We start from the raw sequence: 137,942 nt of genomic DNA on the forward strand, positions 1-137,942 counted from the left end.
CGAAGGTACGTGCTATTCCATTTTTTGGCACTTTTTGGCTAACTTCTACAAGCAAACTTGCAGAGTACCCACTCCGTCAAGAACCATCATAGGTTTTATTTTGTCGGGGGGTATTTACTATGCCATTCTTGGTCATTTTTCGTTGAAGCGTGATAACCGGGACAAACTTGCATGCAATTCTGTGCAATTTTTTTATTCTGTTGCTGACTACTTTGAAGCCTGAATATTTTGTGATGGGCTGCAGGATTAATAGTTTTTTACCTATTTTATTCGTAGGTAACCTTATGGCCTATTGATATATTACCTAGATGTCTGAATAAATATGGTTCTGCATCAAAACTTACAAATTTCTTTTTCCCGTTACAATAACTGCCGGTTTATTAATCCCCCGTGGTGGGTACAAGTTCTAGCATATAAGTACAATCGAGCAAGCAAGCAGTTCGACGACCCACTCGTTATGTGACTCGGATGATGTGATGCCTGGTTCTCCCTTTGATGTTATAAAACACTGTATTACTCATATTGGTGGCATTTTTTCTCAACATGAATCCTGCCTAAGGTTAGTTTGCAACGGGGTATAAACAATGGAGTGGCTCCGTGGTAGACTACTCGACTTGCACGCAGGAGACGTGCATTTGAATCTCAAGGTGTCCTTGGTGTTTTCTATTTAAAAATTGACGTGTTTGAGGACGCCAACGGTGGCAGCGGCTCACAACTACGGCGCCAAAAACACTCGTTGTTGTGATCGAATAAGTGATTTTGTTGTAAAAATGCACTCGAACAGCCGCAGTGCAATGGAGAGCTTTCACGAAGATCATATAAACATAAATAGTTTCCTGGTATTCACATGACTGCTGCCGCACAGTTTCAATAGAAACGATCTCACGCGATGTCATACGGACCCAGTGTTTGCGTAAGCATGAGCTGTTTGCTCATCTGCCGGGCAAAATACTTCTCATTGCTTGGCTGTGTTCTACACTGTTGTCGTTCAAGTTCAGACATAATCGGGACTGTTTTCTTTTGTGTACACTTATCATGATAGTGGTGTGGGGATTTTTATGAACCCCATGTACTGAACCTGTCATGCTTTCTTTGTTTGTGTTGCTACCGACCAGCCAAACCAGCTTTGTGACCGCACGTTCGTGCACACTGTTCTGTTGCTAGCGCTCATATTAGAGGTATCGTCATGTTCCCTTGCCCTAACTACTTCACCCCTGTTCTATATATGCTGCAGTGGTGCTATCAATAAACGTTGTTCCACCACCAGCTAGCGTGTCGTTCATGCTGCGGCTGCCTGTCTCAGTAGGTTACTACCGAGGTTACGAGTGTCATGAATGTCGACCATGTGGTGAAGGTAGCCCAACACAGCGGCGCAACTTGACTACCACTACGGGAAGCACCGAAGAAAAAAAAAGCACAGCCCGTTTTCAGCTACCCCTCTTCGATAATACAAGAGATAAGATGAAACCATACCTTTTAAGGGCAAAAGCATATTTTGAAGCCAATGACACTACCAACTCGAAAAAGCAACATGTGCTTCTGTTCGCTGCTCTCAGCACGTAGACAGTTCAAGTGCTAGCGGGTCGAATTGCGCCGGGAGCCCCCAGTTTGCTCATGTATGCCGAAACAGTTGTAGCCATAAATAGCAACTACAACCCCAAGTGACACAAAACCGCTGAGAGCTACAAGTTTTTGACGCGCTATCATCAGGAAGGGGGGTGGGTTCGAGCGTTCCTCGTCGACATAAAGCGCATAGCGGATAACTGGAATTTTTGTAGTGCACTGGACAGATTGTTAAGGGATCGTACTATTTGCGGCTTATATTAAAACAGACTGCGCAAGCAGCTGCTGACAAAAGAATGATTGATGCTGAAAGAGGCACAAGCTATGGTCATTCCAGCGGAAGCAGCAGAAATCGACGCTAAAGAGAAGAGCGTAGGATCACCGACAGTGCTTAAAGTGCAAGCCCGTCACTGGGTCTTTCACGATAACCACAACAGAAGCGCAGAGCTGATGTGCGGAAGATGCGGAAACACGAGGCATGATGACAACGTCTGCCAGTGGGCTAAAGCACGTTGTTTTCGTTGCGCGCGGCACGGGAACTTGGCTAGGATATGCCATGAGGCGACCAAAGCAGAAAGGCAGAGCGTAAAACGGGCTCAAAGTGTAAAAGCTTTGACAGCCATGCAAACCACATCTGGCCATGACGAGAGTGACGAAGCCAGTGCAGCACACGTTCGGACTATCATCATCATCATCATTATCATCATCATCATCAGCCTCAGCACGTTCACTGCAGGACAAAGGCCTCTCCCATGTTCCGCCAGTCAACTTGGTCCTGTGCTTGCTGCTGCCAATACATACCCGCAAACTTCTTAATCTAATCTGCCCACCTAACCTTCTGTCTCCCCCTAACCTTCTTGCTTTCTCTAAGAATCCAGCTAGTTACCCTTAATGACCAGTGGCTATCCTGTCTACGTGCTACATGCCCGGCCCATGTCCATTTCCTCTTCTTGATTTCAACTATTCCTTAACCCCGGTTAGTTCCCTAATTCACTCTGGTCTCTTCTTGCCTCTTATGGTTACACCTACAATTTTCCTTTCCATTGCTCGCTGCGTCTTCCTCAATTTAAGCTGTACCCAAGGAGGGAGTCTAAGCTGTACCCTTTTTGGGAGTCTCCAGGTTTCTGTTCCGTAGCTAAGTACCGGCAAGATGCAGCTGTTATATACCTTTCTCCTGAGGAATAGTGACAATCTACCTGTCATTACATGAGAGTGCTTGCCAAATATGCTTCACCCCATTCTTATTCTTCTATTTACTTCAGTCTCGGGGTTTGGCTCAACGGTTATTACGTGTCCTAAGTAAACATAGTCTTCTACAACTTCAAGTGCCCTATTGCCTATCTCGAACGCTGTTCTCTTCCGAGGTTGTTGAACATTATTTTCGTTTTCTGCAGATTAATGTGCAGACCATTATCTCGCAAAAGAAAAACAAATTGAAACCACCGATATGGCGTAAGTTTTGTTGGGGAGACGTTGAACTACCAGTGGAAATCGACACAGGGTCACCAGTGTGCGTCATATCGTGCCAAATCTACGAGTGACACGGCGCGCAGTGGCCACGCCTAAAGGATTCTCAAATGAAGTTATCGTGGTACACGGGAAAACTACCCGTGCTGGGAAAGCTGGAATTGTCTGTGCATTACCCAAATGTGTCAGTCATGTGTCCGCTAATAGTGCTTGACTGTGCAAGACCGAGCCTCTGTGGACGTTACCTTATAACAGCGCTCACGAAGAAAGGCGTATCAATCTAACAGCTGATGGTACCAGGTTCGATTGATTGATATGTGGGGTTTAACGTGCCAAAACCACCATATGATTATGAGAGACGCCGTAGTGGAGGGCTCCGAAAATTTTGACCACTTGGGGTTCTTTAACGTGCACCCAAATCTCAGCACACGGGCCTACAACATTTCCGCCTCCATCGGAAATGCAGCCGCCGCAGCCGGGATTCGAACCCGCGACCTGCGGGTCAGCAGCCGAGTACCTTAGATGGCACCAGGTTCACCTGCCAACCTTAGTTCGGCCACATGCAGGGTGAACAGCCACCTTGCTGAGTATAGAGACGTGTTTTCAGCAGACCTGAGGCTCATCAAAGGTCCTCCTGGCAGCCTAAAGCGCAAGCCGGTGGCGACACCAAAGTTCTGTAATGGTAGATTCATTCCTTATGCCCTTTCGGATAAGGTCTCAAATGAGATTGATCGGTTGGTGTCTCTGGGAGCGTTATCGCGGGTGCAGCCTGCGGCCTGGGCTGCGCGTATTGTAATGGTCTTGAAAAAAGACGGTACTGTGCGCATTTGTGGAGGCTGTAGCGTAACCCTCAACCCAGCTTGCGACGTGGAGCATTACCCGCTTTCAGTAGTCGAGGGCATGTTTGCTAACCTAAATGGGGGTGAGCAGTTTAGAACTTTGGACTTGAAGGACGCGTATAATCAAGTGCCGCTGGACAATGAGTTACGCAAGTTGTGTGTCATTAAGACTCATCGTGGCCCTTACTGTTATAACATATTGCCGTTTGGCATAGCTTCATCTCCAGCTATGTTTCAATGGAAGATGGATCTCATACTTAGCGGATTACCTGGCGTTCCTTGACGACGTGCTAGTGGCAGAGTGTACAAGCGATGGCGGAAAGCGGTTCAAGGAAGTGTTGGAACGATTTCAAGACCACGGCATGAGACTTAGTTCCGACAAATGCAAGTTCAGGCAATCTTCACTCATGTACCTTGGGCATCGCATAGATAGAGAAGGATTGCATTCGGTTGAGTACAGGTTAAAGAAAAAGAACCAACATGCGCATCCAAAGACTGCGAGAGAAGACGAGCAAGTTGAGCATGCGAAGGGCAAGATGGCTCATTGTCTGATTTCTCGCGTTAGCACATAGTTTTCTTACATTTTATGGTGCGGAACGTACCCCCTTCTACGCACTACTCAATGAATCTTCTACTCGTCCACGTCGCGTCGTGGGTGGCGAGGATCGACCGACTGACGAGCGCTTCGCTGATCGTTATTGGAAGAGGTGGATGCCTGCCTATTCGCAGCGGAAAAGCTTGCATCATGGAGCGCCTCAAGACCAAGAGGGCAGCTCGATGCGCACAGAATACCAAGCAATTGCGGGAGGCTCGAAAGTTGATCAACGATCCCAATACCGACATCACCATGCTCACAGGTATTCTCGACCACATGAGCGCGAGTAACTTGGAACTATCAAGCATCAATGCCACTCTCGAAGAGCACATTCCTGACGACGAGCTTGAGGCAGAATAAAGCGCTGTGGCGAAGTGCAACGACCAGGTGATAGGCGTGCTTACTGAATTACGCTGTCAGATGGCTGCTTTAGGACGTCTACGAAGCCAGCCGCAAGCAGCAGTATCAGCTCAGACTACCGCTATGGCGGAAGCTAATGATCAGCCAGGGCTTATTCCGCCTTATCATTGCCAAAGCTCAACCTTCCGACTTTTAACGGCGATATTCACAATTGAACAGGATTTTGGGAACAGTTTGAGCAGACGGTTCATCGTAACAAAGCATTGTCTCCGACAACACAGTTTTACTACTTACGTAATTGCCTTGTGGGAAATGCGGAGGCTTCTATCGCGGGGCTACCAACTTCAGAATCATGCTATGCGGATGCCGTCGAAATTCTCAGAGAAAGGTTTGGGGACCAGAAAAAAAAGAACAGTAACGCCTGTCAGCTTTAAGATATCTTCCTCACGTCATATTGGGAAACGTTGTAAGAGGTCTTCAGAAGTTGTACGACGCCGCGCAACTCCACATTCGTTGCCTGAAAGCTTCAAACATACCGACATTCAGATTTTCTGCAATTCTTGTCGATATCCTGCGCAACACCTTACCGGGTGACATTTTCCTAGCGTTCGTTCGCGAAAAACGGAGAAAGACAATAAGAAACACTCCCATTGCAGAACCTGTAGGTAATGTGTCGCAACAGGCACTCGCGATCACGTCTTCAGAAGGCGAGCTGAATGACCTGCTCAGTTCCGCAAGGGTTGAATTAGAAAGCCGAGAGCGGTGTTTACGACGCCAAGAGAGCGAAAAAAATATGTTGAAAAATTTAGAGGCTGCAGTACCCCGTCAGTGTTGCATAACACTACTGGGGCAAAGCGCGGAGAATGGTTCTTTTGCGGACCAGAAAAACATGGCAGCCTTTTTTGTCACCCCGACATTGCTCCCGAGTCGAAGAATCAACAGCTAAGCGAAGACAATCGTTGCTTCAGGTGTACATCCCTAGGTCATCACGTACGGTTCAAGCCATGTGAAGCTCACTTGTTCGCGTTGCCATGGAAGACACGCCTCAAGCATGTGGGACCCAAACTATAGGAGGCAAAAAGGTAAACTAACATATGACAGCACGACAGCATTTGTGTCAGCCAACACTGTACTCTGGCATAATGAGTCATCATGCATTCTAACAATGACAGGCAACGCAGTATACCTTCAGACATTCCGTGGTTAGGCAGGTCACGACGATTACTGTAGATACATGAGCGGTATACTGGACGATGGCAGACAACGGTCATTTAACAAAAAGGATCTCGCCACTAAGCTACGACTCAAGGTTGTTCGGGAGATCAGAATCGCATTCAATGTTTTTGGAAGAACAACTTCCAGAGCTGAAAAGCTGAAGGTTGTGGAAGTGTTTTTTCGTAGCCAGCATAACTCGCAAGTTTGGATTATTCAAGCAGTCACAGTACCGTTTATTTGCCACGATGTTTACAGACCATCCGACGACAACAAATTCATGAGACAACTGCGATTTGAAGGAAAATTTAACACTGACGAACGATGCTTCCTTGAAGCAGATGCAGAACTCGTGCTGTGTTTAGTCATCGGGTCAGATATCGACTGGCGAATTCTCGCGCAGCACAGATATCTATGATTTGGTCGCTATGAATTCACTATTTTCATGGACTTTCCAAGGACCAACCCAGCGAGCGCCATCTACCACAAGCAATGCGAATTTGGTCATCTGTGCACTACACGTGAGTACTCAGTCTGACAAAGAGTGACATCACAGAGATTACAGTCTTCTGGGATACTCGGGGCAAGTGGTATCACGGACCAAATGACTCTGCACAATTTAAGACTCTCCACGCTTTCCGTCAGACAACAGGTGAATCGCATGAGAGGTGTGCAGCTGAGCCACCACGGAATGAAGATAACTATGGAAAACCTCTCACTCGACTACCGAAGCAAGGCGGAAGGCTTTTTCTAAGCGGACAGCTTCAGCGATATGACGTGGCCATAACATAATATCCTTTGCCTGAAGATGTTTCTGAGTGTCGACATGTCTACGGTATACTTCACAGAAAAGCGACACAAGAATCGCTGACTACAAAGCTGAGCGCATTTTACGCATCGTCTCATACACAATCTACACCATCTCTTAATGACTTTCTGAACAAAAAGGACAGGTGCAAGGGTCCTAGATCACTAGATCAGCTAAGTTCGACATGGCCTACTGAACCAGAGTGACATCCTTCTTCCGACAAAAACGTCTCGCCATTTTATGAACCAACGACCCGTTTTCTTCCCACAGCACAACTTACGCCAATATGCCCTGCCCATTTCCTGGTCGAATGTTCATTGATTGCTTCTTCAGGGCCACACAGCTTCGAGTATGGATCTCGATGCGCACAAGCAACAACGAATGACTTTACGAAGAAGTTTAGGTATCGTATGCAACTGCTTGATCACCGCTGGATACGATAGAGAAAGAAGTGACTGCTGCAGCTGCGAGCCCTTCATCGGTATTCATCGCCGATTAGCAAGAACCTAAATGTGCATACAACCTTCTTTTCAAGCAGTCATTTGTTTCAAGGTGCATCTGTCCTCTTGGCCGTGTGGCAAAAGTTGTTCTTGGTCCAGACGGTGTAGTGCGGGCCTGTCGAATTAAGACACAACAAGGCAAGATTGTGCGGCGACCAGCAAAGAAGCTCTATAAGCTAGAGATAGCCTGCAACTTCTTCGGGTGGGAGGATGAAGAAAAAGAATAAACGTGCACAGCCTAGGTCTGCGAGAGAAGAACAGAAAGTTCAGGATGCCAAGGGTAAGTTGGCTCCTTGTCTGATTTCTCACGTTAGCGCATAGTTTTCTTTCAAACGCTATCATGCAAGTGCCATGACCACCTAATGCCAAAAAGTTGCGCACTTTCTTGAGCAGGATCACGTATTATGCAAGAATTTTGCTGAATATGTCCTCACTCATGTCTCCGTTGTATCGGCTAATAGAAAAGAAATCGCGCTGAGAGTAGCTGCCACTGCATCAGGCGGCATTTGAAAGAGCCAAGAAAAGCCTTAATAATGCGCAACTGTTGGTCCATTTTGATCGCAAGAAGGAGCTCAAGCTATAATGTGACGCATCTCCAAATGGTGTGGGAGCAGTTGTGTTTTATTGAGAAGGAAATGAATATAGGCCAAGTAGATTCCGCTCCAGAACGCTAACAGAGGCAAAACTGAATCATTCGCAGCTGGAGCGAGAGGCACTGGCACTTATTTTGGACGTGTCTCGTTTTCAGGATTACCTTTAATGTCACCAGTTTACCCTGATTCCGACCATCAAGCCCTGCTCGGCCTACTGAGGTCCGACTGCCAAACACCAACGATGGCAGCAGCTCGCATTCAACGGTGGGCACTGTTCCTGGGCGGCTACCAGTGCAAGCTACAGCACGTGCCGGGAAAGCAACTGCTGAGAGCAGACGTCCTCAGCAGACTTCCAGCAGAGGCGACAGGGCCAGCGTCAGATGGTGACGCACCCGAGTTCGTCTTGTCGTTGGAGGCCCTGGACGAAGGTATTGTAACCACTCACGAATTACAAGAGCTCACTTCAAAGGATACTGTAAAACTCCGTGTCACGCGCTGTATATTACATGGCTGGCCCGGAACTGCTAACAGAATGAAAAACTCACTGCTGCCGATTTTGCGACCACAAGTTAAAACTGTCATGGGCCCACAAGCAAATACACCAGGAAAGTAGGGTTGTCATACCGTCGGCCGCACGAGAAGGAATGTTACAGCTAATACACGAAACGCACCAGGGTTCCTCATCCACGAAGTCGGTCGCATGGTCATTGTTCTGGTGGCCAGGTCTAGACAGGGACATAGAGGACGTGTCAGCTTAGTTTATAAATTTCGTGCAAAATCTACCCATTTATTGGCAGCCCCGCCAGTAAGTTGGCCCAAGACATCTGAAGGTGGTCCCGTATCCACACTGATTTTGCTGGGCCAATAGCAGGTCAGTTGATACTCATGGTGTTTCACACACTTACCAAGTGGATTGAAGCGGTTCCCACAAAACACGCGAATACAGCTTGTACTGTTGGCTTCTTGCGAAACATGTTTTGCTGCTTCGAAGTACCATACACTATCGTCTCGGATAATGCCAATCAATTCACAAGTCAGGAGTTCGCCACGTTCGTAAGGAGGAATAATATTGTGCACCTGCGGACAGCACCATTTAATCCTTAATCGAATGGAGCAGCCAAAAGAGCCGTTCGAAGTGTCAAGGATGGGTTCCGTAAGGTGACAGAAGGGGCGCTGGAAGATAATCTGTTGCGATTGTAGTTCAATTACAGACGTACTCTCCAAAGGAAGGAAAGTCTCCGTCGGAGCTGCTACTGGGCTACAAGCTACGTTCGCGCCTAGATACGTGTTTGCCGCCCAGACCTGCGTATTCATCAACAGGCACAGGCGAGTGGGCTGTCTCGCCAGGCAGCAGTGTATATGTGCGCAGTTATGGCACCGGACAATAGTGGACACCTCGGCACGTGCAATCAACATCTGGAGCCACGATTGCAAAGGTGGAAACTCAAGCCGAATTTGTGCAACGTCATCTTGACCAAGTATGCCACTGTCATGAAGGCACGCCCAGAAGTACTGCTATTTAAACCTCAACAAGTAAAAAAATGGCCTGAATATGCATGTTACACTGCAATTGTCGTCCAAAGACAATAGTCTTGCGTTTGAAGAGAGTGAACAAAACGTTTATTAGATGTTGTGCGTAAGAAAATTGGTGAATGATATTCTGAAGGTGCTGCGTTACAGTGCCTCGAGCGTGTAGTGGAGGCGAACGAGTGCATCGAGGCACATTAGTAACGAGCGCCATGTGGAAGTTATTTCTGAAAACGAAGGCGCGCGCACGCGTAGAAAGATGCACGCATGTCTCGGAGGTGATAAGTGTAGAACGCAAAGCGACGGGGTGGTGCCACCACTGTGTCGTCGTACCAAAGCGTTGGAATCACTTACCTTTTTGAGCATCGCATTGCACTGTCCGCGCAGCGCGATAAACGATACACTTCTTAGTGTTATTGTGTGTGCCTCTTCTAGTATAAAGGCAGACTACAAAACATCGACTTCTTGTTATGTCGCCTCAGATATGCACAATTATTGCTTTTAATTGACAATCGCACAAATATGAACGCTATACCTTGAGCAATATTGGTGGGTGCTGCGGATGGGGTTTGCCGTTTAGTGCCTTTTGATGTAGCCTTAAGGGCGGACAAACAGACGAATGTACTGACAGACAGATATACCAAAATTTTTCTGTTGAAGGTGCCCAAGAAAGACTATCGTCTTTAAAGTCGGACGGGTGAACCAACACTATAGCACTGCCGCTTCGACTGGCGCGACCAGCGAGGCCCTGCAAGCGCCAGAGAATCATGCAGCAGATGTACAGAGTTCGACTGAACAGCCCCTGACGGACCTGAATAATTACTCAGCTCAACTGTCACAGCATAATCCTGACGTTCACGTAACCACAGAGACAACTGATCTTGCACAACCATCTTAACGAAGATCGAGACGAATTGGGAAACGGATACAGCGGTTCTAAATGAAAAGAAAACGAATGTTATGTTTTCTTTGTGTTCGTTTCTGCCGACCATCCAATCCAGCTGTGCGCGCGCACGTTCATGCACACTCTTCTGTTGCCAACACTCGTAGCAGAGATATCATCATGTTTACTTGCCCTGATCCCGTCACCCCTGCATTATATATACTGCAGTGGTGCTATCAATAAACGGGGTGCCAACACCAGCTAGCGTGTCTTTCATAATACGCCTGCCAGTCGCAGTAGGCTAGTACAGAACCATACCTGTCCTTTGTGCGCATTTTATGAAGTGTAGCTTGCAGTAATATGACAAGTGCATGGCTAACACTCCAATAAATAAAAATTGTGGCTAGCTATATTGAAACTTGGTTTTGCCACAATTTCATACCTGAATAAATTATTGCACAAGCTCATGTGCAATTACTTCTTATCTTTGGGCAAAAAAAAAGCAGCTAGAAGGACTAAGCTGAAATGTATGACCTTGTGATTTCGGGGTTATTTTGGCACGCAGGTTGAACTCCACTATTTATTTCTATTTTAAGTGATAGTGGTACAATGTGGTACAGTGGAGCAGCTCCGTAATATATCATGCAGTCATCCTAAGTTTCACATCACAGACTCAATTTTGTTGTTGGTAAAAGTCTTCACAAGAATTTTCCCTATTCAGCGCATGCCACAATACCGGCGTTGCACAACCGTGTCTCACTTTATTTCTCTATTTCCCATTATAGTGTTTTTCTTCGAAAACCTGGTGATCGCTCAATGACGCAAGCATCTTTCAGAAGGTACAGAAAAACAGCGCGCAAGAATGCTGTCTTGCCAGGAGGCGTAAGACTTGGCCGTGCACCCGGTGGCAGCGTAAGTGCTGCGTGTGGGGAAAATTATTGTTGAAGCAACTCGGCAAACATCTGGTGCTTCGGAAAACTGCAGGAGGGGCAGCTCGAAATCCCCGCAAGATGGTAGCTCCACAAAATATAAACCTCCGACCACGCATGTGCCCGAATATTCCTTCTGAAACACCCGCCTTTATCTGGGTGCATTTTTCTCACGTCAGCTGTTCTTTGCTGCCTCGTTTCGTTGTTAGGCCCCATAATTCGACTAAAGCAAGAAAAGAAAATGATCGTATCTAGTGGCATTCCGATAGGCCAAAATTCAGATGATAACGCAGGGCACGTTCACATGTCTCTTACAGGCAAACTTTTTCGCCTATCCTTGCATCTTCTTTATCTGTTATTTAGAAGTAATTTCGTGTATCGGCGGATATATGCGAGGACACTAAACAAACGTATATGTGCTAAATGGGAATGGCGAATGCGAACATCTGCACAAGGCCACCTGTGAATCGTTTACTGTGGCCGAAATATACATGGTTGTAAGTGCTTCTTGGACACCGTTTAAGCTTTGTTAATCATCTCATCTTTTATTAAAAAGCACATTTTGTTGCACCAACGTGCGCTTGGACACTGTCAGCGTGTTTTAACGCGCTGGTGTTGAAGACCTCGCTTCGACGAGATGCTCGTGTCGGTAGCCGCATCGGTGTCGTCGTAGGTGTTGGAATAGTTGATTGCTAGCTAATAATAAACGTTGCCGTTACCGGAAAATTGAGAGACCTGCAATAATAAATAATAATAAAGTTGGCCAATTGCACGACTTTTGCAAATAGGTGTCATTCGAAGCAGGCAGCGGCGATTTCGAAGCGGTATTTGCTGGCTTTGAGCCAAGCTTTATGAAGTGGTTCGACGTATTTTTGAAAGTGGAGTAGTTCGTTGCTATCGTGGGCTTACCGGACACAACTATGGCGTTTAAAGGTCGACTTATACTTTGACTTAACTTCAGCATTTACAGTAAAGCACAAACGTAAATATTATCAAAGTGAAGAGCATCGATGTGAACATCAAGATCGTATACCATCATCGCGTCGGTGCAACCTGAATTGTGGTTGCAGTGCTGATTGATATGTATGGTTTAAAGTACCAAAACTACCATATGATTATGAGAGACGCCGTAGTGGAGGTTTCCGGGAATTTTCACTGCCTGGGGTTCTTTAACTTGTACCCGATTTTCAGCAAACTGGCCTACAGCATTTTCGCCTCCATCGAAAATGCAGCTGCCGCAGCCGCGAATAGATCCGGCGACCTCCATATCTGCAGCCGAGTACCTTAGCGACTAGACCATCATGGCGGCGCGTGGTTACTATGCTGGCTATTTAATTCTATAACAACATTCTATAACAACAACATATAATTCTATAATAACATTTGTAAACTTATAACCCAGATGTCCCAACTAATTAACGTAAATTTTTTCTGTCTTGACTTTAGTTTTATAATAGTGTAATTAGCATTACAGTTACATGCCAATGAATCAGGAATCTATATTCTAGCGTTGCTTTACTTAGCGGTAATAGACTTATGAAAGTTACGTGTGATCATACTGTAGAGCACTGTTACTTTTGATAATACTGTCATCTGGGCTCTAGCATGACGGCTGATGTCATGTCATACCGTATGTTACGCCAGGAGACACTTGTAGACGCCATTGTAACGGAGACCCTTGGTCAGCCCATAATTTTCACACTACTACGGCATAAATTCACATCATTCATTCTTGTAACTCTTCCCTAAAGCCAAAAAAATAATAAATTCAATATATACTTCTTCATTACACTTGCCGAAGAGCACATAATTAAAAACGAGAAACACCGGTAACACGTAGACAGACTTGGATGGCTGGCTCAGCCTAATTCAAAGCCAGCGCTTCTATACCAGTGCTAGCAAGCTTTTTTGCAGTGTGCTCACCATTATGCCAGGGAATCGGAGCATGTGCCAGTGTTCCTTGTGCGACTTTGTGAAGATAAAAAAGACGCACAGGTATAACGCAGGAGGTACTGGAGGGCGTTTCTTATGGCAATAGTGGGCCTAAGCATCTCGATAAATAGCTTCTTACTGATGGGTGGTCAGTCCAGGAATGCGAGTTCCTAATGTTGCAACTAAACTGTGTTCTTTTGAATATGTATCTCCATTCTAATATGCTGTTTATTACTACCATCATTTAGTAGCCCTTGTATAGTTAACGTAAACAACATATGAATTGTCCGATTCAACCTTACCTACGTACAAGCCTACTTGAAGATGCCCCCTTTCCTGAAACAGCCTCATATGTGAGGCTAGCAGTATCTTCAAGTAAATGAATAAATAAATAACTCAGGTAGGGTGTGGAGCAGACGATTTTGTGCGACGCTGTTCACACTCTGGAAGCCTAGATTCACGAGATGGTCAAGATGCTGCCTCAACAGAGCTGGCCAATCGCATCATGTGTTCTTTGGCTTCGATATGTTTACGCGCATGTGGAGGCTAGTGTAGGTGAAAACAAAATAAATATAAAAATCAACTACCCTTTTGCTACGGGTCCAACCAGTTTTGGTATTTCTGTAATTTACACGTAAAAATAAGAATTGAATTGAATTGAAAAAAAAGGTGAGGGGCTGGGTGGCTGTTTCGGTGGCTTGGGTGTGTTGTCCACGTGACCCGTGCCGCAAGTATTCCATCTTTCGTGCATCAGAGAGGTCAAAGTGGCAATGCTCTATTATACTTAACTTGGCAAAAGCATACTGGTGCAATCTTTTGGATGTGGGCTTGGTTCTATTCATGATTTTTTTTCTTATGCTTTGATGAGGCAGACTTCTGAAGAAAATTGGTCCTTCAGGGTCACACGCCCCTTGGTATAACTGGTTTATTACTTACAGTTTAGCACGGTACATTTCAGCTTGCTAGCGGTGATGAAACGCGTAGTGGCTTCATCCCACGAAGCAAGATGCTGCACTAATAGCTTTTGGCTTATAGCTGTTTTCATGTTCCAAAGGCCTCCGTTAAATCAGTGTTCCCTGGAAAGCATGCTGCACCAGCTCTTATATCTTCATCATTGAAGGCTGCCTTAGAAACACTCTTCTCTTTGCGCTTAGAGGTAGTTGTAGTAGCCAAGCTGTGACATGGTTGGCGGAGTTTGCGCAGAGACGGCGTGATGACCACTCACTATCTCTGCAAGTAAGCCGTCCAAGCCTAGCCCACCAGGCAAAGGATGCTCTTCTTGTTAAAAATCAGCAGTCGTCTGCTTTACGGGGTTATATTTCCTATTATCTGAGGAAGACTTCAACCTGCCATTTAAGCAGTGTAAGCAAGATGTCATATGCAGGATGAAGGGTTTCTTGTCGGTCTTTTGCTGAATGATTTCATCAGCGTTTTTCGCACTACACGATAATACGCCGGCGTCAGTGTGCCCAAGCAGTCTCAAGGCTTTTGGCACATATTCCACATTAGTGATACTAAACTGTGGGGGTCCCGTAGACTTCATTCCAATAACAAGTGGTTTGTCCAAAGCCCCATTTTGTAACTTCACAGAGGCATATGATATCTCGCCGGCTTACGATCGCTGTAGGGACACGATTTCGACTGAAGCATCTTCTGGGTCTTCATTGTGCGTATTCTCACTTCCCTCTGATTCTAATTTCATGATTTGCAAGTCCACATAATTCTCTGTATTCTTACGGTTTATCACTTCGGCTTTCACCACGATGACCTCGTTGCAGTGCATGGCGGTTGCGCAAGAGGTTGCTAGTTAATGTAGCGTCAAGCCTAAGAAAGTCTTCTGTGCTTTTAGTCCATTTTCTAAATCGTCGATGACATTAGTGACAGAAGACCAGTAATAGTCACTGCGGATTCAAACGTCAACAGCGTTTAGGCTCTCAGCTTAGTCTATGTCGGGGTAGTAAAGTCCTTGGTGTGCGAGCTTTTCGACGAAATCTCTTGTTGGTGTGGAATTGATTGGTGGCTGATATTCACCGTGACGGGAGCTTCTACCTGCTGTGTCTTGCAACCACGCACTGAACTCAAGGTGAGTAACACGTGTGAAAAGGGCTTCTCTTCATGTAGTTCTCCTAAATAGCCCACTCAAAGATTTCCATAACCGAGTAATCGACAAGCAACTTTTCAGCCAGTAGCTTCGTCCAAAAACTGCGCTGACTGCCTGCGCCGAATAAAACTTGAACGATCACTGTGCTGTCTTCGTCTGCTGCCCAAACTGCAGCAGTTTGGAGGTACACGCTCGGTTTTGAGTTTTCCGTTTTAAATGTTTTGCATTGTTTCGATTTTGGTAAATTCTGGGTACCGGTAGGTGATTTCTTTATCCGTATCCGCATGGCGCTGTATCCACATGGCGTCGATAGCACTTTGCACATTTGACCTTTCGCCTACATTATTTTGCCATGTGGTTTTTCAAGGTGCAGTGGAAGCCGCCATCGGCAGCTAGTAGGCGCCCTTTTTTTCTTCTGCTGCTCGGTATAATGCGTAGCTGAATCACAGAAAAAGCCGGGGTTCTTTTGAGTAGCTGGTTTTACGGATGAGGTCAAACACTCCGTGCTGGATCGATGTCGTGACGATGACGTCGTGCTAGTGTGAAAATCTTTAGCTAGGTTTTTCGAAGTGTCCTCTCTCACAGAAAGGCGCATGGCTGTTAGCCCTCGAGCTTCGATTTCTGTTTGAACAAAAATCAGTAAAGACTTAATACTCGCCCGTGGTTGGCATTGCATGTCTGTGGGCTCTGTACGCTAACGCGTGATGGTCTTGTTGAAGTTCAGAACGATGTCGTGAGGAAGTGACTTGAGCAGGATGGAGTATAACATTGCAGAGTAACGGTCCTCTGATACCCCGAGAGTCTTGAGGACACACATCTGGGTTCGGACCGCGTCTTAAAGGCATAGAAGTGCTCAAACATCGGTGGAGGACTGCATGGGTTGCATGTCGATGAGTTGCTGCATGTGAGCCTGAATTATGAAGTTGGTCTTAGCGAAGCGTTGGTTTAAAATGTCCAGGGCTTCTGAATAGCACCTTGCCGTTGCTGGAAGTCCGGCGATTCTGCGTCACCGGTCAAAACGGAAGGTAGATAGGTGAGGCGGTCTACGTCGGTGAGCGCACCATTGTTGTGGATCTGTTGACTGAACTGTTCCCAAAAAGGCGTCCACGATGATGGTTGGCAATCGAACTCCTTAAGGTAGATTTTCGGAAGTTGGATGGCGGGCTGGGGCGTGCGTGACACGGGTTAAGTAGGTGCTGCCGGTGGTAGTGCACGGTTCCGGAAATCTTGAAGTTGGCGTAGCCCACACTTCAGCTTAGCTGACTTAGTGCAGCCGTGGCCTCGTGGCAAAGTGTTCGCTTCGGCTGCGGGAGGTCGTGGGCTTAATTCCCGTGGCCTACGGATACCCACAGGTTTCTGCAAAATGGGCGCAAGCACTTCCCCGGCCTGGAACTTCGCTATTCAGTGGTTACCTCGCTTGGGAAAAGAGCCTGCGCCTTGAAAACTCGTCGAAACGCACGTGAGCACAAAACGTGAGACCTGCTCGAGTGGGGAAATCAAGTGGCTTCGAGTCGTATGTCTCTTGGCTTAGTCACAGGTTTCAGCCCCACTTGTAGCAAATCTAGGCCCCTTTTGAGAAGAAAGAAGGGGTTTATTTACAATAAACCGCAGCCCAACTCTGTGGGTTGCCGCTGTAGCGCATGATCCCAAGGCAAGCTTTATTCGTTTTATTCTTCGTCAATCGTTTTCTAAAAAACCTGGCGATACCCGCGTCACTTTGCTGGCCTGCGACGCGTAGAGCCATGAACCGAGAATCTTCGGGAAAAAAGTGCAATATAGAGTTTCTGTAAAGTTATGCGTGGCAAGTTGCTTTCGTTCACAGAACAATCCCATGAAGACAGTAGATGTTCTATTTTCTCGTCACTATCGCACGACTCGCATCTGGAGTTATCCGCCGTTTCTATGGGAAAAGAAAACGCCTGCGTGAAAGCTACTTCTAACGGCAGGTGGCGCAGTAAAGTTGCATCCCGGCAATTGCGGATTGGGCAGTGTGGCTGCAGGGTGAGCGTGCTGCTGAAACAGCACGGCAACACTCTGTAGTGTGACTGGGTCTACTGTCAAAGGCATACCAGTGGTCACGGCGCATGCATTCGTTCCTACAGAAGGAGAGCGGGGTTGCTTTACCATGCTGCTGAATGTCGGCTTGTAGTCACTAAATGAGCTCATCTTTGAAACCTGCAGTGTTCAGCTTCTAGTTATCAAAACACCTCGCGCATGATGGAAATTTCTAGGTGCCACTTTGGCACTGCGTGGAGATGCTCCCACACAGTTCCAGGCATGACGCTCTGGATAGCCAACTGTAGGTTGGCGTTCATGTACGGAACACTGTCTTGTCGAGCAAGTCCACGAGCAAGCACACCCAGTTGCGCACTCACCGGCAATTGACCCACTGGAAACGTTCCCATGAGAACGAAGAGAAAAACGACACACTGAATGCCTAAAGGTGAAGGCTGGCTTGATTACCAAGTCCTGCTAAAACTGCTGAGTCATGACAGTAAACAAAAGAAGAAGAAAATTTATTGAGCCCAGAGGAATAACGAATGGCTCTACGTGCAAAATCACTGCGGAGTGAAGATAACAAAAGATCCTCTTAGCAGAAATCATCGGAATGCAGCCAGAAACTCTCTCTGGTACTTCTTCATGAAGGAAAAAAACAAGGAAAAGGAAAGAGAAGTATAAATAAATGTAAAATTAGAAGGCTACAGAGTCATTGCATTCCTCTTCGATGAAGGGACATGCAAAACAAGTGGCCAGAAAAGGCTTTAAAGAGGTCTTGTAGACAAAGTTTTGTGATATTTTTGTTCCCTTTCACATGTCCTATACAGGCAAAAAGAATGTAGTGATAAAAAGTGGCCCAAGAAAGCTAAAAAAATATTTACGGTGGCATGACGGTGAAGAAATTGTTTCTAAATAAAAAAGAGCGATTTGCGGAATAATTAGCGTGATAGGTACGAATGGTCATTGTGGCTTCGAAGAGAAAGTAAACTAGAGCTTCACTGAGAAATAGGCCGAAGAATCAAGCAGATGTGCTTGCTGTCTTGCTTATGACTGAAGCACAAGACTGATAAGAGGAAAATGACCGGTGAAAGAAGCAAGACTATGATGCAGTATATATTTTTCTGTAGATGGCATAACGTGATTGTGTTGCCATTGTTCACTTTGAGACTATAGCTTTCGGAAGATATCTGATCTCGCATGCAATACTGATATACCTGATGGTGCTAAGTGATGAAGCTTTCGAGCGCAATCCGGTCACACTTTTATAATTTTTCACAGCACACTGCTCACAAGAGTATTTTCTCCGATGGTCGAATGAAAAGCGTGATGATTTTTCTAAAAAGTGTTTATTTTTTTTCATTACTCACGAAAAACGTATTTTATTAAATACGAATAGTTTATTTGGTATATAGTAGCAGATCTCAATTATTAAACTGTCGCTTTATTCATGAAGCGCTGCGCCAATTTCATCCCAGGCTGAAATGTTCAATTTTCTATAATTTTTATGTGCCCTTCTCTTTTATTTCACTGCTTTGTTACAGCACATTCTATTGTTTTTCAGCAGGTGTCTTCAGCTAGTCTTCGCGAACAGCCCACCCTAGGTAGGAGGAAGTTACTTCGCAGGCTGCTCCGAATACCAACTTTCACATAGCGATCATGACAAATCATGACTTGTCACAACTCCAAAGAACGTTGCAGGGATGAACTGAAGCTTCAATCCATGTACCTAGACATTTCATGAACAGGTACTTTTCTCTGTATTTCAATTGCAAGAAAGCAAGTATTCATAGTAAGCATAAGCCGCCGAAAATCGATTATGAGCAATGTGTACGCCCTGCTTAGAGGATTCATAGTATGAATAACAATGACCCGAGTCCCACGCCACTGGCTATTGTTTAGCGACACTATTTTTGGTCTTCATTCATAGCGAGCCTCGGACCCATTGCGACAGTCACGCGAAGTCTCGCTTTATCACACGGACGAAACAGAAAGCCATTACGGCGGGGTGCATTCAGCCGTGAACAGCATCCGCGAGACGACAATATCCATATGCATATGACTGGTTCCCAACTACTCTCCGAGTCGTCAGAGAGTTTCTTTTCTTTTTCTGTTGGTTTGTCCAGCGTGGTGAAGATTTTGGCTTACTATAAATAGAAAAAATCTGGATCAAAACAGTGTAACCTAACCTGCATGTAAGTTACTGGCTGCGTCTCAAACACTGATCTCGTGGTCTGTGGACGTAAAACACCAGATATTAGGTTATTGGCTTCCTTAACCTCATACCTGGGATGTAAATATGAGTAGCATGCATATTGAATTGAATTGAATTGAATTGAATTGGGTTTATTGGCCCCGCCGCGGTGGTCCAGTGGCTAAGGTACTCGGCTGCTGACCCGCAGGTAGCGGGATCAAATCCCGGCTTCGGCGGCTGCATTTTCGATGGAGGCGAAAATGTTGTAGGCCCCTATGCTCAGATTTGGGGGCACTTTAAAGAACCCCAGGTGGTCGAAGTTTCCGGAGCCCTTCACTACGGCGTCTCTAATTATCATATGGTGTTTTTGGAACGTTAAACCCCACATATCATCAATTGGGTTTATTGCGCGACAACGTTGCGAGAAGACTAGGCGGAAAAGCTTGATTGAGCAGCTTACCTAGCCACCTCACACACTGACTTCTTACATTAATTGAAAGCATGTCATATACATAATGCATGAACAAAACAGCAAAAAGTGTAAACAAACATGGTAAAAAGTAATGAACAAGGGTATGGTGTGAACATTTAAAAAAACCAAGAGAAAAAAATGCCCGTAGTGATGAAAAAAGCACAAACAAAAAACAACAAATGAACCTGTTGGCGCAATTCATCACACGAATATGTTAGGTAGGCTTTTCAGCGACGGAGTGGATCATCGAGATCATTTTCTTTATGTAACCGATTTAAAATAGTCGGTAAACAAAACTGTAGCATTTTATTATCGTATATAGTTCTGGTTTTGTTGACAATCCAAGGACAATTCAATTGTAAATACGTAATTTAAAAAATACTTATCTTGCAGTGAGGATGCCATTGGTAATAAATAGTCATCATTCTTAACTTTTCCCAGTCAATACATGCGACAAATTATATGTGTACAAAAATTTAATTTGTATGGTACTATGCTATGTGAACAAAGCAGCAGTATGCCAAAGATATGGCACCCTGGAAATAAGGCGTATGGCTCTTTTTTTTTTGTAGTACCATGAGTCAGCGAATATTTCCCGGTGTAGTGGTCCCCCACTTAAGAATTTACCATCGAACCAGAAAAAGATAAAGATACGTAACATATTCCTAATTGATGTAGGAAGATCAGTGCAATGGCGGCACATATTACCCATAGCTCTGAAAATTTTAAAAGTGATTCACTTAGTTAATTCATGACATAGTTTCAGAATACGCGCCACGTTTTTTGAAAGGCGACAGTATTTGTATTTAATTATTGTTCAATTTATTTGGGTTTAGCTGAAATTGTTTATTGCGCGAACGAAACATTACTGCCTTTGTTTCTCCTACATTAATCCTTAGATTATTAGTAGTCGCCCATATGTGTATGTTTGCAAGCGTCTTATTGGCTCGGTATGACATTTCAGAACCTAAGTCACCGTAAAAAAATATGGCTGTATTGTTTGCAGTAATTACGCATAACTGCAGTAAGCTAAGCATAGAAAGATACCATCGCTTATATTCCTGAAAAAAAGTAAAAATGAAAATATTTCCTACGAGAAACAAAGTATTGTAATCATCAAGACGATAAAATCGTGCAATAATACATAAACATCCACAGTTTTGTAACAAACACGAAATAACTAATGTGGTAGCAAGACACTGGAATGTAATATTAATATGATCTGTGATTCAACGTCCCGACACTACTATATCATTATGAGAAATGCCATAGTGAAGGTCTCCGGAAATTGTGACCACTTGGGGTTCTTCAACGTCCACCTGGATCTAATTCTCAAAGCGTCGAACCTTTTCGCCTCAATCAAAAATGCCGGCGGCAAAGCTGGGATTCGAACTCGTAACCTTCGGGTTAGCAGTCGAGCGCCGTAATCGCTAGACCACCGTGGCGGGGCACACTGGATTGTAATACGATGAGAGACTAGCGGGTCATTTTTTTAGCAAACACGTGAAACACGCGTGCTGCAGCGTAGAACGTGAACTTCCTCTGGTCAATGGTTTCAACGCAAGCATTTTGTTAAAAGAGTTATGCGTCGCAGCCAGCAACCACTTCGTTTGGGGCACGGATTTCAATTCACTTCAGCCAGAGGGCCACACTCACTCAGTCTGTCTGCCGCACGGGGTGTTTTATTGTAGAGCGTAAAAATGGTGTTTAAGGGGAGGGGGGTATGTACAAATTTTGTGTAAACATCTTTTCCGTAGCTCATATACAGATTATATTTGCTGAAAAAAGATTTGTGCCACGATTCTAACAGCATGTCGATTCCTATCTCCAAAACGACTTTCTCGATGCCCCTTCTGAATTGTAGTTTTGGTTTCACGGTTAACTTTCAGCACATAACCATGTGGGTTACATCAAGAAAACAATTCTTCAAACTAACAACGCCTGCAGTAGCTTACTAAAATACTTAAGCTACAGTAGAAAATTAGGGTAACTGGAACATTTTAATCGCAGTCAGTGCACAAAAATGACAAAAACACAAGAAAAAAGAGACACAAGAGACGCAGTACTTGTAACACGCACTTTATTGTGTTTTAGGGACGAAGCTTTCTTGAGGCGTGGGTCGTGCATCACCTGTTTGTAGTAGTCATCTCTAGTTTAAGTCCTTGGAATGTCCGCTGGATGGCGGTATTTGTAATGATGAATATATGATGAAAATATGCCAGATGACGAGAACCTGAAGTGTGCACTGGATGCATGGACGCACGGGTGGAAAGACATACGGACATGCGTATAGACGGATGGACGGACGAATGGACGGGCGGGTGGGCGGGCAGACAGACAGACAGACAGACAGACAGACAAACAGATGGGCAGGCAGGCAGGCCGACAGACGGGCAGGCAGGCGGACAGATGAATGGACGGACGAATGAGCAGACAGATAAACAGACAGACATACATACATACAGACAGACAGATAGACAAACGGACTGACGGACGCAGCGAGCGGATGATATGCCGTGGATATGCTTTGATTTTTTTAATACCATACTATACCGTGATTCAGGTGTACTGATTTTCTAAATGTTCTCGTTTGCAATCTTCACCAGTCTGTTTCTTGAGATCTGTCTAGCTGTTTGTGTGATGGCTTATATTGTTCTCGTTGTTGCTTGTGATGTGCCTAGATTTTCGTGGAACAAGACCAGTCAATTTATGTCACCTGGTATCATATATTCGTCAAAGTCGCCGCCTCCACCATCTCCATCGCCTCTGCCGGAGTTGTCCTCCCGTCCATGGTGGGTGCGAGGTGTCGGGCCGTCGCTGTCTGAGCGGTACTGGGTTAATTACTGTGCCTTTCAGTGGCCCTTTTCGCTGAAGTGGAAGGTACGCTCGTGTCGCGTATGTTGAGTTCATTTATATGCACCATCCTCAACAGATATTTCAGTATGATTTTGCCATTCCGAAAGTTCTCTACTGTGCGGTTCAAGACTTTGCCTGCTTCGGTAAAGACTCATTCCTACGTGAAATTCGTAACAGTCATCTTTGAGCAAGTGATAATTAATCTCAATAAAGCTGCGAACATTGTTGTGGGAGATTTGTTGTTGCTGCCGTTGTTTCCACTCTTGCAGACGTCATACCAAATTCGATGAGGCCATCTGTCAGGACACTCCTATTAAAGGCAGCCATATACGAAGACAGTTTTCGAGCCTTGTCCTCGCACTGGGCTTTCTTACTAGCCAGAGAACGTATGTTGCTGATAACCGTGCCATAAATTTTATTTTTGCTCAGTCGAGCACAAGAATGGTTGCCCTAAATTGTATATGCTGGCAGAGCCTATATCTAGAATGCCACCACCTTCTAATGGTGTGAGCGAAGTTCCGTGCATTTCTTCGCCTTGCATATACAGCTGTACAAATGAAGGTTTGTGCAAACGATGAACACGGTTTATACCTATCATGATTATTAGTGATTTATTCTACCAAGCCATTCCTAAGATAGTCAGTCAAAAATTTTCGGGCTCACTGTTTCAGAGTTGAGTTGAGTTGGATAAACACTATTTGTCCAACGGTTGTTCCTGTGCCCGGGGCTAGGCTGCCAGGGACACATCATTCGAGGAACATCTTGCGAGGTCCTCGGCGATGGCTCTGGCCCACTGGATGGCCCACACCTGGTCTTCGAGCGCCTCGCTGAGAAGAGCGGCTTGTCATCGCTCAGCAAGGTGCCTCATTTTGGAGGGTCCCTCAGTTGACGTCATCCTTTCTCGTGACCCATCTTCATCTCTTGCGCATTGCCAAAGTATATGTGCAATATCGGCCCGTTCGTGCGCGCACCACGGTCAGCCAGGCGACGGTTGCAGTGTGGGCCATAGGCAGTGCAGTTGGTAGGGGTTGGTGAACGTGCCCGCCTGCAGCCTGCGACCTGTGCAGGTGCACGTGGCATTGCGGAAATTTCGCCCGGTCTTTCCTATAATGCTCAAGCACGTCGTGGTACGCAGCAGGAAATTCTTCTGCATAGCAGTCCGTGCACCTCTGCTGCCTTGCCTCTTCTGCACTAACTTCAGTTGCCGCAACAATGGAGGTAGTGGTAGTGGCAATTGCGGCAGTGCCGGTGCCTGTGGCCATCACCGTGCCTCGGTCGATGCTCCTCCCAATCATGGTGGCGGCTGTGCCTTTGTGGCTGCGTCGCGGCCGGTAAGTTGTCTCGGGCCGAGGTGGGCGCGCTCATTTTATGGTTGGGCATGATGCCGGGAAGGCTTAGGCTGTTGTCTTTGCGGCTGCTAGTTTTACGGCTGCTAGTATTGATAGTTGAAATGTCCCCCATGTGTATTCTAGTGTAATGAAGAACCACTGTGAAGAAATACAGTAAAGTTGCAAACCTAGTTATCGCGAACGAAATCAGGCGCGCTGTCACGCGTACGTTTCGGTTGTCACTCGGAGTAGTGGACACTACTGTGGTTGTCACTCGAAGTAGTAGACCGACAAGCCGACGAGCGTAGCTCAGCGAAGAGAAGAGCCAAACTAACGAGGTTCGTGATTCGTTTATCGGATGCGTGTAACATCAATAACGTTCGCTCTAAACTCGCCTACAACTGCAATGCCACAACTTAATACTGACATCTGGGTGCTTCAAGGGCCATTTAATCCTACGTTTGGTTCAATGTCACCGCATAGGCGAGGTTAGACATCTCCGCGGCGGATCACGTGCGGTTAAGTTTTGCCTGCCACACTTGCGTGGCGGCACGTCACACTCCGGCGGCTCAAGGTAATTGAGACGGAATTGGTTACTTTGAGAGGCGTGGAGTAGTATGTCTCACCCTAAAAGCAGTTACCAGAACCATCATACTTAGTGTCCCCATCTTTCTTCCTACACATGCAACAAACTTCGGAACGCCGGATGCAAAGTTCATTTTTTTTCAGTTTTCTGACCTAATCAGCTTCGTTGCTACTTGACATAGCAAATTCAGGAAGTATTTCTGGAAGACCACGTAAACTGAGGCTCGGTATATTCATAGCGTGCACGAAACTAACAATACGTACAAGCCCCGTCCGAATGCGTCTCCGTGGTCAACAGACAGATTCAGCAGTGCATCTGCAGCAGCCGTGCAGACGCAACCTGCCAATGGAAATGGCTAGCAGGCTGCGTCCGTACGGCTGCTGCGTTCACGTGGCTAATGGTGTCATCCATTGGCAGATTCGGAGCACTTCCGGTAATAGTTTATTCTGCTCCATGCAGAGCAAGTCTATTCCATTTGCAGATTGACAGTGCTCCCTGTATGTTCAATTGGCAGACCCGGACGAGCTCCCTCACCACGGTCACTTCTCGGAGCAACTTTTAAATCCGAAGCATTTCTTAGCAAACTTCGTGGAGATTGAGCGTATCTATCTATCTATCTATCTATCTATCTATCTATCTATCTATCTATCTATCTATCTATCTATCTATCTATCTATCTATCTATCTATCTATCTATCTATCTAGCCGCCGACGACATTTAGCTCTCCTGGCCGTTTCGATAATGGTATCGACACCAAACTTGGTATGGCATAACATGACTGCAAGACTTGCATAAATGACTAGTCATAACATGAAAATCGTGCTGTGTATGCCATTATTTTCATAACTTACATTTCATGGTCTTGCTGCTCTTGTGGTGATTTCGTTTACGTGACATGTTGCAAAACTGGTATGGTTGACATGACCAAATGGCGAACACAAAGAACAAACTCAAACATGGAAATCATGACATACGGGTCATGTAACAACCTGACTATATTGTCACGGGGTCGTGACGTGGCCGAAGACAGGAGACTTCTTGTTGGGATTTAACTGTTTATTTGGGCGAACCTGTGCCCGGTAAACAGAAAGTTCAATTACAGCAGCAGTCTCGCACAGATAGCAGTCTCAGACTGATAGCGGCGAACGGAGCGTCGGCCTTCGATCAACAACTGACAAGCGGCGAAGCGCGTCGTAGGTTCCAGAACAATCCGTACCGTTCGCAGAGTGGGCGTGACCTTATCGAATCGATCTACTTCAGTCCGGAACCTTCTCGAAACCTGCAGGCGTGGTTTGCGCCGAGAATCGTGTGGTGTTTCGGAACGATAACAAAAACTTGTGAAATGGAACGTGGCAATATGCTACGCTCATGATGCGCTCGTGGCAATTTCGCAAACTTCATATATGCGAAATTTGGTATTAAGGGACGTGAATAGATGACGAAGGAATGTGACTGGTGCACACATAATAATCATAAGGTGTGTGTCATATGAAAACATGACTACATGCCACACTCAAGGCACGATACGCTTCGACGTGAACCGGTGCATGTGCGCGCCAGCGTTCGTTTTGTCGCGTCACACCGGCGCCTCTATGCCAGGCGCCGATTTTGTGCTGGGTCGCGTTCATGCATGCGCGTTCGAGTGCACTCGGCGTCCCTCCGTCACGAAAAGATGCAGACGCAATGTTGTTTGGGTAACGTTATGTCACACCGGTTGCCGCTGGGCAGCGCCGACGAACGATGGTCGCGCCGGTCACGCCTGGCGTCAGACTATAGAGTGCTCGCGTTTTGCTAGGGTAGCGTCGCTGCGCCCAGCGTGCGCGCACGTCAACGTTACGTCAGAGTATATTGGGCCCTTCACGAGGCCCTCGTGGCCGTTTCGCTAGTTCCAGATAAACCAAATTTGGTGTTACGTGACGTCAATGAATTACGACAGTATATGATTGGTGCAAACCATGATAGTCCTGACATGCGTGTCATGTAAGAACACGACAACATACCATGCACGTGATGTGCTCACGGCCATCTCGCCAACTACACATATACTAAATTTGGTATCACGGGACTGAAAAAACGAAGACGATGAATGTCGAAACATGATAATCAAAATTTCCTTCTCATGGAAAGCATGACTACATGCTACGCTGATAGCGTGCTCACTGTGGCTTTGCTAGCTCAACATACACTAAATTTTACATCACGTGACGTGAATAGATGGGAAAGGTAAACGACACGTTCAAGCGTGATAACCATGGAGTGGAAGGCATGTATGGCACGATTCACTTCCACCTTGTAACGTTGTGCTGATTTCAATGTGTAAATCAACCTTACTGAATCGTGCTTCAACCTTGCTGAATCTGTCTAATGTTGCAACACAGCAATATTTTAAGGTCTGGAGCTGCGCTCATGAGCACTAGATTATTCCTGTAGGAGGCTCATACAGATTGGCTCACTTGCACATACTAATACTACTATGTGGCCTAATCATTGAAATTATACCTCAGCATTGGTTCACACTAACTATTCGAATATTACCTGCATTTACAATTTAGAAAATATTGAGCTTTCTGCTCTTCGGAGTGATCAGGGTGTTCCGAATCTTGATAAAACAGATAACTACCTAATAAAAGATATAGAATTCTAAAAAATGGTATGTTACCAATGCTTTGAGGTTTAAACCTTAAATTGTATGCGATAAATATATGCATAACGAGTTAGTATTTAGTGTTTTTTATTGCATTTTCACTATGTCCTTTCCTTTTTTTATCTAAATACTGACTTCTCTGCAAAATGTAAAACCTCTCACTTTTATTTCAACTTCTAAGCGAATGCACACCTATGAGTGTACGCAATAATGGTTTGTATAGTCACCTCGCAGACATTGCGAGGTTATTAGTGTAAACTCAAACTGTATCGATGGACTCTATCAGTAAAGAACTATGTTTATTCTTTTCCGCACTTTCCTTTAGTGTGTAAACCTTACATGTTTTTAACTGGAATCCTCATTTGAAGATTTTAGGGGCGAAGCTCCTTATAGCGTGGGTCTGTCGTCACCTATATGCATGCCTGTATGTAGAAACCACCTCACAGCATATCCACGGAGTGAATGTTGATGAGTGGGGTGAAGCGTCAGTCAGTCCATCAGTTGCTTTCGTCCGTCCATGCGTTCGTCCGTTCGCGCGCCCATCTGTCCGTCTGTTCATGCGTCCACCTGTCTGTCCACTCATGCCTCCATTCATGCTTCCGTCTGTTCATCCGTCTGCGCGTCCATCTGTACGTCTATCCATGCGTCCATCCATGCGTCTGTTCGTGCTTCCATCCGTTCGTGTGTCGAATGAACGGACGGACGGACGGACGGACAAACAAGCGGGCGGGCGGGCGGGCATACAGACAGACAGACAGTAAGACAGACAGACGGATGATGGATGGACGCGGCCAGAGGAGGACTTACGGTTTGCCGATGAAACCCTCCGAAGCTCCATGTGTATGCTGTGAATTTTCGGTTCATTTTTGGCCTGCATCGGGATGAATTCCTAAGCTTGGCTAGTGATTGTAAAGACGGTGCAAGGGGCCCGCTTAGAGTATCCTGTTCAACTCTTGATCGCGAATTTCAAGAGTCTTTGAAGTTTTTTTGGCGAGAAAGTTGTGTGAGCTTACGCATTTGTTATATGTGATACTGGAAGGGTTCTTCAGTGATATTTCAGAGTGCTGTCTTGATGGCTTTTGTAACCGCGCATTCGCCTTAAAACTAAGCCATTCTCAATGTATTGTTGCGTATTGCAAATGCGTGTAATGATGGAAGTCGTAGAGGCAGAAACTAGCTGTACGTCGCTGTCTACTACTTTCAGCAGATATTGAGATTCTGAGAGCCTCCCAATGCCTCTCAAAGTGTGCGTTAATAGTTTGTGTCGTATGATTGTGCACAGAATGCACAATAAGCGGTATCAAATTCATAATAAGCTTAAATAATCTTACCTACCGGGCCAAGTAAAAGAAGCTTAATAAATATTACAACATCTGAGGTTTCACGTCCTAAATCCACGATAAGATTATCGGAGGCACCGTAGTGGAGGGCTACATAAAGTTTGACCATCTGGTGTTCTTTATCCTGCACTGACACCACGCAGTACACAGGCCTCTGCCATTTCGTCTCCATCAAGATGCGACTGCCATGGCTGGGATCGAAAACGCGACCGACGGGCCAGCAGCCGATTACCATAACCACTGAATCATTACAATGGACAAGCAATGAAATCGATCTTGAACGGTTTTTGTTGTGCCCGCCTATAACTCCGCAATATCTTTCCAAGGAATCGCCGCAACAACCTTCCGCTACAACATTTGGGCAAGGTTGCGCTTTTTTTTCACGTTCTTCGTGCATTTCCAAAATAAATCTTATAGTAGAATCCTTATAAGCGCATATACCTACACACATGCACCATTCGCAACATGCGGCTCAGTCTTAGATTTCAAGCACAGTACACACACAATGTCAAAACTACGACCTCTAGACGGACGAGATAAAAGAGAATGCTTTGAAGTTCGCCGCAGCCACATGCAAACTTCACGAATGGTGAAATGATTGCGGTGGCCAAAAGTTGGTACAGGAAGCATGGCTGGCAGTCACCTCTTTTATATACACCTTTGGGCAACTGTACCAAACGCTAGTGTTAGAGAACGCGGCAAAAAAAAAAATGGCGCAGCGAAAGTGGTTTCTGGGAAAGGAATGCACAAGTTTGCTGCGTGCACTCCTTTGGTAGGCCGACGTGGGGCCCAAAGAATGCGGCAATTTCGTTTCTGCTTGCTTGGCTGCTTTGTCGAGTGACAATTCTGTTCTTCTTTCTTTTTAACACGCACATACGCAACCTCCAGAGATAGTTGTTGCTCGTACGTAGAAATGCCCTGAGATGGTTCTTGATATGAAAACAATAAAATGGAATAAAGTGAGTGGAGCATGGAATCAGAATACCCGGACGACTATTCGTTCGAAGCAGCGGCAACGGTCGATGAGGAAGCGCTGGGCGAGTCACGGCGTCCATTCTTGCCTAGAGATCTAGTAGACACATTATCCAGGATATGCTGCGGGTGCATTAATTACTCTGAGCAGCGCCCGCACGTTCGTCTATTGCCGAGCATTCAATTGAGGTGATGTGATGCGCTGATGCCGGGATTCTGCTTTCTAAAATGTGCAACAGCGAGATGTCAAAGATAGAGGAACAGTACAGCATTTATTTTGGTAGCAAATTAGTTTGTCATTGAACCACTGAATCTCTCAGCACCTGCAGTTTTTTTCGCTTTATCCTGTGCAGGAGGTCCCTCTCTTCTGTGTGCATTTCTCACTGGTGAAGAGGCAGTAACTGCACCAACGGTTTCGACATGGTTCGGACACTATGGACGCGTTGGTTTCGAAAGATGCTAAGTAGAATTTTCACTAAAGGTATGGAATTTGCGGATAACGTAGAAGTGGACGTGCGTGGCAAAATGGCCACTTACCTTCCTCTATAATTGAATGGCCGGTAGTTTTTTTTTTTCAAGACTTCGTCATTTTTATGTATAAGTCCGCATTGTTGTACGTCCGTTTTGCAGCACCATGCTAAAGAAACCGCAGTTCCTAACCATGGCGTGAGTGTTATTCTTAACGTTAAGGGCTTCCCAGAGAGGTAACTTTCGAGGCGCGCCCTACAGACTGAGGACCGGTCTAGAGGTGAAGGATACTCAACATTTGCTCAAGGGCTAAGGCGTAGCTGGCACCTTACTTGTGCACCGATATGTACTTGTATATCATGTCAGTAAAAAGTAATAATACGCGCATTATACAAAAAAATTGGTATTGTAGAAAACTCATTCAAACCGAGACAAAATTGCATGAAAGCATCGCTTTTTTCAATGTGGGACATGACAGCATGAAGTATTTTACGAAATTGTACATCCACGAATAACACTCAAGCGCAAATGCGTGATGTGACAGCTCCAAAAATTGCGCACTAATAGATGGGGTGATGAACAAGCACACATACGGGACAAAGACACGCGAAAGTTTTATCCCAATAGGATATAAAAATAGGTGTACGAAACAGATTCAGTCATTCAACATTAGCAAAAATTATTATTTTTCCGGGTAGTCTCAACCGATACACGAAAACCACTCACAGCACGGTTACATCACTTCTAATCGACGTTATAAACACATCAGTTGGGATGATTGCGCGTCGGCAAGCATTAGTATCCATGAAAGCCGTGAACACACACAAATAACGAGACGATTACACAGTGAGACAACTTCCTACAAAAAAATACTACCCTTGCTAGGCTCTGGTGAAGTAAGGCGATGCAAATACCGACTCCTGCAAGCTCATCCAGCAGTCAGGACTCCACTATGCAGCTAAGTGGAAGGAAGGCAACATAAACATTGTTGACACGATAAACACCTACCATGCGCCATTAACACCACGTTTTTGTTACGGCTACGTAAGGTGCTCGAAAGCCTCTTAAAGTTCTATATTCTCGGGCAGTCTGTGTACTTCCTACAAAGGGCACATACGCAAACTCTTGAGCCAATAAAATACCATGGGCAACAACTAGCACGCAATCGTACAAGGAATGTGATGACACTGCCTCCGGTGGCGACATACAGACATCATGAACTTTATTATAAACCTGAGCACCGACTGACCAATATTTGGTAGATTGACCTCTGGGGGGCTTTTCACTCCAACGTATCACAAGTATAAACTTGAGTAATGGTTTATTTTTTAATGTGGCGAAGCTAATGGTATACGCCTTGTGGCCAAACACACATATCCTTTTGCGATGCTTTGAGCGCCACGACGGTAAAAGAAATTATGGACCATATCTGCAAACTGAAACCTGATGGGATGCGAAGCAGCAGCGGTGCGCACGGCGCTGACCAGGTTGAAACGGGCGTTGACGCGGGCTCTGAAAGAACGGTTTGAAGCGAAACTCGGTGTAGCGTTTACTCGAGTAAACGCTCTTTTGAAACGCAAAGACACGGTAGATGGGTTTGGTATTGTGCAAGTTTCATTGCAGATAAACGAGCCGATAGATTAGACAGACTAACCCCCGCGTTCAGAAACGCTGCTTGACTTCAACTTCACTTGCCACAGACTTCAATGCAGCACGAGCACGTTGCGAACGTGCTGTCCTTAGGCGGTGCCAAGGCAACACAAACGCGCTACATTAGGCGGTTTGAAGTCAACTTCAAGTCGAGGACCTTTTCTGATTGCGGGGGTTAGTCACGTGCCCACAGCACCCATACGGGCGCAGCCTGCTGGCCGTTTACAATGGCCGGCCACGCCCGTACGGTGGCTGCAGACCCGTAACTAAATATGCCTAGAGTTTCAACTCGACGTGCGCTCGAGCATTGCGTGTGGTGGAAAGGGTGAAGTGAGGAGAAGTTTGTTGCAAGCCGGTGGAGGAGCTGAAAGCTACTGCAGGTGAGGAAGAGAGTAACGTCAACGCGCAGCTGCACCTTGACCGATTTGGCACCGCTCCAACACCTCTGGTGAGGGGGTTGTGCAGAAACACGGTCAGCGTTACGCAGGCTAGTCAAGGAGTGGCATCGCATCCAACAGCTATTGTCGCACTCTGCCACCACATGCTGCTGTTTACAAGCACACTTCTGAACTATTATGTGCTACTGTCAGTGCTTCTGATAGCGGCTAGACACCGTGGAGTATTACGAACAGTTTTTAGCGTTTGTGGCACCGCAGTCCTACGGAAAAAACCTAAGAAACTTGGTAAGATTAGGTCTAGCAACTTCTTGGTGTGCTATGCTGCTCCTGTGCCATCCAATTTTCATGGACCTGGAGATGTTAAAAACAACGAAAAAGAGTCAACTGCTAATTCGTAAAAACATCAAAAATGATAAGAAAAATAATGCCAGGAAAACCCGTCACAGGGCAATAGTACAAGGGTAAAAGAAAGAACGCAGACACAAACAGACACAGACAAATAGAAGAAGACAGCAAGAACGCGGCGTTTGTGTTGTCTTGACTCTTCTTTTGCGTGTCTACATGCGTACATTATTTATGACAAATCTGTATTAACTAGTTGAACTTCCTGCCGTTCTAAGCACGATGCTGCCACTCCTCTCGTTCTCCCCCAAGAAACAAATATTCCACTTTACATTCGCAGACATTGAGCAGCTCGAGACAACTGGCTTCAATACGTCCTGTAAATCCGAACATACACAGGTTTTCCAGATACGTTGTAGGTCACGGAAACACGCCCAACGTTACGCGCACTGCGATGCGATGATTACGTCAGACATTTTTCGCGAGATCTCCTTGTATTGTTCCGGTGCTGCATTCCGACTTTACTTGATTCGTAAACATTTATAACACGACGCACACAACGACACAGTAACAGGAACCACATCTGAGCAAATCTGTCACACTTTGAGAGAGTTACATTGTGATAGATAACCCACAAAAAACTCTGACAATCAGAAATCTAGGCACGTTGTTGCATAGACTTATGCCACTACTCGAAGAAGTGGTACTTTTCACTACAGCAAACCGCATAGATACTGACAAAGAGGGTGAAGACAAGTAGGTTGACACACATGCTACATTCAGTAATACATTCATTCAGTGTTGTCGTCTATTTTTTTTTTCATTTCTTCTTAATGGCGTAGAAAGAAAACTACATAAAAAGAGGATCGTAGTAGACATTCACTTTTTGTGTTGATATTAAAACTCCACGTGAACAATCTAAACGTTTTCGTGCATCAGAAATCTGGGCGAAAAATCCAGTGCATTATTATTTTTTTTTCTTGAACCAAAAAACGAAATTCTCTGGAAGTATTTTTGAAGTCATATATGTTAACAGGGGCAAATAGTTAACGTGCGAACATTGAACATTAACAATGTGAGACGAGTTCATAGTGTAGTATCACAATTATTCCATAAAAACTACTGCGCGACATCACGTAGTTTCAACAGGCATATATAGGGCACAGGTTTTCGCCAATTGGAAAAAACAGAGTGTCCCGGTGTCTGAAAAATACCTATTCACAAGATATCAACCTTACTAATTGAAAACTAAAAGTTTCACAATTTCTTTTCGTTATCAGCACTGTGGAATAGGACGGGGTGTTTGAAGCATAAATGACGCAGTACATACACCTATAACACAAACTGCTACTTAGGAGTCAAGATACGATCATTCTGCACTTCGAGCTAATTAAACGGAATGTCTGCCTGCTCACTGGTAAAGTTTAGGGAACACGTGAAGCCACCTGAAAAGGCATAGTGTGAATGTATATATGCCGATAGGTGGCGCGGTAATTGCACTCCGACGAAGCTCCAGCACTAAACGCAGTCGTAGAAGGGCAGTGGCCTAGTGATTCGTCGCCTCAACTTGGCCATGTTGTCTACGATGAGCTTGTTCTTTGGATCCAGAGAGAGGGCCACTTGGTAGTGTCGAAATGCAGCTGGGTAGTCACTCTGGAAAATAACATGTAGCATAAATTTCTGATAGAATAACCTGCACAATGAGCTCTGCATTTATAAGCAGTCACTTAAGCCCAAGTGTGGCAACTAAGTATTACGTGTTTCGGTGAAGGCAATAAATATTAACGCATGATGAAACCAGTTATTGCATTGCGTTGCTATATCTCGCAACAACAAAGCGAACCTCCAAGTGCCTGATCACCGCAAGGTTCAGATGAGCGTGAGCAAGATCAGGATCCAGACGAATGGCAACTTCATAGCTCTGAAACAGAAAACGAAATGGCACATTAAATATTTTATGTATTTTATGCATGTTATTGACATAAAAAGCAGCAGATATTTGGTGTAGTAGAGTAGGCATTTCAAGCAGGGGTTTCTATAAGCATGCCTTATAAGTAGTGACTCAGCCACGGGAAAGACTTTATAAGCAATTTACAATCGTTTGACAAATATTTCTAAATTTCTTTGAAAAATATCCTGAGAAAACTTTTTAATAGCATTTACATGCTTAACCACACAACATAAGTGCGTATAATAAACGGGGAGGGATATTGATTCTGCTGTTAAGGTGCGATACCAATAAATGTCTCCAATTAGGTAAGAAATTTATATTTACAAAAAGTAAGTACATAAATAGTGATATATATATATATATATATATATATATATATATATATATATATATATATATATATATATATATATACATATATATATATATATATTTATATATATATATATATATATATATATTTATATATATATATATTTATATATATATATATATATATAATTACTCTCAAATCGCGTGCTGTATAGAACAGCTATTTTTGTTTTTTACTTTAACTTATTTCGCATCATCATGCCAGAAAATTGATTAGATCCGTGTAAAATTGAGGTAAAGTGTAAAATATCAAATTATTTTAATACATGCTCCTGGGACTATAACGTGCTTTTATATTACTTCAAGTCAAAATGCTACTATCTAGGCACACCTAATCTACGGGAAATTATGTCCAAACAATTGCAATATTATGCGTGTTGGCATAATTTACAGACACAAAGTGAAGAACTAAAACAAAAGAGGGTGTTTATTTAGGCTTTCAGAACATCATTATTCTGCCCAAGCTATGTCATCGAGTTTTGAAAAATGGTTCATTACTCTGATAAAAGCGCGTGCCTTGTACGAACCTGTGCCGATGAGCTGAAGTCATTTAGGTCCTTCAGTATGTCACCGTGGTCGCTGTGTATTTTTGCACATAGGTGGTCGTCAACAGCGCACAACTTTAGAGCCTTTAATACGTATTCCAGTGCCTGAAAGATTAAGAAAGACTCACTAATCTATCGATCATATTTATAGTACAAGAACGCACAGCGGTTCATACAATGTTCAATTGTATTCAGGGCTACTGAGGGAACTCTCAGTGGGGACGCAGCAAGTGCCCCATAATTATGTAAATTCGTAACATCCCCTTGAGAGCTGAGGTAGTATAATGGCATATAAACCTTGTAGTCAGGAATATTAAAAAATGAATCACATTGATTCAAAGCAAAGTTCTGCAAGCTTGCTGTGAACAAGTAGCAGTAATAATTACCAGATGAAGAAAATGCGCAGCATGTTCGCTAATTATAGAAATGAATTTCAGCACCATTCACAGTTAGCCTATTTTGTATGCATTTAAAATATGAACCCAGTTCTTGTAGTGAAACACGGTTAATACAGTAATATTCACAAGTTAAAGTAATTTGTAGTTCAGGCCCTTTATACGGTCTGTTCAACAGTACGGTAGCGGTAGAGCATCCCTACTGATTATATGATGTCATTCAATGTACCCAGTAGCCATCCACCCTTGTGTATTAGGCGGATCTGATAAACAATTATATCTTGATTATAAAGCTGGAAAAAATAAAAATTGGGAACCATTCAGCTTCGCTTTCAACAGTTGAACGCAATAGCGATAATTTTTATTAGTGCGCAATTCAAACCTTTAGTTTTGGAAATCTTTATAAGTTGTGTAGGAATCGAGACCGCCCTCCTACCTGGCGCCTCATTCCCCAGCTGCCGCACGCGCGCCACCAGCGTAGCCCGGGCGCGCATAAGCACCGGCATTCACTAAGATGGCTGCCAGGGCGCCTCTTGGTCTGGGCCAGTCAACCGTCGGCTTCTTCCCGCGCTGGCATGTCCGGGCACGCTACGCGGGCCTACGTCACAACGCAGTGCCATTTCCCATTGGGCGCGCGCGACATCCTCCTCTCCTGCGAGCTGTGTTGCGCCCAACGATTCGCTCGTCGCGGCAGATGCTCTCAGGCCTCCACGAGAGGTTTACGCGCTGCTTAGCAGGCGGCTTCTCGTTCGAGCGTTCGACTTCGGTCCTTGTGCGGGAGTCGTAGCGCCCTAGGCAAACGCACTTGCTCGGACTTGCGGAGTTTGCTATACGGCCTGCAAGCCAGTGAGTGTTGCACTGTGCTGCATCTTGGGTTAATAAACCCGTTGTTGTTGTTATCCTGCCTCGTACGTGGTTTCTGCGCCGTGCCGGAGAAAACGACGAACATCTTCGCACGCAGCGGCAGTAGAGGACGTCGCATCCCTACACGGTTGCGCATAGTAGGTAAGCCTTGTGCAAACCTATCTCCACAGTTGCTATGAACCCACAACATGGCCTTCAGAAAGCAGTAACATGAGTGCTTTTTGCAGTGGGTGACTGACTTCAAGCTATGAAGTCATTACGATAATATCATGTCCTGACGGCCAATGGTGCTTGTACCACGCAATATTCTTGCAACAATTCATGCTCTATTATGAAGCATGTATGTGTGTTTGGTGAAGCGTGAAAGTTACTCTAACTGTATTTCCAAGAGGAGGAAGTTATTTCCACTGTATTCGCAAGCAGAAGCGTGGCTGTGTTTTTTTTTAAAGAAGAAGCGTGGCTGTGTGGTAGAACACCCGCTTGCCACGTAAACAACCCGGGTTCGATCCCCACTCAGACCGAGAATTTTTAGTTATTCATTTCTTTTGCGTCTTTCTCGATTCTTCGGTCACACAAAGATGACGATTTTTCACTCACAACCAACGACACTGACACCAATGCGGACGCCACAATTTCCACGAAATCAGCTCTTTTATCTCGTTGAAACATGGCTGCTCCATACTAAAGGCTACGATTTAGAAGCCCTTATACTCCTTGCTTTCTGAAGCAGATGTGAAATTAAAAACAAATTGTTCTATGTGTGCGCAAAATACTCTTTTCAGACGTCTAAAGTACATTTGTGAACTGTTAAACTCTTGCGAGAAATCAAGTTACTTGAGTCATAAGCTATAAAGGTACGATTTACACAAGGACCGCAAGATTGCCCACACTATTATGTTATGCAATTCGTTAAACAGCTAAGGGGCAGTAATCAATCAGTCAAGCTAAAGGAGAAATAAATAACAGCAATTTTAAGTTGACGCAGGCAGCGAATAGAGCAACCAGCGACTCATTTTCTATGCAGAGTCAAATACATCGTTTGCACACAGAATAAGTGATTGATCGACTTGACGAAATGCAACAAGTACCTCGACTGTTTGGTTGATGTGGTGGTATAACAGGGCAGCCGTGTGCAAGGCACCTCTGTCGGTGCTGTTGTGGTCGATCACGTCGAGCAGAAGGTCCTCAGCAGCTCGAAAACTTCGAAGTTGAATTAGGAGCTGAGCCTGAAAATGGAGTTGAAACGAAACACTGTATGCTGCTTTCTACAATACCTTAAATCCAGAACAGTATTGATTGAATGCTTTCACCTAACAAAGCAGGAATACAACCCCGTTTACTTAGAGAAAAAAAGAAATTTTGCCTCTATAGATTCAGCAGTGCCTACGCAATATACAGCCACGCAACTTCTGCTCACATTTGACGTCTCTCAATATATCTTTAAAAATACGTTAGCGTCAACCCCAACACTCTGGAAATTATGCCTCTTCTTTGACACTCTCTTGACTTTTCTTCTATATTAGAATGAATGTGCGATTCTTTTCTCGTAACATTATTCTTGCGAGTATGTCAGTTGATTGAAAAGCACGCATACCAGTCTTGTACTCTTAGCTGGTAATACGTAAGCAGCTTTCCGAGACGTACTTTTGCATAAATTTTGCGGTAATAACCTAATAATTTTATTTGTATGTGTAATGCCGGAGTCATAAAAATTGAACGTTAAACCACTTCACACGAAAGACATTTATTATTGTAAAATACTGTCCTTGTCTGGTTATATTAGGCTTTATTATACTAATTGCGTTTAGTTTGTCAACGAGGGGCGTACTCACGCTGTGGCACAGCAGGCCCGTGCCCCGTCTCCTACCAAAATTGTTTTTCGCCATGGCACAGAGAGCAAAAATGACCATTTCAAGGATGCGCCCACCCCAAAATCGAAGAAGTGCCCCACCCCCCCTCCGAAAAAAAATTTCTGCCTACGTGCCTGTTTTCAGCAAGTCCTTCATAGCTTCTTTTTAATGAGGGACAACCAAACTACAGTGCATATAAAAACCTCTGCCAAATTTTTTTATATCGTGCATTCTGCCTAATTCTCGGTCGCATAAAATATGGACATAAATAAATGGACATAGCATAAAATATGGACATAGCATAAAATATGGACAAACAATTTTATCGAAGCCAAGAAGTAATAAAAAATATAGCGCGAATTGTCTCTCGTGATTAGTTCGAATTTTCTCTCACGTGAAAAGAAGCAGTCCGCACTGTCCAAGAGTGCCAACAGACCAGCTATTACAAATTATTACTCCCTAACGAACATTTCTGTTCGTCATTTCCTACTCACATAGTGAACCTTGCTGTCACGGTGGTCCGGGAAACACTTATTTATATCCTCGAACAGCTCTCTTGCTTCATCCAGTCGCCCAGCGCTGACGTAGAACACAGCGAGGTTGTCCATCACCAGTGGATCTGGCTCAGCAGCAAGGGCTCTGTCCGTCATAAACCAAACTTCATCATGGACAGTGAATTTGAGAGAAATCAACTAGTATTTCTAATTCACGTGTTGCATAAACGGTGTTAGTTTAACAGCAACGTGTGTTTCTTCAGGCTGCTTCTGATGGATTCAGCTGCTTGTTATTTGTTTTAAGAGCATCAGCCGCAAAATTGTCATGCACAGTCATTCATTACACAGATTACAAACAACGCTAAGAGGGTGTGCCACAAAATGATTTTGTAGGAAGTCTAGGCTAACAAGAAAAGTGTGGTAAAAAGGTTGGAAAATTCACTTTCTGATATCTGAGACGTCATATGATGTAGGATGTCTCTCCGCAAGATCTTATATTCAAATGCACACCTTGAACACACAACGGTGTTACTCCACTAAGTACAACTGAGGCAATCTTTCGAACGATAGCGCCACAGCTCTGCCTCACTAATGCGTCCACTGCTATCTGAAAGGCTTACACGAATTAGGGAGGCTGAAACGAATTTTAGGTTTATGCTCACTTCTTTTAAAGTCCTCCCTATTGTGACTTCTCCTGTCGGATTGAACAGGTGAGAAACTAATTATTTGAGGCATCGTACATGGTCTTGGCGGATTTAGGATTACCTAATGTGGACATGCTGTAAAAGAAAGGGTGGGTAAATAGAATCAAATTGACATATTCTTTCTTTAGGTCGCCTCTTATGTCATCGCGGCGGAGCATTGTCACAACACCACGGAGGTTCGTTGGTTAACTTTGTTCTAAGGAGGATGGTCGGCTGTAGGTATAACCTCGTAGCTAACCTCTTGTAGAGGCTTTCGGCCTGCATGTTTAGATTCATGCTCCGAAGGCTCTTAGCTGCGTTCAGAAGTGCCACGGTGTGGTTTTCTTGAATGTCGAGAGCATGATGATACTGTGCCATGGCCTCTTCAGCGCGGCCTGTAAAGAAAAGAGCACATGCTTACCTGAATAAGATCATTGAAAAGCAGAAAATGCCAACAAGTAATCTAGGTTGAATTAGAGATGAAAAATGATGGAAGAGGGTTGTCATTGGAGTTGAACAACACCCGTTGCCGTACTAGTGACATTCTTAGTTCAACCGTTTCACGCTTCGTCTTCTGCAGAATTTTCGCAGTATTCAAATTTTAAACTACCTGTTTTTTGTGTAGACAATCATGCTAGGCAGCCACACCTGATAACGCTTAATTATTTACCCATCCTTGCAACATATCTTGTTTATATTGTTGATAACTTTAGAAGTCCTGCAAGATAACGATGTAATCTCTTAACATTGTACAGCGAAACATATCCAGTCATTTCATTACGCTCGACATAATGGCTATACTTTGAGACCAGAGGTCGGGAAACTTATAAGTTGCAGTAGCGGTTTTTAGGGCTATAGCTGATTTGAATAACATATAGTTTATTAAACAGGTGACAAGTTACTTAGCTGCCGAAAAGTACATATCTTGTCACTACGTGGCACGACTTGAGCCTAATATAGAGGAGTAGAAGTTACTCTAAAGACGGCCTCACCCTGTGACTGAAGGAATGTGCCGTAGTTATTCCGGGCGTCGGCATTTCTGTCATCGCTCTTTAACGCCATCTCGTGCAGCCTCTCGGCTTCAGCTAGGTCACCTCTGTCAGCCGCGAGGACAGCAAGCGACGAGTAGGCCTCGCAGAAATCGTGGTCAAGCTCCACCGCACGCTCCAGCAGGGCTTTTGCGACATCTTTTTGGCCTTGCTTACTGTACGGGAAAAACAAAGGATATTTCTTTTTGTTATTCATGGGCAAACTGTTTACTGCAGGATAGATTGATTTCTGGCAAACAATGAGCGAAACATTACCCTGGAAGCATGTACAGAAGATGAGAGGTCGAGCATATGCTGAAGTGCGAGGCGTGGTCATGACAAAAGACAAAATAACAAACGATAGGCACAGTTGGGTTGGTAAGGCTTTTATTACGACACTACCAATGCATTACCAATATGCGTTGAAAGAGTCTGTTTTGTTTTTTCTCGGTTTTCTTTCTCGTGATTGTGGTTCACTGCAGCTTGGCTGTGCTAACTGTACTGCTTAACTGCCTCAAAAGTAGGGAAACCCTATGTACCTGTAGATATTGGCCAGGTTGAAATGAGCTCCTGGGTGGTTTGGGTTGACGTGCAAGGCGTATCGAAAGTGATGTTCAGATTCTTCCGCCGATGTCAGCACAGTGCCCAAGTTATTGTGAGCGCTGGCGTGATCTGGCCACAACCTGGGGTGCGAAAAGCAGAAGGAATAAATCAAATATTACCCCGTTTTACTACGCACAATTTTCTGCTGCAATAAACACTTAACGCCATCACCAGCGCAAGCGAAGGCCTCAGCAATCATTATCAGAATAAACCTTTTCTTAATTTCTTTTCACCTCAACCTGCTTACGTAATGCGGTCCTGTCAAAGAATAGTGGCCAGACACCATTTTGTTAAAGGTAAAGTTTAAAAGACAAGGTTTAAGGGCTGTTTGGCCGGCGTATCACCTCAGAAATCCCGCGCTGTACCGTTTGAAAATCTCGATGCCTCGTTTAAGGACTCGAATGGTCTTATTTGAGTGCCCATGTAAGGGTGGTAGCTTTTCGCTGAATGTCACTTTATTCTGCTGACCAGCGGAGCTTCAAAACACTTGTAACTTGAAGAACAAATAAATAATAAACAACGCGTCAAGACAAGAATACCCCTAATTAGGAGCGTCGAATAAATATTGGCCGCGTATCTGCATGTTAATCTGCAAATGTTGTCGAAAGACGAGAGTCTTGCGTCTGGAAAGATTGAACAAAACGTTTATTTGATGTTTTGCGCAAGAAAATTGTAGAATGGTATTCTGGAAGCGCTGCGCCAGAGTGCCTCGAGCGTGCAGCACAGGCGAACGAGCGCACGAAGTCACGTCACACCTGAGACATGAGCGCTATCTGGCAGTTATATTGGAAAACAAAATGCATGGCTCTTAGATGGGTGTGCACGCCCGTCTTAGAGGTGGTAAGGTGTAGAACGCAAGGTGACGGATAGGTGGCACTACCGTGTCGTCTTAGCAAAGCGTTGAAAACACATCCCTTTTCATTCAAGCGTTGCATGGTCAGCGCCGCATGATAAACGCTAGCGCTACAAGTATGAACGGTGAGCCTTGAGCAACATTGATGGGTGCTGTGGATGAGGTGGGGCATTTAGGGTATCCGCTGGTGCCGTGTCTGGTACCGTTAGGAATGGACGAACAGACAAATAGACAGACCAAAATTTTTGCATCGAAGGTCCCCAAGAAAGACTATCGTCTTTAAAACTACAACAACAAAGAACTCACTCGATTGCTAGCCTGTAGTGTTTGATGGCCAAGTCCGAGTTTCCTGTGTCCTTCTGCAAATTAGCGTAATTGTAATGCATCTTTGCGTTTCCCGGAAGGTCTCTTATACCAGATCTGGAATAAACAAAATGTCCTGTTCACATAATTTACATATATTGAACACAAACACAAAAAAGACAGTAAATAGACTCACATTCAGCATATGACTAACAGGGAATGTAGAAGTAACTTGAACTTCACGCGAAAACGGTATGAATTTCACCCACTCAAACAGGGCTTTCCTGGATGTCCAAACGCCGTTCCGGTTCCAGGTGCGTGCCGCAAAGAGCACCACTAGAATGAAGCAGAGGCTCGTGGGGCACCACCGGAGCACTCTAGAGCACCACGTGTGGAGGCGGGACATCCCTTCAGCCACCAGCAGAGTGACGCCTATGCTGCAATAGGAAGAATTCCACTGCAGCAAGGCTTGCAGCATCTTATATATAGTTGGAAGATCAAACAAAAAACCTTGAATTTGCTACAGTGAAGAAATAAAGGCTGAAATTTTTGTCAGTGATGTGCATTTCACAAGATGAGAAACGCGTGTCTCTGAAAGGCTGTTGATTGATTGGCGAGCCAAGTGCAACGTAAAAAGTTAAAGGATACACAGCGTTTCTCGCGAAGAAAGAAGTGTGGTTGAAGCCACGAACTAAAGGAATCACTGCGATGCAAAGCAGTCAGTACAGATGCGCGTACATTACTTAGTTTGTATCTGAGGCAAATGAAGGTTATGATGTCTGAACATTTAGTTCGCTATATGTATCGCGTGCTTGACATACACGGATGTATGTACATTATAGTACATACTATACTCATGAAACTCGCATGGTATATTCAATACATGACCTGTCATTTACGTGCATCATCCACTCCTGTCACGCTGTACCAATATTGGTATATATACAGCAAGTATAAAAGTAGAAAGCTCACCAAAGAAGAGTATTGTATATAATTTCATATATGACGTGCGTTTCATAACCTATATATGTTTGCCCTCGTCATTTATGTTCATCAGCCACGTCTATTGTTATCAATGTTTGTGCATATAAACCTAGTGAACCGGTCGTGAGAGCACCCTGAGCGTGCATTTTAATGATGCCGTACAAGACATGAATATCATTATTTTATTGTGACCACCTGTGAGTTGCGTTCGTTTCAACGTCACGTGTCGCAATACAAGTTTTGGTGTATCTCAGTGTAGCTTTTCGTTTGCCAGATAGTTTGCCACCCAAATCTACGCACACAGCCCCTCTGCACTTTCGCCTCCATCAAAAATGCAGCCGCCACATCCGGAATTACATCCTGCGACCTCATGTAACGGTGCTTAGTGACCTGACTACAATCAGAACATAAAGTAACAGATAGTAGCGTGACATGTCTGTCTGGCATGTTTAGGCATACTTAGTACTACCAGTGAAAATATAGGATCTCTGGCAAAATTTGGCATTACGAGCATAACTTAGCTAGTTCGAAAAGTAGCTCCACTGATAGTTCTAGCCTTTCACCACTAGTTCAACTTTGGAACGTTTTTTTAGAAAGACGTAATTTGCACAGTTCAATTCATACTAAAAAGTTGCTTTTCAGTTATCATATTTGATCAAATCACTCCGTCTTAGGAACACCACTCGATTTCGGCTAACATAGGTACACATGCAATCACTGTAATTTGCACTGTTAATGGCATTACCTAGGAATGTAGAGGACTCTCTCAGCTACAACGAAGCCAACGGTCACGAATAAGTTGGATGCGGGAAGGAATGGCAGCACTGTCAGGAGCAGGGGCACCAGTAGTCTTAATGAATGGCCGCGCAGCCGCTCATTATTGTTGTAGCAACACAGTTGTTCTCTTGATCCACCGGCAGGCTACATGCGTCACATGGAATAACAATCACTTCAAACTCTCCACCTATCTTAGTATACAGCTATCAATAACAATTTCGTGCAGCGCATGTGATTACAGAAAGTTTCTCCCGAAGACACACATGCAAGCACACAAATACACTCATGCGCATGTGCACAAATGTTAAAGGTAATACTTAAAGTGGCTGAAAGTCGAGCTTCTCTGTAAGGACTCATAATGAAGGAGGTAACGCATGCAGAATGGAACGCAACAGAAGGAACCCAGACGGGGTTTGTGTTGTATTCATCCCTTTATTTGTGTTTGTGTTTGCACCCCCTGCCTTCATGATTACTTTCGCCTTTAAACTTTCCTTCTGTCTCAGGTAGTAATTGTGTGGTGCTTGCGTCTATTTGATGATGTGTAAGCACGATATAAGTCTTCAATGATGAAGCTTTATTAGGTCATATCGAGAGTTCGGACTGTCACTACGAGAAAGGCCAATATATAATTTTTTGAACAAACGTATGAAGTTTGGCTAGTTGAATGTTGTTTATGGCAGAACGCATAAAATAGTGGAGAACACAAGGACACGAATTTCGCACCAATATAAATGCGTGTCTATAGTCATTCATGTTTATTAATTTATGTCTGTAAAGACAGAACAGTGAACCGCGTCTGAACGGGCTATTGAGACTACTCGTCCCGTCACAGAGAAACTCGTTCTCCGGTTTTGATAGATAATCCAGCTGATAGACAATATAACTCGCGTCCTTGTGAAAGGACAAGTATCGTATAGCCATCTGCAAATAAATATAGCAATGTCAAGCTTCCTTAGAATGCAACATACGAAAAAAATTGCGCAAGTAGGTTTAGACGTCATCGCCCTCAGATGTGAGGAGAATAAAAATACTGGTCGCCTCGACTTCTTACAAGTTGGCTACAAGACCAAACACAAGTTGACCTCGTGATGCTAATTAATTCTAAATTTCTCAGAAATCGACGCCATATAGTGCTTTCTAGACTCGAAATTTGATCGTCTTCGAAACCAACACAATATTTTTTGTGGCGGAAATATACCATTTTATGTCCATGCATGATCAACACAAACAATTGCATTTTAGTATCTCCCTCCCTCAAAAAATGGCATAAATGAAAAGAAAATAAATGATCGTTGTCCCAGTTTTAGGCAATGTGCGCAGGATGAGAATTACGAAACGTTATGTGAACTCACGCTGCTTTTTATTTTTATTGTCGTCAAAGCCCGCCAGCCGAGAGTCAATAGCGAAGCGAGTAACGCCAGTGTAGCCAGATTCCTGCAGTCACTCGGTGACGTCACCAGAGGTATACTGCCCATCTGCCAATCGTATGACAGGGTGTGTGGACACAGCACTAGCCAGGCGTTGAAGGCACACAGGTAGCTGTAAGTCAGCAGCCTGTCATAAAGGAAAGATAGGAATCAGAATGGGCGACGTACAATGCGCATTTGCAAAGCTTATTTTAAAACCAACGTCGTCGTCCACAATTGTTTACGCAGTGCTGCACACCTGCTCTGTCCTCGTTCTGAAGTGAAGAGAAGTTGTTAGCATGTGCTCAATTTTTTTTTTGTTTATGTGCCAATGATTGGGCAACAATTTGTGATGGAATATTGGTTCCCGCAGTTAGTAGTGACGAAACACTGTAGTATTTTTACAACTCAAAACACTATACACAGACATATACGTTAGATAAATAATAAAAGCTGCAGCATAATTAACATTGTTTTCTGAGGAGTTAGGATTTATTTGGAACTGTGTAGTTATTACATAAACATGCATAAATATTATGTACAGCATTTTCTTCGCGTTTTTCAATGCCTGGTTTCATTTGTTCGCCCTTCTTGAGCAACTTTTTCTCACTGTTTTTTTATTGTGAAACTTCATGTTCGATATAGCGGAACGAACAATGAACCGACAAAACATTATTCAACCTGTGCAGTAATTTAAAAGGCTGATCTTATTCTTATGTTGCTCTTCTCTGTAACTTCGAAATAGCCACTTATACCAAGTAGTTCAACACCTGCATTTCAATATCTCAGCTTTATCTGTGTGACACGCCAGTTGTCAAGGTGTTTTCAGTGTTTGAGATAACTATACGGGACTTCAAAATGAATACGAAGGAAACATCTTAATAATTTATTTTTCAACTATCTACAATAATGTAATCTTGTTCTATTCTAGGTTGTACAAGCAACCGCTTGCCCCTATAAAGACCACCTATCTCAATTATTCTGCTAAGCGAAGGGTCTTCGATACGCTGATTCAATGAACCTTTTTAGGGGCGAAGCTCCTTATAGCGGCAACCGTTCGTCCCCCGTAGTATATAACAAGTATAACATATTGACCTCCAAGGTGGTGCCGGTGAGAGACTTCTTCTGTGCGTTGTTGCTCAATGAAAAATAGTGCTCAATGTACATGTCAATGGCTGCTAATGGGGAATGAGAGACAGGAGCATTCGGCTTTTAGTTAACACGCATGCTGCGATCCCCATTAGCAGCCATTGGCATGTACATTGAGCACTATCTGACAAGAAAGGTTGCTACGTTATACTCGCTGGGTGTGACCTCCTTAGCTTTAGAAAGGTTTAGCGAGCGTTGAGCCACACTGCCATGAATAAAATGGACTTGTATATACCATGAATGAACTCGATGTGGTTAAAAATGGGAAGTAGATACGAAGCGCAAGCCGTAAGAATGTAAAAGCCGAATTCTCCGCCTCTCATTTCCCATTAGCAGCCATTGGCATGTACATTGAGCAATATTTGACTGAAAAAGTTTGCTACGTCATACTCGCTGGGCGTAACCTCCTTGGTTTTCGAAAGGTTTAGCGAGCGTTCGGCCGCAGTGCCATGAATACAGTGAACTAGTATATACCATGACCTCGAAGTGGTTAAAGGTGGGAAGTGGACCCGAAGCGCAAGCCATAAGAAAGTGTGCGTGTACCACCTCTCGTTTAGTCCTTGGAATATCCGCTGGATGGCGGTGCTTCTATATGGGGAATATATGATGAAAAGATGCGAGACGGTGGTACTTGGAGTATTGAATAGATGGACGAACGGACACATAGACAGATGCATGGATGGACGCATGGACGAACGCAGGGACGAACGCATGAACAGACGCACGCACGGACGGGCTGATGGACGCATGGACGGTCACACAGACGGACGCATGGACGGACGGAAGCAAGAACGAATGGACGGACGAATTCTTCGCCCCACTCTCCATCATTCACTCCGTGGATATGCTGCCATTTTTTTTCATAATTGTAAAGCAAGCCTTCCTGCTATGTAGCCAGTTAATGCTGATTAGGCAGTTACTACAAAGAGGTTGTTCGTGCGCAGTTTATTTGCAGTATGACATAAAAAATGTAGGCTCTCCTCCCTTGACATAAACAGGCATAACAGACAAGCCGCAGTGCGTGCAACTAGGAACTTGTCTCGACTTGAAACTTAGCAGGTGCTGCCATTAGTTCAGGGAATGTAAATGCGGAGAAGTGCACTTACTGATTAATAAAGGGGGTATAATAGCTAGAAGCCATTACTGCATTTGCAATTAGCCTAATGATATAGAATAGTGTATAAATACCACTAGTGCTATTTGAAAGATATGGTCACCTGGTTGCACTCGCCGACGAGAAGGACGCAGGGTTGTCCATCTCTGAGAATTCGGGTAAACTTCCTTGCAAAATACATAGCCTGAAGCACAGAAGCAATATCGTCTGTACAGGGAAGCAAAACACAAGATATTAGCCCAATATAAGTTATATTAAAGTTTTTTTACTTTAGTTTCTGCCAGTGATTACATCGAGGACGTCAATAATTTTGCCGTTTCATGCAAGAAAACGATTGCCATCCACCGACTAAACAGTAGCACGAAGCAAAGGATTAAACAGATAGATGCTTCTCACATTGAAAGCTTAGGCAGTTGAAGATTATGGCATTTGAACGATTAATCGGAGGGGCGGCACGTTAGTGAGTTGAACACTATTCGCTCTGAAAACCTGAATTATAGGGCAGAAACTAAAGCTACGTTTATTTTGAGAAGCCTTCATGATTTCTTTTGAAGTACAAAACAACATTCCTTTATTTTGTTTGCTGGCACTTCACTCGTATTTTTGTTGTGACAGCATTGCACTTTACGGCGCAGCACATGTATAGCAATCACTGTGATTGTCATTATTTTTGTCGCTTCGTTTATCTACATCTTTGTCAATTTTTCAGCATTAGCAAATTCTCATTTTTGTTTTTTGGAAACAATGTATTACACCGACATCGACACTGGAGTAAATGCGAAACGATTTCGTTCACACTGTGGCCTTATTAGAACGCGAGAAAGCACAGAAAAATATGGCGAGAGAGGATCGGAGGCGAGACCGTTGCTCCATGCTAGGATTGTGATATCGCCGTGCAATTCTTACACTTTTCCGGAAGTGACTATGCCTCACTCGCACGTACTGGACATACAATAAAGCAAGATACAGAACAAGTATTGTCATTCCATGCCAACTGTCCCCACCAGAGCACTCGATAAAAATTTATTTCTACGAAATAGTTTGACAAAATTACACACATATGGACAATAGTTTCAAAGTAATTTCTCGAGATATTTTGAGAGGCAAAAACTTTTCCCGCCCGTGACCACCCTTTACAATTCACGAAATGATGGAAAACAGGTACGAAAGAAATTCCCGTTATTTGATTGTTTCGCACATTATTTCAATACTTGCTTTTTTACGTTTCTACAGCAACATGCTGGTACTATTAAACAGTTCCTTATCATTGCTTAAAAATTTGCACTCTTCAGAGTGTACCAAAAAATAAGCAAATTGTAGTGTTTCGAGAATTTTGCTGCGAAACACGACCCTTATTAGAATGCGTAAATTACTTTTTTCAGCTCCAGGTAAAATTTATTATATACATATACGTTTGTTTTGTCGGGTTGTGACACGTAGACTCTATAATAAATCTCTAAACTTGGCGAAAACGCCACTTCAGTCTAATTTGTGACGTCTGTAGCACCCTAAGGTGGTAATCGTAGCCATTTTGTTCACAAAAGTATAATCTAAGCCATTTTTATTTAGTGAAAGAAACATTTTTGAAGTTTATTCAACCATCATTACCAGTGAGGTTATATTAAACAGAGGTAAAGATATAAAAATGCGAAGGAACTGCACGTCACTACGCTCCCAATGATGAATTGCGTTACTTACTCCATTAGCACAAAGCACAGGCGGCGGCTGACGACTACGCCATATAAGAATCTGATATTATCTCATGATAGCTGTGAGTCAGTGCATGTTACCAGACTGACGATTCCTACTTTAATCAATATCTGTTGCCAGCAGCCACCCAAACAAGCTGAGAAAAAGCAGCTTAGCATACTCTGTCGCGACATATGGACGCCATGCGGTAGGCGCGAATGCGCAGGACGTCGTCACATCGTGCGCCGTTTGCGGAATACACAGGTGAATTTTGTGTGAACCAGCTTGTGCGATCGTGCGAAGGGGTCGTGAGCGCGGTTATTTACTACGATCATGCCCCTTCGCACGATCTATATGAACGTTGCGACATCTTTTTTTTTTTACGTCAATGGAGTCTCATAGCCACATGCAATAAATGCAACGCGTTTCATTATTTGGAGTGTAGTGACGTAAAATCATTTGCATTGTTATATCTTTACCACAATATGTGGTATACAAAATAGAGTACTAATAAGCTGAACATTAAAGCATGTTTTGCAAGTGCACTACCACTTAATTATGCGGCGAATTCAGTTGGTTTGTATTGCCCCCAAAACAATACAATGAAATAACGCGTATAAACTTCAAAAATGTATTTCTCTACTAATACGAAAAATGACTTCGAATACACTTTTTGTGAACAAAGTTGCTATGATCATCAATCTTATTCATTTTTCACCAGACTTTTTTGTGGAGCACTTAAGAGTACTACAGACGTCTCAACTTAGACCAAACGGGCGTTTTTGCCAAGTTCAAAGTTTTATTTTCGGTGCTATGTGCCACACACTGGCAAAACAAAAATATTTCTACACAGTAAATATTACGCAGAGTTTTATGATAATGATTTATTCTTTCTATTGAAGGTTTTTATTATAGCGAAGTTCTGCGAAAACACAACAATTTGCTTAGTTTTGTGTGCGCTTTGAAGATTTTGAAGCTATGATGAGTAACTGTCTTATGTAATACGAGCACGTTGCTCAAAAAACGCCCAAAAGCAAGTATTGAAATAATGTGCGAAACAGTGAATTTATTGGAATTTTTTTTATTCCTAGTTTTCCGCCATTTCTTGAACTTCAAATGGCGGCCACGGACGCAAAAATGTTTTGACGCTGCAAATACCTTGGAAAAATTTCTTAGGGTTAATGCATATATTTGTGTAATTTTCTCAAACTATTTGACATAAAGTTATTGTTGGTGAGGGCACGGTTGGGATAGTTGGCATGGAATTACCCGATATAAGTAAGCGCGGAGGCGTACTCATTGAGAGAAGCCTGACGTAAACAGTATAAAGACTGTTAAGGTTTGTTCTATCACTCCTGCGCAGCGTGGCAACGCTATTGTTCTGGTCCAAGGCAGACTTATTGGCACCAAACTGCGCTGTTTATCAATCGCCGTTCTTTCCTTTATAAAAGCCTGTAGCCCGCCTACGCGATAAAAAATCCGCACGCACACTGTGACGGGCCCTATTCATTATGTACTTCACCGCTGAGTGGCATTTGTTGAGAAAATAGGCGACCAGTTAAGCGTCGACCTGTGTAGTACAGTGGCAACAGTTTTTCGCTCCTGAAACGAAAGGTACGTGTCGGCCGAAGTGGTCACATTTCAATGCAGGCGAAATGCCAGGTGCCTGTTTAGGTAAGGGTGTGATGTCAGTTCCAAGGAAACGAACACCACATCATCAAAACTTTAAGAGCTCAACGTGTCTCATATTCATGGCGCGGTTCCAGCTCGTAAACGTCCACATACTATACCCTTACTGGGCAGAGAGCTGTGAGAAAGAGAAGTCTAGATGTGCTAGAATAAATTGTCGGTTTTGTCATTATGTATGTGGATGTGGGAAAGTTTACAAGTTCTCAACACGCCGAAAAGATCTCCTGTTAAATACTAACCATAGCCCCAATGGTTGTTTCAAATAATTTTTTACTTTCATAATACCAACATTACCAATGGAATAAGACGTGTAATGTAATAAGTTTCCTGCCTATACAGCACGACACTATCAGTGATTTTAAATGCGAAGCATTTCTTAGTGAACTTCGGCGACTTTCAGCGTACCTATCTATTTATCTATCTATCTATCTATCTATCTATCTATCTATCTATCTATCTATCTATCTATCTATCTATCTATCTATCTATCTATATATCTATCTATCTATCTATCTATCTATCTATCTATCTATCTATCTATCTATCTATCTATCTATCTATCTATCTATCTATCTATCTATCTATCTATCTATCTAACTAACTATCCGCCACGAATTTTGGTTCTCCTGGCTGTTCTGATAATGGTATCGATACCAAACTGGGTATGGCATAACATGGCTGTATGACGAGCATACTTGACTTGTCACAACATGAAAATCATGACATGTACGTCATGAAAATCATGACTTACATTACGTGGTCCTTACTCTTGCAGTGATTTCGTTCCCTTGACTTGTTGCAAAACTGTTATGGCATGACATGTTTGCATGGCAAACACAAGCGACAGACCCTAGCATGAAACTCATGGCATGTGTGTCATGTAACATCATGGCTACGTTCCACACTCACGTTGCGCTCACGGCTAATTCGCTAGCGTCACATATACCAAATTTCGTATTACGGTATGTGCATAAATGACAAATGCATGTGACTGGTGCAAACACGATAAACATGAGATGCGTGTCATGTAACGACATGACTACATAGCATGCTCATGATGCACTCGCGGCCGTTTCGCTAGCTTCACATGTACCAAACTCGGTATTACGCGACGCCAATCGATGACGAAAATATGTGACTGGTGCAAATATGATAACCTTGAGATGCGTGTCATGTGAGAACATTACTACACGTCATGTGAGAACATGACTACGCCACTACATTTTGACGTGACGCCGTGCGCGTGCTCGCCGGCGTTCATTTCGTCGCGTCACGCCAGCGTTGCGACGCCAGGCGCTGGTCCTGCCATACACTAGCAGACGCCGCCGCGCTGCGTTGCTTTGGCGCATGCTCATTTCAGTGCGTCCGGCGTCCCTCTGTCACGGAGAGAGGTAGACGAAGTGCAGTCTAGGTAAGCTTTGGCGCGAAATACAGCATGTCGCATTTCGCACTGGTTGCCGTTGGGCCACGCCGACAGACGCTGGTCACGCCTGTCGCGCCTGGAGTCAGACTATAGACTGCTCGCGTTTTGCTAACGAAGCGTCACTGTGCCCAGCGTGCGCATGCGCGTGCGTCCACGCTACATTGGAGTATAATGGGCCCTTCACGATGCGTTCGTGGCCATTTTGCTAGCTCCACATGTAGCGAATTTGGTTTTACGTGACGTCCACGTATGACGAAAATATACGACTGGTGCAAGCATGATAACCCTGAAACGAGTGTCGTCTAAGAACAAGACAACAAACCACGATTATAGCGTGCTCGCGTCCGTTTCGCTAGCTCCACATACACTAAATTTAGTATCACGTGATGTGAATAGATGACGAAAGTAAACAACACATCGAAACTTAATAATCAAGACACGGAAGTCATGTACGTCATATTTCCCTCCGCTTTTTAACGTTGTGCTGATTTTAAAGTAACATATAACTGTTTTTCATTCGTGCTTCACATATCATCGATTGCAACTGTGCGTGGGATCTGCTAAAATTTTTTCATTTCGAAACAATATGAAAGTTAGATAGGGCCAAATTTCTATAGGACTGAGTTGCCGCCAATAGACGTACCTCTTGGTGAGCTTCCTGTCGATTCAGCAATTGAACTGCACCTAAGTGCTTTCCTGCTTGAAAATTCGGCAAGGCCTTTTAATAAATTACAACCTCGGGGCCCGCAATATGAACTTGTAAAGCAACATTGCCTCTTCATGCTCGTCATCCTTTTTCTCTTCTTCAAATATGCACTGTAGAGTGCGTGGTACAGTGATAGTCATTTGCTTATGACCCATATTACGGCTCCAAGCACACCAGTCCTTGCACGAACTAGACATACGCAGAGGTATACGGGTATATATGCTTCTCTTGCCATATAAACCACAGCACTTCGTTGGATATGTCAGTGGCAAATATACATAAAACATTTCGAGTTTTCAAGTGTAAGAGAAGAAAGCACAATGCGCCTTGAGTAAACACTTCAATTTTTTAGCAAGTTTGAGCATTACTACATGAATACAGATGTCCAGATAACTATGTTTAGAAGTCTTATACAGCGCTCCCTTTAACGCAGGCAAGTGTGAAGCAAGGAATCACTTACCAGTGCCGTGAGCTTCACAAGCTCACAATCCGTGATGCATCGGTGGGCAATGTCTCGTATACAGTACCTGCAGACTGGCCTGAAAGTTAGAGACGCTAACTTTTTCATGTGTTTAAAGCTGTCATTGAAAATTTCGTGCGCAGATCTCTTGCACTTTTTCAAAGACATGCTCAATGACGCTCGTATATTGAAATTGAGCAACAATGTTTGAGATCACAAGATCTACTTTCGAGAGAGAACCATGGCTGGCCTTGAAGTCGAGGGTATGACGGAAGCCCATCCCGTCAGCATGAAACATTAGGCTAATGTTTGTTTGTCAACCAGAAGTACAGACGTAACCCACATGTTGTTGTGGCCCAGTAAAAGGGCTGCAACAACACAAGGGTTAACACTTGCTGCCCGAGGATATGGCTACCACGGCTCGAAAGCGGTGCTAAAAGCCTTTTTTAAACTTTCTGATAAATCAGAATCAAACGGCGCATCTGTCAGGACCAGCAGGGATCGACCTCCTCACCTTGTTCCATCTTGTTCTGACGTTCAGAACGCTGTCTGATGCACTGTTTGATTTAATGCCAAACAGCAAGTTCACTGTGGCATGTCAATGCATTTATATGAAGGTTGATGCTAAACGCTTTTATTCCTAAACATTTGTTTGTTTGTTTTCTCGAAATGTAGAAGCGAGCTCACAAAGCTTTATTGAATGCACGAGTTTGTGAAGTAGCTGTGAACCATGCGTGGTGATTGTCGAGAAGGTTTGGAAACAATAATCAGGCACACATGTTTGTGCGTTCAAAATGTGCAAACAGGTTATCCCCATCTGGTACATCTCCACATGCTGAAAGGACGCAATAAAAGATATTTAAAGGGACCCTGAAACAGTTTTTACAATTTTTCGCAAACAAATTGGGCCGGTACACCAAGTTCCAAGGCTAATTTAGAGATCAATTTCAGCTCTTTGCGTAAACTGTGTAATTTATTGCAGCGCTTTAAAGCTGCGAATCGCTCCAGATCGCTGCGACTCTGCCAAACGGGTTTTCAACCACCCATACACCAAGCGACACGCTCTGCTTCAGTGACGTCATCATTTCCAGCTGGTCTGATTGGCTGTGGAACGTGCAGCACAGACTGCCGGTATCCAATCGGCTGCAGAATTTGCGCGTATGCGGTCTCATGCCACATCATGACGTAGGCGCCGTCAAGGCGGAGCTTAGGCACGAGCGCTCGAAGAAAGAGTTGAGGGCAGTTGAGAGTGAAAGGCGGAGCGGAGGAGGAAGGTACTTTTTCAATACTCGTAGTTCCGTTAATATTGAGTGTTTTTTTTTTTTGAACTCTGGTGCCAATGATGCTTCAGTAGTGGTCTGATAAAAAAAGGAATGTTAAAAAACTGTTTTAGGGGACCCTTTATTTCAAGTGACGGTAAAAAGATATAGAGCTTACCACTTCCGGCACTGAGCTTTATGGCACCGAGTCTCTTGTTCCGCGTGCATAGAATCACACACTAATGTGCACACTCTGAGAGCCATGCACAGCGGCAGTACTGTGATGCCTTGCTCTTTGGAGAGGAGTGCACACACGGAGAGCAGGCCACAAGCTGCGAGCCACTTTGACCTTTCATGACCTCCTTGTACATCTCGAGAACGTTGGCAGCTGTTCCGAGAAAAAAGCGAATTAGAACGCGTATCTCAGGGTTGTCTTAAACTCTGGACTCTCGTACCTGTTGAAAATAAGAACGCGAGTATTTCAGAACGTTCTTTTTTAGAGTACGCAGTCTGCGTGCAAATTGTAACGAGATGCTCATGCGACAACAAAATTACTTTGCTTATGAGATATGCAATCTGTAATTCTCTCGCCATATCCGTACATTTGTGACAAAGCAGGAGCGCACTATTTGTGGAAAGGATGGCTGGGTAAGATGCAGTATCTGTAGCTTGACTGACTCAACATGCCGCACCGAAACGGTTTCAGTAATATAAAACCTGAAGTCACATAGCAAGGTTCATAAAAATAACCGAAAACTAAACCTCTCATATTTACATCAGATTGCAAAACCAACAGAGGCACTATATCCAAAAATAATTGTAAAAGATCACTCGTTTATGTAGTCTGTTTAAATATCTTGGTAAGGTTGGAAGGCAGAATTATGGTAGCTGTATTTACAATTTTTACGTGGCCTGGTAGTGTGCCAGTGAAGAACATTTTGTTGAACTTCTAGAGCCCATTTAGACGTAAGTTCTCTAAACTCAGTAATGATAAATTACGCAATAATAGATGTTTATTTGAAATATGTTGACAGCCAATGTTGAGTGCACTGAGTTACTCCTAATATCACACAGCCTCTAAATCTGCACTAATGTGCCGATCATGCTCATGGCCATCTTTGTTTCATGAGAACCCGAGACCCTTCACATTATTTCTATTTTGGGATATTCTGAGCGCTAACACATTTTCGGTGCAGAAGTATGTAGCGAAAATCTCTTCAGCGGCACAGAAGAGCGCGTTAATACTTATCCTACGCATTCCCGTGTCTTTATCACTACGTCTTCACGAAAAAAAAAGCGAATAACCAACTAACAACGTTCTTGCGAAACACTCATAACTCACAATTGACTGATTGGGCAGTCTTTTCATTCAAAATTGAAAGCACCTCTCCTAAATTAAGGCGGCGATCAGGATCCAATTATTACGCTATGTAAAGTTGCTAACAATCCCCGTGCTTTACCCACCGAACCTTCATATTGGTCATTTGTACTTGACATTAAAGGTCCGTGCTTAAGCGCGAAACTGCAGCGTCCGTTCCTAGAGTCAGGTATGCCTAACAAGACTGCTGAGACAAGGCATGCGTAGGCAGCTTGTATATGAGCGGGGTTGACCTTTTTCGGAAGAAAATTACGTGCGAATCGGCAACACTGCAGCAGGGCAATTGTGCCCCGAACATTCGGCGCACATCTGATGCAATGTCTGGTGAGAAGCACACTGCTATCGAAAACGCATAAATCAGGCAACAGCTGAAGGTGAACATTTCAAAGCGTTTTTACGTAAGACTTAATTGGAGCACTATCAGTATTCTTCTTTTTCGTACTTCTTTGTTGACTGAAAGCAGGAAAGAAACACAAATAAATGCAGTAACGCCAAGAGACTTTATTTGATTATCGCAGTTCATAGTTCATAGTTCTCCAACTAAACGCTATTAAACATACTTACTCTCCAATCTTACTTAGTTCGCAAATACAAGGCCTGTAACCATGGTCATTGCTTCAGGTAAATCACGAGATTGTTTTTGATACAAAGTCACAGCTTAATATTTCTTCTCTTTTATGAGATATAGGTGTTATTCATCTCATTACGCAAGGTAAGAAACTCTGTCGTCAACTTTCCGCCCGGATCTTTGGCATTAGGATCTACATGGTAGAATTAGTAGAATAATATAAAGTATGCAAATAACATACTGTGGAAAAAAGAAAAAATATAGGAAAATATTAAAAAAACGAAATAAGTTAAAGTCTCCCACACGCACATATACGTCCCACGGGGACATTAGTGGCAAACCGCATATCTGCATCTTATCTCACCACGGTGCTCTAGTGGTTTCCAATTCCTGCCATGGCGGTCCATTTTCGATGGTGGTGAAAAACGTTTGATGCGCTGCGCTAAGATATAGGTGGATGTTAGATAACTCCAGGTGTTCGGTAATTCTAGAGCCCTGTACGGCCTTCCTCATATCTTGTAGTAACGTGGTGTACTGGTCGAGTGTGTAAATTCATGGTGACACGTAGCGCGAGGAAAACAAGACGCAGGGAAGAACACACGGCACAGGCGCTGTCTCGCGTGTTTTTCTCTTTATCCTAATTTTCTCGTGCTAAGTCTGGCCATCAGTCCCTCATTATTATATCGTGGTTCTGAAACGTTAGGCTATGATAATTTTTATTATTGCCAAACACTAAAATAGTCAAGCCGCCGCTGACAGTAATCGTGTCTGTGACGTGAGTTTTCAAATGAACCACATTGCGTCTATTTCAACAAAGTTTGGTTCAGTTAGAAAACTTAAGCTTCCTACTCACAATGACACGTGAATTGACGACATTTGGCTGCAATAAAGTACCACGTTCTCATCAGGCGTCTGTGGTACACACATAAAATTGAACCTAGTGGTTGGACAACTTGACCGCGTGCTTTGTTTTCTCGTTATACTGCGAAGGAAGTCTGCTGCACCGCAACGCTATGCTTCAACAAAACTCATCGGGGCAAGTGAAGCGGAATGACTATCAGCCAAAAATTATGTAAAGCAATGAGTATGAAAGCTTGTTCGGCAGGATATGAAAAAAAATTCTTTCGGAATCATACGCGCATCGATGAAGTAGCTGCATCTTTTACAGAAGTAATTGATTGTTTTTTTCCAAAGCGAGAATAGTTTATTCCGAATTTATCCTTATCTTCGTATATTCTAAAAAATGATTCATATGTGTATTTTATGACGTAGCAAGATCAGACAGTGCGACAACTGCGGGGATCCGTAATGCCGAAATATTTATGCTGTTAATCAATCTATGCCACTCCTCGGTCTCTTATTTTTGGGCTTAAAGAATAATACCTTATGTCAGAAAATGTCCCACAATCGCATAGAAAAAAAAACGTTTTATTGAAAGACCGGTTGTCTACATGAAGAAGTTTGTGACGAAAGCTGATTGTAAAATTGACAACACAGAATTTTACTTTTGTCAACTTATTACTAAAAGCCGCACATTAGTCTGTCACTGAGGCACGACCGGAAAGTAAAAGATCGCGCACTTTGCCGGACAAAATATCCCGAAAAATAAATGCGCGGTGATTTTTCTCTATGGCCGAGTAAGTAAATATATCCGTCATCTCTCCTTTCTTCTTAGTACAGCTGCAAGATAGACGCCCGAAAAGTTTGCCAAAGGTAAGTCAACCTTTCGCGGTCAGTAAAAGGGCCTCATACATAGAAATGTCATTTTTATTGCGGCAATACACCCGATAGGTATTTAGCAACTCATGTCTTGCATGAGGCTATTAAAAGGCGATTTGAAAGTGATTTTGAAAATCTATGCCGAGAACTTGGAAGTGAAAGAGTTCAGATTCTTCGCTGGAGCAGAAGAAAGGCTAGAAACTCATATTTAAAAGCACTGTTTGAAGAACTCTGGGGAATCGCATCTCAACTATGTGTTTTAATTATGATAAAGTTACAACACAGCGTTTCATTTATGGCCATTGCAAGGCAAGTCTTTTAAGTGACGACCACGGTTAGAAAATATGTCTCATATCTCTGCAATCGAGAATATAAAGTCGAATAACTGAGACCACAAAACTTCACGATGATTACAAGGTTGATCACAGTATTTCATTCTAAGAAACATTTTCCGAATTACTCTGTTGCGTAATTTAGGAGAAATACGGATGTTCCCCTAGACACAATCAACGAACCTACTTTCAAGATTGACTGTATTTTTTTTCGATTTTTATGTATTTTATTTTGGCTTATGCTAGCTGTACAAGAAGTTTTGAAGTGTTCTGTATCACCTTTGCGTTCAACTGTGGAGATTTTATATATAGATAACGTAATGTGACAATGAAATGAGCACGACTGTTTTAAAGCTTCTGTGTACAAGATTATCAATAGACTTCACAAATCTTACCGCGTGGGAAACTTAAGCGTGCAATCAGTGGAAATGCATTTGGTGCGAAAAATAATTATGTGTAACTAAATAAAATGAATTGTGCCCGAACAAAATCTTAGATATATAAATGGAGCTCTTACTTTCTAAAATCAAACCACTATCGATACCAGAAAAACAGACAGGTTTTGGAGACATCTCTGTGCTTGAGTGCAACACAATAATATCGTGGCATTTTCTGACGTCAGACTAGCAGAGTAATCACGTGCATTAATATTATTCGTGTAAGTGCACGACCAATGAACACTCATACGTATTCTTACCGGTGGTAGCAGAGGAGAGACAGCAAAAAGAAGAGGCAGCACAGCACCTCGGCGCGGCCCACTATACTCGATACCTGCGCCAGGGTGACAGATATGGATAAACAAGCACGTTCTACATAGCACACTACACGACGAAAATAATCATAAAGTGCTCAGTGCGGCATATTGCTGGAACTTATACAATGCAGAAATAGAAAACAAAACAAGGAAAGAAATGAAAAATCGAGGGGCCGCAACAGTCTTAGAAGGTCTTGGCGAAACTGCACTCTTGCTTCTGCTGCACACCACAACGAGACACGTAGAAGATAAGACAAAGAAAAAAAACTTGTCCAGAACACAACACCATTGGTTGAAGTATAGAAATAAGCAGTTGGAGTAATCGATATATAAAACCAATCAGAGCAGGCGTTCTAGTCTTGAGAAACAAAAGAGTACTCACGGCCTCGCTGTGCACTGGATGAGCAGCGAACAGCATCGCGGCCAGGCACGCATGGAGCGCAGCTATTCTCATCACACGGCGTGCGACGACAGCCACCAACACTGAGCATGTGCAGTGCAGGGCGACATTGACCACGTGGTAGCCACGCACCTGCCGCCCATTGACGTAGTAGTTGGCTCTGCGAGAGAATACAAGAAGACGTGCACATGAAGAGTTTCCAACGTAACCCATCACTGTTAAAGTGTATGACCAACCACCTGGCATAGACCAAATAAATCAATGTGATGCTGCAACTGCCTCTGCAATAAGCTCTCTATTCTGTCAAAGCGGAATTGCTGCGTAAAGTCTGATCAAGTGACGAGTGAATATCCTTTAGGTGGTTGTATTGCGTCGATGCGAATGCATGTCGTAGAGAATATAACGCTACTCCCTGAAAAATAACATTAGCTGTTCATTAGTGTTATAAGCGGCACGAGCAGAAAGTGACGCTCTCTTAGCTTTTGTAAGCACTTCCGTCACAATACTCATTTTCGGTTTTCAGAATATTAAAAACAACCCTTTCTCAATATCTAGTATGGAATTACCAGTTCTGGTCAATATTAAAGGTTATTTCGAATACATATATTATCAGACCATAGGTATACTTAAGTTAAAAATGCTTTGAACTTAAGGATAAATCATACTTATAAACTGAAATAATTTTTTGAAAGGCAAGCTGTTTTCTTTAGAGCATTTGCGATCACTGCGGTAGCTGGCGGACAAGGTATTTTAACCAAGCGCTACTTTCTACGTCTTGAAAGAAAGACTTGCAAGAAAGACGAAGGCACCGCCACTGTGGTCTAGTGGCTAAGGTACTCGGCTGCTGACCCGCAGGTCGCGGGATCAAATCCCGGCTGTGGCGGCTGTATTTCCGATGGAGGCGGAAATGTTGTAGGCCCGTGTACTCAGATTTGGGTGCACGTTAAAGAACCCCAGGTGGTCGAAATTTCCGGAGCCCTCCACTACGGCGTCTCTCATAATCATATAGTGGTTTTGGGACGTTAAACCCCACAAATCATCATCATCATCAAGATACGAAGAGCAGGTCAGGCCAGAACGCGCGACGCTTCTCTGCCCTAACTTTTTAGCCAGTACAAAAAACTACAAAATTTTAATGCAGTATACCCTCTGCATAGCCTGTCACGTAAGAAAGGTCGTCTCATTAGTTTACGTAGTAATTTTTTAAGCGAACTGTAAGCCATTTCTGTCTCCTCCAGCGGTACAGTGGTTACAGTGTTCGGCTGCTGATCCAAGGTCCCGAGCCATGTCCCGAAAGCTTCAGTCACACTTCGATGGATGCTATGTCTCAGGTGGCTGTTTACTCGGCGGTACCAAGGCAGGTTAAATATCAACATATTGTAAAAATCCGTGGAACCTTCCGCACCGCTTGCTTCATAGATTACACAATGCTTTCAGCAGATAGAGCCTCAAATAATAAATTTTATTAAGACATGTAGTTCTGTATCTCTACACGCTGGATAGAGACAGCAATACAAAACTGGAAATGAGAGTTCAGTACACCGGCGATTAGTAAGTCAGCTGCTAAAAAAACACCACCCCAATAATCCTACATCATATTTTTGTCGCCCCTTTTTCATTTTCATTCATACATACATATATATATATATATATATATATATATATATATATATATATATATATTAGTAACACTTTTGTTTTCTAACGCACGTACTTAAAGAGCAAGCTTCATCAAGAGCAGCACCTTCTATGTTTTTTTTTAATATTATGATCCCTGCAGACGATGCATGTCGTATTCTTTGAGCGCGCTAGTTCTTTTTGAATAGCATGATTCATTCGCTCTCAGCAGAGGACAGACACCGCACATTACCGCTGCACTTCGCTGTTCTTTTTGTCGAGTGCAAGTACACCCTCGAAAAGATTGAAGCAGCAGAGGATCTGCATGTGCTAAACCTTCTCTGCTCAAAAGGACGGACGTCGCAAGTAGAAGCGTTGACTCACCAAGAGCGTCATTAAGCAAAAAACTAAGATGGTTTTTGGTGATAACGTTGGTCGGTTTTACTGTTTCTTTCTTTTTCGGTTTTCTTTTCTTGTGTGTTGGCAGGAGCAGCACGACCCGGTAAAAGAGACATGTGTAGATGCGTATATAGAGACATAATTTAATACTCGATATGTTGAAAACTACACTCGCGCAACTTTGAAGAGGAAGATCTATTTTTTCTTGTAACACGTACTTTTCTCAGTGATGCTGAATGAGTGAGCGTATTCTAGCTGCTCAGCATTAAAAAAAAAAGAGGTGTGCAGACTTCGTTTCAAATACATACATCTCTCCTTGCTAAACAAGGTTTTAAGCCCTGCATGCCCATTTAGATTCCCAGCGCAGAGAATACAATACGGACAGCGGTGGACAAACACATCTTTCCACTCTCTCAAAAAAACCACGAATCGTTCGGAGCTGCACGTATAAATATTATTTAGCCATTCTTAAACAGCGCCCTGGCACGAAATTACTCCTTTTTTTTCATCTAAACGAACTTTGCAAATCCCTGCAGAACTGGTTGCAAATGCTAGTGTGCCGGCATGAGCAGTTGTGTGTCAACTTTTTGTGCATTTTTTATTTAGGCCACATTCCTATCTGCCTGTCACATCAATGCGGAAAGATTATCTGTTATACGCACACGAGTTGTTTTCCGCCACACATCTCGGAATATTCATATCACGGGGGGCTACGACACTGTTATGAACAAAGTACATATCTTGAAACAAATGTTAGTTTATCTCGATGTCTTCTTAACCTATTGAATAAACATTGTCTAATATTAGGAAAGAAACAGCTGTGTAAGGACACTTCTACCTGTTAGATGAAATGGCTGTTTCATTTTAAACCCTGACGTAAGCTTTCGTTTCTTCCTTGTGCAAATTGTTAACGTCACTCAGGGAATATAGACACCTTGTTTTTTACACCAAAGCTACGTGCAAAAATTGAGCAGTTCCTGCCTATCTGATAACCTCATGACTTGGTCAGAAAACAGCGGCATGGTTAGCACGTTCGATGCTTCACCCCCTCCTTTTTTTTTTTGCTTCAACGCAATTCATCATAGCAAAACAGCGCAAAAAAAAACACGAGCACACAGGAAGAAGACAAAGCAAGTGTCTTCTTCCTCTGTCCACGTGCTTTTCGCGCTATTTTACAATGTAGTACCAACTAGCTCGACTTCCTGTATAATGTATCATTCTCACTGCTTTTTACATCTGCAATTATCTGAAATATCAAACCTGAAGCAGCATTTTCGTGTCGTGCTGACATACATAACCTTTCGTGAGAGCCCGGACCCCTGACGCTTAAAAGCCCATATCGCCCTTCACCGAGCAGCGGGAGAGAAGTGCACCCTCCTGGGGTGGTGTAGATGTGAGCACCGCGGGCATCGATTAATCCCCGGTACTTGTTATAAAAGACGACGGGGTTCATATCGAAGGCTTAACCTCCAAGCGTTTCCTAGGGTGTCCTCTCTTCCCCCTGTCGACTTCCCCCTAGAGCTGCGGTACGAAATCAGATTCCCTTCATCGCTTCCTTCGTTTACATTTTTTTTCTTCCTTATCTCATAACGACACGCTAACGACCTGTTCGCTGCGATTTTGTTCATTACTTCCTATGTGATAGATATACGAAGAAAAAAAGAAGCTCTCGTAGAAGACGGGGACCGCAGGGGCACCCACAAAGCAAGCCGGTATGAGGCGAAGAAAACGGTCGATAACAATTCAGCTTATGGCTTTCCACTGACGAGTCTACAAAGTGCACGGCGCTTACTGCATAGCCGATTTCTCGTTTGTCTATTACGGGAAATGCAGTTATGGTGTACGAAGGGCCCCATTAAAGACGTTCTTTTGCGTCAGTAATAACTGCTGTGCAAAGAGTAAAGAGCATGGCTGCAATGAAAAAAATCTTTCTCAGAAGGTACATGCGGCAAAATAGGACTTGAAAATTCATAATATTAAGTATATATAAAATGTGTCAAGAGAGATACAACAGTCCTCAATAATCAGGCAAATGCGATATTTGTTCTATTCCTACACAATTACTACTTCGGCGGCTCCAGGCATCCTAATATTGCTGAAAATATCATTTCGAACTGTAGCTACGAGGTAAAGTTATTTTATAAAATAGTGGAGTCAAGCGATTATATCAAGTTGGAGAATTAAATTAATTCACTCGAAAAACCCTTTGCTGCTTTCAGATTTCGAAAAAAAGCAGCCTGAAGAAATATTTACGAAGCAATTGAATTCAGCCGAGTTCATTGGGAAAACTCTAACCAAAACGTGTTAGAACGCAAGTGACATATTCTGCTGCAAAGCTCAAAAAGAGTTATCTTCGTTATATCAAACATCCATCGACTTTTTTGCGTGAGTGTGCGCACTGCGCTAGCAATTATAGGATGCGTGATGCACATATGTTAACAAACGAGGAATAAATGCACATTTGTAATCCATTTTGTCAACAGTGAAGTCATTCTAGTCGTATCCATGTTTTCGGGTATGCCAATTAGCATGGAAATCAATTTCGTTTGTGCCATTGAATTTTGTTGAATTTTAATGGGCACCATAAATACAACAGAAAGATTTGTCGACATAGACGAGAGCACGCCAATCTCGCAACCAGGCGCCTTTGGCGGTATACCCTCACTCGCATAGACGCCATAATTTGTTTGCAACTGCCAAGGCGCACGTCGCTAGCATGGATTGCAGTGGCCCTGGGAGTTTAAAATGCGGAAAAGCGCCTGTTCACGCTGCCCCCGCTTGTAACAATTCATCTGGATACCACTGCGCTGTCATCTGATGCGAAAACAACCAGCGCAAGAGGAATAGATTGATAAGCACTGCCTTTGAAGTTCACAGCGCATCGCGGGAATCGTTCTGGTGCGGTGTTTTGCGATTGCACAAACTTCCATCCGCAACGAAAAACGCCGAGCTCCGCCACCGGTGGATATGATGTCAATCGGCAGGAAAAACTATGAGTCCAGTAAAGGTGTACGAGTAAATATAAATAATGCGTTTACTCAAGCGCAACGCCAGCTGTTCCGCTTCACAGCATTTTGCGTGCAGTATGACTGTATAGTATGCAGCACCGAATCATTATCGTACTCTTTCGCAGGCTGCATGCCAGTAATTGGATATATTACGACTCACGCGTGGATGCAAGCACCGCGCAGTTATACTTCTGTAACGGCGTACTATAGCAATGCAAAGCGACGTGAATGGCGTGAAAAGCATAGCTTTCAACTCAGTCGAACTGCGGCATGCCTTCACTCCCTAGGCGAATCTGTGCTTTCTGTCGGCGTCACCGTAGCATTTTAAAATCTTGTTCTGGTTGGCAGTTTTGCAACGCGTGTGTTCTGAGTGCCCGGAATGAGTGGCAAATGATCAACACAGTGGATGAGTGCAAGTTGGAGCGAGATTCTAGCACTACCCTACTGAAAAATTCCGTTTGAAATCTTACTGAAAACACTTGGACTCCATACGATTTCCTTATGAGCTATACGGAAAGTGTACGGATTTTTATGGAAACATACGGAAGTTGTATGGCGTATACGCAATTTTTTTAAGGAAAATATGGAAGGATGCGGAAACTATATGGAACATACGGAAAATTTCTTAGGAAGATATGGAAAGATACAGAAGGCATGTGGTATATACGAAATATTACTTAAGGAAAATATGGAAAGGTGTGAAAATATGGAAAGCTTTATGGAGTATACGGAAACTTCCTTAAGGAAGTTCTACGGAGCATGCGGAAATATGGAAGAATAAGGAGTGCGAGCAGACTAATAAGACCGGAGATGTTCATGTCACTAGATTCAAATGGCAGTCTGAGATACGAATACCATTCGATCCATGGTGGCGCTACATCGCGTCCAGAAAAAGTAATGTCATTGCGATTGTACGTGATGTCAATGTCGACAATTCAGAAATAAATGGCCGCGAAAATATAAGAAGGAAAATGTAGAGTGATAAAAAAGTGAATATATACAGAAATATTTAGTCCCGTGCCAAAATGATCAGCACATAAACGAAAAAAAAAACTTCTACAGGACAAGCGCTCACTTGCAAAGTTTATTCCTTGAGTTATTGATCTTAAAAACATGCTAGTTCGCTAAATAAATACGCATAGAAATTTTATATCGCAGAATAAATGGTGACCATGAGCCAAGACAACCCGCTGAACCAGTACACACACAGCCGATAAAATAACCACAAGCAACAAGGCGTGCGCGGCGTGACAAAAAAAAACTAAACGGTTGACGCCGACTTACAACACAAATTCTTCCTTGCCACAGCCAAGGCACGCTGCAGTGCAACTGAGTCGAAAGCAACGCTTTCCGCTAATCGTGTTTTTTTTTTTCAATCGCAATAGTAAGCACTTGATGAAGTTGCTTACGAAGTCTGCCATGCACGTGCTGTAGACATTTCGGGCTGCCGAGGAAGGTCTCCTCGACGTTTCACACAAGTTCAGCAGAAAATTCCAGGAGAGCGAAACATTCTTGCAGGCGAAACGCGAAACATTCTTGCAGCCGAACTCGGGTTGTGCAGTTTCGCGTTTGGTTTGCGCAGCGTCAGCTCGCGTGGCAGTGCATGGGTGTTGCTTCGCCAAGCTTGAAACAGATGGCGCGACGTGCTTTTGAACATGTCAGCACGCTCGGAACTCGCTGTGTTCTGGTGTATATCTTTAGGCTGCAATTTGTTCTGCGCAAGCAAAACTTCAACCTCTCTATTTCAAATAAAGGTCCAACTCCCATATTCAAAAAGCTAATAAATTTAACATCTCGATGGCTGCCCCAAAAGATGCGTTTAATGGTCCTAATATGCCTAGTGCTAAAGAAAAGTGAGTTGTGATGACAGAAAGCAAATATCACATTTTCCTGATTGTTTCCTAATTTCTTGAATTACACAGTATACGTCCAAGTTAAGCCAACACTGTGCCTGCTTCAATCGATCAGCGGGAACAGACGTGTCAATTCAGCGCAAGAAGCTCAATTGGCCACTGTCCAAGGCCTGGCAATAAGCACCACTTCATTGCAAATAAATTTTAAAAAAAGACACACACCACTTGATTCCACATTACGAAAAAAAAAGTTCTGCAAACAGCTAGGTGATGGTTATCAGCAAAAATATATACGGCGATGAAAAATTGTGATGCATGCGCATCAGAACAGTGAACGTTCATGAACGGTATCTTCGGAGACGCTGCTCGCTCTTTGACCTGGTTAGGTTGCGCTAGTAAAGCATGCTTGACCGAATACGTAAAGGCGTAGGTGACGCTGAACTGAGGAACGCCGCTACTTACGATCGCGTCCCGGAACGTCCAACGCAACCTGAATTTACCCTGGTTACTCTCTTGCGGGTCACTCTCTCTGAATGCATTATGCGTTTGTATGCCCGCGTATTATAGAAATAACCGGGGGCTTGTGCTTTCGTATTTGCCAAAAATACCATCACGTTCCCCTTGACGACCAATCTTGGTAGGAGCGCGGATTCGCTCCAGCCACAATTAAGGTAAGCATCAAATATCAGAAATGCTCAGCCAGAATTGATTGATTGATTTGTGGGGCTTAACGTCCCGAAACCAAAGTGCTCAGCCAGAAATGCGGACGCATGAACTCTCACTATCTGCTTCAATAGCGTACTGCTGCGCATCATCTGAAAGAGTTTAGCCAAGTTTGGCCACACTCTGCGTACTCTGTTTGACATATGGGGCAGCTTTACATAAACCAGAAATAGAACAATAGAGCAAGCCTCAAATGCGAAACACTGGCAACGAAGCCTCCAGCACGCTGCACCTAACTACTTTATCATCCCCTGCAGTGCACTGCTCCTCAGTTTTGCGAGTGCCAGTTCACGCTTTCAGCGCTAGCTAGCTTGTTCATGCAACCGTATGCGTCATAGACGTTCGTGACATGAAAGACAAGCGAACGGACGAAGCCCATTCTCTCCCTCTGTTGTGAAGATAGCCAGAAAACCGAACTCCCTTTTTTCCCTTTAGTTAAGCTGCTGCTCAAAGCAAAGACAGCAACAGTTGCGCACCGAAGGAGCACATGTGACATTTTAGGGGCGAAGCTTCTTAAAAGGGCACCCGTTCGTCCCTCGTCGTAGTACCTATCATGTCTTACGCTTTGAACTGCAAGGTGGTGCCGGTGGGAGATTTCTCCTGTGCGTTGTTGAACAATACAAAACACGCAACGTGCGTGTTAACTAAAAGCCGAATTCTCCAGTCTCTCATTCCCCATTAGTAGCCATTGGCGTGTACATAAAACACTATCTGACAAAAAACGGTTGCTACGTTATACTCGCCGGGCGTAATCTTCTTGGCTTTAGAAAGGTTTAGCGGGCGTTGGGCTGCAGTGTCATGAATCCATTGAACAAGCATATACCATAAACTCAAAGTGGTTAATGGTGGGAAGAAGGCACGAAGCGCAAGCAGTAAGAAAGTGTGCGTGTGCCAACTCTCCTTTAGTCCTTGGAATGTCCGCTGGATGGCGCTGCTTCTATATGTGGAATATATGATGAAAAGATGCGAGACGGTGGTACTTGGAGTGTTGAATATATGGACGAACGGATACCCAGAGAGGTGCGTTGACGGACGCACGGGTGGCTGCACGGACGGATGGACGCATGGACGGACGTACAGATAGACGTGCGGATGTACGAACAGACGCACGCACGGACGGGCGGATGGACGCATTGGCGGCCACACAGACACACGCATGGACGAACAGAAGCAAGAACGAATGGACGGACGGATGCTTCGCCCTACTCTCCATCATTCACTCCGTGGATATGCTGCTATTTTTTTTCTGTTGGCGAGGAGCAGTGGGTTCTATGGCTTCCAAACTTAAACAGGAAAAACTTGTTATCTTCCGCGGGTACTCGGGTATGTTCAGAGCACTTGCTGTCAGGCGAACGAACCGCGACGACTTCGACACCGATGCTCTACATCCGCTATGAACGGAAAGTACGCAGCCTATACAGCTATTCGAATGATGACAATATTTCCCCGGTAAACAACACAATTTAAGATTTCTTTCTATCGTCGGTCAAAGTACCGTGGCACCGAGAGTTTTAAATATCACGATTTAAAAAAAGAATATAAAAAATTGGCAGATCCCACGTAAAGTAGGAATCGATGATAAGTGAACAACGAATGAGAAATGTTGATGTCACTTTAAAATCAGCACAACGCTACGACGTGGAGGTGAATGTTTTCATACAAGATTTCCGTGTCATGATTATCACGTTTGAATGTGTCGTTTATTTTCGTCATTCACGTCGCGTGATACCTGATTTAGTATATGTGGAGCCAGCGAAACGGCCGCAAGCATGCTATGAGCGTGTATGTTGTCATGTTCTTACATGACACGCGTGTCAGGATTGTCATGTTTGCACCAGGCATATATTTCGCCATCCATTGATGTCACGTAAAACCAAACTTGGTGTATGTAAAACTGGAAAACGGCCGCGAGCGCATTATGAATGGCCCAATATACTCCAATAGCGTAGATGCGCGCGCACACTGGGCACAGCAATGCTACGTTGGCAAAACACGAGTACTCTATAGTCTGACGCCAGGCGCGACCATCGTCCCTCGGCGCTGCCCGACGGCAGCCAGCACGAAATGCGATATGCTGAATTTTGCGCTGATGCGTTACCCAGACAGCACTGCGTCTCCCTCTTTTCGTGACGAAGGGACGCCGGGCGCAATGAAACGCGCATGCTTCAAAGCCACGCAGCGCGGCATGCGCCTGCGAGTATATGGCAGGACCGGCACCTGGCGTGGCAACGTCGGCGTGACGAGCCGAAATGAACGCCGGCCACCTCGCCCACCGCGTCACGTCGAAATCTGTTGGAGCCTTGGCAGTGGCATGTAATCATAATCTCACATTGCATGCATCTCTTGATTACTATGTTTGCACCGGTCACGCATATTCATCATCCATTGCCGTCGCATAATACCGAATATGGAATATGTGAAGCTAGCGAAACGGCCGTGACCGCGTCAGAAGTGTGGCATGTAGTAATGTCGTTACACGACACGCATGTCGCGATTGTCGTGTTTGGATGTGTCATTTACCTATTTCGTCCGTACGCGTCACATAATACCGAGTTTGGTAAATGTGAAGCTAGCGAAATGACCATCAGCCCAATTATGAGCGTAGCATGTAGTCATGTTGTTACATGACACGCCTCTCAAGTTTATCATGTTCGCATCAGTATCTTACCTTCGTCATCTATTCACGTCCCGTAATACCAAACTTAATATAAATGAAGCTAGCGAAATGGCCGCCAGCACATCATGAGCGTAGCATGTGGTCATGTTGTTAAAGGAAACGCATCTAATGATTATCATGTTTGCACCAGTCACATATCTTCGTCCTCCATTCAGGTACCGTAATATCAAATTTGGTATATGTGACGCTAGCGAAACAGCCACGAGCACGTCGTTAGCGTGGCATGTAGTCATGTTGTTACATGACACACATGTCATGATTTTCATGTTAGGGTTTGCCGCTTGTGTTCGCCATGCAATCTTGTCATACCATACCAGTTTTGCGACATGCCAAGGGAACGAACTCAACACAAGAACAGCAAGATCATGAAATGTAAATCATGACATTGATGACAATCATGTCATGCGTTTTATGTTATGACTAGTCAAATATTATTTTCATCGAGTTTTGTTATGTCATGATAAGTTTGGTAACGATACCATTATCGAAACGGCCAGGAGAGCTGAACGTCGTAAGCGAATAGATAGATAGATAGATAGATAGATAGATAGATAGATAGATAGATAGATAGATAGATAGATGGATAGATAGATAGATAAATAGATAGATAGATAGATAGATAGATAGATAGATAGATAGATAGATAGATAGATAGATAGATAGATAGATACGCTCAAAGTCGCCAAATTTCGCTAAAAAATGCCTCGCATTTGAAAATGGGACGCGCAGCTACGTCACCTTCGTTCGATGTAAGAGTGGTATTGAAGTGCACACCTATAAAACCAATTGATTGATTGATTTGTGGGGTTTAACGTCCCAAAACCCCCATATGATTATGAGAGACGCCGTAGTGGAAGGCTCCGGAAAGTTCGACCACCTGGGGTTCTTTAACGTGCACCCAAATCTGAGCACACGGGCCTACAACATTTCCGCCTCCATCGGAAATGCAGCCGCCACCGCCGGGATTAGATACCGTGACCTGCGGGTCAGCAGCCGAGTACCTTAGCCACTAGACCACTGCGGCAGGGCACCTGTAAAACCAAACCAGCGAGTAAGATATGTTGACTTCTCCACAGTTGAGAAACAATCTGAACAACAGCTAGTGTGCAGTTGACAAGAACTGTCAGAGCAACGAAATGAAGCCGAACCACTACACTCCAACACACGGCTTCGTGCAAGAGCGTTAGCTGATGCGACGGCGTGGCGTAAAAAAATATTGTTGAAAAAGCAGACTACTACAGCTCAAGAAAGATAACCGTTGTGCTCGCGAAGTGCGGTTGCTCAAAATACTGCGCATTCTTCGAGCAGAAAGTTGGTGGACTGGACTCGTTCGCGGAACTGTATAATAAAACAATTGGCTCTTAACGACTTGAACCTTGTCAGAAAGTCTCTAAGACTTCTTTTTTACAGAACCTGCGTCACTTCAGTTGAAATTCACCTTAGCGTGGAACGATAAAAATGCAGCCGATAATACTGCAGATGGGTTGCCATGCAAGAAAAAGGCCGCCCGTTAAAAATATGGCGGAATATGTAACTGAAAATATGTAACTGAAGGAAAATATGTAACTGAAGAAATATGTAACTAAAAAAATAGTTTTGTGGTAAAGCACAAACAGTCACAACACGGATGTCCAAACTCCAGACACAGGAACTCATGTTGAAACCAAGAGTTCGCAGTTCTCACGGATCTACGGGCCTAGCGTCACTTCGGGCGTTGTTTCGCAGCCACCGTTGGCATGTCGTTAACTGTCTTTGTTCTTGATTTTGCCTCCATCTTTTTTCTTAACAGACCAGTGGGAAGCAACAAAACTCACCCAACATATATATCATACTGACAGCTTACGAGAATGACATTTCTCATACACCGCAAGATTTTCTATGACAAATACCTGTTTGTTGGGCTAAGTTTCGGCGTATTTATTTTTTCGGGACCAGCAGTTAGCATGCAAAGTGATTTACTTATGTTATTTGGCACATAAGTGCAGGCCACAGAGGGTAGGCCCCACAAATCACTGCTGCCTTAAGGTGGTGGTCCCACTCCGGACGCAACCACTCCACATGTTACGCAATGTTTGCGGATGCACTGGGCGTGCTGCGCTTCACAAAGAAAACTGAATTGGGATTCTGCAGAAAGCTTATTATCCTCTTTTTTCAAAGACATCTGATTTTAATGCCTGGTTGAAAGCGTTACCCAGTAGCAATGAAAATAGTGTGAGCCGCAAAAGCATTTTTGCTGTACAAGCCTCCATTGTACTGAGTACGGCGAAACTATTCAACTTAACAAAGCGAAATTTACTATGCGTTTAGACTGAGTGCTCTTCAAGGTTTCAATGAAAAGATATTGGACGTAAAGTAATTAGTAATTTATTTACGTTCCAATGAATATGGGCAAAACAATGAAGGTTTGTGTAAGAATATCTTTTTTTCTTTACATAGCACAACCATTATATTGAGTGGCTATGTAGACTACATTAGAATTATTTTTTATGTAAAATCGCTTAGTGCTCCGATGAAAACTTGATTAATTATAATTGTGCCATTGGGGCAGTATATGGCTGTACTCGGTCATGCATTACCAACTAAGCGACAAAACTTTACTAGCTGATCCTCTAAAATTCTATATAGTGAAGCAGCAAGATCGTTACTGTGATTTTATGAAGAAAAAAATTCTTTATTTTTATGCCAGAACCTAAGAAACAGCATTGATTATAGCAAATTTTTCTGCTGGCCAGTTCCGTAGAGACTCGCTTTTTTCATTTTACTCGCTAACTACCAACGAGTATTGCACATTTGTAGATGCATATTGCGTCTAGTATATATTTTTTTGCACTAACCTGACCACTCAGTGCTTCAAACAATGTATTTTCAATGAATCATAAATCTCACAGGCGTTTTTTGGTGGTAGCTCTATCTATCAACTGAAAAATCAAGTTGCTTTATGTCACTTCAAATGTTTGCCAAAGGTGGCGCAATTAAACATAAAGAAACAGGTGAAACAGGTATGGATTATATGTCCAAGCTTCATCGTTTGCCTCACAAGGTGAGTATAATCACCACTCGTAAGCAATACAACCCGTAAAAGGAGGAGGGCTGAGTAATGAATCATTTCCAGTGCCACCACGTCCGCAGGGTGGCGGCATCGTCAAGTGGCAAATGGTTTCGGTACGCCGTATAATTGCGCGTTGGTCACGCGTTCGCAGAACCAGCGTTCCCCGCCGCATCTTTAGTAATGTGCGTCTCTTTGTGGTACAGCTGCTCGTGTTTCGCGCGTTCTTTTGAGCTTTTAATGCCTGTGAGCTTCGAATTTTTGAAAGGATGGACGATGACATACCGTGCGAATGATATGTATGTAGTGCCACTTCAAATGAGACAAGATGTTTTTTTTTCTTTTTTGCCTTGCATATGAAAACTGTGCAGATTTCACATACTCGACAAAATACAAAAGTACCACAAAATACGATGAAGAACCATTCGGTCTGAACAGACTATTGGTCAATACTTTGGCATTCGTACCAATGCATGGTTCGATGTTCACAGTCCACTCTGGTACATCCTCTTCTACCTTCACTACTTCAAGAAACTGGCGCACTTATTCGCAGAAATATTGTCACACAGATCGCCCTTCTACATCCGCATTTTCTGTGGACCTTCTCAAATTTTGTAACTGCCGAGAGTTTCAGTGTAAGCATGTATGGTCATCGAAGAATAACCTGACCTCGGCGCCCATGAGAATGGCCACATGAAAAAAAAATAGTGCTGTTACATGTACTGTAGCACCAACAGACATTTTTGATGCGAAGCATTTCTTTGCGTACTGCAAGCACTTTTGGCGTGTATCAACGTATCTATCTATCTATCTATTTATCTATCTATCTATCTATCTATCTATGTATCTATCTATCTCTTTGTCTATCTAGCCGCTTACGTCTAGGTGCTTGCGCGATCGCATGAACCAAAATTAGTGTAGGAAAATAAGAAAATTTTATGAATATGACGCGATAGTCAAGACATGAATACTTTCATAATCCCATCGCGAATGGTGTCAAACACCTCCCACTTCAGTGTGGCACGAACCTGCGAGCGGGTATGTGCCACAGCTGATCGACACTTGGAATCATGCAGCAACTACGAGAACACATAGGAACAGTTTTAACACGTGAACGTTTAGAAAAACTTGATATAGGCAAAGCTCATCCGATTAACACAAAGAATAAATGTCAATGTCGCAGCAGGAATTAAACCGAAGATTTGTACTTGGCAATCAAACAATCTACCACTAAGCCGCGCCAGGTTTCAGAACAACTTTTCATATAGACCGTAATGTTCGTGTAACGTTAATTGTGGTTATCGTGCTGGCTATCCAATTATATCACGATTACATAGGTGCACCTGCGATACAGTTGTCACGACGGGTTAACGTCAATTGTAGTTAGATGCCATGCACTGAAGTTAATTTATGTAAGAGCGTTCAGGGGTACCATCCTCGCGAGCACCAGTGCTTCATATCAGCTTATCGCTTTTGGTGTTACTAATACTCATGTTCCTCGTTGAAATCATCGCGCAAGTGCGAAAAACTGATTATACAAACATCTGCAACCTGTTTCTGTGCGTGCAAGATTTGTACATATATTTAGCGTCATTTCATAATGTGTCGCGATATAAAGATTGCGACATGGTAACTTTCCCTACACATGCTTAGCATAACGTCGATTAACAAGGTACGTAGAATATGCCGGTTTATTTTTTGAAAAACTGTTGCAGCAACCTAAATGGCAATCTTGTCGATGGTGCCTGTAAGTCAATATAAAAAAAGCCACAACTTTCCAGAACAAACAGGTGTAAGATTTGTACATGGCAATCAAACATTCTACCACTAAGCCGCGCCAGGTTTCAGAACTAGTTTTCATATAGACCGTAATGTTCGTGTAACGTTAATTGTGGTTATCGCCACTGAAGGAAGAAGAATGACAGAAATGTTGCAACACGTGATTTTAGGGGCGAAGCTTCTTATAGCGGCACCCGTTCGTCCCTCATAGCCGTTTTACTATGTAACAAGTATAACATTTTGACCTCCATGTTGGTGCCTGTGAGAGATTTCTTCTCTGCATTGTTGAACAATAAAAAACCGTGCTCAATGTACATGCCAATGGCTGCTAATGGGGAACGAGAGACAAGAGCATTCAGCTTTTAGTTAGCGCACTCGCTGCGATCCCCATTAGCAGCCATTGGCATGTACATTGAGCAATATCTGACAAGAAAACCCCCAAGCATTTCCCCGAGGGTGAACATGGTTAAGTGCGAATGCACGGGGTGATTCTATGAGGGGTATTTATTAATTCGCACTATTATTAGCCTCGCGAGCGCGAAGTTCGGCATCCTCTGCACGCTTCGCCCGCTTCTCCTCGGCCTCGCGAGTGCGCAGTTCGGCATCCGCTGCACGCTTCGCCTGCTTGCACTCGGCCTCGCGAGCACGCAGTTCGGCATCCGCTGCACGCTTCGCCCGCTTACGTTCGGTCTCACGAGCCCTTCGCAGCGCCGCCTTGTCTTCCAACGTCGGCGAAACCACCTCGGTACCGTCACCTCCAACGACGGGTGCAGTGCTGGCATTCGGTTGTGCTGCATTCGTTGTTGATGGTAGCGTTGCCTCCGGGACATCCATTGCACGAACTGCTCTCGACGGGAAACTGAGAGAGAAGGCGGGCGTGAGAGAGAGGGGTGCGCACGCAGCTGCAGCGAGCGAGGAGAGCGGAGGAGCGAGCGAAGGGGGAGGGGGACGCGCGCAGCGGCGTTAAAGATATAAGGCGCGTTACTGACACCGATATCAGCGTCGTGTCCGTGGCTTATTCGGCAGAGCGTCGCGCTGCGGCCCGCCAAGTCCTCTTTCTTTTAAAGATAGAGAGAAGACTGCGGACGCCGCCGACGGCGGTGGATGGTTTGGGGTCGCTTATAAAGTGTATTCACACTTAAGAGGCTTGCTACGTTATACTCGCTGGCTGTAACCTCTTTTGTTTTAGAAAGGTTCAGCGAGCGTTGAGCCGCAGTGCCGTGAATACAATGAAGTAGTAGTAGTAGTAATAGATTTTTATTCAGCCAAATTTACTGGCCTAGGCATTTCGACCGCCTGTGCGATCAGTCGACGCTGTTCTTTTTCCCCTTCGGCGCCAATCCAGTCGAGCCAGGAGGTGATGGAAAGGGATGGGGGAGGGTAATAGCTGGATTGCTGAGCAGTTGGGCAGTAAAACAGGCAGTATGACAGGTCAGCGTATGGGGAGGGACAATTAGGACAGCAGGGGTTAGACCTATATTTATAAAGGAAAAGGCGAGAGAGGGTTATCAGGCAGTTAATTTGGATGTGCCGTAGAGTTCGAGCCTCGAGCGCAGTGAGTGATGGATGAGGGGGAGGGTAAAGACACTTGTCGAGCCGGAGCTGGAGATATACCTCCTTGATAGTGTGACGCAAGGAGATCTGCCCATCGTTATTCGCGGAGCTCTCACTGTCTTCCGAAGGTGTGGGCCAGGGAATGAACGGTGCCCGGTGCAATATATCGCGGACACGCTGATGAGCTAGCTCATGGCCGTTAATACCTGAATGCCCAGGAACCCAGCGGAGGAAGACAGTGGAGGGTTGAAGAGCAGACGCCGCTCGCTCGACCTCCTGTTGAAGAGCAGGGGGCAACGTGTTGTTCTGTACGTGACGGATGGCGGCGTGAGAGTCGGAGTAAATCGTGTATTCGGGGAGAGAAGGAAGGGAGGAAAAGGACTGCATGGCGTGGACCATGGAAAGGACCTCGAGCGAAAGTACATTTGGCGGGTGTAAGTATGGCCCGCTGGTGTGCGTGTCAGGTGCCGAAAGGTGTGGATGGTAGATAACGTAGCCACACGAGCTCCGAGGAGCCATGTATGAGGCATCCGTGTAGGCAACTCCCTGTGTAGAGAGAGGAGGAGAATGATGCTGTGCTGCCGCAAGACGCCGACCGGCGTGAATAACGGTAGACATAATAGATGGGACGGGAAGGATGCGAAGGTTAGAAGCAGCGGTGCTAGCGGCAGAAGGCAAGGTGGGAACGGAAACGGGAATGTGAGGGATACTGGCTTGGGCTTATAGCCATCGGCCTTGACGAGTGAGAGAAAGACGGGCAATCTGAGAGTCGTGGTGCAGAGAAGAGAACGTAATAAATGGAAGAGGCCTGTGGCAAAGAGCTTAGTTGTAGAGGTAGTGACAGGGAGGTTTAGAGCTGCCTTGTAGAGGCCTAATAGAGCTCTTTCGAGTGTGTTGAGTTGCGTTTGGGTGAACTGAACATATGGTACAAAATACAAGAACTTGTTAAGGGCAAGCGCTTGTGCAACCCGGCACGCATGAGCCTCGTGGAGCCTCGACTGCCGAGTGACAATGCGTCCCAGGAGGTGGGTCACCGAGTGGCAAGTCCTCACAGCGTGATGTAGGGCCTGCGCGTTCTTTGTCACGTGCAAAGGGAAGCCAAGAACTGTGCATTGCTGAACAGTGGAGATGAGAGAGCTAGAAAGATATAGGGAGATGAGGGTATTGTGGGAGCGCTGGTACGCAGACCGGTTTAGCAAAAGTAGTTCACATTTCTCCGGTGCAGGGGACAGGCCAGCAGTAGTGAGAAAGGAAGCGATAAGGTCCAGGCCACGTTGCAAAGTATCCTGCACGTGGCTGGGACATCCAGACGTACACCAGTGAGTGATGTCGCCTACAGAAAAAATATGGTGGAGGTCAGGTATTTGGGACAGTTGGCAGGCAAGGGGGGCCATAGCCATATTAAATAGAGTAGGAGATAGTACGCCACCTTGAGGAGTGCCGCGGGTGAGGGAGTGTGGGTTGGACAAATGAGTATCGACTCTAAAGCGAGCAACTCGATTGGAAAGAAAAAATCAGATGTAAGAATACATGCGGGAGCCACATGACAGGGAGGAGAGCTGAGCGAGTATGTAGTCATGACTCACGCCATCAAATGCCTTCCGTACATCGACGGTTACAAGCGCATGGATCTGACTACGAAAAGGTGAAAGAAAAGTATGCTGAAGAACAGGGAACATGTCCTGCGCGCAAACGTGGCGTCGGAAGCCAATAAGAGAAGGATGGAAAAACTCTTTCGCCTCAATGAAATCAGACAGTCGAGTCAAGGCCATTCGCTCAAGAGTCTTGCCAATGCATGACGTCAAAGAGATAGGGCGAAGGTTAGATAGAGATGGAGGTTTGCCCGGCTTCGGAATCATGCAAATTAGAGATAATGTCCAGGAGCTCGGAAGACAGCCGCTGTTCCATGCTTCGTTGAATGTGTGTAAGAGAAATTCCTTCGCGTTGTCGGGGAGATTACGTAATGTAGTATATGTTATCTCATCCTCACCGGGCGCCAAGCGGGTAGATTGAGTGGCTAAGGCCGCTTCCAGCTCCCTGAGCGTGAATGGGCGGTCCAGGTCTGGGTTAGCTTCACCACAGTAATCTGGGTAGGAAGGTGTGAGTGGGGGTGGGATATACAGAGATTTTAAATTTTCAAACACATCAGATGGAGTCCCTTGAGCGAGAGTTTTAGCTAGGGTGGGAGCAACGGCAGGCTTGGTACCTAAGAGAGACTTAAACAGAGACCATGTAGAGCGCGAGTGCAGTGCGTAGTCAAGGCCGTCACACAGCGTGTTCCAACGAGAGTGCTCAAGAGAAGTGCCGTAAGCGATAATTTCATCCCGCAGAGCATCAATTCGGAAGGAAAGCTGGACGTTGTGTGGCTGGGAGCAGAGAGCGCGTTTCAAACGTTGATGACGTCGCCTTAAGCGGAGGAAGTGAGGATCAGGGTCAGGAATGGGGAGTTGAAAACGAGCGCGGCGACTACAGGATGTCATTGCTGCGGAGATCCGCGACGTCCAGTCGTCGTAAGTTTTAAATGAGTCAGACAAAAGGTTTTTACGGAATGCTTCCCAGTCAGTGTGATCGACTCGTTGTTTCCGCCTATTGTGGGAAAGAGGGGTGGTGATGTGTATGAGAAAGTGATCACTGAAAAGATTTTCAGCGGACACCTGCCAGTGAAAAGGAAGGGAACTCCTAGAGAACGTGAGATCGGGTGTAGTGGAACGCTGTGAAACAGTGCCCGCTCGAGTAGAGGTGTCAGGAGTATTAAGAAGGGTGAGATGGCGTTCCTGGGCGAGGCAGTGTAGAAGGTGACCTGGTTCGAGTGTTTGGGGGTAACCCCAGAGCCTACGAGGAGCAGTAAAGTCACCCCCATGAACTAGTATATACCATGATTGAACTCGAGGTGGTCAAAGGTTGAAGTAGATACGAAGCACAAGCCGTAAGAAAGTGAAAGCTGAATTCTCCTGTCTCTCATTTCCCATTAGCAGCCATTGGCATGTACATTTAGCACTATCTGACAGGAAAAGGTTGCTACGTTATACTCACTGGGCGTAACCTCCTTGGTTTCAGAAAGGTTTAGCCAGCGTTGGGCCGCAGTTCCATGAATACAGCGAACTAATATATACCATGAACTCGAGGTGGTTAAAGATGGGAAGTAGACCCGAAGCGCAAGCCGTAAGAAAGAGCGCGTGTGCCACCTCTCATTAAGTCCTTGGAATGACCGCTGGATGGCCGTGCTTCTATATGGGGAATATATGATGAAAAGATGCGAGATGGTGATACTTGGAGTGATGAATAGATGTATGATTGGACACACAGACAGATGCATGGATGGACGCATGAACAGACGCAGGGGCGGATGCAGGGACGAACGCAGGGACAGACGCACGAACAGACGCACGCACGGACGGGCGGATGGACGAATAGACAGTCACACAGACGCACGCATGGACGGACGGAAGCAAGAACGAATGGACGGACGAATGCTTCGCCCCACTCTCCATCATTAACTCGGTGGATATGCTGACAATTTTTAAACACATTATTCTCGTTGACACATGTGTATGCGCGCGTGATAATTACAATTACATAGCTTTATTACCTCAGCTTTTTTTGTGTCTGTGTTCATCGTACATTCGAAAATCACCGATTGAAGTGTACTTTGCTTTTTCCAGTAAATGGCAACAGAGCTAGAAGAAAAGAAACAAATTTTGGATTGTTTGTAAATGTTTCAATACGTGCACAATTTACGCTGCACGAACTCGATAATCTATACCAAAAGAAAATTTAGCAAATAACTATACCTTATGCAACCACTGCATGTTCAGACCTTATATCTTGCTTTATAAGCACCCTTGAGTGACCCCAAGGTGCTACGTAACTTTCATTGATATTTTTAGCATCACTGGCGTCGTCTGGCGGATATACACGTGTGGAGGGTTCCCCTTCGAAAGAAAATCAATGGTTAATAGCAGCACCCCCCTTTTTATCAATGCATTGTATGGGTGCGTATTCTTGCACTATAGTACGGGACCGATTTTTCGCGCTGACTATTAAGACAAAGGGGCGCAAGCTCTCGCCCTGCCCTCCTCGTGTGCACGCCTATGCTGACAGCTATACTCTGTTTCATGCATCAGGTGCAATGCTGTGAGAGCTATGCAAGAAGTTCGGCCAGAAACATGTGTGACTTCGCGCATCTCGCGGTTAGCTTCCATCATTGTAAACGCTCGTGCTAGACGAGCACAAACGCACCTGCAAAGCGTCGCGTAAGGCTACAAGTGAAACATCAGGAAATAAGAACCAAGGCAAGCCGTATAACTGGCCGTTTTTAAATGCGAAGCATTTCTTAGTGAACTTTGGCGACCTTGAGCGTATCTATATATCTATCTAGCCGCCTACGACTTTTAGCTCTCCTGGCCGTTTCGATAATGGTATCGATACCAAACTTGATATGGCGTAACATGACTGTGTGAAGAGCATAGCTGACTAGTCATAACATGAAAATCATGATATATATGTCATGAATGTCATGAATTGCATTTTATGGTCGTGCAGCTCTTGGTCTGGTTTCGTTCACATGGCATGTTGCAGAACTGGTAGGGTATGGCATGATTGCATGGCGAACACAAGCCACAGACCCTAACACGAAAATCATGACATGCGCGTCATGTAAACAGATGACTACGTGCCACGCTCATGATGCACTCGAGGCCATTTCGCTAGCGTCACATATACCAAATTTGGTATTACGGTACGTCAAGTGATGACGAAGGTATTGCCACCAACTTTTAGTAGTGGGTCGTATGCCAAGGTGAAGGCTCCACCACATAGAAGAAAGAAGTGCGCGTGGGGCCCCACTCTGGCAAACAAGCCCAACCGACGCGCTTGGTTAGAGCCCTGTTGCTCAGACGTCAATAAACCTTGTCGACACCCCCTGGAGCGGCGTGACAATTGGTGGAGGTGCTGAGTAGCCCCTCACGGATGTTTCAGACCCTCCCTGGAAGCGGCACCACAAGTCCAGTGCGAGTCAACACTCCCATTCATCGGACAAGCCGCAGGATCAGGGGATTACCACCCGAAGCTGACCCTACAGTTCACACCAGTATGATGAGCAAGTCCGTTCAAACTACTTTAACAGGTACAGATACCCCCCCCCCCCGGTGACATGGTACACTTTCGAAAGTCCACAGGTTCCGACACCATTTCAAGGCACCGAGCTCGAAGACGTCGAGGACTGGTTGGTCGACTTCGAGCGCGTGGCTGCTTTGAACGACTAGAACGACGCGGCCAAACTACGGCGTGTGTACTTCTATTTGGAGGATGGAGCACGTACCTGTTACATGAATTATGAGGAACAGATGACATCGTGGCCCGAATTCCGCCGCCGGCTGTTGAATACTTACAGAAGTGCTGATCACCACGAACGAGCGGAGCGAGCGATCCAGGCCCGCATCCAGATGTCCGATGAAACTGTTATGACCAATGTGGAAGATATGACGCGCCTGTTCCGACGGGCTGATCCGAGTATGATAGAGGAAAAGAAGTTGCGTCACCTGATGCGTGGAGTTAAGGGGCAGCTTTTCGCTGGCCTTGTACGGAGCCCTCCGAACACGATGGCCGAGTTTTTGTCCGAAGCCGTCACGATAGAAAAGATGCTTCAGCACCGATCCACCCTGTATGAGCGGCAAGTGAACACGTCCACTGCTCAAGTTCTCATGGCTATTGGGGGCAACACCGAGTGTCTGCGCGACCTTATCCGCTCTATAGTACGCGAGGAGCTCCAAAAGACTGCCAAACCACAACCACCTACAGTGTGTTCCATTGCAAGCATCGTTAAGGACGAGCTGCATCATGTCATTCGTGACCCTGTGAGTCTGGATAACGCCACACCCGCCCCGGCTGACTACCACCGTGCGACCTATGCGGAAGCCTTGAAGCGCCCAGCTTCCTCTTCCCCGCTGTTTGTTCAGGCACCTTCTACGGTTTCCCTTCAGTCGGCGCAGCCTCTACGGTATTACGAGAACACACGCATGCCCCCACCCCTCGTTTACGCCAGTCCTGTGCATCTTGTGGAACGACCAGCACACTACCTTGACGACAGACGCGTTTCACCTCGGAAATCTGATGCTTGGCGCACTCCTGATCGCCGACCTGCATGCTTCCACTGCGGTGAAGCGGACCATTTGTACCGCCAGTGTCCATACCGGCGCCTCGGGATGCGCGGCTTTTCAGTATATTCAGCACCTCCTTGGTATGGCCAGCCACCCCGGGACATTGAGGACTACCTGGCTCAACAGCGCATTTCACCGCCTTCTGGACGGCAGTCGCGCTTACCGTCACCGAGGCGCTTTGCATCTTCGCCCCAGCGCCATGCTGGCGCACGGCCCCCCAGTCCACACCGGGAAAACTAACGCAAGCGACCCTTAGAGGCAAGGTCGTTGGCAGTCGACGTGCTTAAGACCTCCGATCAATGCTAACAGTAAAGGGTGTAGATTTGACTGAGCGATATGTGCAGCTTTCTCTTGATATACCGGTGCTGATGGACGGCTATGCAGTAGGTGCTTTAGTTGATACCGGGGCTGACTATTCGTTACTAGGCGGGAAAATGACCGGACCACTAAAGAAGGTAATCACGCCCTGGCATGGCTCCGTGATTCGAACGGCCGGTGGCCACACCGTCTCTCCGCTTGGAACCTGCACGATTTGTGTTCGGGTCTGCGGTTATAATTTTGTAGCAAGTTTCCTTGTGCTCCATGAATGTTCATGCGACCTTATTCTTGGTGTTGACTTCCTGCAGGAGTATGGAGCTGTCATTGATCTTCGAGAGAATCCCATCACCTTTTCAGCCGACCGAGCAATCGACAAGCAGGACGACCAACAACGTACCAACGTTCTTCGTGTTTCTGCTGAAAGTATAACGCTTCCTCCAAGAGCCAGTGTTATAGTCGACGTCACATGCTGTGGAGTGCGAGATGGTGGAGCGATTGTAGAAAGTAATTTTGAACGCCTGCTGACTCAAGGTGTTTGTGTGGCTAGGAGTATCATACAGCTACGTGATAGCCGATCCCAACTGCTCGTTACAAATTTCAGCAACAAACACCGACACCTTTTCCGTGGCACTTCGTTAGCGTTTGCAGATGAATTAGGAATCGTTCCCATCTGCTTCTCGTCGGACGCAGTGGAGGCCGCCAATACGTCTCTAAACAATATCTATACTAATTCTAACCTCACACCAGAAAACCAGACAGCACTGCGAAAACTCTTGCTTGAATTCAAGTCATGCTTCGCTACTTCCTCTAAGGTGCGCCAGACTTCGATCACTAGGCACAGAATCATCACTTACGACGATGCCCGCCGAGTACACCAACAGCCTTACCGCATGTCAGCGAAGAAACGAGAAGTCATTTGTACGCAAGTTCGAGAAATGCTTGACGACGGCATCTTCGAGCCTTCCAACAGTGCGTGATCCTCCCCGGTCGTCCTAGTCAAGAAGAAAGACGGAACGCTACGTTTTTGCGTCGATTACCGGAAGTTGAACAGCGTGACTAAACAGGACGTGTACCCGCTGCCACGCGTCGACGACTCGTTAGACAGATTACGCCGCGCCCACTAATTTTCCTCTTTGGATTTAAAAAGCGGGTACTCGCAGGTTGAGGTTGACGAGCAAGACCGCGAGAAAATGGCCTTTGTGACCCCTGATGGCCTGTATGAATTTCGAGTCCTTCCTTTTGGTTTGTGCTCAGCGCCCGCAACCTTCGAGCGAATGATGGACATTGTGCATACTAGTCTGAAGTGGCAAACTTGTCCCGTATACCTTGATGATGTTGCCGTTTTTTCTGAAACCTTCCAGCAACATCTTCACTGCCTCAGGAGTGTGCTACAGGCTATTCAATCAGCAGATCTTACACTCAAACCGCAGAAGTGTCACTTTGGTTGTGAAAAGCTCAAATCCCTTGGCCATGTAGTCAACGTGAAGAAAGTCCGATCCGACCCCGACAAACTTGCCGATGTAGCCGCGTTTCCGCATCCTACAGACAAGAAGACTGTTCGGCGCTTTCTGGGCCTGTGCGCCTACTATCGACAATTTATTAGAGGGTTTTCGAAGATAGCTGAACCCTTGACTCGCCTGACACGCGACGACATACCGTTTGTATGGGCTACCGAGCAACAGGCTGCTTTTGCCGAGCTACGACAGCGGATGCAGTCAGCCCCTGTTCTTGCGCATTTAGACGATGATGCTAACACAGAGGTGCACAGTGACGCCAGTAACATCGGCCTCGGCACAGTGCTCGTCCAGCATCAACACGGCAAAGAACGAGTCATAGCCTATGCCAGCCGCTCACTGTCCCGTACCGAGGTGAATTACGCGACCACAGAGAAAGAGTGTCTCGCAGTAGTGTGGGCGATCACCAAGTTGCGCCTGTACCTCTACGGTCGTCTATTTAAAGTGGTGAAGGACCACCATGCCCTCTGGTGGTTGGTAAACATACGTGATCCCTCTGGACGACTGGCCCGATGGAGCTTGCGTCTACTGGAATTTGATGTGACCATCATATATAAGTCTGGACGGAAGCATGAAGTCGCTGATACGCTGTCACGTGCACCCATACATTTAGTCAATCAAGAAGAAGAAGACGATGACGGTTTCCTGGGCGCCCTTAGCTCATCTGACTTGAGAAGACGCCAGCGAGAGGATGAAGAGATTCGACCGCTCAACGACTATCTGGAGGGTCATAGCGCGGTTATACCTCGCCATCTATCTCTCGTCGTGACGTCTTTCTGCCTCCGAGATAATGTCCTGTACGAAAAAGGACGCCCGTTCTACGAGCCGCGCTTACCTCCTCGTCATTCCGAAGGACATGCGGGACGAAGTCTTCTCCGCGTGTCATGACGAGCCCACATCTGGTCATCTAGGTTACTCGAGAACGCTCGCCAGAGTGAGTGAGGCGTACTACTGGCCCGGACTTTCGGCAAGCGTGAAGCAGTACGTTAAAAGCTGTCGTGAATTCTAGCGTCGAAAGTCGCCACCAAGCAAGCCGGCAGGATTACTTCAGCCAATTGATCCACCCCACAAGCCGTTTGACCAAGTCGGCTTGGAAATTCTCGGCCCATTTCCTTTATCGTCCGACGGCAACAAATGGGTCATTGTTGCAACTGACTATTTGACCCGCTATACTGAGACACAGGCGATACCACGAGCCACGTCTTCTGAGGTAGCACAGTTCTTCATGTGCCACATTGTTCTGCGCCACGGTGCTCCATCTACAGTGATAACTGACAGAGGAACAGCGTTCACTGCACAGCTTATTGATAAAGTTTTTCGACTGAGTAATACTAGGCATCGAACGACAACTCCTTACCATCCGCAGAGCAACGGCTTAACCGAGCGACTAAATAAGACAGTCACAAACATGATCTCCATGTACATCGACGTCCAAAACAATACATAGGATTGCATTTTGCCTTATGTAACGTTCGCTTATAACACCGGCGTTCAAGAAACTACCCGATTTACACCGTTTCGCCTTCTATACGGCCGTGAAGTTCAGACCATGCTGGATGCGATGCTTCCTTGTGAAGGCGCCATCAATTAACAACTGACGCAGAAGAAATCGCAGAGCGTGCCGAGGAAACTCGTCAGCTCACCCGGCTACACATTGGTCAGCAGCAACAGGTCGATGCACGACGTCACAATATGCGTCACAATGACGTATCTTACTGTCCGGGAGACCAAGTTTGGGTTTGGACCCCTGTTTGTGGCCGTGGCCTCTCCGAAAAGTTGCTCAGCAGATACTTCGGTTCGTATAAAGTATTACGCCGCGTGAGTGACGTAAACTACGAAGTGGTTCCGGACGCTACGTCATCACGATGGGTACAACGAAGACAACCGACCTCTGACATAGTTCACGTGGTGCGCATGAAGCCTCATTTTGCGCGTTCCTAAAAGACCACTTTTCCTGTTTTTTAGTGCTCCGACGATTGCCTCATCATTGGTGGACTTATTGCGTCTAACATTTGATTATTGGTGCCCTTTTTCATTGTTTAAGCTACTTTGTTTTGCTTTTTTGCAGTAACTTTACAGCATCGGGACGATGCTTTTTCTTTATTTTTGTTGAGGAGGAATATTGCCACCTACTTCTAGTAGTGGGTCGTATGCCAAGGTGAAGGCTCCACCACAAACAAGAAAGAAGTGCGCGTGGGCCCCCGCTCTGGCAAACAAGCCCCACCGACGCGCTTGGTTAGAGCCCTGTTGCTCAGACGTCAATAAACCTTGTCGACACCCCCTGGAGCGACGTGACAGTATGGTACTGGTGCAAACATGATAAACATGTGATGCGTGTCATGTAACAGCATGACTACATGCTACGCGCATGTTGCGCTCATGGCCGTTTCACTAGCTTCACATGTACCAACCTCGGTATTACTGGACACCAATTGACCACATAGGCAAATGACACATCGAAACATGATAATCACGACATGCGTGTCATGTAAAAACATGAATACATGCCACAATGATGATGCGCTCGCCGCTGTTTCGCTAGCTGCACATATGCCAAATTTGGTATGACGTGACGCCAGTGGATGACGATTATATGACTGGTGCAAACATGATAATCCTAACACGCGTGTCATGTAGAAACATGACACCATACCACACTCATAGAGTGCTCGCTGCCGTTTCGCTAGCTCCACATATATACTAAATTTGGTATCACGGGTTGTGATTAGATGAAGAAGGTAAACGACACACCCGAACATGATAATTGTGACATGGAAGTCATGTACAACATCATTTACTTCCACCTCGTAACGTTGTGCTGATTTTGAAAAGACATATCAACATTTCTCATTCGTGCTTCACATATCATTGATTCGACTGTACACGGGGTCTGCCAATTTTTTTATCTCCGACGCACAAAGCAGAAAGAAGAAAACAAGTCATGTCTTAGATGCGAAAAAAAATTCTACTATTTTTTAGTGCCAACGCAATCATTTCAAGAATTCTCACTAGCCTTCACAGCGTTGCACTTGATGAGGGAAACGGAGTATAGGAAAAAGACATTCGTAGAACACATGAACATGGGGTCAGAGGTGTGGCTTCTATGTGGGTGTCGCCATAATGCCTTATGATTTTCGAATATGCACAAACCCCTTTCCTCCCGCCCTCCCACTAAGTGTGACGCTGAGCTCGATTGTGCTGCCATTTTATATTCTGTGTGTGTGCAATTACGCCGCATTTGGAAATATACTTTTGATGAAAATGAAGAATTTTTTCAAGCAAACACTTCATGAGAGCTTATTTACCATAATTTAGTAAGTAGCATAAAGATGGCGAAAGCAAGACGGGAAACAGAGTGAACGAACCTATGGATTATCCCACGTCATCCTATGCACTAGGTGGTCCACGTAATACTCATAAAAAGTTTTAGAAAAAACCACGGGCTCTAGAAGCTTCCACCTCCTCTATATAAGTGTAAATAAGCTGTTTAACTAATCATCAACCAGATGCACTTCATTCAGGTAAACATTTTATAATCTAGTTGGAAAGGGTGAAACTCAGCAAATAACCTCAGAATCCTCAGGTTATTTTGTGCTGAAATGTGACTGGCTGTTTTTGTAGCGTAAGCTAATTGGCTGAAGTTGAGCAGTTTCAGTGGCAAGAAATAAACAAGAAAAGATTTGACCCAATTCTGCATGTTGCATTGCAAATGTCGTCGAGAGACGATAGTCTTGCGTCTGGAGAGAGTGAACAAAACGTTTATTTGATGTTGTGCGGAAGAAAATTGGTGAATGGAATTGTGTAGGCGCTGCGTTAGAGTGCCTCGAGCGTGTAGTGGAGGCGAACGAGTGCATGAAGGCACGTTAGACTCGAGTGCCATCTCGCAGTTATCTTCAAAAACGAAGGCGTGCACGCTTGCGGAGAAAGATGTCCGCCTGTCTCAGAGGTGATAAGATGTAGAACGCAAAGCGATGGGCAGGTGCCACCACTATGTTGTCGTAGCAAAGCATTGGCAACACTTGCCTCTTTGAGCATCGCGTTGCACTGTCAGTACAGCGTGATAAACGCTACGGTCCTTAGAGTTACTTGTGTCTGCCTTCTCAAGTATAAAGGAACACATACATAGACATGTTGTTATGGTGCCTCAGATATGCGTAATGATTGCTTTTTAGTTGACAATCGCACAAGTATGAACGCTGAATCATGAGCAATATTGGTAGGCACTGCGGATGGGGTCGGCCGATTGGTGGCGTTTCAGGTATCGTTAGGGTGGACAAACAGACAAATGTACATACATACAACAGAGAGACAGACAGACAGACAGACAGACAGACAGACAGACAGACAGACAGACAGACAGACAGACAGACAGACAGACAGACAGACAGACAGACAGACAGACAGACAGACAGACAGACAGGCAGGCAGGCAGGCAGGCAGGCAGGCAGGCAGACTAAATTTTTTCTGTCGAAGGTCCCAAAGGAAGACAATCGTCTTTAAAAATAATGCACTCGTGCGACGCTAAATCCAGCCAATGGCAAGGTCGCTACATCAAAAAGAAGGTTAGCGGTGATGCCAGTGCGCTCAAACACTTCGAAGTATTTGTTGACGTCCTGATCAATCGTTATTCCATAAACGTGAGTGAGTTGGAAAGACAAAGAGAGTGTGTGTTTGTGTACGTGGGTGCGTACGCACGTGTGTTTACACTTTAGTGAAACAACGCTGGTTTCAGTCTGCCAGCTGTCACTGGGGAACCTTTCGTCGTGTCGTTGAAACGACGGCCACAGTTGACGGATTGTAGGTTTTTGTTCAGTGGTTTTCTTCGGCCAATATCTGCCACCTCGCGTGACCGGCGATGCTGAATGTACTTGCACGAGTAATTTTCTTGCTGTTTACAAGCGTGGGTAAGTGGCGTCGTCTGGTGCATCCTTTTAAAATATTGAGAGAAGGAGGGCATGTAACCGCCACCTTAAGCAGTTGTCGGTCAAGCTGACCTACGCCTGAAACTACTGCAGGCACCAGGTGTAATAAGAGACATAAAGAGAGAAAAGCAGGCGCGTCCTCGCTTCGTTCTCAACTGGATGCTTATTTATCCCAACAACAGCAAAATAAAGTAAATTCGCCAGCTGCGTATTTTCTTCCTTTCATCCTCTTCACGTACTTTACGCAAGCAACAATGTGGAGGCTGCATTACGGCCCACATTATAGTTGTACAAAAGGCATGGCTTTCAAGGCTGGCCGCCAAAACGAGGACGCATATTTTGCACACCTCGACATGTACGTTTCTTTTTTTTTCTCGCCTATTTCAAGGTCCTTCAGCGAAAACAAGGGCTGGTGTAAGAAAGAGAAAATAACAAAATCTCTTGGAAGATAAATAGCCGCCGAGGTAGTCGAGGGACGAGCAAGAGCTCGCCTGGGGTGCTGAGCTACGCATTCATTTTCTGCCGGTACAAAGTTTCTGAGCAGCCGTGGCGAGGGGTCTTTGTCGGCAACTTTGTCATGCAGCTTGTAATCATTTTTACTCTCCACGTGGGTGGCATTTCTGACTGTCTGTAGTTGTTTCGTTCCCTCTGTTTCGTCCTCTATTGATTTCGATAGTCTTTCTTAGGTCACTTGGACGCAAAACGTTTCGTGTGTCTGTCGGTCTATTTGTCTGTCCATTTGTCTGTTTGTCCATCGAAACCCCTACCCGAAACGGCCAAAATCTAACCCCATCCACAGCGTCCACCAATATTGCTCAAGTTCAAGCGTTCATCCTTGTGCGATTGTCAATTAAAAAGCAATTATTGCACATATCTGAGGCACAATGAAAACACGTCAATATTCTCTGGTGTCTTTTTACACTAGAGAAGGCATACAGAAGTAATTCTAAGGATCGTAGAGTTTATTACGCTGCGCTGATAATGCAACGCTATGACAAAACGGCAACTGTTTCCAACTCTTTGTTAGGACGACAAGGTGGTGGCACCTACCCGTCACTTTGCGTTCTACGCCTTATCGCCTCCGAGACAGGCGCACACGCAATCCTTCTTTTTCGAAGATAACTACCAGATAGCACTCATGTCTCCCGTACCTCGATGAGCTCGTTCGCCTGTGCTGTACGCATCGAGGTACACTAACGATGCGCCTACAGAATACCAATCACCAATTTTCACGCGCAGAACATCAGATAAACGTATTCTTCACTCTCTTCAGACTCAAGACTATAGTCTTTCGACGACATTTGGAGTGAAACATACAGATACGGGGCCAATTGTTTTCTGAAGCTCGTATTGGGTGCTCCGCAGTGAATTTGGTCAGGATCAAAACTTGAAATAAAGTGACTCTGTCTGGCACATTAATATTGCCTCTATGCCACCGACTTCGCCGAAAACTACGCCACGTCGAAGCTTGCAATTCTCAGAAACGCCCGGCGAGTCAGTCGTACAACAACCGACAACTACTGAGTTCGTATGAATCAGTCAATGAAGCGATGTGGGTGCCCAATAGTCATAAGCATGTATACATTATCTTATTAAGATGAAAATAGAACTAAAGATCCTGCACATGTGCTTCAGCAACGCTAACGTTTCAGCTCCTATGCATGTCGTGTATGAGAAAAGTCAACATTCCACTTCGTTCTTCTTCCTAGTTTAGTCCTCTAACAAAGTTACGGCTGGGAGATCGCGTAGAAACTTCCCGAGTCTGCAGATCTTGAAATGAGCGTGAGCTCGATAATTGTACCAAACTATTTAATGCATCTCTTCTTTTATATGTCTGCCATCATTGGGATCCCCGCACTTCGTGGGGTGTCAGTCGACTTCCATTACCACCGAACTTCAATAAAACAACATAAATATATGATGTCCCTTTCCATTCAATTTTTGGCGCTTACTTTCAAAGCAGATTGCTGGTAGTATAAAGGGGTTCAGTGAGCCGCAGCGAGCTGTGCGCACAGGTGGAGCCTCTTCACATCGCACGAATTGTAAATCAAGTTCACTGCACACTACATGCTATAGTTGACAAAGAGGGACGCCGCATTCGGTCAGCCAATACTAGACGCACAAACACTGGTACAGAAATGTGTGCGCCGTGTCTTTTTATAGCACGCCCACCTCTACATCCATGGCTGAGGAGAATGGGCTGCGCATGACAAATGCAAACGAGCTGTTTGTTGGGGCATCGTGTTGTGCAAGGTCCCATATTATGGTGTATACTCGTGAACTGAAACGCACGTCGAAACTTACAGAGTAAGGGCACAGTGGGAAAGCAAGATGGAGGGCTCTCGTGTACTTAAATTTTAGTAAGCACGTTGTAAGAAAGGGGCCATGTTTGTGGAGGATGTCCGGTCGAAGTCTCTTTCCACAGAACTTTGTTACGGTATTGCTGTTCTGTCGAGTTTCATTGACTACTAATGCTGCAAGCTTATAAACTTGCGCATGTTGGTGGACGACAGACATGAAGTGCGGAAGAAAAGAACGCCTATTTGTTGAAATAACGAAGCTAATATCATTTCTGCATTCAGCACGTGGTTAGGTTTCTGTCGCCTAAAAAACAAGTTCCATCTAGCTTGCCGCATCAGGCAATTTTCTCAAAAGGCGAATGCATGCACTTGAGCTTTTTTTTCTTTTTGATGTCCCGCCTTCTATCGCCCTTTTTATTTTTACTCATGTGCCGTCACAGAAAGAAACAAAAACTTTTTGTCGCTCTTTACGCAACGCCTTCTTTCAAGTCAGATATCTCTCACAGGCGCCGATCCTAGATACAGGTCTCTTGGCAGTCTGAGTGGCTTTGAAAAAGAAGAGAAAAGAAGAATATGGCGTTGTAACTCTCTCTCTCATAGGAGGTCATTATAACTCGCAGTCTTCCCAACAGAATGCCCATGCCAGTGAGTTTTCTGAACATGTCGAGAAGAGACGAGGAATTAAATAAACAAACCCAACACGAAAGGTACACACAGTTAAAGTATGATCGTCTCTTCTGCAGGTCTATTTCTAATATTATTTTTGCTTCGACAAAAACTTTCGCGGCGCAAGGGCTTAATGGGAAATCGACAGACGAGAAAATGAGGACACGGCGAGCAGTGAGAACTTTTCATAATTTTTTCTTGGTGTTTTTTGTTGTATTGATACAAACTCATTTTCTAGTTTACTGTGCTAATTCCGTCCAATTCTTCGCTCTACAGTGTCTCGCAGGTTTGGTGACATTACGTTGATGGAACGAGTTTCCTAACGCGAAACAGCGGCGCATTATACAAAACTATAGCCAGAGGTTTGTGTACTTTTTTTTATTTTTCGCCTATTTAATGAATTATTTCATTTTCAGGCTGCAGTTCCTTCAGAGTTCGACTGACTGAGAACGTTGACGTTTTAACAACGCTCTTAGCGCTCCCGATTGGGACTTTCGGCACTACTCGGGTCTTTGTGAAACATGAGCTGTACGTTTATATGGGCGTTCGGAAACCAGCGGTACAGAAAGACGCTTCTTCAAGTGTGAAAACCCGGCATTAGGACAGGTGTTACTAATCGCGAAGCAGTTTTTGGTCAAGCCTTTATTGCGCGTGATCCGTCATAAAGCTCGTGGGTGTTAGGAACGGGTACGCGCCAGAGCCAATGGGTGTATCCCAACCATATAACTACTCGTCCACTACAAATTGAGGCAAGCTTTCACCGAAAACCGGGTATGTGCCAGAGAAATATGTGCGGCCTATCACAAAACCATCAATGTTATGAACGAGTGTGTGGTACAGAAATTAAGCAAATCCCACAGCAGGCAACTTCTACTAAAAAGGAAGAAGACAGCAGTTTGCCCCAAAAATGGCGTGTGCGTTATTATAGTCACGCACGACTGTCACGTTATACTTTGCAGCCATATATGCGGTGGCTATATAACCCCATCTACACGTAACAAGGAGTGCTTAACAAAGAGCAGCGATATAACATACCAGAGTTTTTCAAGTGAGTGCTTATTCGTAAACTTGTGTATGAAAGTGGTTAGGTAAAGTTTGATAAAACCGCCTGAAAGCTTAACAAACAACGTTTAAATAAAGAGCAGTGACGTAATATCTGAAAAAAACTTGCTAAACATAAAAATGCATCAGCCTGACATAAGAAACGTCAGCAGCCTTACTGTTTTGTAGGAGTGTTGGAAGCGAATTTGTCTCATTTTTTTCATCTTAATACAATCGAAGATAACACTAATGGGACACGGCTGCGAAGCTCGTCGTTACTGCCAATCTTCAGACACTCAAACATATGTATATTGAAATACAACCATACAAAACTATCACTTCTGGCATACGTTTGAAAGCGCATTCGCACATATACAATTGGTCAATATAGAGTGAACAAGCAGCGGTGAGCATAACAGCGTGTTTGCTACTAGTCAGAACAACTGCGTGGTATCACTCTTGGTTAATAAAGATTCTTTCATTGTCAAGCAAGTGCACCGAAGGTTGGCTTACACACGTGGCCTCATGCTTCCCGAAATGAAATGCTTTCACTAGCTCTCAGGTTTATTGATTCACATAAGGAAACGAGTTGCGCGTGCTTCGCTGCGAATTTCGTCGAAGAACGATACTGGTGTATGGGAGTTCTTCTTTCGCTTACTTATTGGCTAAATTGTGTGACAGATAGGCTGACAGAGAGACAGGTCAAAATTTCTGCGTTACCGTGTACCAAGAAAGACTACCTTTGTTTAAAAGGCCAACCTTGTTTTCTAATACAGGTTTGCTCCCACATTGTTTGGAGTGCTGTACCGCCTTTACTAGATGTGTGCGTGGACATTTCAACGCATGCAAATAATTCCTGCAAAAATGCGTTCAGAAAATCGAATCGGTGAGAATCAGTGATTAGTCGGATAACACTGCCATAAGGGAAAATATTCCCAATTTTCGCTGCTGGTGATATGAAAGTAGACGTCTTGTTCAATTTTTTAAAACATAAATTCCGTTTTCTATTCGCTGAATTTATGTCCCCCCCCCCAGAACCGCGTCAAAAAGAAGCACGATGAATATCAGCCACTGCATTGTTTATTTTCGGAGAGGGACTAACAACGCAAGGAAGAAATTCTTCGCAAGTTTGAAAGGCTGTTTGCACAATATCATAAAAGAGTTTTGAGACTCATGCTGTGGAGATAAAAAACAAACAAAAATAAAAAGTTTACAACATCTGAAACTGCAAGCGTTAAAGCAAGCAGTCATTTCGCAGAATAGCAGGGAAGCAAACTGTCTTCAGTTGAACGACGACAAGATTTTGATCAAGTCCGCTCTCTTTCAACACATCACGTAGACCACTTCATTAGTTCAGTGCGTACAGCGCTATCGAGGGAAATGAAAAGAAAGACGGAAGTACAGAAACACAACCGAAGTCGAAAGAATTTTCTCTCCACCCTGTACTTGACACGAACTTTAAGTGGAGAGAAAGAGAACGCTTTCCTTGTCTTGGGTAACGATCCCTGCGACTTTCAGTTTTTCTTTCACGGTGTGGGCATGTATGTCATTAAAACGACCATATCGAGGATGGTCTCCGTTCTTACCGTGCTGTGCGTTATGGGGATCACTCACGATTGCCTCTGAATTGTGGGCGGCTGTGGTTGCAACCCAAAAAACCCTGGGTTTCCCTTCTTTCTCTTTTTCGCCATGGCGTCTCTTAATTAACGCTCCTCTACCGTGAGGGTGACGTCTTCCCAATATGCGACAAAGGCAACAACAAAAGCGTTCTTGCGATCGCAATTTTTTTCACAATATGTAACGCGATGCTGTTTTGTTTCTTCATTGCCGAATTTTTAGAAATTGATTGAGTTTGAAGAGAACGACCCCGAAATCTCCTGTAATCTTTGGGAGATTTTTTGTATATCGAGAAATATCGATTATTTTTTTCGTGCATAGGCAGGCCTATTGTAGCTGACGCAGCTCCTATAGGTTCACCAAAGAAGAGACGTTTAACTGGAGACACGGAAACGCACCTGATTTACCGTTAGAGATACGTTTTTAAGTTGCGTCAACAACTTGTAGTAGCTTATCTTTATGTGCAGCAGTTGGTAAGTTACAATATGCAATGCAGAAAGGCAACGATGTCGACGGGCGAACGTTGAGCCTCGGTGGAGCGAGACAAAGGCCAGTGGGGCGTGGTACGCCTTCGCGCATTGTAAGCAGAAGCTGCTAGCCTCTACCTCCCGTGTGGCAGAAGCGTAGTGTGCACGAATGGGCACAGGCGCAAATTAATCCATAACTCGAGAACGCACACTGGGTCATTTGTCTCCTTAATTGACGACTCTTTAAGCAAGGGTATATTGAGTACCACTGTTTATTTGTGTTTGTGGAAGCCATTTTACCTCTTGACTCTCAATACACTGTGCCCAGGTATATGTTTACTACTTCAGCTATAACAAAGATTAAATTTGGTACTTTGCTTAAAGGGGTCAGCGTTATTCTTAGCCCATATTTTCGCCAGGCTTCCACATCAATATTTAAAAAAATCACCGCATATCTACGAAGTGAATAATGATGAGATGGGCGAAGCGGCCTCCAGCCTGTCCGTCCGTTCGTTCCTGCTTCCGTCCATCCGCGCGACCATCCGTGCGTCTGTCCGTCAATCCGCGCGTCCGTCCGTCCATCTGTCTCTCTGTCTGGTAGTCTGTCTGTCCGTTCGTCCATGCGTCCATCTGTGCGTACATCTAGTGAACGCTCCACGTACCGCCATCTGGCATCTCGCATCGCTGTGGCACATACGTCAATCCACCTGTCCGTCCGTTCGTGCGTCCGTCTGTCCGCCCATCTGCTAGTCTGTATGTTCGTCCGTTCATCTGTGCGTCCATCTAGTGAACACTCTTAGTACCGCTATCTCACATCATGTATCCCCTGTGTCGTGTCACGCTGACGGACAGGGGACATTGCTCGACTCAAAGAAGCTTCGCCCCTAAAAATTTTGCACTGCAAGACTTCGATGCGAACAGTGAATCTCAGAGTTTCATTGGCTTCGACGAAAGTAACCAGTGTTGAGGGGGAGGGGAGGGGATCAACAACTTCTAAATATATATTCAGTTTTGCATGTGTATATAGGCACATCCATGGTTACGTTCGTGGTCCTGTTAGAAGCGTTTATTTTGCGTATTTTATTGCCTGGCATATTCTTCCTGTATACACGCAATCACACTTACAAACGCACGCACGAACTACATAGGCTTAAATGCCAGTTGACCCCCCATCCCCCGTAAGAAATATCTGCTGACGTCATGCCACGTAAATTTTCTGCAAGGATAACTTCCACGATTTCACGCTAGGAATCGTGCGGTGTATTCTACAAACATTTACTCCGCTCTCACATTGTTCATTGACCACACAGAAAGCTGATGCGAAAAAAAGAGAAAAAAAATACGTACGTTTCACACTTTTCCGGGGCTTTTCCTGCAACCTTTACCAGCAAGTACAATAAACCGTTCCGCTACACCACGCGGCTGGCGTGACTGGCCGGCCGCCGCAGGTCAGTACGCGTGCAAAGGGCGTTTCAGCCCTCCTCTTCCTTAACGTGTCTTTTCTGTTAGCACTTGCTTTCAGTCTCTGCTAAAAACATAAATTGGCCTATAGAAGAAATTAAAAAGATTACGCACGCCATCGAACACCATCGAACGTGTGTGTGCTTCCACAAACAGGGCCCCTATTCGCAATTAATTTATGCTGACGAAGCACCGAAGTCTTCGGCAGATTCCCGAAAGACAGCCTTAGAACAGCGATGTTTAACTTCAGGGTGGGTCAGCGACTATAAAGAGGGAGACTATTCAAAGAAAATCTTGAAAAGGAATAGCTCCGAAGTTAAGAAATGTGTGCATATCACTGTCGACAAGCTCAAGATAAAGTATTTCAACTGAAATACGTCAGTTGTATTGTTAAGCTGTACTTTCTTAACCCGGCTCATTAGAGCGATGCCAGAGTGGGAAATATACGCAGCTAATCACACATTTTTAATTTTAGTGGGGATCTCGGCTAGCTGTTTATTTTGACTTTGTCCGCGTATAGTAATAATAATATTAACATTAATAATAACATGACAACTTTGCCACCAACGCAGATTGTTCGGTACAAACTATTGCATAATCTTTCTCAATGATGAGCAAACAAGAAATAGAGTTCTGTCGATAGCAACACACTATAAATTTATATAATGGCACACCAGAAGATTCAGGTTGTAACACAAAGTGCAGCAGTTTTCCTTAGTTACAAACGGTCAAATATTTCCTTTGTGTGTAAGAGGCCGTTTATCGCAACCGTAGAATAATCATGTTTAAATGAAAATGTTAAGAGACGTCTCCTAATAGCAATTTTTGTTATTCGAGAAACAACTCGTGTTTCAAGACAGGGCTATAAATATTTAAATCCTCCATTTTCAATATCCACGATGTTCAATGCACCACCTGCAGGGAAAATTTCCGGTTCACTTCGATGAACAAATTGTATGTCTCGCCGTATTCAGTATCGCCTAGCTGCAGTAGCTGAATATCTTATATACCTCAAATATTAAAACCTAGGGTTTTACGTTCAGAAACCATAAAAAGTTTATAAGGCACGCGGAATCAGTCGGCTACGGAAATAGCAACCCTGTGCGGTTCTTTCACGTGCACTGATATCATCCAGTGTACGAGAATCTAGCATTTCTTCAACATCCAAGTGTGACCCCCGCAGCTGGGATCACACACTTCATATTAGCAGCCGAGTACCATTCACTCTGTCCACCGCAGCAGACGACTTGGTTTGCAATCATTTAGGGTGGTGTCACGAGATTCGATCTTCGGGGCATGTTAGGAGGGGGGGACAGCGATGATGTCTCTATACAACAATTTTAGAAACAGCGTCCACATCTAATGTGCAAAGCAAAGTAGTCAGTTTCTCCTGCTTGTGAGCGCGCCCATTCTTACCTGAAAGTGAGCACTGTGAGCGGCCGGTACGACTTGTGGCTTCGAGGATCCGCCATCGGTCGCCCCCAGAAATCGTTCATCCAAAGCGACGACAATGACGAAGATGTAGCGTGTCGTCTATTTTCACCGGTGACGTCGGGGTTACCGACCACGGCCACCATGTCATCGTGCACGAAATCACCATCCAGCGAGTTCACGTAACACAGCACGGCCACGACACCGGCGCACAACGCGGGCATCCACGCGGTCCTACGTTCCACGCCATTGTCGACATACACCGGTTCTTTGGTGGCATCGGCTCCACCGTCGCTTCGCTTTTGTGGTTGTTGTTTCGTGGGGTGTTGACATCGTTGCCAATTAGATGATGGTCGCCGCTGCTTGTGCTGATCCTCAACTGGTGTCGCCTTCACACTGACTGCTCGTAATATCGTAGAATGTTTCAAGTAAGAGTGCGTCCTAGTTACTACAGAAACGCACTTGGCACTGAACGACCGAGTCAACGCACGCACTGTACCCGCAGTGCGCGTTGCTTTACTTCGACAAAGTCTGTGCCATGTGTCCAGGTGGCAGTATTTCCCATTGCCGTCTGTGTGATCCGAAAGTGCCGTCTCGGTAGACGCACCTCCAGATGTTTCCAGGTAGTCATAAAGCAGCGACGATTGCGCACCTCCGCTAAACCAGCCTCCTACAGCCATCGTTGAGATCCACACAACCAGCGTAGCACAATACAATCAAAGCACGCACGCTTTCGTCGCTCTACCGTTCCAAGCAATACACTTTAATCACGCTAACGAAGTCGATGAACTGCACAGACACACACACGCACACAAGCAAACGGAAAGCGTCACAGGACAACTGGGCGCTTTCCGAAGCACGTGGTCGCTCACAGGACGGCTAATTCCCGGCCGCCGGTGTGAATCGAAGCGTATGTCCACTCAAGGCCTTCATCTTGTGCGACACTCCCGGTGAAGTATCGTGGTAATCCTTGGTAAATTCGTTCCACAGACGTCACTTTCGGTTGGTACAGCAAATGAATGGAAGGAGACAATAGTGTCCTGTTTCTGTTTGGGGATAAGAACACCTCCCGCATGAGAAAGAAGGGCGCGCAGGGCATCGTGAGTACTAGTTCAGAAGAAACTAAAGAAAAACTAAACAGAACGTAAACCTATTTGAATACTACTGCTGCATTCTTCATAACGCATCTTCTTGTAGACACCCAAACGTTAGCGGAGCCACCCAGAAAGATATACAACCACTTTCCGGGGCTCGCACCTGGAAAAGAGTTCATCTGAAGCTACATGTTCACTTTCCAAAGACGTGTGTGCATCTCCAAACACCTTCCCTTAACCTGCCGACAGTACTTTGGAAGGCGAAACTTTGATAACACGATTCAGGCACCACGCTGTATTAAAATAAAAGATAAGCTAAGAGCACGAATTGAGATTCACGCGCGCACTGGGCGGAAACATGGGCGACCATTCTCGCTGAGAGCGCCCGGCAGTTGGAGCGCACAGCGCATAGGACGCACACGAACTGAACGGCACTGCAAAGTGAGAGAACCCCGGTGGGCTTCCGCGCACGCCCAGTAGAGGGCTTGCGCTGGCATGTTCGATGCGTTCCGTGGGCAGTGCTGCCATCTAACGGCTGGCGCAGATGTTGTGGGATAGAGGTGCCGTAAAATCTCGCTTTTTGGACGCACGGATTTGAGGCGCGGGTACAGACTTCTCAGTCGAAGTAGGGGTGCGCGAATATTGGAAACTTCATACGTTGAATACTTGTATTGTCTTCGATTCGGAAATCACATTCACTACTAGGAATATTTTAATGCTGCAAGACTTCGTGTGAAATAATCAAATCCGCACAATATACTGCATACGTGTGATAAAATTTGCCATCCTTGGCACCAAAAAATGCAAATTAGTTTCAGTTGCCAGGTTGTCCCCCTTTATCTCTCGGTTCGGCGCAATCGCGCCTTTGCAGTGGTAACGTTTCTAAGTGGCGTAGCCACAGAATAGCATTTCGTGTGAAACCTAGCATGTTGCACAAGATTTTTTAAATTATACTGAACGAAACCACCGAACTAAGGCTTCAGTCATTGCGAAATCGAATAGAAATACCTGCAACTAAAGAAATTTACATTTACTTTTGATTCTTACTGTGATGAAGCAGCCACGATAAACAACGTAACAATGTCTTTAGTTGTCTCATTCGACAAAGCATGCATATAAGGTTAAAGTATGGATGTAGCCCATTCAGCAGTAGTGTGTTACAGTGAGTGGATATAGGGACGGTGACATGCACATGTGGTAGCAGTTAGGTCATACAATTCCTAAATTGACAGATGAATACAACTGAATGCACTGCCTAGCAAGGTTTAAATTGACTCGGGCTTAGGTTTCCTTTTGGGAAACGTAAATGCTTTGCCTCAACACCACCTCACGAGCTTCCTGGAGTGCAAGCATTTGAATGCTGAGGTCTGAGCTGCTCCAAATGGCTGCTCACATCGACGGAAGAATCCTGTAAATAATTTGCTAGACTAAAACTTGCCTATTGATGTCTGACTGATGAAACAAAATTTTCAAAATTCAGTTGTGCTGTTCGTGACTAGATAGGAATTACACAGACTAGATTTGAATAGTTACATTAACCAACTATTGTGATGTATTTTTTCAAGTGAGGAATTCGAAGAAAATTACTGATCACTTTCTAACTTCTGACTACAAAGCACTCTTCTTAAAGCATAAAACAATTGTTCAAAAAAACAAAATAACAAAAAACACGTTATTTTGAGGGCATAACAAGTTTGGAAAGCTAAACAAAAATCTTTTCGTATTTTCATGTGTACGTGTTCTTAGTAAAGACTACATAAGTCGTCCATAAATTGTGAACTTTGCTCACTGTAACCTACAAGTATTGTCATAGCCTTTGATAAGTAATTGCTATGTAACACCTTTTCTTTGGTCCTAACAAAACTTTAACGCAATTTCCTTACTATTCAGGATTAATTTTCCTATCTCTTTACTGTACATTAGGAGAACGCGGAAAACTTGGGAAAGCGAAAGGTACTGCGCTAAACCTGGTTCACTATAGGCAGGCTCTGTAGTGGTGTTTACAATCGAGAAATACCTGCGAATGCTCCAGCAAATACCAGTCTCCTGTGGCAAAGGTAACGGTGGCGCTGTGGATATCGCTCGCTCTCCGCAGGCTCTGAGGCGCTTGGTGTTCATATTGTCACGGGGTCGTGACGTGGCCGAAGACAGGAGACTTCGTGTTGGGATTTAACTGTTTATTTGGCTGAACCTGCGCCCGGTAAACGGAAAGTCTAATTACAGCAGCAGTCTTGCACAGATAGCAGTCTCGGACTAATAGCGGCGAACGGAGCGTCGGCCTTCGATCAACAACTCACAAGCGGCGAAGCGCGTCGGCATTTATACTCTTGCTGTCGAATGTTCTAGCGTTATCGCTGGTGGTGGCGTAGGTTCCAGAAGAATCTGTACCGTTCGCACAGTGGGCATGATCTTATCGAAATGATCTACTACAGTCCGGAACCTCCTCGAAAACTGCAGGCGCGGTTTGCGCTGAGAATCGTGTGGTGTTTTGGGACGATAACAAAAACTTGGGAAATGGAACGTGGCAATATCAAATGTGACCTTTCTTTTGTAATGAAAACAAGTCTATATGAAGCCAAAGTTAAAACAAAATGAAGCAAGTAGAAACAAGAGCGAGGCAAATAGACATTATGGGACATACACTGCTTTTCTGATTTACATACTTGAATATCATTACCATCTCATATTAATCAGTATCTCTAAAGTTGTCTTTATTTGCGAATGGCTGCCTGGGTTTATAATTTTCTTTCCAAAAATGTTGTCATCATACAACTTCTGGTTACACTAAACATTTTCCCCTTCTTCAATTTGAACACAACTGATCCTGCAACATTGCTTCTATTAATAATGAACCTATTTACTGTGAGTAACATTTGGCAGATGGTTCACCAAAATATTAGTGTGGCAGGACTTCTTTTGTAGGTTTACTCTAAATAGTAGGTTGTAGTAACACATCCAATGAGCTTTGTTTATTTCAATGGCGGGAGCTTCCGAGAATCAATAATAAAAGCAACGGGAGAAATCTAAATGCAAATAATGTTACATTAGCCGAAATTCTGGAAGAAACTGTCGAAGAAGAGGGACATTCATTGAACAAACTGCACGTGGAAGTGTTTCTCCCGTGCACATTCTGCAGGCCTCCGTACACTCTAAATGAGTTGCACCCCTAAAGGGGCTTTACCGTGTCTGAAACTAACGCCTAACAATGAGAGTGCTTTGGAAAACTAAATCACCGATGTCAAGGGTATTTCGGTGATTCAAAACACCCTTGTAGTAGGGTGTTATATGTTCGCCAAGCGCCCTTGAGGGTGCCAACTGGTGCACAGTGTAGCAGCACGACATAAGTTGGGTGATAGGCAGCAACCCCGAGAGGCTCGAAACTGTATGAGCTGTTTCGGGAGAAAAATGGCGGAAACGTAGAAATTAAAGGAGTCAGTGCACGCTAAGGAAGTAAATACGGTTAGAGAAAACCAGCAAACATTATTAAATTGTAAAACAAAAGTAAAAATAATTCAAGCAGGAAATAAAAAAACTTGAATAACACAAGAGAAGCAAAAAGTTACAGTAACAAATGTGAATATGTCTGCTATACGTGCAAAGTCAGCTGAACAAGAAAATCAAAACGAAAAAAAAACAGTGAGTAGAAGTAACTAGTTCTTGAAGAAAACAATAAAGAGGCTAATTTTTGTCTACCTTGTAGGCGACATGGCAAATGTTCTTGTGGTGGATGGCGTAAGAAATAAAAAAAAATGAGGGGACCCTAAAGCTTTGCCTTTAGGAGGTGAACCTGATAGCGACATTCTGTTCGTAGTGAGTACTTCAAACACTTAGTGCATGAAAACTTTTTCGAATTTACTATTCACCCACTACGTGGCCTTAAGGAGTATAGGCGCAGTATTGTGTGCGCCTTTTGTAGAGGGGCACCGGCTTTCAACCACGTAGCCATCATGATAATCACAAATTCTGACTCACGTTGGCATCGGACACTTGACCACGCATCATTGATGCAATATTTAATGTTGCATTTTAAAACATATTAACAGAACGTGTGTGGCTGTGAAGCATGACAGCTACTTTAACTGCATTTCCAAGAAAAGAAAGTTTTGTTCACTGTTTTTAACGCGATAGCATTAAAAAGCTTTTTTCGCAGAAATTGCGGCGTGAGTGTCGTAGGTTGTGAGCGAAAAATTCCCTTATACTTGACCGAAAAATATAGAATGATGCAAATAAAATAAATAAATGATAAAAAATCCTGTAGCAGAGTGGGGACCAGAGCAGCGTTGTTTGCGGGATCGAGCGGGAATATAACAGGGTCGTTTGCGGGGCAAGCGGATGTTCTACTACACGGCCATGCCTCTACTTGTGAGAACTGTGATAAGAACTTCCTTTGCTTGCAAATTCAGTTAAAGTAGCCTCATGCCTCACAAACGCACACGTTCTTTATATATCTTTCCCGATGCAAAATCAAATATTGTAGTAATAATGCGTGTTACAAGGTTTGATTGCCAGTGAGCGTCAGACTATGTGATTATCATAATGGCTCCGTCATTGAAAGCCGGTACCACACTACAAAAGGCACGCACGCTACTGCGCCTATTCCCTTAAGGGCACGTAAAAGTGTACAGTAAAGTCGAAAAGGTTTCGTGCACTAAATGTTTAAAGTACACACTATGAACAGGATGTCGCTATCACGTTCAACTCCTAAAGGCCAAGCTTTAGGGTTCCTTAACTTCTAAACATCCGCTTGTCCCGCGAACGAGTTGGGTTTGATCTCCCACTCGGACCCCAACAACCCTGGCTCGGTCCCCACTCAGCACCAGTGTTCCTCATTATTTATTTTTTCAGTTTGCATCGTTATAGACGTTTGGGTCACGCATAAGATGATGAATTTTCGCTCACAACCTACGGCACCGACGCCGACACGGGAATTTCGATGACACTAGCTCTTCAACGCGCTCGCGTTAAAATATTAGCAGAAAGAGAAAGATATAGAAGGCAGACCACTCACCACACACGAGTGTTGAAACACAAGGAAAGGTAGAAAAGATGGCAAGGCTTAATCGAAGGAGTCCAAGGAAGGGGCATTGATCAGCGAGAGCTACACGGTGCCAGGAGATCGGGGACGGCGGGCTTATTGGTGAGAGTTATGCTGGAGTCAGAGATCGCGGATGACACAACCGTTTAGCACAGAATCCACCAAGCAACTTCTTCAGTAGGTATATGTGAGGTACACGTATGAGAAGCTAGCACTGATTTACGTGGTTCCATTTCCCTTTTTCAGTGAAACAGAGATAAATTGTTCAATTAGTGTGCCTCGGTTAACGACATTTTGGTTGAACTCAGTCATTTAGGCAGGCGCATATAACGCGGAGGTAAACAAAGGAAGCAACGTGGGTTAATAAAATATTCACACAACTTCAGGAACTTCATGAGCTTTACAAATTATTGCTAGAAAACTTTCGATGAGGATGTATAAAAACCAAGATCGTAAGTTTGATGGGTGGATTTATTGATATGTGAAGTTTAAGGTCCCAAAATCACCTTACGAATATGAGAGACGACGTAGTGGAGAGTTCCGGGAATTTCGATCACCTAGTGTAGGTTGCACCAAAATCTGAACACATGGGCCTATAGCGTTTTCGCCTCCATCTGAAATGCAGCCACCGCAGCCGGCATTCGATCACGCAACCTGCGGGTCAGCAGCCGAGTACCTTAGGCAGTTAACCACTGCAGTGGGGCCAGTGATAAGTGGAGAAATAACTGAACTAACAATATGAATTTCCATAAAATATTGCGCCCTACATGTAAATTGTACACAGTGACCATAACTCGGAGAACGGACTATATGCTGTAACAAATTACAAAATGTAGAACACGCTGCCAACATATTGATGAAAGTGTAATTTTTCAAGTGGAAAACAACTGTGAAATTGTATGCAAATTATGGGAGACTTCGAATGAAATCTTGGTATCTGTTTTTTTAACTATCCAGAAGTAAAACAAAACTAAGTCTGCGCCAAATATTCCTGTCATAATCCAAATCTGGCGTCTTCTAATTATAAACGCAGTCTAAGTAGAAGAGGCAAACATTGCTCGCACAGCAATATCTCAAATGCACAATCGCGTAAAAATAAAATTTAAGATAACTACCAAAATTATTAAAATTAGCTGTTTCAAGTATTTGGCAAGCAGCAATTCTGACAGCTGCGAACGATTCTTCATCTACATTTTTACATGCCTAGGCAGCTGCACAGAAAATGTGTCCAAAACTACCTATGGTTAAATACATTGATTACCTTTAGCTGAATGGTAAAGAAGCACAGAGAATGAGCATTCTTAAAGAATTACTCCAACTGAAGTTTCCAATTTACACATTACATTGTAGGAACTCAAAAACCTGTTGAACATCAGTGTGGGATGTAGCTGGGGGTAAATAAAGCTATGAAATATTATAGGCAGTGACTCGGACAGTGAGAACTTAACAAAAAGGATTTTGTTAAGCAGAACAAGGTATGTTGAGCGACTATATCACAAACAGTGCTAAATTTATTTTGTGCTGTTTTATTGGTGCCGTGGAAAAGATTTGGCTATTTGTCTTAACTTTGTCAATGCGATAACGAGAAGGTGACAAATAGTTGCTTGTGCTGTTCGAACAATAATTACTGTATTTCTTTCTTCTTAGACCGTGCGTAATTTTCAACGCACACGTACATTCGAAAGTGAGTATAACGCCTGTTCCATAGTGATCGCGCCACAGCAGGCACCCACTAATTGGAAGAACGCATGACACAAACGAACCCGTGTTCCGTTTTGTTTGTTTAAATTACGTCGCAATATATGTAGCAATCCACTTTTCTTTCGCCAAGATACACTCGGACGTCTGTGCATTCTATTGAAATTTTTGTAACGAATATGGTAGGAGAACAAACCCGACCAAAGCGTGTGTTATAACAGCACGTGTGCTTGTAACACATGTTGCAAATTATTCGCCTCTGCATGCTTTCTCCTCGAAGTCTCATTTACTTTGAAATAGAAACAGGGGCGCCGGGCGTGAATTGATTGAAATTCAAAAAACGAGAACCAATTACGGGAACTGCAAAGTAACAGAAAGCAAAATGGTAATCAGACCCATATCTACATTCCTGCTCCGTGCCAAGAGGCCTGAAACGGAAGCAATTTTCCTCGGGCTCGGAGTGAGCGAATACGTCCGCTTTCTCATTTCTCTCGATCCGAAGCACGGAAAAAAAATTTTCATAGGAGGCATCTTACGTTTGCTGTAACCTTGTAATAGTACTTAGTTTTTTTTTTTGGAAAGGTTGTATATTTTTTTAGATGAAATAGAAAAGCGTGAATTGTTGTAGTGTTAGGTATATCGCTTTTATTTTTTTAGCCCTCGTGAACACTTTAATGAACAAAGTTCAGCGCGAGAAATGAGCAAAATATCTTGGCAAATTTATCAAGACGCGCTCAATTTTTCTCTTTTTTCTGTATGCACCCCGCCTCCTTTTGATTAAAGCACAGTAGCCATGCTATTAATTTTGGACCGGAAAACTCTTTGCAGCTCGCTCCTTACACTTTCGTGAACAATCGCCACTGAGATATCAAAACAAGAGTATTGACCTAAGGCTTACAAAAAAAAATTGGCCCTGTATTTGCATGTTACACTGCAAATGTCGTCGAAAGACGATAGTCTTGCTTTCTGGAGAGAGTGAAAAAAAAAACGTTGATTTGATGTTCTGCGCAAGGAAATCGGTGAATGGTATTCTGGAGCGTGGTGTTGGAGTGCCTCGAGCGTGCAGAAGGAGGCGAACGAGTGCATCAAGTCACATTACACGTGAGACATGACCGCTATCCGGTAGTTATCTTGAAAAACGAAACGCGTGGTGTGTTCGCCCGTCTCGGAGGTTATAAGGTCTAGAACGCAAGGTGACGGGTAAGTGCCACCACCGTGTCGTCTTAGCAAAGCGTTGGAAACACTCGCCATTTTGTGCAAGCGTTGCGTGGCCAGTGTAGCGGGATGAACGCTATGGTCCTTAAAATTACCTTTGTAGGCATTTTCTAGCAAAAGATACACATACAGAACAATTATGTGTTGTTGTGGTGTCTCAGATATGCGCGATAATTGCGTTCAATACACACCCGCACAAGTATGAACGATGAGTCTTGAGCAATAATTGTGGGTGCTGCAGATGGGGTCAGCTGTTTGGGGCATCGTCTGGTGCATTTTAGGGTACCGTTAAGGGCGGACAAGCAGACAGACAGACAGACAGACAGACAGACAGACAGACAGACAGACAGACAGACAGACAGACAGACAGACAGACAGACAGACAGACAGACAGACAGAAAGGCAGGCAGCCAGGCAGGCAGGCAGGCAGGCAGGCAGGCAGGCATACCGAAATTTTTGCGTCGAAGGTCCCCTCGTTCATAAAAAGACTTGAAGGACACTTCAGCTTTGACTTCAAGATTAGAACGCGAAAGCGCAATCAGGTCCAGTGTGTACAGATGTGTTAACTGCTCGCCTGGCTTCTATTCTCGGTGAGAGCCTATACCATGCCGCAAGCAGACGAACCCATGTGTGCTTGGCATTCATTGATCGTTTCAAACTACCGTAAATGGTCTCCTCCAAGTAGCAAACTTGAGCCTCTGCCATAATTCTTTCGATTACGATTGAGCGAAGTGCGCATCGTTGTAAGGCAACACGTGAATCTTGGTAGCTGCTGACTTCATGGGTGCTTTTGCTGAGGAGGATGATTAAATATGTCATAGGTGCTTGGTAATGAGTGGGCCTTTAAAACATCCGTTCCTCACGTAATTTACATGTTCTGATGCGTGTAGCAACTCTACGTTTCTGCCATGTAATATTATAAACCTGTTGTGGAAACTTATTGCACTGCATGACATTCATCAAGTGTTCTTTTTTCTTTTGAATCTACTTCAAACAATGCATGGTTCTGGCGTAGCATACCTGTTTTTTCCGCAGAAGGCCTGGTTTAAATTTTCACTTAACGTAAAGTTTTTATTATTTATTTTATGTGCACAAATATCTGTTTTCTTCGAAAGGTAACACTTATTATATCGCTCACAACCAACGCAGCCGACATCAACAACGACGCCGACACTGACGCCAACGCTAACGCTGCGATATCTACAGAACGAGCTCTTTTACGCCACCGTGTTGTAAGGTATTTTTTCCTTCATTTGTTGAGATAATGTTCGTTAGCATTCGTTTGCAGACAACCCCACATGAAAAAATTGTGGAGCTAGGGAACGATCGCCTATCTTTTTTGTGAGTATGCCAGTATCAGTGCACCCAGAAATCATCATTCAGTCGCGTTAGATAGACATGACAACCAGCTTTTGTACGCTGAAACTATCCTAGGACAATGATCGCAAACCTTCTCAGCACTGAAAGCCAGGAAAACGTGGATGCGCTACTTGCGCAAAAAAACTTTTGAAGCGGTACTGAAACAAAAGCTTTGGCTTTGCATTTTTCTGCTGCAATGTGTTGTTGGGGGGGGGGGGGGTGTTAGTCATGACACGACACATCGTTTGCTGTAGCACGCGACAGATAACTCATTAAAAGCCTCTCATTGTGGACTTGGAGGCTATGTTGTAGATAAGTTTCAGTTTTGGTTTGAGAGCTCCAAAAAATGTGTGCCGCTATCGCCACCTAGCGTGTGCAGCTTTTGACCACGTCGGAACACAGAATTGGGACACACTTCCGCACGGTCCGCATCAAGTATTACTTTCGCATAGGAAACGGGTCTGCAATGTCACAAAACACAGAAATATTGAAGCCTGCGCCACGGCCACGCACTCGCAACCAGCCGCCGAGAAATATAGACTGTAGTAACAAACGCGTAAAAAAATTGCGGCTAAGACGCCATCATAAGTTCTTTTCTTGACGGCAGCGTGGTGACGTGGGGAAGTAGGGGGTCCCTTTGGGGCAGTGTTGCCAGATTTGGCTATATATAGCCAAATCGGGCTACCGAAAAAGATTTTTGGAGTCGTCTTGGGCACGTTGGCTATGTGGCTATATTTGGGCTACTAAAAATCGAAGACTTGTCTCTTTTTGGGCTGTATGTCACGCAGCCGTCATGAACGCTCAAGAGGTGACTCTCGTTGAGCGAACGCAAGTATTTAAAGATGCATTTATATTTGGCCTTCAAGAGGCTGAAAACGTTCAAATTCACCTTAAGTCCACACGCTTCGTCACCCAAGACAGCAGAAAACCGTGTTACGAGCAGCGGCAGTCTATGTCCATTTTTGTCCGAGCGAGCGCAGAATGCCTTTCAGCGTCTCCGGAAGCCGTTCTTTGGCTCTAATGGCATGTGAAGCCCATAATTTTAGGCTGCAGTTGAGTACTAGAAGCCAAGCAGTGAGATGTGTATTAAATGCGAAGCATTTCTTAGCGTATTTCGACGACATTGAGCGTATCTATCTATCTATCTATCTATCTATCTATCTATCTATCTATCTATCTATCTATCTATCTATCTATCTATCTATCTATCTATCTATCTATCTATCTATACATCTATCTATCTATCTATCTATCTATATATCTGTCTATCTAACCACCTAGGACTTTTAGCTCTCCTGGCCGTTTCAATAATGGTATCGATATCAAACTTGGTATGGCATAGCGTGACTGTATGAAAAACATATTTGACTAGACAAACATGAAAATCATGACGTGTATGTCATGGATCTCATGATTCACATATCATGGTCCTGCAGCTCTTGAGGTGGTGTCGTTCACATGGCATGTTTCAAGACTGGTATGGTATGGCATGATTGCACGGCGAACACAAGCGACAGACCCTAACTATAAAATTGTGATATGTGTGTCATGAAACAACATGACTACATGCTGCGTGTCTTTGACGCAAGCGCGTTTCAGGGCGTCCGGCGACCCTTCGTCACGAAAAGAGTGAGACGCTGTATGGTCTGGGTAACGCATCGGCGCGAAATGCAGCATGTCACATTTCGTACCAGTTGCCGTCGGGCTGCGCCGATGGACGCTGGTCGCGCCGGTCACGCCTGGCGTCAAACTATACAGTGCTCGCGTTTCGTTAACGTAGCGCCGCTGTGCCAAGCGCGCGCGCACGTCAACACTTCATTGGAGTATATTGGGCACTTCATGATGCGCTCGCGGCCGTTTTGCTAGCTTCATATACACCAAATTTGATTTTACGTGAATACAATGGATGACAAACATATCACTGGTGCAGACATGATAATCCTGACACACGTGTCATGTAAGAACATGACAACATACCACGCTCATAGCGTGCTCACGGTCGTTTAGCTAGCTCCACATATACTAAATTTGGTATCAGGTGACATTAATAGATGACGAAGGTAAACGACACATCCAAACATGATAATCTTGACCCGGAAGCCATGTATACGGCATCATTTACTTCCACCTCGTAATGTTGTGCTGACTTTAAAGGGACATATCAACCTTTCTCATTCGTGCTTCGCATATCATCGATCGCCACTATACGAGGGATCTGCCAATTTATTAATATAGATGAATGTTATGAGCCAAGCTTGGGCGGCCGCAGCTGTGTGTTATATACCTCATTGACAAAATTACATTACTCCTATTAGAAACTAGCCGACTGTGATGATCGTATAGCTACTGCGTGTTGTCGCCACTAATCGCGGAGGCCACGCGTTACTTTTACTGCTTCTAGGCGGCGGCAACGTTATACTAAAGAAAATAACTGTGGAAAAAAATCTGTTAGAAATAAAGGGGCGGTTCGTGTAACTTTCTTCATGCGTTCTATTCTAGCACAGTGGGTTTGAGGACGGAGAGATCGTCGATTTCACTCTCGTCAACAGAAGTTCTAGTTTTTATTTCATTAAAATCTTCTCCCGTGGATATTGGCGACGCGTTTTTATGACGGAAACACATAGGCTGAGAATTGTATTAAGCCTTTCATAATGACAAGCTGCCATTACAAATGGCTACCTTCGTTCTGTTTAGGGGCGAAGCTCCTTATAGCGGCACCCGTTCATCCCTCGTAGCCGTTGTAGTATGTAACGAGTATAACATTTTGACCTCCAAGTTGGTGCCAATGAGAGATTTCTTCTGTGCACTGTTGAACAATAAAAAATTGCGCTCAATGTACATGGTAATGGCTGTTAATGGGGAATGAGAAACAGGAGCATTCGGCTTTTAGCTAACGCGCACGCTGTGATCCCTATTAGCAGCCACTGGCATATAGATTGAGCACTATCTGACAGGAAAAGGTTGCTACGTTATACTCGCTGGGCATAACCTCCTTGTTTTTAGAAAGCTTTAGCGAGCGTTGGGCCACAGTGCCATGTATACAGTGAACTAGTATATACCATGAACTCGAGATGGTTAAAGGTGGGAAGTAGACCCGAAGCGCAAGGACGTAAGAAAATGTGCGTGTGCCACCTCTCGTTTAGTCCTTGGAATGTCCGCTGGATTGCGGTGCTTCGATATGGGGAATATATGATGAAAAGATGCGAGATGGGGGAACTTGGAGTGTTGAATAGATGGATGAACGGACACCCAGACAGATGCACGGATGGACGCATGAACGGACGTAGGGACGGACGCACGAACAGATGCACGCACGGACGGGCGGATGGATGCATGTACGGTCACACAGACTGATGCATGGACGGACGGAAACAAGAACGAATGGACGGACGAATGCTTCACCCTAACTCATCATCATTCACTCCGTGGATATGCTGCCAATTTTTTTGAATGCGGCATAGCGTAAAAGAGCTCATTTCACAGAAGTTCCGCCGTCGGCACCGGCATCGGTGTCGGCGTCGTTGTGTTGAGCGAAAAATCTAAGTGTGCATCGAACCCGGGTCGTTTGCGTGGCAAGCGGCGTTCTACCACACGTCCGCGCCTCTGCTTGTGGAATCAGTGAAAAGAACTTCCTCTGCTTGGAAATGCAGAGAAGGCATGGATTGATTGATATGTGGGGTTTAATGTCCCAAAACCACCATATGATTATGAGAGACGCCGTATTGGAGGGCTCCGGAAATTTCGATCACCTGGGGTCCTTTAACGTGCACCCAAATATGAGCACACGGGCACAGCCCACAACATTTCTGTTCCATCAGAAATGCAGCCGCCACAGCCGGGATTCGAACCCATGACCTGCGGGTCAGTAGCCGAGTACCTTAGACACTAGACCACCGCGGCGGGGCTTGCAGCGAAGGCAGCTGTCATGCTTGAAAACACACGTGTCCTGCATACAAGCTTGACACTGCAACATGAAGTATTGCAGCAATATCGTTAGTATTCCAGGTACAAGCGTCCATAGCCAACGAGCGGCAAGGGGGGGGGGGTAAACAACAAGAGGGAAGGCAGAGAGCTTTACCAAGCACATGCCCGGTTTGCTACCCTACGCTGGGGGAATAGGAAGGGGGCACAAAGATGAGAGAGAGAGAGAGGAAAGAGAAGACAAAAAGAGAGATAGAAAAAAAAGAGGATTGTCAGTCAATCGGCTGGCGCGTATGCAGCGGTAGCACTAAACAAATGTTAAAGGTGGTCACATAGGTCTGTAGTCCTCAAAAAGCACAAGACAGCTTTGACTGCTTTTTGAGCCGACGAAAGGCGATGACGGTGTTCCAGTAGCATCTGCACAGAGAGTGGCCGATCGTCCAAGTGTCGCAATGCGTCCGAAAGCTTCTGTCTTTCAGAGGGAAATCGAGGGCAATGACATATCAGATGGTCGATGTCTTCTTTGGTGCAGCAGACGTCGCATTCCACATTGTCGGTCAATCCGATGAGGGTTCTATATGCTTTTGTGAAGGCAACCCCCAAACATAGGCGGCAAAAAAGTGAAGCTTCACGTCGACGAAGTCCGGATGGTGGTTGAAGTTCCAGTCGAGGGTTTATTTGGTATAGTCTCGTATGTCTCATGCTTGGGGTGTTCCACTCCTGCAGACTCAGACTACGTGCCAGGTGACGAAGTTGATTTGCAGCGTCAGTCCTTGACAAAGGAATCGAAAGGGTGTGTTCTTCTTGGTGCGATGTACGAGCCGCGTTGTCTGCGGAATCATTGCCACTGATCCCACATTGGCCAGGAAGAAACTGAAACTTGACCTCGTGGCCTGTTTCTGTGACGTGGTGAACGAGCTTGACAACTTCGTAAGTTAATTGTTCATGGCAACCTCGTCGAAGGACTGACTGCATGCTCTGTAGGGCTGGTTTTGAGTCGGAAAACACAGCCCATTTACTAGGTCTTTGGGATTTGATGTACTCTATGGCGCCACGCAAAGCCGCAAGTTCTGCCGCTGTGGACGTAGTGGCATGTGACAGTTTGATTCGCAGAGTGCTTCCTCTAGCTGGAATCACCACCGCATCACCAGAACCAGACGCTGTGGTTGAACCATCGGTGTATATGTGCACGTGGTTGTTGTACATTTTGTGCAGATGGCTGAAGCTCAATTGTTTTAGGGCTGATCAAGGCAAATTTGATTTTTTTTTGTATTCCTGGAATTGAAACACGTACTTGTGGAAGTGTCAGGCACCACGGAGGATACACCAGTTTTTTTTGTTGCACAATATACACAACCTTTATTTCACACGCATAAACAAGTATATATTATATTTATATTTATAATACCTCAAGGGCCCCAGTCAAGGGGTGTTACATGAGTTTCTCAGCAGGCGTAAAACATAACGTAAACGACGCACGATGAGCGCAATTGCACTAAATTTCATGCGGGGCCTCTCAGTAGCGAGGGGTGTTAAGTGGTGGGAAGGATTCCGAGCATGTTGCCTGAGGTACGTACGCATCGTTTCGATGGTGATGTGTGTCATGATCGAGTAGTCCTGTGCAATGGCAATTGTTTCAGCTGTCGATGTGCAGCGGGGTAAACCAGGGCATATCCTAAGCGCTTGGGCTTGAATATTTTGGATTGTGCGCAGGTTCGTTTTGCACGTGTTAGATATAACAGGTAGGCTATACCGCAGAAAGCCAGTAAATAATACCTTGTACAGCTGTAACATAGACTCGACAGACATTCCCCAACTTTTCCAAGCAAGAAACCTGAATAATTGACAAATGGTAGTCAGCCGCTTTTTCACGTAGTTTACGTGGGGTGTCCAAGACAGGTTTCGGTCGATGACGACTCCCAAGAACCTGTGACTCCGGCTGCATGACACCAACTGCCCGTTAATTGATATGCCGTAAGCGGACATTGGTTTTCTGGTGAAGGCCACGACTGCACACTTCTCACTTGCGATATCAAGCCCTTGCTTGCGTAAGTGGTACGATGTCACTGATGCTGCCTTCTGAAGTCGAGCGCGAAGTTGAAGTCGAGTCACACCTGATGTCATCACACAGATGTCATCAGCAAAAATGGAAAGTCGTACACTGCTTGGTTGCTTGCCAACTAGTTCAATGAGTGTTAGGTTGAACAGCGTTGGGCTTAGCACACCGCCTTGCGGAACTCCTCGGCTGCAGTAATACTCGGGTGTCGAGCCATCTCTGTCTGCACGTGAAATGATCTATTCTGTAGGTAGCTCTGAACCCACGTATATATCCTGCCACCGAGTCCCACTCCTTCTAGTGCGCTGAGAATGGTTTCGTGGGTGACATTGTCGTAGGCCCCTTTAACGTCAAGAAATGGAGCAGCAGATAACCGCTTGCAGGCCTTCTGGTGTTCTACATATGTCAACAAGTCAACTACATTGTCAATTGACGAGCGGCCTCGTCTGAACCCGGAAATGGCACCTGGATATATTTCGTACAATTCTGAACACCATTCTAGACGCGTTAAAATCATTCTTTCCATAACTTCTCCCACACAGCTCGCGAGGGCAATCGGGCGGTATGAAGAAATCTCCAAGGGTGACTTGCTGGCTTTGAGAAGCGGAATGAGGCGACTTGACTTCCATTCCTGTGGAACCATGCCAGTTTGCCAGGAGTCGTTGTACAGCTGCAAGAGTGCCTGCCGAGCTTTATCTCCTAGGTGACACAGAGCGCGGTAAGTGATGCCGTCAGGTCCTGGCGCTGAAGAACGTCTACACAAAGCAAGCGCAGCCTTAAGTTCGTCCATTGAAAACGAAATCTCTATTCGGGGATCACGTGAGGATACAGAAAAGTCGGGCGTCTTTGTCCCAGTTGAATTTGAGCCGCAGGAAATCCTTCGACAGAAGGAATCTGCGACATCAATCTCTTCGTAGCGTAAGTGAAGTGCCAGAGATTTTAATGGGTAGCGCTGAGTAATGGTTGTACGAAGACCCCGGACAGTTCTCCAGATTAGTGACAGAGGCTTTCTGGGGTCCAAAGACTCGCAAAAAGATACCCATCGTTGCTTGGCCAACTTGTCTGTATGACGCTGTAATTTCTTTTGTGTGTGTCTGGCCACTCTCAGATCATCAAGTGATCTCGTGCGTCTATAACGTCGTTCTGCACGACGACGAATCGCTCGGAGTTTCTCGAGATCAATGTCCATATCAGTGCGAGATGAGCTCACCGGAAGCGAACGCGTCGTTGACTGTAGGGCACTCTTTATTGCGTCCTCTAGGTTGAAATGTGAGGCGCCAACATAGTCTTTCATGATTAACTTGTATTTTTGCTAATCGGTGCACTGGACGGCTCTGGAGGACTTGAGACTTGGAAAGCCGTCAATCTTCAGGTATGTTGGGATGTGGTCCCTACCCCTTGTTTCCAAATCCGAAAACCAGTGCACTCTGCGTGTGAACGAGCGTGAGACGAAAGTGAGGTCCAGGCAACTGCTATAGGCCGATCCGCGCAGATAAGTAGGGCTGCCATCATTCACGAGAATAAGTTCACATTCAGAAGCGAAAGACACTAACTGTCTACCTCTAGTGTTGACCCTGGAGTTTCCCCATAAGTAGTAGTGGGCATTGAAGTCACCAGTTATCACCCATGGCTGGAAAGTTGAATTCAAAATTCCGCGCAAGCGCTCTCGGTCTAGACGACTTGATGGATGTAAGTAGGCTCCGATGATGGTGAATGTGGTCTTCTTGTTTTTTACTGTTAGGCAACCCCCCCGCGTATCGAAGTGAAGCCACGGAGGCCATATTGCTCAGGGCAGAAGGAGGCGGGAGTGCTTTTAAGCGCCGTAATGCTCTGGGCTCTTGCGGCATTGCGTTTCGTTATACCTACTAAAGCACCTGTTTATTATTCTTAGGAAGCGAGGGAACGTTAGAGGGATTTTAATGCACATCGGTTTTAATTTTTTTGACACTTAGTGTTTTGAGTATAATGAAAAAAATGCTACGTCTCCACGGAACGTGCAGCGCAGTCACAGCGAAAGCTCAAAGAGCGGCCTTTTAGAGCCATTTCCAGACACTCTTTGGGATTCTACAAGCACACTGCTGCGTATTCACAGTGCCATAAATAATCATAATTTTTGTGTATTAGGCCAGCATTCAATATGCTAAAGCTTGGTATCTGCTACACAATTGTTAGAAATTTTGTTCAATACTTGATGCAATCACTGACGACGATGAAGAATTATGCGTGGAGTGGGTATGAGCCACAGTTAATAGGCGATTAAGAACAAGTTTTCCAATGAATTGAGCATTGCACGACCCATTCGTTACGCAACTCACATCATGTGACGCCCGGATGTTTCTTTGATGTTCTACAACGCTTCAATATATACTTGTATTATTATAACGCGATTATTTTACCGACACCATGCCTTCCTAAGGCCAGTTTTGAAATGAGTCCGAAGCATTAGAGTAAAGACCCTGCAAAACAGAAATATGTGTCTGGCTATAGGTCGATACCATTGACGAATGTTGACTACAAAATACTAATGAAAGTTCTGGTGATGCGGTTCCAAACAATCATATGTACACTGGTTGGCGCACATCAAACCTGTGAAATAAGAAGAAAATCAATTTTTACGAACATACACGTAGCACGAAGCATATAGGAGTCATATAGGACTTCAGAAGCATATAGAACTTCAAATGTTGCAAATCGATCTAGCGAAGGCTTTTGATCTAGTTTGTCATAGCATTTTGTTTAAATTGTTAGAAGATGTTAGCGTTGGCTCTCTGATACTGAAGGGTGGTGAGATGGCTTACGACAATTGTTCAACAAAGTTGATTGTGAACCGCGAGTTAACTAAAATAATTAATGTATGTTCATCTATAAGGCAAGGATTCCCACTTCACCTTTATTATTTGCTTTGTACCTAGAACCTCTGTGAGTGGCCATTACTAAAAAATCAAATATACAGGGTTTTCTTTTAGGAGCGTGTGAGGTGAAGATATTGGCATATTCTGATGATGTTGCATTATTTTGTACCAGTCAGGAAAGCATACCCACCTCCATAAGCAATGTACGAAGGTTTTGTGATGCTACCAGTAGTATTGTAAACATAGACAAGTGTGTTGGGCTGTGGCATGGAAATTGGGAAGCGTTCCCACTGGTGTATGAACGGATAAAACGGTCAAGCAAACCTAACAGATACCTCGGTGTTCCGCTTGACCAGTAAACGAACAACGATGATTTTTGGGCCGAGAAAACCAAAGGGCTATCTGTTCTGACACAGAAATGGGGAGGCCGTGATCTGTCCGTCTTCGCTCGCGCAACAATATGCAACATCCTCTTAGTATCGCGGCTGGTTTACTTGCTGCGAGTACTGTCGTGTTCCACGATCTATATTCGGAGGATTCATAGGCTTCTTGCTGTTTTTGTGTTGCAATCCCAGTACGAACGGACAAGCCGCAACAACCTCTTCTTAAGACTAAACATAGGTGGTTTAGCCTCTCCACACTTATTTTTGAGGCAGGTTGTATCAAGGTTTCTTTTTCTACGAGATCAGCAAGATCCGTATCTACGTACATTCCTTGAAATCAGGCTAGCATCAGCATTGCCGAAATTTATTGTTACCTCGAATGATGAATTCCGCTATGGTGTCAGCAGCTTTCTTCGAGAAGTTGTTGCGGCTTTTCGATTTCTTGGTTCTAGATTTAGTTTGGAGTACTTATCTAATGTCATCCGGAAGCGTTTGTCGAGAAATTTGATTGAAACTGTTTTTTCTGTTCCTTTGTATCGTTCTATATATAGTGGAAACCAAGGAGAAAACGTTTTGAAAAGAGTTAAAAAGATGATCGTACCAGCTGTATTTAAAACGTTCTTTTATAAGATGTACACGAATACAATGCTGGTTAAAATGTGGCGAGAACAAAGAAGCAATTTTTTACCGTGGGGATCCGACTGCTTATTGTGCCGAAAGCATGAGTCGCTAGAGCATGTTTTTATTGATTGCTAGGACGCATTTTTGTTTTGGGATGTTCTACAGAGAACACTTAAGAAAGATTTATCTCTCACTTAACACGGAATTCGATTTGTAGCAATAAAACCTGGCCTACTAAAATATATGTTCTTTCTCCTTGGCTTACACAGCATATGGCTAAGCCGGGTGCCAGTCAGACATTGTGATTAAGACGCGGAGCAAGTACGCATTTATTTTATTAAACAAATGTTCAAGTTGCGAGAATTTTTTTCAAAACTCTGCTGCAATGATGAACTGCTAAATGTTATGGATGAATTATGCCATTTTAAACTCTTTTAGGTTGGTTTGGAAAATGGCTCATCTGCCTTGAAGCCATGGCATTGAGCTAGAAGCTCAGTCCAAGCGTGTATGCTGTTGTTTCAATGTTACTTGCTGCCATAAAGAAAAAAAAAACTGGCGTGGCTCAGTGGTAGAATACTGGACTAGCACGCAGCGGACCCGGGCTTGAATCCGATTGTGTTATTGGTGTTTTTTACAGAAAAATCATTTATGAGATCACAACTTGGGTCACGTGCCGCCATGGTTGTCCGCCGCCGCCGGTGTTCAAAACCACGTCGCACAAACTCAGAGAAAGGAATGCGGTACGAATGACACAGTTGGGCTCGAACCCGGGTCCGTTCGGTGCGAGCCCAGTATTCTACCGCCTAGCCACGCAATCTTTTTTTTTTCTTTATTAGCCTAGCCACGCAAGCGCTTTGGACTTGTTGGCAAACTTGCCTTAGGCAGGCTTGATGTCGGGAAAGCAATTGCACTAATACGACTTATAAAGCGTTTTCAAACAGCGAAACAGCAACCAGTCATCGCACAATGCGAATAGCGTAACGAGTGGGTCGTTCAACGCTCGAACCCATTACAAAAGCTTGTTCTTGTTTCCTTATTAACTGTGATGGATCTCCACTTGAGGCATAATTCTTCATCGTCGTCAGCCACATCATGAACAACTGGTACAAAATTCCTTGCAAGTGTTAGCGGATATCAAGCTTCTCGGAAGAAGGACAAAAAATAGCATAGCAAATGTCGGTCTACTACCCAAAAATCAAGCAGGTGTGCTTGCAGCAGTTACCCAATGAGTGTTCAGAAAAGGCTTTGAGAGGCCGCTCTTCTAGATTTCACGGTGACTGTGCTTCCGCGTAGGCCTCGCTTTTTTTTTACTGAGTTCATATTTTACTGAGGCACTGTTTTTCCTTCAGCCTCAATGCCGGTGTTTCCAATGTATGTAATGTAACATTTCCAAGTTCAAGTGTTGCTGTTTAAATTGCTGTATGATCTGAATGTATTGATGTTTGTCAATCTTAGTATGTCCCACCCCTGTAACAGCCGAAAGGCTAACAGTATTGGGAAAATAAATAAATAAGTATAGCACAAGCATGGCTGAGTGATATACCAAAAAGGCACGCAGCGAACCCGAGTTGGAATACCATTGTGTCATAGTTTTTTTTTATTCACCAAGTTTTTTTGCTGTGTCTAAAAAGCGCGACTTTTCCCCAAACGAAGGCTGTGCAGCGAGTGCAGTGACCTTTAAGCACCAGGTAAATACAACAGAGTGTTTCTGTGAAAGCCTAAGTTGTACGATTCTCCTCAGCGTGAGATAAGCGCGAGCACACGTGAGTATCCACACCCTCCCCTCTCCACTGTTCAAAGTATGCGTAGGAGATGAGAGTGCGCGCCACCGCGTCTTGACAATCTGTCCAAACAATCAGCTGGAACCTAATAGCCATACACAAAAAAATAAGCTATTAGGGCGACGAATGCCAAATGAAATAAAGTGCGTCAAAAACTCTTTTCATGCATTTGACACATAAAAAAGACCATTATCTTGTATTTAGAGCACAATAGGTGAAGTCCTAACTGAAATAAAGAATGTTAAGTACCTTCATATTGATCTTGCATTCAGCTTGCACAAAGCTGGCATATATTTCTTGCTATGTTCCAAATCCTCATTGAACGAATTACACATTTTCAGTTTTTTATATATATCTCTGCTGTTGCTATATTGTTATTGGTGTTGTTTTTTTTTTGAGATCGGGTTTTGTTTGTTTTCTTGCTTGTTATTTTAGTTTGTTCTGATGAATATTGGTTCTTGCTGTCATATTAAAAGGTGGCTGTGGGATCTTGCCAAGCGGCCTCTTTTGGAGAGCAGCTTTTACCGGCAGCTGTCCTTCATCGAATGTATTGATAAAGAAAACACTAATATTATTAATATATATTCGACTGGTCGATGCATGTGGACAATGTTTGCAATAAAGCCATCTGCAAACTTTGGTTGTTACGATGAAAACTACACGACGTCACCCTAGAGGCTAAAGCGATGGTATAAAAATCACTATTCTTTGAGTACTCACCCACGCAAGTCATCTATAGGAACCATACACCGAAAGAAATGCATTAAAATGGTAGTGTACACTAAACAAAGCCTTACGATTAATTTGAAACACCTATTCCGGAACTCAGTCTATCAGTGAGCTTGGTCAAAAAGCCAGACTACTGACGGCAAAATGAAAAATGCAATTTAAAGGCCCCTATCAGCAAAAGGTTTGTTTACAACTTTTATGCAATAATTTGTTGCATTGCATATAGTAATGCCAAAATAGAATCGTAAATACTGCAGTGTATTGTATAAGTATTGTTATTATTGTTGATTGTGAACAATTTTACGTTGCTTCAAAGTGCCCACCTACATACTATAAAACATTGGCCCCGAATCTGCATGTTACACTGCATAAGTCGTCGAAAGACGATAGTCTTGCGTCTGGAGAGAATCAACGTTTATTTGATGTTGTGCACAAGAAAAATAGTGAATGGTATTCTGGATTCACCGCTTGAGAGCTCTTTCTTGATTCGGTGGATGGTGTTGCATGGGCATTCTTAGTTGGTGGAGCGATTTGTCTGGTTAATTCCGATAACCAATGAGACTTTAGCCTAATAAATAGATGGGGGGCTCCCAGCATATTACAACCTTCTTAGAGTGACAAGCGGCTTCTAGCCACACGAAACAGAGCAATAACAGGTCTGTGTTGCCCTTAGGTGTCCGGGGCCGCACGTGCGCTACACTGAAGGAAGCAGCGTGTCTTTATCCCTGTCTGAAAAGACTGGGTAACCCGTGGAACTTCTTTCGTGATTGGGATAGGGGCTTGCAATTGTTCCCCTTGAACGAGGAATTCCCAGTGAGCGCGAATCATAAGCTCGCGTTGATAACGTCCCTGCCCTTTGTGCACACCACGCGCCACTACTACCGATTGCATGATTCAGTGAGGTCTTCGGACCGATGTCCGGCGCGGTCTTTCGGGTGCGCCGGTCTGTTGGAAAGATGACCAAACTTGATCATTTAGAGGAAGTAAAAGTCGTAACAAGTAACATGGTGCCAGTCGTGGTATTTCGTGCGCCCCACAAATGTTCTCTGATGCCGACAATACCTTCTTGGCCTCTGCAACGATACGAGGAAGCCACCGTCTACGTCAGACCAAAGAAAATGACGATTGAACCTGTATACTCAGATGAGCACACACCTTTACTTAAAACCAAGTTAAAATATCCTATAGGAAACGCTCGTCACAAATAATTAGTCAGAACGTAGAAGTGGCCCTGCATGCTGGACTATCACTAACACAAGCACCTTTTGTTTTCGTATTTGGTGTCAGGGGTCCTTAAATCGAGTTATATATATTTTGGCGTACTGTATGGAGAGTGCAGGTTTAACCTAAGAGAGCACATCTTACTGCATAAATTTACCACATCCGGAACAAAACAATACAGCCATATTACAACACTTAGCCACAGAACAGATTCATTCAAGCTTTTTTTTTTTGGTGCAGAGTATCGATGAATGGAATCAATTACCTTAGTAAACAGCCGAAAGTTCCAATTTACAAAGTTTTGAAAAGGCTTTTTAACAATATTGGTAACCAAATTGCATTGCTCTTTCACATGTTTTCCCTTCAGTTGTTTTGTTGTAGGCTACTTATTGCTTGAATATGTTCAATCTACTATAAAACATAATTTACTATAACTTAATTTTTTTTCGTGGTGTGAATAGAACGTACTAGAATATCCTTTGTTTTCTTTTTGGATCGGTAAAGCTGTCATAAATGCTGTTTGTAAAGATGGCACATTCTTTTCTATATGGGAATTCTTCCGCGGAGTGACAATATTTTGCAAGAAATGCTTCATGAGCAAGATAAAAGAGTAGCCAGCTCTAGCACGAAGATTAGTGTTGTTGCAGACGGTGGTGTTGCAAACAAGCAGTTCATAATTGTTTGAAGTGCAAATATTGGATAGAAAAAAGCCTTAAAGAAGAAAAAAAGTTGAACGATACGGCTTATCAGGTACTGAAAGAAGGAATAGAATTATGCTCTTGTGAAAGAGCTTGATTCACAAGAACAAAAAGTGATGGAAGGCACTATGCTTCATGGTCTCTACTGCTGCAGCAACGAGGTCGATCTTTGAAACAATAAAACAATTGCCAATGCGAATAAGCCAGCTTTGTTTTGTAGATGCACATTTACTGTATTTAATTCGTGTAATTATTATGAAGGATGGTATCAGCCTTCAGGGCATTCTAAAGTCGCAGGGTCTGCAGTTTCCGCAAGTGCTCTGTTTTTTTTCTGTTTGAAGGTTTTTTTGGGCTTACTGACCACAAAATCTTTTTTCAAACTATTCTGGAACACCTGAAAAAGTCGGCAAAATTTAAAAAAAACTAAATTGGCGGACACCCTGGTTTTTTAATTTAAAATTCGTGAAAAAGATATTCTGTTGTAAAACCTTTACTTGTGTCTCACATGTTTCAGTTATAACAAAGGTTCTACTCTGAGGCCATTACGGAAGACAAGACTAGGTTCTAAGAAGCTTCGCCCCAGAAGGGGAGCGTCAGTGTATATTCAGTACGGAGTTAGTGAAAATAAAACTTGATTGATTGGACTCGTGTCAATGTTTACTTTCTGCCCAGGAAGAGAATGAGGAGACATGAATGGAAATTCAAGTGTAAGCTACCGCTCTGCTAATCAGCCTAGTGGCTTGTCCATCATGGTATATCTCTGAGTGCCATCTGTGAGGCCTTAAGTCTATCAGTTGCTTTACCGCAGCTTGAATTTGCCAACTACTTTGCACGATAAGCAGCTGAGTGCTCTGCTGAATCATCGGCAATCCAAGCACTGCGCTATATCTCTTCAGTACCAAGTGCCTCATGCCGTGTGCTCTGTGTGATATGGTTTTGTCTGCATCAACTTTGCTCCAAGTACTCGTACAAACTTGTTCCCAACTTCCAAGTGCTCTCCATAATTGAGCCCAATGATGTGTTTTTGTGCATTGTGCCTCACATGTGGTGTATATTTTTGAGTGCATTTTAATTATGTAAACGGGGAAACTGTTTAAACCAGCCATAATCTGTCCAGTGCGAACGAAAACGTCTGGCGAGTATGCATCACAGAAATTGGGCAATTACAGAAACCGAGTACAGCAGGTGCATGCATTAAACAAAAATGAACTCATTAACAAGAGAGAAAGAAGAAAAAGATGAAAAAAAAACTTAGGTGCTGTGAAGAAAGAGAAAAACAGAGAATGAGAAATAGAATTGAAAATGAAAGATACGCAAAAAGAGAAAGAGATAAAAATGGGCCCAAGAATTCGTTAAAATAACGAAGCAAAATAGAAAGAGAAAAAAAGGAAGGAAACAAAGACAAAGATAAAAAGAATGATACTAACAACAGAATGATTTTGAAGCCTACAAAAAGCAGGTAGAAGAAATGGAGAGAAAAAAAGAGGAAATAAAGAATCAAGGAAGGTCTCCAAAATCCGCTCTTTTTTCAGGCTTGCCACTGCTACTATACTATTTAATGCACACTGTCATCTAAGCACTCGTTGGGGATTTTCGGTCATCTTCCTAGTCGAAATTTATGGGTTTTACATAGACTGTATGCTCACTAATTCGTGTGGCTGTATCTGAAGTTCAACGATCTTTACAAAATCGACAAACTATATTTCACTATCATCAATTTTGATGTGCTTGCTTTCTATTTTTACACTTTTTTTGCCATGCTATATTGTGGTAAACTAACTTTTTATGCTGCAACATGCATGACATGAAAGCTAATACTTCAAGACATACATAATGTGGGACTACGTATTCTGTTCATTTTGAAATCATTCGTGAAGCACGAAATATGACACAGAAAACAAAAAGCTTATGAGGGTAGGATACCATGTATTTCTTTGTTTTCAATTCCTTAGTTTGCTCTCTGCAAATTATTTCAAAATTAATCCTAACCAACAAGCCCAGCTGTCTCTTCTGTTATTCAATTTTGCATATTGTTTTTTTTTTTGAAGCATTGCTGCTACACTTCATATACAACGTATATTTTTATTTTTCATTTCTCTGTTTCATATTTACTTGTGTTAAAAATTGACAATACCCTTCTGGCTTATTTGTGACAATACAACGTTGTTCGTTTTACTTTCCATCTTGTGCAAGGTTATAATTTCATGTGTAATTTTTACAATAAAGCTTCGATGTGAAACCAAAGTTTCAATGCTAACATCATTTCTGTTCAAAATGCTCCAGGAAAACGTATACCACAATGAGTGAATTACATGTTTTAGCGCATTTTGTTTTAAAATTAAATGTCCAAATAGTGTATCTGGCATTGACATCCATGCAACGTCCTTTTAGCCTAAAAACGTGTAAAAGCACATCGTTTTCCACATGAGGCATCACAATTTGGCTTCGCCGCTATGCTTGCACAAGTGTGGCATTCAGAATTGTCAGCTTAAATAGAGCAACAGTAATACTCTTTCGGTAAATGTTGCGGAATATACTAGAACTGAGTGCCCTGATTCCGCTAAAACTATAAGACCAGAAAATGAACAGAAAATAGAAAGCACGGGTATGCATGAACGTAACATTAAACTACAGCTGCTACCTTCATAACTGCGCGAGATTCAACATAAAGTGAACCCATTTGCAAAGGAAGCGGCATGTGTGAACATTTACGCAATTGTTAGACCAAGAAATTGAGCCTTACGTGGCACATTGGGTCAAACCCAACGTTACGAATGTTACAGGTAACGCAGTAAAACTTAAGTTGGGCCACACCACTTTGAAAATGACTGCGAAACGCGCGTAGCGCTGGTTGAGGTAGAGCCACGTGATTAGGGGCTAGGGACATCTCGCTCGGCATTTCCTTCGGAAAGTAGCAAAACAATTACAGCAAATCCACGAATTTAATGATGATGCGTGGGGCGAAGCGTTTATCGCCCGTCCGTGCTTCCGTCCGTCCGTTCGTTATTGCTTCCGCCCGTCCGCGCGACCATCTGTGCGTCCATCCATGCGTCCGTCCTTCTGCACATGCGTCTGTCTGTGAGGGCATCCATTCGTCTGTCCGTTCGTTCGTGCGTCCATCCATTCGTGCGTCCACGCGTCCGTCCATGAGCCCGTCGGTCTTCTAGTCTGTCTGTCCATACGTCCACCTAGGGAACACTCTAAGTTCGCTATCTTGCATCTCGCATCCCCTGTGGCGCATACCAACTCCGCGTGTCCGTCCATCCACCCGTCCTTCTGCTAGCCTGTCTGTCCGTCCCTCCATGCGTTCGTCCGCGCGTTCATCTAGTGAACACTTCAAGTACCGCCATCTCCCTTTTCGCATTCCCTGGGGCACATACCCATTCTAGAGCAGGTATGTGTCACTTTAGGCTACGTACGACATAGGAGAATCTACAGACCCGCGCCTTAAGGGGCTTCGCCCCAAAATGAAGTTTGGCAACTTGGGGATGTTTCGGTGGCTTTTAGTCGCTCCACTGAAGTAGAGTGTACTAGAACAATGGGAGTGCCCGGAACGGCCGCAGCACCAATGCATTAAAAGTGAAGCCCAAACAGGGTCAATCCGCTGTGCGCTGTGATCGGTAGTCTGGAATGTGTCGTCGCTTTAAGAACCGCAAGCACCTCCACCAAAGTGGTAGATGGGTGGAATGCTCGCTTCACACTCAAAAGACCAAGGCAAGGGCTACCTCGTCTTCCGCCAAGCGTCGCCGTGCTTCTCAGCGAGTGACTCCAGCTGCTGAGACATCGCCAGTGTCCGCTGCCTCAACTCACCAAGTCACTGCCACCATCAGCGCCACCGGTGACTGTTGATTTTCATAAGTATTATAGCTGGACAACTTACAGGACATGTTTTAGTTTGTCAGCTTAGACTAGGTGTATGTACATTGCAACTTAATCTCTTTTTTCCCTCTTAATTATGCTTAATGTTTCTACTTTTCTTTTCTTACTTGAAATGGCTTCGTCATTTCTCAGCTCTGAGGCTTTCTCTCCGAGCAACAATTTATTAAACATTAAACCTGCATCACACATGGACAGTTTTGAGGGCAAACCGAGGAGAGCGAAGTTTATTAACAAGGGAGATATCACGGAGCACCGTGGAGTTCCTTCACTTCCTATTGGTATCTCAGATGATGTGAGTGTGCCCACTTTGACTACAGCTTGTTGGTTTGTTAGGAAGTCGCGAATATAGTTATAGGTTCAAATTCCGAGATTTAAGGTGTTAACCTGTTGGAGTATTGTACTGTGCGTAACGTTATCGAATGCTTTTTTAAGACCTAAACCTAGTATAGCTTTGGTTGAGCGGGACGTGGTGTCTATGATTTGGTGCTTCAATTGAAGCATATTGTCCGGACATGAAAGGTGCCTTCACAAACCTAACATAGTGCACGGAAGAACGTCATTGTCATCAAGGTAATCTGTTAGTCGAGCTAAGAAGGCGTGCTTTATGAGTTTCCCTACGCAGGAAGTTAGAGAGATGGATCTAAGGTCGTGAATGTTCAGTGGCTTCCCCGGTTTGGGGATAAGAATAATCTTGGCAACCTTCCATTGTGGGGGTAAATGTCCTGTGTTCCAGCATGCGTTAATGTAGTCCGTAAGGTGACTAATAGATTCATCGTCTAAGTTACGTAATGTCTTGTTCGTAATAGAGTCAAACTCGGGAGCGGATTTGGTATTACGGCGGTGAAGTACAGCGCGAAGCTCTCCTTCCGAAAATTCTTCGTCAAAAGTTGCATTTGTCTGACCGGTATAATCTGGGTGTAGTTGAGGAGGTGCTTGGGAGATACGTGTGGGTGCTATCCCTCGCAAGAGTTCCTCCTCTTTACCTCAGTAATCATGGATGAGCTTATTGATATGTGGACGGTGGACTGCTTGGTTGTTCTGAGGGTCTAATAGACGGCGGAGAAGGTGCCATGTTTTCCCGAAACCTATTTGCTTGTCCATGGAGTTGCAAATGTCATGCCACTCTTGCTGGCTGAAATCTTTAGCATATGTTTCGATCTCTCTGTTAGGACCGCTATACGTTTCCGGAGGTTCCTGTTTAATTTCTGGGTTTTCCACCTCTTTTGGAGTGATTGATATGTGTCTGTATATATATATATATATATTGTTACGTCTACGAGGGGTTTATTCGAAGCAGACGTAACGGTCGACTCGACGGTATACCGCAGTGAACGCGTAGCAGCGAGCTCTTGCCACCAACCGAACGTCCTCTTCTTCTCCTACCACCATGTTCCCCGCTACACAGGTGCACATAACTAAATTACACATGTGGTAACAATATATATATACATATATATATATATATATTTATATATATATATATATATACATATATATATATATATATATATATATATATATATATATATATATATATATATATATATATATATATATGTGTGTGTGTGTGTGTGTGTGTGTGTGTGTGTCTGTATATGCATAGCATTGTTGTCATATATATAGTATCTTGTATTTTGTCATATCTTGCATTGTACTTCGGAATTTGTGCCGAAAGAAACTACTTACGCATACTAGTCTCTGTACATAGCATTACCGTACGTGCATCTTCCGACTTGTACTGCGCCAAACACCTCTTGGCCTATGTTTCTTCACCCATGTCCACGTTGCTTGCCATGTATTAGGGAGGCTCGGGTTCTCCTCACGTGACAAAACGTCACCTTTCTCCCGAGCCTGCCCTCATCCTTGGGATGAAATAAAATTGAATTGAATTGAATTGAATTGAATAGAAGTTGGCTATGAATCTCCTCAAGGTGTGCCTCTGGGGGCACTGTTTGTGTAGCGTGATCAATGTCCAGTCTTAAAGTGTTGGTCCAATGTTCAATATCATCCATGGGTGAGACATTATTTTCTCATGACTTGCGGAAGTTTGCCCAGTCGACTAGCTTATGTTGTTTTCCTGCCGGTTTGGGAGGGCCTCCTTTGATGTGGATATCGATGATGTAGTGGTCGCTACCTAAAGCCTTTAGTGTGTTACGCCATGTTGTTGTGGGTGCATGTTTGACGAATGTGAGATCTGGTGTAGTGTCATTGCTAGAACTGGTGCCGGCATGGGTAGGCGCGCTTGGATCTGTGATAAGAGTTAAGCCTTCGTTTTTAGTGTCGAGTCGGAGATCGCGACCTTTTGGGTGAGCATAAGAATATCCCCAAGCTGTATACGGGGAATTGAAATGGCCTCCTATAATAATGGAATTGAAACCAGCGATGTTGAGAGCGCTCTTAGAGAGGGTGCCAAACCTGTGTTTTTTTTTGTGTTTAGGGTTCCTGTATATGTTAAGTAAGAAGAGGCTAGCGTGTGTTTTGCGGTGTGGTATGAGTTCAATTAGATTGTTATCGATGCGCCTAATTTTGGTATCGTGTTGTATAACAGTATGGTCTCTGCGGACTAGGGTTGTAAGGGTGGTAGTATCTACAGTGGCACAGCAGATTGTGCGGTACCCTGTTAACTTGGCCAAACCATGCGACTCCTGTAGAATTATAATACCTGGCTTGTTCTTATCACGGATATATTGGGTTAAAACAGCTGTCTTATTCGCGTAGCTTCGACAATTCTACTGCCAAATGTTGTACGTAGGTTGCTTAGCCATGATGAGGAGGGGGGGGGGGGTATAAATTTTGCCGGCTGAATCAAACCAGTGGGTGGTGAAATGGGTTGCGATAGTTGAGTTCCGGGCGCCATTCCATTCGATGGCTGCGAGGAGGTCCACAACTCCACTGCTATCATTCTTTGGTTAAAGTGCTCATTTTCCTGTTGTATTAATTGAGTAAGGGTATATACACGATCGGTGAGTGTAGATGAGGCGAGACGTTGTGGTCATCCACGCACTGACTTCTTTAACTGATTTCATCAGGTCAACAAGAGTGGGATCACTGATAGTAGTGCGTGTAGGTTCATCCTGACTATTCGAAGTTTCCGCTTTGTGTTTAGGGGGAGGGTGGTTGCCTCCTCCTTCATTTGTGCCAGAGGTGTTTCAGGAATAGCTTGTGGGGGGGGGGGGGAGGGTATTTACTGGGTGTTGTTCTGAGTTCTTAAATATACGAAGCTCCTTCTTAAGCAGACGGTTTTCCTCGCTTAAAGTGTTCATTTTCTGATTGCATTGACTAAGCATTTGTTTCAGTTGAACTATCTCTGACATTAACTTTTTCAATTAGTTTTGAGATGCGGCCTCCTCAGACCTATGCTGCGTTCCCGCGACCACGTCTGCCCACCTCAATTCGTGTGGTCCTGGTGCTCGGCTCCGTGACTTGGATCCGGACCTTTAACTGGTGTGGGATTGGGGCCAGCCCCGGCCTCGTTGTGGTGGAGGAGGAAGAGTGTCCTGCTTATTTGCATCGTTGCTGCTGGCTGTAGGCTTAGGCGAAACTTGTTGTTGGCGCTCCCAGCGGCAACGTGTCACGATGTAAGGGGTCTTGTAGCGTGCCCTGCAGGTTCTGTCGGCCGTCTGGTGGTTGCTTCCGCACAGTTGGCATGTGGGTGTACACTGGTGGTCATTCGAGGGGCTTGGTGCCCCGCAATCTCGACATATACTATCTTGGGGATTCAGACACACATCCGCGCGGTGTCCCAGTCTGTCGCAGCGATAACATGTATCGACTTGTTTCCGGTATAGGATGCATCGCAGTAGAGCTCTACCGTAGTGAACGTACGTCGGTACCGTGAATCCCTCGAACAGCACGATCACTGCCGTTGTGTTACTCAGCCTTTTAGCGGCCAATGCCGTGGGATTTCTGAGTGTGACAAAGCTGGCGGCGATGTCGCGGGCGCTATCGACCAGGGGGATGCCGCATATTACGCCTTCGGAAATATAGTCCGGCGCCGCCTCGTAGGCACTGGTCTCATATATGTTGATATTTATCAGCATGTGTCTCAATGATTGTACTCACGACGATAATAGTTTGTTGTAGATTAGGGAAGACCATCTCCTCATCTTGAGCTTCTTTCGGGATTGCTGCTGCTTGGTAGACGATGGTCGCTATGTGGACAGCTCCGTGAGCAGCGAGGAGACACTTTTGTGCCGTCTGTGGATTGGCGTGGCCTTTACGAATGCTTATTCGTTTCGAATCGGAATGGCCAGCAGCCCGACATGTGACACCTGTGACTGCGCAGAGACTTTCTCCCATCTTCTCTGCGAGAGTCCTTGCTTCAGCGTGCCAAGAAAAGAACTGTCGAAAGCTTTAGATAGACTAGACAATCGCCCATTGTCGGAAGAAAGGGTATTAAGACACTGGCCGAGACCGTCCTCTGCACGCAAGGCATTGAGGGCGTTGTTGCGCTTTCTGCGGGCAAGTGGTCTTAGAGACAGACTGTGCGCAGCGTCGTGGATCGTCTGATGACCTTCTCTCTCCTTTTTTTTCAACGTCTCTTTTTCCTCATCTTTTATCCCCCTTACCCCCTTCCCCAGTGCAGGGTAGTCAGCCGGTCTGAGAACTGGCTAACCTCTCCGTCCTTCCTCTTTCAATCCTCCTCCTCCTCCTCCGTGAGCAGCGATGCGGAGGCCCCTCTTGGATGTTTAATTATCTTGTAGTCGCCTCGAGGTAAATGTGGCATGTGACTTGCTTTGATGAGTTGTCGTACACGCTGCTCGCCTTGTTTCTTGTTGTAGTTGTCATCTGCAGTCTCCCCGAGGAGAGCCAACGCTTGCCCGCGATTTGACTTCCGTGAGCCTACTGTCCGCCAACCTGCGTTTTCTTCGAGATCATCCACGGTGACTTCCATCTTGTTAGAAAAATGCGGCGTTTCAGGCGCGTTGACCGGTGCTTCCTTGATACCACCTATCTGCACAGCAGCGTTCATAGCAGCGGCAGCGGCGGCAGCCGTTTAAGGTCGCGTCCCAGCTCTCGATCCGCAGGCTCCAATGTTTAAATGGCCATGCAGTAGAGAAAACTTGACTTCCCACCTTGACTGCGGTGCCAGATGAGTCCTAGTGACGAGCTGGATCTTGTGGTACCAAATACTTGTGGGTATTTGGTGATTTTTGCAGCAAACTTATGCGTTGAAATCGGAGCTGGTTCGAACATGCGTTCGCTCGCTTCGGCAATTGCAGTGCCCTTCAAGAAGAGAAAGAAGGTCAATTTATTTTTGACACGCCCTACGAAGGGATATACTACGGTTTTGTTTATATCAAAAAGGGAGTTGACTTATGTGAACTTGTTAAAAATGAACCAGGCTGCTTTTCTCGGCATTCCTTCCGGGCAATTGATGGTAGTTTGAGCGTATGGGTCCCATAGCTCTCTCCTGTATTCTAATTTATGTTGTAATAAAAAATATTAGGGCGTTATTTTAACTTTGATTGGGGCATCACAAAGCTTATTTTCTAGAAATGAGAGCTTTCTGAATGCAGTAAACAAAATAATATTGATATGTTTATTGCACGATAAGGTAGTATTTATAGCTTTCGACTTGCCTAAGTGGCGAAGAACCAAGCCGGTAAGTAAAAGGCAGGGGTGCTTTTTTTTTTACACGTTATAGGGAGGAGCACCGTTTTATCAGCGTTCAGAACCATTCCCAGTTTTTTGCACCATTACAATACGTTATTTAAATTGCTGTTATCTCAAAGTGACGATCGAGGCGAAAAATTTCTTTCAACAATTTCTTTCACTTTGGTACCTCCTTTTGTATACTTAACACATGTCGCATTCTTGTATTCGCACCAATAAAAAATCTCAAATCTGAAATCGGAAATCTGAACAATACGCAGTCATATGCAGATAATCGGATTTGAACGCCAGGCTATGCTAGCTAACAATATCATTATTATAAACCAAGAAAAGTAAAGAGCCTAGAGCACTGCCTTGAGGCTCCCCTGAAGTGACTGCTAAACTTTCAGAAAGTTTACCTCCAATGTCGCTATATTGCTTCCTGTTAGTCACGTATGCAGAAAGCCATCTGATGAAGTGTTGAGGGACGCCAAGAATTCTAAGCTATATGATTAGTTTATCATGTGGAACGTTGTCAAAAGATTCGCTAAAATCAAGAAATACTACGCCTACTTGGCCATTAGAATCAAGTAACAAAGCAAATGAATGAACTATCGTTATGAGTTGGGTTATCGTCGAATACCCTTTTCGAAAGCCATGTTGATGTTCTGTTATTGCAGCATTATTTTCCAGCAATTCATGGACACAATCAACTCTAATATGCTCCACTGGTTTGCAGCTTTGGGATGTCAGTGAAATTAGATAGAAATGTGGTATAAACGTCCTGTCACCTTTCCAGAACGCAGGAACAACCCGCGCTGTCTTCCAGTCATTGGGCAGTTGTGCAGTAATGACTGAGAGGCGAAACAAATTTACAAGAAAGTTGGCAAGAAGCTCAGCATGTCGTTTGAGAAATAAGTTAGGGATTTCATCGGGACCACAAGAACGCTTAGTTTTCAAGTTAAGTAGCATAATAAATACCCCAGCATACGATACAAAACTCGCATCTGATAGTTCGGGCAATGTGCCGTCCCAAGCGCATACAATTGCACTAGAGATAGCACTTTTAAAGTAGTTATTGCAGAGCTGAGCATTGTCTCACCAATCTGTCACCGGTTTCCCATCAACTGATATTTGAGTGACTGGTTTTTAGCTATCATTTATGTGCGGCCAAAACTTATCAGGCTCATTTTAATGAGGTTAGAAAGCGATATGTTGAAGTGATAATCGTTCGCTGCGCCAAGTGCACATGCGAGGTAATCTTCAGTTTGTCTTATTTTGCCATTCTGCGCATCTTTCTTTTTATATCTCTTTATCCTGAGTTTTTCAGGTAAATGATTTTTAGATTCACCAAGTAGTTTGCTTTTCGGCTTTCTTTAGTTTATTGGGGACAAAATTATCGATACAATAGTGACACATTTATTTAAACTAGTTCTAAAGCAATTAAGCATCGCTGCCCTCGAAGTCAATCAAACTGTCTTGCATGTAATCAATAATGCTTGGGTCATTGGCATGTGCAAAGTATTTAAAGGAACGCGCGGAGACGTGCTCTACAATTTTGTAGTGGCTGAAGCGGCAACAATATGCTGACGAGATTTTGATGAGAGAGCCCTAGCTGGACTTCTACAGTGCATCAGAAAAATCACGACTGATCAATGTCACGTCTTACACAGAGCTAGATGTATTCTGTACACGAGTCGGTTCATGGACTCCCTGCATTAAATTATACCTTAAAACATTATTGAAGATAATGCTAACGTATGCATTATGCGAGCTACTAGCAGCAATGCCTTGTCAATCTACTCCCGGGAAGTTAAAATCACCGAGAACATTTCTCTTTTTTTTCTGTATTGAAGTTTCACTATGCAGCATATCTAATACATCCGTTGTGGCATCCGGAGGTCTATAAAGTGCGTACATTTTAAAATTTTGGCCCCTGTTGGAAATTTTGACATGCAGGCTTTCGATACCTACTACGTCATTTAATAAAACCACCTGAACACTATCTTTATTGTATGACAGCCACACCACCACCCCTAGCCGGCCGATAATTACGAAATACTGTGTAATTGATTGATGTGTGAGGTTTAACGTCCCATAACCGCCATATGATTATGAGAGACACCGTAGTGGAGGTCTCCGGAAATTTAGACCACCTGGGGTTCTTTAACGTGAATCCAAATCTGAGCACACGGGCCTACAGCACTTTCGCCTCCATCAAAAATGTAGCCGCCACAGCCGGGATTGGATCCCGCGACCTGCGGGTGAGCAGCTGAGTACCTTAGTCACTAGACCACCACGGCGGGGCAATTTTGAGTAAGAAGGGGGAAATATGTCATCGTCACATATCTCTTCATTCAGGCAGGTTTCTTTTAAAACAGTCACATGAGGATCATACTGTTGCCACAAAGTTTCTAAGAATTGAGTTCTGTTTATTCGCACTCCGGGCGTTTACAATCAATATTCCGACTTGTTTAGGGCTATTCCAATGCAGGCATCGTGCCAGTCGCAAGATAATGTCGACGTATTATCGCACTGACCTTTCACGTGCGTGGACTGTGTGGTTTTTGTTGCTTTAACCCGTTTGTTCAGCGTTTGATCCAAATAAAAGTATTCCTCTTCTATTCTCAGTCTGTCGTGAATAAGAGCTACAGAGCTTCTTTCCGGGTTTCTTTTCACCCTTATGGCTTTCCATGAGTAGTTTGGGTTTTCTTAATGTTGATGCAGAGTAGTCATTCTGTACAAATATTAGGCTGAATTTTAGCTTTTCTACATTAGCGAATATAGCCTCTGTTTTGTTGAAATCTTGGAGGTATATGATCACTGGGCACTTGCCTTTGTGATGTCCGAGTCGATTAATGTGACGAATGGATCTACATTTCACGTCAACTTTATCTTCGAACACGTTAGGCATTCAAATGAAAAATATCTGAAGCACTGAAATCCAGCGTTCAAATCTATTTGTTTGATTTGGAAATACTTCCGACTGAAGTACCCGCTTGTTTAAACGCAGTTTTAGCCATAGAAGTTGAAAGGTCTTTAGGTGTGTTTCCCCTTTTGAAAGCTGGGAAAATGAAATTTTTCAAGCTGAATTTTTTTGAGTCTATATATTCATCTGATAGTGAAGAGGTTAGGAATAATTCCTTCTTTTTATGTTCCGCACTTCTTGATTGCTTCGATAGTTATCAAATGTGCTTCTGAGTGCATTACACTTCTCTCAATTATTTAACACACGTTTCACTGCAGTCTAAACAACAAAGGATATCATTCTGTATATAAATTTCCTATGCGTAACCTACCACATTATTACGCTCAATAAAGCGAGCCAGATGGAACATACGCCCCTTCAATCACTTACTTTTGATGCTCAACTACAACATTACCCGAAATGCAATCATGGACCGCTGAGTTTCGTTCTCCGTATGAACTGCTGAAACGTTTCGGTGAGAGTGATAATCCCAAGAGACTGAATTTACAGCCTAGACACAATATCTACTGAAACAGAACATGCATCTCGTTGTACGTTAAGGGATTAAGCGGCAGGACAGCGCTATATTCTAGGGGGATGCAACCTAAAGCGGTTGTTTTTAACGCTGAGCCGATAATGGGACGCTATTCACGACAAATCGCTCTGCCGACGATATGGTGTAGCCACCTTGCAGTGGACTTGGGGTCTGCACAAGCTCATATTTCCCAACGGCACAGCCCGATGGCGTTTTTAATTTACACAGCGCCTCTTGTATATTATCAATGTCATCCAGATGCAGCCGATTTAACCTGAATGGGGTGCTGTTCGAGACAAGGCAAAACATAAATGTTCGTTTGGCCGGCAGAAGGCTATGGCACTTCGACCAAATTCACAGCGAGGCAAGCAGATACGCAGCCATATTTTTTTATCGAGCCAGCGTCCAGTAACCTTTTGCTGCTGGTTACAGACATGCGCAATATAGATAGAGTTCAAGTCTAACAAACGAAACCAACGAGAAATTGTAAACGCCTGTATTATAAATTTGCCTCTCCTTTTACTTCATCTTATTGTTATCCCGTTCTGTAAGAATAAAGTGAATGATACTTGATAACTGGTGCGTTTCTCTATGATGCTGCAATTTTTGCTACAGTGTTGTCTCTCAGAATCCCTCAGACACAGCACACTAGTTATTAAGTATCACTTACTTTATTCTTACTTAATAGAATATCAATTAGATGCTATAAATGCAGAGGCAAACTTATAAAACTTGTGTTTATATTTTCATATTTATTTCTTGTTAGTTCTTTCCTTTGACTTGAACTGCATCTATATTGTCCATACGCGCAGCCAACAGAAGAATGTTACTGGCGGTTATCTCCATAAAAATGGCAGCATATCCATGGAGTGAACTAAGATGAGTGAAGAAGCGTGCGTCCGTCCTTTCGTCTGTCTGTCTGTCTGTCTGTCTGTCTGTCTGTCTGTCTGTGTTTCCGTCAGTCTGTCTGTCTGTCCTCCGTCCTTCTGTCTGCCTGTGTGTCCCTGCATTCATCCGTCCATGCGCCCATCCATGCATCCATCCGTGCTTCCGTCCATACTTCCACCCGTTCATCCATTCGTGCATCTGTGGTGCAATTATATACAAATTCCTAATCCGGACGGAGGTGGTCTGTCGGTGACGTCAAAAAGTGGGCGGTCCGCAGCGGTCGCGAGGACGAAGGGAAGTGAACAGCCAATGAGCGAAATGAAGCCTTGCGTCATCAATTTGACGTGGATTTGGGGACCGTATAGCAAAGTGAAAAATGTTTGTAACGTGTTGAAAAATGTTTAACTACTATTTATCACTATCAAAATGTGTTGGCACAAATTTTCAAACGTTCAATAAGGAATACGGCACAATATAAAGGTATTTTACTCGTTATTGTTTTGAAATGAGGCTAAATTTAGCGAGACGGTAAGTAATGGCGCTGAATACAACCCCGTTTC

At 44.4% G+C, this 137,942-nt stretch overlaps 1 protein-coding gene across 2 annotated transcripts; it reads right to left on the minus strand.

Annotated features, from left to right (window-relative positions):
- Window positions 1-30,602: 30,602 nt before the first annotated feature.
- LOC142785232 (protein O-mannosyl-transferase TMTC1-like) lies at window positions 30,603-100,572 on the minus strand. Of its 2 annotated transcripts, XM_075883672.1 has the most exons (18): window positions 98,840-100,572; window positions 60,286-60,463; window positions 59,847-59,920; window positions 55,331-55,540; window positions 53,894-53,972; window positions 48,030-48,133; window positions 45,610-45,811; window positions 44,226-44,401; window positions 42,766-42,933; window positions 42,500-42,613; window positions 41,277-41,420; window positions 40,702-40,913; window positions 39,969-40,104; window positions 39,027-39,171; window positions 37,771-37,908; window positions 35,406-35,528; window positions 34,399-34,476; window positions 30,603-34,208 (listed from the first exon to the last, which is right to left on the minus strand). In XM_075883672.1, the coding sequence occupies exons 1-18, from the start codon at window positions 99,532-99,534 to the stop codon at window positions 34,074-34,076; spliced, it is 3,111 nt and encodes a 1,036-aa protein (XP_075739787.1). In that variant the 5' UTR covers window positions 99,535-100,572; the 3' UTR covers window positions 30,603-34,073. The 2 variants fall into 2 exon arrangements, with proteins under 2 accessions (XP_075739787.1, XP_075739788.1); XM_075883673.1 differs by lacking the exon at window positions 55,331-55,540.
- Between the last annotated feature and the right edge of the window lie 37,370 nt (window positions 100,573-137,942).

This window comes from Rhipicephalus microplus, unplaced genomic scaffold, assembly GCF_043290135.1.
Source record: "Rhipicephalus microplus isolate Deutch F79 unplaced genomic scaffold, USDA_Rmic scaffold_19, whole genome shotgun sequence".
Lineage (NCBI taxonomy): Eukaryota > Metazoa > Arthropoda > Arachnida > Ixodida > Ixodidae > Rhipicephalus > Rhipicephalus microplus.

Excerpts from the sequence above, each read along its gene's own strand:
- LOC142785232 (XM_075883672.1), bottom strand. The coding sequence starts at position 99,534 with ATGGCTGTAGGAGGCTGGTTTAGCGGAGGTGCGCAATCGTCGCTGCTT. Across the intron at positions 42,934-44,225 it reads AGAGTCCTCTACATTCCTAG|CATAGGCGTCACTCTGCTGG; the intron begins GTAATGCCATTA and ends TTCCTATTGCAG. Across the intron at positions 34,209-34,398 it reads CGGTGATCAGGCACTTGGAG|AGTGACTACCCAGCTGCATT; the intron begins GTTCGCTTTGTT and ends GTTATTTTCCAG.